We start from the raw sequence: 139,316 nt of genomic DNA on the forward strand, positions 1-139,316 counted from the left end.
GCCGCTGCGCTCCCAGCCCCAGAGCGATGGGAGCAAGGATGGCGCAGGGAAGGGGGAGCGCCTTCACCCCGCCGCGAGGCCCACGGGGCTGGCATGGACCTGCTCCGCGGGTCACAAGCCATCGGTGGCAGTAGCCCCGTCAAGGATCTCTAAGCGCGCAGCTACCTTGATTTCCCGAATCCTGCAAACCGGCTGCCTACGAGCTGCTACGGCCCTAGCTCCCAGGCTGCGGCTCGGTTCAGCCAGGAGCGGGGACGTTGTGACCCAGACGCCGCCGGTCCTGTCCCTCCTGCCAACGCGCCACCTTAGGACACCAGAGCAAGCTGCAAAACCAGGGGAGCGGAGAAGCCCGAGGAGATCTTGGCAAAGAGCCGGAGCTGAACTCAAGCCAGGCAGTCGCTTGGCTGCGGATATGGCTGACCGGTGGGTCACAGGCAGGGGAGCAAGCGCCAAGCCGGGGGTGAGCCGGAATTTCGCTCCCCGGGGCACGTTGGCAGTGGCCGCGGGGTCGCCAGCGGGAGCAGGCACACCGCCACTGTCTCCCGTCGGTGCCGAGCGCAGACGGTATCAGACCGTAAAAGTGCTGTCTCGGGGAGGCTGCAGCTGTTTTGCTCAGGGGCGAAAGCTGGTGAAGGTGAAAACAGGGAGAAAGAACTAAAATCTGCAATTTTTACTGTTAACAAACTGGATTCCAGACACTCCCCGGCCCCTGGCGGCGCGCACAGCGCTCTGGCACGATGCAGGGGGAGGCAGGCGGATGCTTGAGAAGGGGAGTAAATACGAGGTCCCACGGGCTAGGGGCGAGCTGGAAGCCCCTCTCTGGAGACCCGCTGGCTGCCTGTCCCCAGACACATCTCCTACAGCCTCTTGTCCCCCAAAGAAATACTCCTCGAGGCCGCGTTAGGTGAGGGGGATGAGCACCTCGGTGCTGGCCCTGCAGAGAAAAGTCATCTCCGCATCCAAACGACTCCCAACCCCATTGCACACGAACTGCCCTGTCGCGGCAGTGCACCAGGGACCAAAAACCTGGGATGCAACTCGGCTACTGCCGCCTGGGAAGAAAGACAGCTAGAGAAACGCAGCCCAACCGAGCGGTCGCGCACACCTGCACGGACCAAACCCTCGGCACAACTCCGAACCGTCCCCTCCGACGTCACTCCCGCAGAGCTGGCCATGCCTTAAAGGCTTCCTGGGAGAAGGAGACCTTCCCTCTCCCCCGATTCCCTGTCTGACGAAGGAAGCTTTGCTTTCCCTGGCTGGTTGCAGGCACCACGCTGCCTACGAGCCAAACGTACTGGCTGCCCAAACTCATTTTTCCTTGCTACTCACTGCAATCGCTCCCTAAGCTCCTGGATAGCGGAGATGCCAACTAGTCTGCGGCAGGACCCGAACGCGCAGCAAGCCCGGACCAACTGCCAGACTTGCATCCGATGTTTTACTCCGCAGCTGCCCAGATACCTGGGCTGGGATTTCATGCTTTGCCAAGGAAGTTGGCCACTTTTGCTATTAACAGGAAAACAACACCTAAGCTGCCTAAATACAGATGAAAAACCCCATGTCTGCTGCAACGCCTGGCAGTTTAAGGATGACGGGAAAGGCCTTGTCTTCTCAAGAGTGCTCCTTTGCCTGCATGCAAAGTATCAGCCAGCACTGAGAGGGGACGAAGGAGTTTTTAGCAAAATTTTGATCAAATAAATCTCAAATTTTCAATTTTGTTGACAGTTTCTGGATTTTTCTTGACTACAATATCTTTTCTTTAAATCCACCTGAACTTGGCTGCCTCCTCAAATTCTTGCTGCAGAATCAAAGCAGTGGGGAAGCACTTTTTAACCTTTTTGTATGGCTTCAAGCTTGCCAAGGTTGGGACATTGCTCCCTCCCTTCCCCGGTCCTCCTGCGGAGAGGACGTGGGCCGAGGGCAGCGGAAAGCACCGAGAGCCACTCCGGCCCCAGCATAACCCTGCCGACGGTGCAGGAACGCTCGCTGCATGAAGCAACCTCTTCTAGACTGCATAAAGCAGCAAACGACTCCTCTTTTCCAGCCTAGAGCCCAAATCGGGATTGTTTGAGCGCCTGGACCTGGCTTGCAGGCTACGGAAGGGCACTGCCCCATCCCTGCACGTTTGATCGTCCCAAACTGAACTTGCTCGAGCGGCCGAGACTCAAGGCAACCCAAGCGGGATGCTCCGGGAAGACCTGGCTTTTGCTACGAGGCAGCTGCCCCACTGGGGCAAGGCTGTCGCACGCGGCTGAAAACCTCATCCATCTAACGCTGCCCGATGCTTAAGCAGGCGGAAGAACCCACGGGAGGAAAGAGTGTCGCAACCCGATGAGTTAATCAGGCTGAAACGCGTCTGTTGACACAGGTGAGCGGCAACCGTGTTGCAGGACTGCAGGGACCACAGCGACCTTTACCGGGAATCAAGCTGGCACCTGCCGGGCTGCCGGGTCTCACGCGCACAGAAGCGATGGCCGGAGCGGCGGTTGCAGGCGGAAAAAGCCAGGAGCGCCCAACACCTCCAGAGCTCCAGTCGGACCTTGCCGGGTGCGGGGGCAGTGTCTGCGCGAGGCACAGCAGGGAGAGGCTCTCCCGTCCCCGTCCAGCTCTCGTAACCGGCTCCTGAACGCTTCCAGCAAGCTTCGTTGGAGCAAAGAGCAGCACCAGGAGGTTACGCCGAAGCCTATGGCTGCTAGGACCAAGGGACCTAATCCTGCTCGCCAGTCCTTTCCCCGGGCCGAAGCACTGGCAATACAGCTTTCCCAGGAGCGCAGGCCGGAGAAGCAAAGAGGAGAGAGCCGGACCCTGCTGCTGGGGCTCCCGAGCCTACGGTAGACCCTGTCCCCATGTCCCCTCCGGGCCGGTCCCAGCACACAGCGCTCCCACGAGCCCCGACCCGCACAGCGGCAGAGCTGGGCACCAGCCGGCCCCCGTCCGAGCGCGCTACAGTCGCTGCCGAGACGGAGCTCCAACCCTCCTCGCGGGAGCCGAGCCCGGCTGCAGGCAGAGCAGGGCAGGGCCGGGCACAAAACATCTTGGAAGCCCTTTTGGAGAAGGGGAAGGAGAAGGAAGGAAACAAAAGGCAAATCGCGGCGGCCGCTTTCCCGTTGCGAACTGCAGGACGTCCGCGGCCGCTCAGCCTCGCCGAGCGCCTCCGCATCCGCGCTGCACGTCCGCGGGGCGCTGCCGGGGCTCTTCCTCCCGAGGAAGCCAGGCCCTCGGCCAGCTGCGCAAATGGGAGCTGCCTGGAGCGACACTGGGAAGCCCTCGGAGAGCCGGGAACATCGGCTGCACTCGGCTTCCGGGAGCATCCCGCTGGGAAAGGGCGCTCGCCTGCTCTCCTGCCTTGCCGACACCGCAGGTGCCAGCGGCCGTGTCCCCCTCGCGGCACCGTGGGAAGAAGGGCGGCGTGCCGAGGTCACCCCCGAGGACGCTTCGGAGATGCGACGGCAGGCGTAAAACAAACTGGCAGCGCTTCCGACTCGCCACTTCCAAACTCCAGGCGACGGCGGGGAGAAGCCGTGTGGAGCCGGAGGGATCGCAGCTGCAAATGCCGGCTGCGGCGCGCCGGGGCCGGGAGGCAGCGTGCACGCGAGCTGGTCGGCCCTGCCGCTCCCCGTCCCGCTGCCCCGGCCGGGGCTCCGCGCTCGCTGCCCGCAGCCAGCGTCGGCAGGTCCGTCCGCTCCGAGGTCGCCGGGCTCCGTCTGCCGCCGCTGCCTTTGCTCCGGCTGCCTCTTCTCCGTCCTTCCAGCTTTGTTCGGTCGTCTTTGTTCAGCTCTCTGCCCCGGCAGCGCCTCCAAGCGCAGGCATCCGCTCGGACGCGTGGGCAAGAGGCGTTTTGCTCCCACCTGGGTCTTCTCTTGCATCTCCGCGTTGCTTCTTCGCTTACCCCGAAAGCGCCCGAGTCCCTGGTTTCTCTTCCGCTGCCCAGGCCCGCTCTCTGCCGGCGGCTCGTCCTCCCCACCACGCTGCTCCGGAGACGGCCGCGCTTCGCCTCGCCTCCCGCGCGGGACCCCAGCCTCCGGCCTCCTCCGGGAATTCCTTGCAGAGACCCTCGATGGACCTCGGATACGGCCCGGGAGGAGCCGGAGCGCCGCCCAGGGATGCTGCTCTAACTTGCTTTGCTGTTTAACTTCCTTTTCCCAAATCAGAAGTGGCCAAAGCAAAGAGATGGTGAATTCAGCACATGAGTTTGTTTGTTTGTTTGTTTTTATAATGGAAGGTACAAGCCAGGCAAGGAAAAATATCCCCTCGCTGTGGCTACATTCGCTTTTAGTGGCTTTCAGAGCCGAATCTGAGAATTCCTCTCTTTATATCCAGTCTCTCTTAATACAATTTTAATATTCTGGTTGATCCTAAAGATGCAACGTTAACTATAGAAACAGCAGCAGAAAAGCGGGGGGTACAAGACATTTTTTTTTTATACAAAAAAAAATTCTTTTCGTTGCTTACAAAACATATGCAAAAGAAGCTAAAAAAACCAAAAGGCATTGCTATTTGTTCTACATAAAAAATCTCATAACTAATGTTCTTTTTTTTTAAAAAAGAAATATTAAGCTTAGGCACAATTTTGCTGCTGGCTGCTTGTGAACAAGCCAAGAGAACACGCCACCCCCTCCTAACTGAGTGATATGTATTGACTGTTCCGCACTTTATACTTAAGGCAATTTTTTTTGTTTTTGTTTTGTTTTTGACAAAGTGTTTTTTCCACCCCTTACGTCATGCCAGGATCCGTCCACGTGTGTCAGTATTAGCAGTACTAAAGTTTATGGTTCGAGAAGGTTGCAGGTCACACCGAGGGTTTTCTTCCTACAGATCTCCGTATCCAGAGGAACAAAAAGACCTACAAGGAAAGCAAACACGCGCGAGCGTAAAAATGGGAGAAACCCGAAGGAGAATGAAACTACGCCCCGCACACGGCTGGGCAGAGGCTCCGGGTGCCCGCGGCTGCGGACGCTTCGCCCGCCCGAAAGCCGGCTGGCCTGGGCACGGGGCTGAGCTCAGCCCTCGCCGTCCCCAGCGGGCAAAGAGAGAGTCGGGGACAAAATAACCCCGCCGACGGGTGACACGCCAACGAAACGCGTGAGCGTGTCATTTAACGCAGGCTAAGTTAAGGATGCCCAACATCCGCTCACGCCGATAGCCACCCCGCCTGGAAACGCTAAGGGCTCCGACGGCCACAACTGCGCTGAGCTGAGTCAGTCCAGCTGCCGCCGAGCAAGGAAAGCCGAGCGGGAGCGGAACAGCGCTCCTCCTTCTGGCTCAGTGCGGGAGGGCGCTGCGGCCCCGGCGCGGAGGACAGTACCTTTACATGTGTCCGACGGGGTTGTGACCATCTCCTAGACCGGGATGCGAAGCTGAAAGTGTCATCTGGGGATCTCCTACTACTCCGGACACTTTCTCCTCTTCCCGACGTTTCAAGCAGGCTGCTTTAGGGTTCAGATTGCGCTCTAGGCCAAAAAAGAGCAAGGGAGGGAGGGAGGGGAGCTCAGTCGGTGCGACGGCCTCGCGCGCGGCAGCAGCATCCGAAAGAGTGAGCGAGGACGGAGTCCCAGGACGGACGCACAGTACCACGCGAGCAAACCACCTCGGTGCCAGCTGCTCTTTGCCGGCTGCTCCTTGCAGGGGCTGCGGTAACTCTGCCGGACCCCTGCCAGAGCGAAACCCCGCGCCCGGCTGAACCACCACGCCGATTTAAACGTGCGCTCGCTTCCAGAAAACCCCAAACTGCCTCAGCCAGCTCTCGGAGTCGAGGACTGAGTTTTCCAAAGCTGCTTAACGGGATGCAAGTGCCAAAATCCCCGTTAAGCCCCCCAGGAAAGGGACGGAGAGGGTTCGAACCCACCCCGGGGCGGTGGCTTTGGAAAGCTCAGCCTAGCGCGCGGGGCCCCCAAGGGCGATGCGAGCAGGAGTCACGACAGAGATGCAACGCGCCCGCAGAGATCCGGGGAGAGGGGGGAGGAAGAGAGAGGCCCCGAAAGGCTCCTGCCGGCTGGTACCATACCTCGTACTTGCTGCTCCAGGCCCAGAATGACCTGCACCGCTTGCTGTAGGATGATCAGTTTGGTCTGTGCTTTGTCCGTTTTTAAGTGCATCTGACACATGCGTCCCAGTTCTTTAAAGGCCTCGTTAATGTCCCGCACACGCACCCTCTCCCTGGCGTTATTGGCCATTCTCCTCTCCCGGTCCCTCAGATCTTTGTCCTCCAGTGACAAGGCCTCGTCTGTACTGCTGGGTTCACAGCACCAAGGGATTAGTCAGGGGGGTGGCACCGACACGGGGGCCATTAGTTGCCGTGCTGGTAGTGCCGCTGGTGTCCGCTGGGAACGGCTCAAACGGCCTCGCTTCGCAAAGCCAATCGCGGCGGGAGCGGCGGCGCGGTCCGCTCGGCCCCGTCCGGGATGTCCGGCACCGCCGCCAGCCGCGTTAAGGTGCTGCCAGCACGGGGGGGGGGGGCGCCGAGGGTGCCCCCACGCAAAATCTCGCCTCCGTTTTCGGCCGAAACGCCAAAGTTTGGAGGGGCTCGGCCACGAACCTCGGGGGTTTTTCCCCCCCTCTCCGCCACCGCCGCCGCGGACAGACTTTTTTCTTTTCGGCGGAAAGCCAGCGCCTCTTTGGAAGATTTTGTTCAAAAATCCAATCGGCAGCAAAACCGTCCCGAGGGAAACGGTGCGCCCCGTCCTACCCCCGACACCCTCTTACAGGTGGGGAAGCGGCACCGAGGACGGGAGCCAAGCGCCCCTGGCTGCTGCCGGGAGTCGGTTGCAGCAGCCCAAACTCAATCCAGGTCTTTCAACGGAGCCAAAAAAAATAAAACTCAGCCTGGAAGGGGGCGAGTTGCTCTTCCAGGCGCGGTCGGGAGCTCGGGGACCCCGCGCCTGGGCTGTGCATGGTCTCCGCTGCCGTCGGCACCCCGCGGGTGCCCGAAAGTGGCAGGAGGGGGGGGAAGGCAGAGCCGTGCTGGCAGCATCTTAAACCGTGGCGTAGCCTGCAGCCCGGCCCCTCCGCACCCCCAATTTATTACTGCACAGACGACCTTCTCCCCCAGAGCAAAAATTCTCCTAGGAAAGACCCCTATCTCAGGAGGGTCCTCGGGTGAGACCTCACGCTCGGACAGACCGTGGCCTGCGGCTCCAGGGGAACCGCACGGGTTAAGCCTTCACCCAGGAGGGGCCGCAGAAGCGAAGCCTTCCTGGGGTCGGAAGAGCCTCCAGTTGGTGCCCAACCGCGCGGAGGGGAAGCGAGGGCTCCCCAGGTGAGCCTGCGCGGGCTGGCGGGTTATGCACGGTTCCTGCCTGCATCCTGTCCTCGCTGCCTCGTCTTTGCCTGCATCCTCTCCTCACTGCCTCATCCCTGCCTGCATCCTCTCCTCGTCCCTGCCTGCATCCTCTCCTCGCTGCCTTGTCCCTGCATGCATCCTCTCCTCGTCCCTGCCTGCATCCACTCCTCGTTGCCTCGTCCCTGCCTGCATCCACTCCTTGCTGCAGTCCCTGCCTGCGCAGCTCCTTGCTGCCCTGTCCCTGCCTGCGCGGCTCCTTGCTGCTCCGCGTGCCCCAGCACTGCACCGTGACCCTCTCTGCGGTGCACCGGGGATGCCCTGCAGGAAAGGAGATGCCGCCAGCCTTCCCGGCACCCCGAACCTGCTCACGCTCTCGCCTGGGCTGGACCCCGACTCATTCCTGCCGTCTGCTCCGCACGAACTCTGGCAGCTGCGATTCCCGGCTGCCGGCTTCCTGCCAGCAGGGCTATGGCTCCGACAGTGCCTTTCCCATCCCAGCCCAGCAGGACGGAGCCGGTTCCCCGCAGCAGGCGAGCGCTGCTGGAGGCGACCAGGTTTGCATGGCAAAGCCGGGTCCCCCGCGTTACAGAGCACGCGGTGCCTCCGCCGCTGACCCGGGGGGCACCGACCTGCCTGCCTGCCTGCCCCCCTCGCAACGCCGCCCTCCCTCTAAGCTGCTCCTTTCCCTTCGCACCTCGTTAGCTGCCTGACGGCGATCAGGAGCCCGGCTCCGCACGCCGGCGGCCCCCATGGAGCCGAGGGCTCCCCCCTGCGCTGCTCCTCTCCTGCAAAGCGGCCGAAGACCAAAGACGCCGGAGGAGCGACGTCCTAGCTCCCTGCGCTAACGTCCGCCGGCAGCAGCGCGCGGGGCTCGGCTTGCCGCCCCGGCTGCGGCCGGGAAGGGTTTAAAAAGGGACAAGCGTGGGAGACCAAAGTGAACACGGTGCCAACTCTGTCTAGCCCCTGCCCCCCCGCCACCCTGCGGCTCCTGCCTTGGTGAGCAAGCAGCAAGTACAAGGTAGAGAGTGGGACCACCGAGAGGTCACGGCTGGGGACTGTCTGTAGGAGATCAGAAAGAACAGAATCAAAAAATAAAAATTCAAAACAAAAAAAATAAAATAAAATAAAAGGAAGGGGAAATTAAAAAAGAGACAGGAAAAAATATACATGTTATGAAAGGCAAAAAATTACAAACTGAAGAGAGGCACAAAGGACTCCAACATCAATGCAACAGCAGAGGCCAGCAGAGAGGAGCACAGCCAGGCACAAACCACGGATTCGTGTTACAACAGCCTCTGCAGAGAGAAAGGGGGTTAACCTGCCCCGGGCAGCCCTGCCGAGCGGGGGCCGCGGGGGAGCGGGAGCATGCACTGCGGGTTACGGAAACGAAGCAGCAAAATCCTCCGCGGCTCGGAGCGGGAAGCGAAGCCCTCCGCTTCCCCGCCGACCGGGCCACAGGCATCGGAGACGCGCTCGGCCGGGGGAAGCGCGCGGCGGACGAGACGGGTTCGCGGGTGCACGCACGCGGGAGGGGAGCGAGCCGAGCCGCTCTGCTCCGCGGCCCCGAGCCCTGCTAGGGATGGGCGGCGTTCCCGCGTTTCGCTGGAGACCAGCGATGCCCGCCCGGCTCTCCGACCGCGGTATTTCCAGCCTTGCACGGCTCCAGCAATCGGCAGCGGTTTGCCGGCCGCCTGGCGAAGCCCCGGGGCGACTCGGAGGCACGGGGAGAGCAGAAGCCCCGCGCCGAGCGGGCGTGCGTGGAGGAAGGGGGCGACTTTCACTGCTGCCGCGGGGAGCAGCCCTCGGAGGGACGTCGGATGCGTGTCCTCCTCTACGAGATTGCTTCTTTCGCCGGCCGGACGGCCGAGCAAAACGCCGGGCTGCGGGAAAGCTGGAGCAGCCTCCGCGTGAAGGGCTCCTGGGGACCGGCGCGGGAGCGCAGCTGCCCCCTCGGGGACCGGCATGCAGCACGCGCGATAGCAGGGGGGGGAACAAAAGAGAACAGCAGGAATGCAAAAAAGGAGAAAAAAAAAAAAGGAAAAAGGAAAAAAGAAAAAATAATAAAAAAGGACATTAAGGGCCTTGGGACTCCAAGGCCACAGGGGAGAGAGACAGTGCGAGGCACCACAGCACATGTCACAGGAGACAGACAGACAGACAGCCCCGTGCCGATCAGATACGTAAAATATCACCACTCCGGGACCCTCACTGACCTCTAACTTGTTGCTCCAGGTTCAGTATGACTGATACGGCCTGGTGTAGGATTAGCAGTTTGGTCTGCGGTTTTTCGCTGTTTAGGTGGAGTTGGCACATGCGTCCGAGCTCTTTAAAGGCCTCGTTGATGTCACGGACCCGCAGGCGCTCACGGGCATTATTGGCGACCCTCCTTTCTCTCTCTCTCTCGGCTTTTTGCTCTGGGGGAAGAAGATCGTCCTCCTCATCCTCATCTTGACTAATGGTTTAAAATAAGAACGAGACAGGGACATTCCTCGCGTGCACTCTCAGCACTGGTCAACTCACAGCAAAGAAACACATGTTCAGGCACTGACACACCGAGCCACGGGCACGGCCGAGCCGAGCCGAGCCGGGGCGCTGCGCCCCGCGCTGCCCGCTGCCAGGCCGTGCCGGCCCCGGCACGCCGCGTCCCGGTGCCCCGCGCTCACACACAGGGACATGCAGTGACTTTGGAGAGAAGCAATTTAGTCTCTTCTTCTTCTTGCTCTTTTTTGTTTTGTTTTTTTTTTTAAAAGAACAAACAAAGAAACCACAAAAACATGAATACGGCCTGAGCTTGTCCTCAGGAGATCCCCCGGTGGCCGCCGGGAGAAGGCGTGGGAGAGAGCAAAGGGCTGGCAAACACTGTCACAAGCTATTGTTTCGGGAAGACAAAGCCCTCTGCCGCCAGGGCAGGAGCGGGCTGCTCCCTGGCACCACGGCATCGCCCCCGGCGAGGTCTCTGACGCGCTGGCGAGGCTGCAGACAAGCTCGTGTGCTGGAAGGACTCTCCCTGATCCGCTGCCACATATCGGGCCGGATGTGACAGAGGATACGGGAGCCCCGAAGCAGAGAGCAGAGACAATTCCAAGCGGGGAGGAGGCCGGTCCCTGCCTGCCTGCCGGTCCCGTCCCTGCGTCCGCAGGGTGGCAGGGTCCCCTTCCCCGGCACAGCACGGCCCAAAGCGCCCGGGGACGGGGAAGCTGTGCCGGCTCTGCGGGAGGAAGGACACGGCGCTGCCGCGGCGCGCAGGCGCTGGCAGGTCCCCGCGGCAGGACAACGGGCCATCGCCTGCCATGTCCCAGGGGCACCCGCTCCGTCCGCGGCAGGCAGGCCGCGGGGGAGCCCAGCACCCGGTGGGTGGCCGCGGCTGGATCCCAGCCCCAACGCCCCCAGACCAGTAACAGAGTAAGTGAAGGGAGAGACCTGTTCAAAGAGCACCTTGTTCTGTTCCGGGAGGGTTTCAACTCCTTCTTCTCCTCTTCCGAGTTATCAGCCACCGAGGTGTTCTCCTCATCCTCCTTCTCTTCCCTCTTTATTTCACTGGTTCCCGAGGAGACGCTGCTTCGCCCCAGCCCCCCTGACAAGCCTGCAAGGGAAACAGAGCCGCACACGGCGTTGGAGGGGTCCGACTCGCCCGGGATGGGGCAGGGAGGTCCCTTGGGCCCTGCTGCATCTCCAGCCCCGCTGACCCCAGAGGCTGCCGGCGCTGGCGTTTGGTCCCCATCGGCTGGAGAAAGCTACAGGATCCGTAGGCCCAAAGAGAGCCGCTGCAGCGAGGATCATGCCAGGGAGATCCCAAAGCACCGCCGAGGTCGCTGCCTGGCACGGGGCGGTGGGGACGCTGCTGACCCAGCTGGGACCAAATCCCTTCGTATGGGTGACTCGTCTAGACCCACTGCCCTGAGGACAGCGCGAAGCCCTCTGCTTCTGGACTCCTCCAGATACCTCGCTAAAAGCAGCTGGGCCATGGAGTGTGTGGGTCTGGCCAGCAAGGGCCAGCTTGAGAACAGACTCATCCTGCATAGCCAAGGGTGCCGGCTCTGCCCTGCCAGTTCATCTCCTCCCACCTCTGACGTCCTCCAGAGTCAGAGCCCACCTTCCCCTCGCAGCAGAGAAGGGCCCAGGGGCTCTTTGCAGCCAGCAGGAAGGGTAGGAACATGCAGGTCAACCAGAAGCCATGTCAAGGACCTCTGAAAAGGTACAGCACAGGATCTGCCCACCAGCCTGCCACAGGGAAGGACCCCAACCACCCCCTGGACCTCTGCTTTGCGGAAAGCCCAGGGTGCAAATCACCCCGGCCGCGGGCGAGACTCAAGCGTGCACACGTGCAGAGCTGCCTTACCGCTGTATGTGTCTTGCTGCCTGTTGAGGTCAGGGAGTGAACTGGGCTGTGACGGAAGTGTGACATGGTTGTGGAGCATGCTGGGGTTGCTGGACAACCCATCTTCAGGGTGACCTCCTCCCACCTACAGCAGAACAAGCAGAGCAAGCCTTCAGGGGTGGAAGTGTCACGGCCAGCTGGCACCGAGCGCGCTGCCAGCCACGCAGCCGGAGCAGGGGACATGCAGGAGGGAGCCAGCCTGCTCCAGCACCCATCAGCGCTGTCCTGCCATGGAAGAGCTTCTCCCTGCTCCGATGCAAGGCTGGTGGGCTGGAGAGGACCCCCTGGCCGGGCTGCTCGCCCCGTCTCTATCAAGCACTAACGATTCTGACCAAGACTTCTTTGGAGGGCAGCCTCCCCACCAGGGCCACCAGAGCAGGGGCATCTCAGCAGCGTGGACTTGGCACCTTCCCGAAGGGCCTGGGTGCGGAGGCTGCAGGTCAGGCAGCCATCCCGAGCCTGCACGCACACCGAGGCCATGCTACGCTGTCCAGGAACGGGCAGGACAGATCTAGCCCAGCTCCAAACCCTCCCGTTTCTGCAGCTGGGGCTGAGAGCGCTCCTCAGTTTCTAACAGAGGATGCTCCTCTTCTTCATTGCTTAGCAGCAGAGTCCGGGGAGCTTGGAAGCGGAGCCCGTCTGGTTCTCTTGAGCCTGAATTAGCTCTTAGGCATCAGTGCTCCAATACGCGGAGGAGGACGCGGTGCCTGTCCAAACGGGCTCCAGAAACGCTGGCGATACTTGGGTGTCTGCGCCCACAGTGCTGCCTGGCGCCTCTCCTCCTCTCTGCATCCCCCGGGGGCTGGCTCGAAACTGTTTTGAGGGATCTCCATCCCCGTTACAGGGTAAGATCAAAAGCTTTCATCACCTCTGTCCCCACAAGAAGTGTCAGTCCTGACATGAGGGAACCACACGCGGGTCTTGTACCGGGGGAGCTATCAGTGTGGATTTGACCCCATGCACTCGAACGGGGCAAACTGCCTTTCAGTGCGAGTTACCATTTAGATCTATCATCAGTTGACCCAAGCTGAAGCTGCACCACATCAGGCTACTCTCAAAACAGAAGAAATGTCCCTCTGGCTGCCAGCGTTTCAAGGGGACAGGCTAGTCCCCTTGGGCCCGCGCACCCGTCCCCTGCGACATGGCGCCCTGGCTCCCGCACGTCCCCCCGAGCCCGCTGCATTCCCGGACTCACCAGGCTCGGATGCCTGTTTCCCAGGGACATGACCGAGGTGGGGAAGGCCTGGCCCAGGCCGCCCACGGCAGCGCTGTGAGCGGGCGCTGAGCCCAGCAGGCCGTGCATGTCCCCGTGATTGCTCGGCATGGCGGCTGTCTGGCCCACGGCGTGATTCCTCAGCACGTGGATGGCTTCGTCCAACCTGTCTTCCATTTTGTTTTGCTGGAAAGAGGGAGAAACAGGCTAATGCCGATGAAGCCAGCGGCCCGTTGCAGCATCTCGCTGGCTCGCCTAGGGCTTGGCGCGCTCCCTGCGTTAAGGAGTTGCTGCCTGCAATCATAAACTTGGCTACTGTGAGGCAGCAGATATGGGGAGAAACAACATCCCAACCCGGCCGGAGCCATCCTCTAAAGGCAAGACCACGGCCAGGGCTTACACAAGCACGTCTGCTCTGAAAAGGGAGGCAGAAACCAGTGCAAATGTGTTAGGCAGGGCCAGATCTGCAATGGTGTAAACGGGCTGCAAGTTGGCTACGGGTGCAAGGCAGCGTCTCTGCCAGCAAGGCTCCGGGCTCGGAGAATGAGGTGCCCAAAGCTGCTTAACCCCTTTCGACTAAACATCTGTCTGCACCCGTAGGTCCTCGGTCTTTGGGGAGGAGAGGAGCTTACTTGGCCATTTACCGCCAGATGTGCGACGGACAGCCAAGAAAGCCAGCGGGGAGATCTTTCGGTGACACTTACTAAAGTGTGGAGGCTCCCTTCGTAGCTGGGAGATAAGGCACCCTGTCCGCTCGCTCGCGACCACTGGGAAGTGCCTGCAAAGAAACGGCGAGAGGTTGGGACCGGGCGCGCGGGCTGGGTGCAGCAGCCGCTAGGTGGGGCTGGAAGCCGGGCGAGCGCGGCACCGCACGCGCCGCACACACCACCCACGGCGTGCACCGGCTGCCCACGCTGCATGGGGGCCCACCACAACGCACCTAGGGCTGCGCGGGCCGGCTACACCACGCATGGGGCTGCATGGAGCAGTCAGGCCATGCACGGGCTGGTCACACCACGCACGGGGCCGCACGGGCCGGTCACGGCATGCACGGACTGGCCGCACCGCGCACGGGCGCACGGGCTCCTGCTGGGCCTCCCCGCAGCGAGGCCGCGAGGGGTTGCAGCACGATCCCACGCGTCTCGTGGGGGGGGGGGGGGGGGGAATCGGTGCTCGGCCCCCGCCGCGGGCTCGCCTCTGCTCTGCCTCACCAGGAAACAGAGCTCAGATCTCCAGACCTCGAGAGGGTTTTACGTCTACCAGGGACAAACTTGCAAAGTCGCATCAAAACCGGATGCTCAGGGAAAGGGGGTCTCTCCGGACGGCGGGAGGAGGTTTGAGGGGGTGGCAGCAACGCTACCGGCTCTACCACGTGGGCCCGACTTGCACGGAGTCTTTAAGGAAGGCAAGGCGGGTTTGGAGCTGAGCTAGGACGTACGCTGCCGTGAGGCTCCTGGAAGGAAACCTTTCCAACGTCTTTATACGAAGAGCAACGTGTTCACCTACCTGCAAGGCCCTGAGGGGAGCCGACCGGTGTAGAGGGGTTTGAGGAGAAGTTATTGCTAGAGTGATCTGGGGAATAAATCTGGAGCAAGAGAAGCAGGACACGGTCAGCAACGCCCATCCCTGCAACAGGATCTCCCGAGTCCCGGCCTCCCGCTCCGCAGCGGGGACGACCCCACCGGCACGTCCCTTTCCCGCACCACCGCCAACTTCCCGGCTGAGCCGGCTTGCCCCCGCTGTGCCGCGCCGTGAGCATTCCCCCTGCCTCCATGCCCGGCAGCTTTCCCATTAATGTCGGGTCCCTTCCCTGTTCCCGTTGCTGGAGCACCCCTTCGGCACCCTCCAGTTGAAGGAGCAAACCCCAGACCCGCGAGTCCTGCTACCGGGGCTGAGCCGGGCACCAAACCAGGCACAAGGTTGGGCAGCCGCAGAGCTGGCTCGTGTGCATGGGTCTGCGCCAGCTGTTTTAAATCCCCGGTGCCTCAGTTTCCCCACTTGTCAAAAGGGGCTTTTGCACAGCGCCAGGACGCAGGATGGCAGCACGCAGAGCCCTTAGGGGGAAATAAATGTGGGGGAAACCCGTGTCTCCCCCGCAGAGGCTGCTGCGTTCCTGGGGCGTGCGGCTTCACCCAAGCTTCTCGCGCGTTCCTCTTCCCGGCTGCCTAGAGGGTCCCCGTTATACGGGGAAGGATCAACTCGGGGAGTCCCTGCGGCAGGACAGGGAGCAGGACAGGATCTGAAGAAACTCTTACTGAAGCTAGTGCCTTCCCGAGCGCGTCTCCCGAGCTCCCAGCCGTGGTTCCTCGGTTCCCTGCCGAGAGAAGATACAGCCGTCACCGCCCGGGTGCGCATACCAAGACCCCCGTCTGACAAGGTACCTTGTGCAAGACCTTCTCTGGGTCTAAGACTTAAGTTTCTCATTCTGACTCTGTTTACGTATTTATTTTTAAAGAAAAGCAAAGGTCCACTCGATTCCCATGTTCCCTTTGCCCGCGCCAACCTGCTCGGAGCAGCACGGATGAGGGCGCGCGCACCCCATGGACCTTCCCAGGGCTGCAGGACGGTGTTTAGGAGAGGCCAGGTCAGAGGCATCGTGCCTTCGACAGTGATTAAATGCCTCCCCTGCGGCAAGGCCCGTTTTAACGGGGCACCTTAAGCCCCTACAATCCCGAACTTGCTTCCCCTCCTCCAAACAAGGGTTTCTCTCCAAATCAAGGTCAGGATCCTCGTTTTCCCAGGCAACGCAAGTTAATTTCAGTAACAGGTTTTGTAACAGGTTCAGCAGGGTTAGAGATTAAAGCGCTCCGGGGTTTAACGTGGCATTTGAATACAGCACAATCGTTTTCAATCCTGATTTAGATGAATGGCTTCACACGTACCCCCCCCCCGCACTCAGGTGTAACTCCTTCCCGCCCCTCGTTTGGTCATGGCACCTCCACGAGATGTTTTCACGGATCCTGGGCTCCTTCCAGACCTGACAAGCGAGGTGCGAACCCTTGGAAACTCCTTAGAAAGCTACAAGCCGCCCCCCTGCCCTCTCCTCCAGCCTGCCCAGCTATTCAGCAGCTATAACCTCACTAAGTCTCTTCCACATGGAGAAACTCCAGGCCTGGAGCGACGCACAAAGGAGAAAACGTGTCCGGGTATATAGGACACGGACATCGTACCCTCGTGCACTGGGCGTTTGCAGAAGAGTTTGACTTTCCTTGCTTAGCCTCCGCGTGGCAATGGAGCAAGGGGGTTGGAAACACACGGAAGGTCCCACTTGGGGACCCGCCACCCGCCCGAGGACCGTACGTACCCATCATGCTGTCCGTCCCGCTGATTGGGGGCGTATGGCTGGAGACACCATACGGGGTGGAGGCAGAGGAGAAGCCAGACACGGAGGGGAGCCCGCCGTTAACCTCTCCTGAATGCATCTGGTAGTTCTGGCAGGAGGGAGAAGAAGCATGAGAGAGGCCCTCAAAAAGCTGCAGAGCTTCAGCAGCCAGGCCGGGACCCGGCCCCAAGCGCGCGGGGACGCGTTACCATTCGTTCGTGCTGATGTAAACTGTTGAAGCCACCGGACTGCGGGAGAGGGGAGGAGGAGCTGCCTAGCATGGCACCGTAACTCGACTGGCTCATGGCACCGGGCGAACTCCACAGGTCTGGCGAGTTGTGAAGTCCATCTGGAAGGCGAGCGAGAGGTGAGGGGGGGGGGAAGACGCCGGCCCGCGTCGGACAACCCGCGCTTCGGGGCTGCTTCGCGTCTCGCGCGCGCCGGGCTCCGGCGGGAGACCTCATCCCTCCACCTCGTGCTCCTGCCCCCGAGTCCTTCCCCGCGTAACGCCGCGGTGGTTAGCGCCTGACCTGCCATATAGAAGGCTCCGGGATACACAGTGCTGGGAGGTTTTGAGGGAGTATATCCAGCCGGATCCCTGCTGTAGTCATCACCTGAGTTGGAGGGATACACCTGGAGGAGAGGAGAGAGGGTGAGGAAGAGCGCTCGGCTACGCGACGATCCCCCGGCACTTCCCACCCCCGCGTCCGGATCCGCCGGCGGGTAACCCACCCCGGCTGCCTTCCCTTTTATCCATCGCAGCAGACGATGGAGCCAGCTCCGCCGGCACAGGGCGAGAAAACGAAGCAGTTCGGCCCAAGCGAAGGCCGCGAAGCAAAATGCCGGAGCCCGAGAGGAAACCCTCGGCCCTAATTCGGCCGCTCCCAGCGCTGCCCCTGCTCCTCTTTATAACTCCTGCCGCCGTTTCGGCATCCGGCACCGCGGCCGCCCTCCGCGCTGGGATGGGCGCGGGGCTTTGCCGGGTCCCGAACGGGGAGCGCGCGCAGGGGGAAGAGGATCTAAAGCAGAAATACTCGCCCTGCCTTCCCGTAAAAGCTTTGCTCCCTGCACGGCAGAAGGGGCCGGCAGCAGCAGCAGAAGTTTCGACTCTCTGCTCTAGTTCCTTTTTCTGCGGTCATAACTTTTTATGGGTAACCACAAAAGCGATTATTTCTGGACGCTAACCCAGCGTCCGAGGGCTCGGGCCCAATCCAGAAGGAAACGGTGCAGGGCGGTGGAGATGGGCAAGGTTTTGGGGCACGTCAGCTCCCGAACCCTCTGCGGAGATCAGCTTCCCTCTGCTCAGCCGGCTACGGGGGAAACCGAGGCACGGGAGGGAAACCGAACCTTCGTGGCCAGAGTTTTTCCACCCAAGGCTTTGACCCCTTTCCCGGGAAACCCTCCGGATCCCTCGACCCCACAGCTCCCCGGGCGCCACGCGGCGCTTGCTGGGAACCAAAACGGGTGATTGAAAAGAGCCGAGAACGCGGGGCCGGCGAAGCCGAGCGCTCCCTCCAACGGGACGACGCGCGGCGGAGCACCGCGCTCGCAGAGTTTTCCGTCCGGCTTTGTGCAACGCCACCCAGGTGTGTCATTCAACAGCACTTTGAGCACAAAAGATGGTGTGTGTGTGTGTGTGTGTGTGTTGTTTTTTTTTTTAAAGCAACTAAACACATCCTAGAAAGCCTTCGCAGAAGCCCGTCTCGGGCTCGTGTGAAAACACCCGCTTTTTAAACAGAAATCCGACATGTAAAGAAACCGAAATGCCACTTGAAATTACGTGAGAACCCTCGTTAGGGCCTATTTTCATCACTACCGATTCATTCCGAAACCGCTTTTTTTTTTTTTTTCTTTTTTCTTTTTTTTTTTAAATACACGCGAAAGCCGAGGTTGGTGCCGGGGCCTCGCCGGGCCGGCGCAGCCCCGCGCTGCCTGGAAGAGGCATCTCTCTTTGGAAAAGAAACCTGCCTCGAGTTTCTCTTTCCCCGCACCCCGACGAGCACCCGAACCCTCTTGCCCAACCCCACGCCGGCGAGAGGGGGCAAAAGCGCTATTTTTGAAACGGCCCGAAACGCCAAGGATTTCTGCCTTTTTATTTCAGCAGTAAGCAAAACTGCTTTAAAAAAAAAAAGGGGAAAAAAAGACAAAAAAAGGCAAGAAGCCACACGCACGCCCTACAAAGCATCTGCAAGGAGCCGTAGCTGGGGGTCAGGAGCCTTTTTTTCCCCCCTGCCCGAATTTCCTCGAGCCGCGGGAGCCTCCGCAGCGCCCGGCACCCGCCGCGTCCGCGGGGAGCATCTCCCTTCCCCGCGCGGCACCGCGTTGGGCCAGAGCGTCGGTGCCCCAGGTTCGCACCGGTGAGCTGGTTAAAAAGGAAGGAGGGGGGGGGGGATAAAAAAGGAAAAACAAAAAGAGAAGGAAAAGGGGGGAGGGAAAACCTGAGAGACGCTGACAGCTGCCCCTCGTCCCTCGCTCGAAAAATAAAATGGGAAGCGCTTTTGCCTCTGGGGCGCGTCCCGGGGTTCGCGGCGGCGCGGGGACGGAGCGCCGGGCGCGCGGGACGAGGGGCTGGGCGCGCGCGGACGGAGGAGGCCGCGCGGAATAAGACTCCGGCAAATTGACTTTTCCTATAATTTGATTAAATAGCGGGAGCTGGGACGGGGAATCGAATGAAGCACGTCTAATAGCCCCGCGCCATCTGCCAGCGCCTGGCACCTGGCCAGCGCGCGAGGCAGCTGTGCGGCAGCGGAGCCGGCGCGGGGGGGCGGCGGGGCCGCGCTCCGACGTGCGTTTAATAAATCCACGGCGGAAATAAGAATAATAAAATAGCGGGGAAGAGCCTCGCGCCGGCAGGGGTTTCAAAAGGGGTGCTGGGGGGGGTATTTTTTTTTTTGGCCTTGCTGCCCCCCATCGCCTGCCCGCCCTGCTCCGAGCGCCCCGATCCCCTCCACCCCCTTGTGTCGGAAGGCTCCGCTTGAATCCCGGGAATCGGGTTTCAGCCCCCTGGCACCGCTGCTGCCCCGCGGGCCCCCGCTGCCGCCGAAGCAGGGGGTCGCGCTCCGAGCGCGGGGGACTTATTTTGCCTTACGCCGCGAGATGCAGGGGAATCGCGACCCCGCTCCTTTTCCAGGAGGCCTTTTCCAGGGAAAATGGTATCTTTAACGGCACCGTTAAGCGGAGAGGAGGCTCCGGAAAGCCCTCGCAGCTGCTCGCTGGGGTTTAGAGGGCTGCAAGCGGAGCAGGGCACAGCGGAGAGGGGGGAGCAGCGGCCCCCCGAGTCCCACCGGCGGGCGAGCGCCGGGGAGCCGAGCGAGCCGGTGGCCTCCGGCCGAGCGCCGCAGGAAGCCGTAACTCAGCGCCGGGGCTCCGCTGCCCGGCCGCGGGGACCTCCACCAGGCGAGGTCATTTCCTCGGCTTCGCTTGCCGGCACGGAGCGGGCTTGCCGGGGAGGTGCATCCGAAGCCCCAGTGCTGTGACGCTCCGGGTTTTTTTATTTTTGGTTTTCCACCCTTCTGGTTTTCTCGCTTGAGCGCAGTTTACGCGCTAAGACGGCTCCCAGCCGCTGCGCTTTCCATAGCGAGGGACCCCCGGAGCAAGCAACCTGCCCAAAGCCCCTTCCCGGCTGCCCTCCGGCAAAGCCGGCCGTCGCGGCGCCAGGGGGGTCTCGCGCGAAGCAGGTGCCTGAATTAAACAGTGAAAAGTGGCAGCGTGCGGCGGGAGGCTGCCGGCCCGCAGCGGAGTGCGGATGCAAGGAGCAACCCCGTTTTCCAGCTCCGGAACAACTCCTGATGCAGCAAGAGGGGCTCCAAAGCTCTCCGGGGCCAGCCCAGCCTCATCAGGGATGCTGCGAGAAGCCGCTGGAATTAAATCGAGACATCGGCCTGTCTCTGAACCAAGGTTACGGCAAGCTGAGCTATTCGAGAGCGTATTTTTGTAGGTGCCCGAGTGACGCGGCTGATGCCGGCTGCATCCGAGGAGACTCCTCCGTGCAGCGGAGCAGCCGGAAGGTGCAGGCAAACAATGGTGTTTGGGGCTCACAGGCACGAGGGTTTCTGCCCCAAAAGCCAGCGAGGAAAAGCCCAGCTAAGGCGCCTGTTGCATCCCTGCTCCTGCAAAGCCCTCCGCAGCCGGAGGCAAAACGCTCAGCTCCCTGGAGGCAAATATCCAGGGCGACTCCCCTGGGGCTGAGCCGGATGCGTGCCGCTCTGCCGGAGGAGCGCAACCACGACCGACCCCACGCTACCGCTCAGACGATCGCGGGAGACAAACGGGTGCTCTGGGAGAGGAAGGGAGACGACGTGGCGGGGACCCGAGCGCCCCACCAGGATCCCGCGCCAAAGGAGCGCGAGTCGCATCCCGCGGCGAGACCCCGGCGGCCCGTCGGAGCATCCGGGCAGGCGCCCGTCCCGCCGCCTCCCCCGTGCGCCGTCCACCGGCGTCGCTGCCCCTCGGTGCCTCCGGCAGAACCTCTCCCGTTTGAGCCGGCCGCAACTACTTCGCCCGCTGACCGCTCCGGGTTTTCAAAGCAGCTCTGGAATTGCAGATTAAAGCACTTTCTTTTAATCAGATGCTTATTAGCCTGTTTGTTTTGCACGGGGGCCAGCGATAACACGGAGCGGGCTCCTTCGCTGCGTGTTTGCAGGCAAGGCGGCCGGGAAAGATCCTTTGATCTGCTGCCGCCGAGGCAGGCAGGGACCTTTCGCTCAACCCCCCCCCCCCAAAAAGCTAGAGGTCAACGCGGAAGCGGCGCAGGCTCGGCCGCCGGGCAAAGCGCTCGCGGTGCGAAAAAGCCCCGGCCCGAGCGAACCGCCGCGGAGCCGCCTGCTCCGAGCGGAGGAAAGGGCGGATGCGAGTGCGGTCGGCACCGAGCTGTTTGCGTTCGCCCCATCCCCAGCTGCCGTGGCCTGGCCTCCTTGGGATGGGAGGGAAAACGCCGCAGGATGGTTATATTACGCTCGGCAAATTGCAGCCTCCTGCCTCCTCGCTGGTGGGAGAGGGCAGCAGCCCTGCGCCCGCGCGAGGCTGTGACAGTGACGCTTTCCGGGCTGGAAGAGCTCGTGCGCAGGTGTCGGAGCGGGCGACTGAATTTCAGCCAGCGCCCGGCGCCTCTCGCCGCCGGAATTGGGGCCCTTTAGGGCACTGCCAGCGCCGCGGGCAGGAACCTCCCTCTCCTTGGAAATCCGAGGCCAATAAACGGCTGTTTGCCAGGAGCAACGTTTTCCCCGCGTGGCGACCGGCCTTCAGGAGCTCCGAATTTCGCGCAGAAACCCGAAGCAGGGACGTGAATTCTGCTTCAAGCAGGTTTTTCCTATTAAAACATATAGTCTTGGAGCAACTCGGCCTTCCCGCCTGCAGCCGAGCGCCCTTCTCCAGGCGTCCTCGCGCACCCGGCGCTCCGAGAGCCGCCGCCAGCGAGGCCCCTCCGTCCTCCCCAAATTTGCAGCTAAAGGCTCGTTCCACGAGGCAGAGGCTGCGGAACAGGTTTGAATTCCCGCGGAGGGAACGCCGCAGCGCTAAATTCCCTATAAAGGCGGATGCACGCATGCACCCCGGAGCGGGACGGAGCCCGCCCGGCCCTCGGCAAACCCGCAAACGCTCCGGCGAGGAATGCAGCCTCCGTCTCGGCAAAGCCAAGCAGCTCCCATTTTCCTGCTCCAACCCCTTCCAGTCAGCTTTCCTGGAGATCCCATTACTTCGAGCCACAAAGACGTTGTTCAGTTTATTCCCCCGTAACAGCCGCAGAAGGACGGCCGACGTATTCCTGCAGGCTGCTCGGCTGGCTTATAAACCACCGCCGGCAGCGCGCGCACCTGGAGCGGCCCCAGCTGCCTGCCCGCCTCGCAGCCGGCTCGCTTTCCCCTTCCGAAGTGAAATCCGAGCGCGGCCCCGTATTGCGTTTCACTGGGGCGCCCGCGACGTAACGTCAAACCGGCGAGAGCCGGCAAACGCGGGCCGGGCGCGGACGAGGCGCCGGCGGGGAGCGCTGCCGCATCTTGCCGCGTTTTCCCCCTTTCTCCGGTGTACGAAGCCGCAGCCGGCAAAGTCCATCCCCGTCCCAAGCGCACGAGCGAGGAGGCTGAGGACCCGGTGGCGGGATGTCTCCGTTGCAGAACGTTAACCCCCCCCCCCCGGAGAGGCCAGGGTGCCGGACTGCACCGGGAAGCGGGGCGAGGAATAGCTGCAGGGAAAACGCCGGCGGCACTTACCGAGGAGGGGAGTCCGGGAGGCACCTTCCGAACCTTTTTGGGCTGTCCGTCTGGCGGAGAGAAAACAAGAGAGGATCTAAGTTTTGAAGGGACGGGTTACTGCCCGCCGCGGCCGGGGGGGAAAAGGGAGCAGCCGCCGAGCTATAGCTACAATCGCCGAGGTCGGAAGACGCGGTTGTGCGCGTTTGCTCTAATCTCAAACGCCCGATAGCCAAAGCAGCGATAACGAAAACGAATGAGGACGAAGCTCTTCTCGCATCGCGGACTCCTCATCCCCCCCCTGCGCCCTTTGTGGGCAGGTTTCGCCCGGCAAAACTGAGTTCACAAGAAAGTCCCTCTCCCACGACACCCACGACCAGACGCGCTCCGCAAGGCGAGAAGGGCTGCGCTTGCTCCTGAGAAGAGAGCGAGCCCCTAAAAACCACCCGTCCTCGTTTTTTTGGGAACGGTTTATCTTGCAGAGAATTTGGGGAAAGAGGATCCGGAAAGGGAACAAATGCAGTGACGGATTTGCGTTTTTATTTGCGCCCTAGAACATAATTTATTGGGGAGAACTTCGGTGCTGCGAGAAGGTGGGCGTTCGCCCCGGTCCGGTCCTTCCGCAATCTCAGCGGAGCTTTCTCGCCCGGGCTCCAGCTCAGAGGGGGAAAGACACCGTGGTGTCTTGGGGGAAGGAGGAGCTGGAGGGGGAAGGCAAGAAAATATCGGGGGCGGTGGGGGGGGAAGCATCCTGAGGAGCAGCTCGAGAGGAAGCGCTGGTTAAAAATTTGGGTTTTTCTTTTTCTTTTTTAGCTCATAATTAAGGAAAGCCCCACTTGGGGGAGGGAGGGGGCGCGGGATGCTAACGCAGCAAGTCTGCCGAGCCAGGGACTCTGCCCCGTTGTAGTTCAGGAGGAGAAACTCATCACCCAGAACGAGCCAACGCAAATTAAAAAAAAAAAAAAAAAAAAAAAAGCAGCGTTTCCCAGGCTGAAAACCTAAAACAGCGACATTTTTAAAGCAGCAAATTAACTTTCAAGTATCAAAGCAGATGCGTTTTTCTGAAAAGCACTGGAAAAAATACACGTAACACTATGTCGCTTCTGGTTTCGTTTGTTGGGGAAAGCCCAAAATAGCAGCAACAAAGCAACTTCGGGGGGTGGGGAGGGAACTACGGCAAAAAAACACAAGTTCTGGAGAACTGGGGCTCGTCTACGCTCAAAAACTCAATTCGCGCCTGACTTTAATCCTCGTTAAAAGCAAACCAGCTTATTTTCCAGGTAAATGCAGATACGGACAACTTTTGCTTTGGAGCATCAACCCTTGGGAGAGCTCCAGGAGGAAATGCTGCCTTCGCCGCAAGGTGCAGCTCCCTGTGATCTGTCCCGGGGGAGCGGGATGGACACCGGGACCTCGCTCTGCTCCTGAACACCGTATTTACGGCAGACGCTTTTGCTTGCCCAAGCCCGGGGGCTCAAACGGGGGCCGGGGGCCATAAAACCGTGGCTAAGCCGAGCCCAAGATTTGCAGAAACGGCTCCTGACGCGAGACGTCCCCGGGGGCCTTTTCAGAAGACCCTAACAGCCGTTTGCTGTTTTTACCCATTCTGACGTTTTTCAGAAAGCAGGAAATTCCACATGACTAAGAGCGCAAATGCCCGGTTTTACAAGGATTTTTTTGGCCGTTTCTTTTTTTTTGAAGCGACCCCCCTCCCCGCTCGCCCTCCCGTCCCACCGCCACCCCGGGGCGCCGCGAAGCGACTCACCTATGTTGCTCTCGGCACCTCTCCTGCGAGGATTGTTGGGGTAAGAAAAATACTGAGACCCCCCTTTCACCCCGGTGGGCGAAAGCGTGCTCGGACTCGCGATTCCCATTTCGCCGGGCAGGAAACCAGTCTGCAAACAAGGACACAGAGAAGCCCGGCCGTGTAAGGACGCCGTAAAAACCGCGCCGCGCTCGCTCGCAGTGAACGGAGCCGCCTCGAGCAGCCGTCGTACAAACGCGGCCGAAAAACCAAGCCGAAGGGCTGGGAGGAAAAACAAACACCTAAATACGGCGGTGGTGGGAACTAACATATGCGGGAAGAAAAGGGTCTTTCAAGGGGTGTTTGCAAGAGAGCTGGAGCCCGGCGAGAGATCCCGCTACGGACCGTGGCTGCGGAAGAGCAGGTGCCGCCGGCGGGGAGCACCGAGCATCACCCCGGGCGCTCGACGGGGCTTGACGGCTCCGGCGGGCCGTTTCGGGCCAGGAGGAGTCGTCAGAGCCAGCGCCGAGCAGACGGGCTCGGTGTCTCCCTTGCAAATCCGGCAGCGAGTCAAAGCGGCCCCGGGAATAACTGCATCCGCGGGGAAGCCGACCGCCACGTCGCATCCCGCCGCGTTTGGTCTCAATGGGGCGTTCTGCGCACGGTTAAATGCTTTTTAGGTCTTTGGGCCACGGAAGGGATTTATTTGGGAGTTTACCCAGAAAGCCCAAGCTCCCTCCTCACCGCAGCTGAGGTTTTAAGCAAGAAGATCAGGGTTTCCGATGCGGTGGCACCTTGGTGCTGTGGGGACACCTCCGACAGCCACGGTGCCCCCGCGCGTGCTGCAAAGGCACATCCAGCCTAACTATCCCGAACCACCAACCTCCTCCCAAAGCCCTGGCCTTTCCCCCTTCCCTTTTTAAGGGACAGCAGGGAGCCGAAGGGAGGCGCATCCAGGGGAGAAGCAACGGTGCAGCATCCACCCACGCTCAGACCCACCCGCGGGAGCCTCGCGCCCGGGGGAGCCCCTCTCGCGTCCCAGCTCTAAGCCGAGCCCAAACCTCTCCCCAAATACACGCTTGACTCGACCACGAGACACGGGTGAGCTTACGCCGTCCGCGGCCCATCAGACCCTCTCCCGAGTCCCTCCCCAGCCTCAAAACCAACCCCAGGTCGCAGCGTTTTTGGGTTTCCCGAGGTCCCGGGCAGCGCACCGCCCAGCCAACCCGGGGATTTTTAAGCGAGGAAAATTCAAATCGCTCTTTCTCGCTTTCTAAAAAGAGGAAACGCCTCCCTCGCGTTTATCCCAGCCGACCTCGGGAGCGGCGGGGAGCCGGCGGGCCGCCCGCCACCGCCGCTGCGCTTGGCCGAGCCCAGGCCCCAGCCGGCTCCCGGGAAGGAGCAACGGGCCCTTTCTGTGCGGAGCGGCATCTCCCACCCGGCCCCTTCCACCCCGGGAGTTACAGACCCTTTGGGGGAATTTTAGAGCGCTGGCAAAGGGCCTCGGAGTAACAAAAGCTCAGCTTCAACCCGTCTTCGGAGGGCGATAAATGGAAAGCAAGGAGGATTTGAGGCTTTTCAGAAAGGGGAAAGAACCAACCTGCTGCTTTAAAAAATCGCTCTCCTAAGAAAGGGGTCGGGGAGGGAAAGAGGAGCTCGTGTATTCACAGCTGGCAAAATTCTTGCAATCTGTTCCACCGGTCATGTTACCTTTGTGTTCAAAACGCTACGCGCCGCGGAGCAGCGCCGCCAAGAAAAGCAAGAAGCCGAGCGAGCCGGAGGAGAGCCCGAAGCGCCGGAGCGGCCGGGTGCCCTCGCCTTGCTCCCTCAGCAGGTAGCTTTGGCTTACGGGAGAGTTGCCTGGATTTTAAGGCAATTTTCTGGAGAAAAAAGGGCTTTTTCCCACCGCCCGGTAAAGAGGTTACGGATGGGGTGGGTGGTTTGGGGAGGAATGTGCTCCCCATCCAGCCCATGTGGGGACCGGCGCATGCGCAAGGCATCTGCAGTCGGACCGTTTTGGGGCATTTTTTTGGAAAGACAGGTTAGAAATCGCCCCGAAAATGGGAGACAGGAGCAACAACTGTTCCGGGGGCTAAGGCGAGCGCGCGGGGGGGGTTTTGCATCCCCTCCGCATCAAACGGGCTGCGTCTCGCGCTCCGCCACCCGATCCGCGCCCGCGCCGGGGCCTCTCGCGCTCCGCGGCGCCATTTGCCCACCCCGTTTCTGTTACCTTATATCTCCCCCTCCTCCGTAAGACCTCGACAAAATCATAACATTAAAAAGCGAGCCTTGGCATCCGTCCCGTTTTTATTTTAGCAGCTTCAGTGGTAAATTAAATCCACTCTGGCACAGACAGCCAGCACAGCTGTTTCAGCAAAGGAAACATCCTCAGTTCAGAGGAGAGGAAATTATGACAAATTTGTGTAAAATTAAAACACGTAATACGTGTGTGTGTGTACATGTGTAAAATAAAAAGCTGTCCGGCCAACAGCTACTCCCTTGGATATAGGGGGGGGACTGTTTGCCTGGGGCAGTCGGCGGCACCGACTCCGGCCGCGGAAGGGGCAATTTGGGCAATGCATCCAAGCCAAGGCGCTCGCCCCTTCCCAAAAAGCTATTTCTGGACGCCCGCGGCGGGCGGCTGGATTATCTCAGTATTGGCTGACCCACTTCCAGGGCTCTGGCTTGCCCCTGTGGCGTTCTCCAAAGGAAGCGTGGTGGTTTTTTTCCCCCCGCGGCACGGCCCTGCTCCTCCCGCTGGGATTCACCCGGGATAATGCAAAGGGCCGGGCTCGCCTGCCGGGCGGCAGCTCTCCCTCCCCAGCTACGCGGCCAAGCGCCCGCTGCAGCTCCTGCCTCGACAGAACCGCCGTGAAAGCAAAGCGCCCTCCGATTCCCCCCGACGCGATGCCGCGACACGGCACGAATCCATCCTGCGGCCTCTCCCTCTCCCTAACGGGGGAATCGCGCACGCGGCGGCTGGCAGCCCGCAGGGCTTCTGCTCTCCGTTTGAAGCACAAGCTCCTTTTCTTGCACCCTGAGCCGCTTCCAGAAGGGCCGGGGAGTTGCAACGTGGTTTGATGGAGGTGTTGGAAACTGAACTGCCCCACGGGAAATCCTGGTCTGAACCGGGGGAAGGAGAGGAACAAGGAGAGCGTGCATCCTCCAAGGAAGATGTTAAAGTCCATGGGAGTTTTAATGCAAAGCGAGCGCACAAAACCAGGCAGCTGGAGGGAGAAGAGACCTCCTCTTGAGTGCTTTTCTGCCTGGGGGCTACCCTGCCGTAATGAGACGTTACTTAGACCTGATTCATTTAAACTCATCCTAAAGGCAGCGTGGATAGATCGTAGCTGATGAAATATAAATCGGTTAGAAGCAGGATTAACGCTAATGAAATAAGGACCTCGAAGCAGAGCTAAGCGAGCCTGAAGAGGTTCTGAAAAGAACTGAAAAATCGCTGCCACGCAGTTTGCTGCTCTGAACCCTGACAGCTCTTCTCCTGAGCCAGCGACACGCACGGGTAAAACCACAGACCCGATCGTTAGGGTCTTCTGAGCAGCCTGAAGGATTTTCAGGACCTCGCGCATAGAGGTGAGATGCAAGGCACCGGGTTACTTTTCATTTCCAGGTCCTGAGCTCTCCCCTCCTAGCAGCCAACGAACCGAAATCTCAACGCTTTCATTGTTACCTGATTCAGTCCTGGCATCCCCGTGTCTCTTCCAAACGTGGAGTAAGAGGCTCTTTCACTGCTCTTCCCTACAGCAGAGAAAAAAAAAAAGAGACAACGTTTTGCATGAGTGGGAAGCGGAGATTTAACGCGCGCCTACGGCCACGTGCCCTCCCGCCGGCTCGCGGGCATCCCCGCCGGGCGCGAAGCCTGCTCCCGCCACGCGGCTTCTTCCGCCCGTTATCGCAGAGGCAACCGAAGCAGATAATAGTTGGCTGCTAAAACAGCAGCTCTTTTAAGTTCACGAGCAGCAGGGCTCGCTCGGTCCATAACCAACAACCCCCCCAAATTGCAGCGATGCAGGGAAGCGCTCGTGGCCATGGAAACCAGCAGTTTCAGACCTGAGCAAAAAAAAAAAAAACACCAAACCCTCCAGACAGATTTAAAAAAAAAAACATCCAAATTTGGCAGAGGCAGGGACAGAGCAAACCGAAAGCTAAGCATGACCGACCAACAGAATCTGCACGCGCCTCCCGCGCAATAGAAAATCTGATTTCGGTGCACTGCTAGCAGCAGCGTTCAGAGCTGAACTCCGGCTGCTTGCGGTGGAGGGATGACCTGCTCTCCCTTTCTCGACGGATATTCGACTTTGCAAAAACAAAAAAAAACCAAACCCCCAAAAAAACACCCCAACCTGGATCAAAAAAGCAGGCATCAAATAGAAAATTGTCTCCTTCCTTTCCAAGCGCCCTCCTTCCACTCCCACCGCGCTGGCTCCTCTCTTCGCAGTCAGCGCATCTCTCTCGACCTGCAGATCGCCTAGGGAATACGCCAGTTCAAGCTTAAACCCACGTGGCCCGGCCCTGCCGAGCGAACTTTAGCACCCTGCCTCGGCTTTTATCAAACACGCTCAACCTTGCCCTGCCCACGCGCTGCTGAAAATAGTATTTTCAAGGAAAAAAAAAGAAAAAAAGAAAAAAAAGAAAAGAAACCAACACACACATGCTGAGATGTTTCCACTCCGAAACGTCCTCGCGGTATCTTCCCTCGCAGTCGCACGCCGCGTGCAGCCCCCGGGTTGTGGCACGAATAGGCGCCCGGGCAGCGGCCGGCCCCGGCGGGGACCCCAGGGTGACGCTGGGCACGGGGCGGTCGCGGCGCAACGCTTGGCTTTGGGGTTTCCCCCGCGCCCAATGCAAAGCGAGACGTTTTTCTGCGGGAAACGGGCGCTTTTTCCATAAAAGAAAAAAGTTTGCCCGGGCTGCAAACCCACGAGGAATTTTTCGCCGCTGTTAATTGCAACCTACGGAAGGCGCCGCCGGGGAAAAGGGAGATGGGGGAGGACGATCAAAAAGGCTTCGGACCCGGGGACAGGACCTGGCCCGTCCCGTCCCGTCCATGGGCTCCGCAGCCCCCCGCGCCAAACCCTTTGCCGAAAAGGGCCGAGCACCTCCTGCCTCCCACCTACCTTCGCAAGCAAAATCGGGAAGGAGGGAGGATTTTGCCAACGTGCTGAACCTAAAACCACCGCCGAAGCCTGTTAAGATGCAGGTCGATGCGCCGGGGTGATGTTAGCTGGCCGCGTGCGGCTGAGAAGATTTTGGGGATGCAGGTGAAAGCAAAATGATAAATTGCCCCCAAACGGCCCCCGCGAGGCAGCAAGGGCCGGGAGAGGAGGCTGCTTGTTTTTGCAGAACCATTTAGCGCTGGGACATCCAACTCAACCCCCAATTTCGGAGCAGGTCCCACTGCAAACCCAAGAGCCCAGGAAGGGTCCGGGGCATCGCGACCCTCCTCGCCTTCGCGGCAGCCAGCCGCACCGGTCCCCGTCGCTATTGCGTTTCGGAGGTTTAACCGTTAAGTAAACACAGGTCAAAAAGTCAGAGGCCGGATCTCTTAAATGACCTAATTTTTAAAAGAGCTTAGCAGCTATCTTTGCTGCAGCGCCGGCAGCTTTACACAAATAACTCAACAGGTTGTGTCATCAGGTCAATCACTATTACTCCTAAATCAGAGGAAAACCAGGGTAATTCCACATTGGTTTAGCTGGTAAGCGCCTGCTGAGCTTCTCTTCTGCAAATATATCGCTGTTTCTATGTATCGCTTGCCTGGTTAAGCGGCAAGCAAAACACCTCTCCTGCTATCAGATAGCCTTAAATGCAACAGAAAGCTAAAATGAAAGCTGCTTGGCACACACTATGCAAGGAAAAAAAAAAAAAAAAGACTGCAAACCAGAGTAAATCTGCACAATATTTCTCAAAAAAACCCCTAACCCCCGCTACTTTCATCTGACGTTTCTTCTTTTGCGCCTCGCTTGCTTCATGTCAGAAACAAAGCGCTCCCGGTACCGGCGATCTGTTTTACGCTTTGATCAGCAGGCGATTTGCAGAATGGAAGTAACTTTAAAACCAGCAGGCAGGACAGTCCTGCAGACTCTGCCGGCTATCGCGAACCGGAGCACAGGTTCAGTGCCTGAAAGCGCTCTTTTTTGCGGCGGCACCCAAAGGGAAAAAGCAGCAGAAATCGCAAATTTAATTGTCGAGCTGGAGAGAAAAAGCTATAACGTGGCTGCAGGAACCCTGGCGGCTTCTGCTCCCCGGGGGGACACCGTGCGGAAAGCGCTGCCTGCCGGCACATCTGGGAGCCGGGTCGCTGCCGGAGCCGGCCGGGCTTCCCATCCCACAGCCGTGGCACGGAGAAGGGCCACAAACCAGAAACGTGGTCACAAAACCCATGGATGCACGGCGAGCTGGGACAAGAGCACCTCCCGGCGAGAAACTCCAGTGACCTCCAAAAGCCAAAGACCTCCAAAATTTTACAATTTTCCAGAGGCCGGTGCAGGCATTAAGGAATCCTGGGAAAACTGAGAAGATGCTGGGAATAAAGCCCTTGACTGAGAAACGGGATTCCCCTTCAAAACCCTCTCCTTCGGGCTTACTTTTGCAAATTTTAGGATGGGAAGGGGAAGCCAGGCTGTCACTATATTGCAGAGGGCACCTTAAGCAAGGAAGGACTCAGCGGAGCTCGAAACCGTCCGGCAGCATTGAGCATTTCCAATTATTTATGGCATTAAGTGGTTTCCTCTGCTACGAGACCAGCATTTCCCCTCCTGCCTTTTTCCACCCCCATCGGCTCCCTGGATTTTTCCCTGCCCCTGGCCCATGCCAGCCGGCAGCCTCTTTGCTTCCAACCCTTTCTAACACGCGATTTCCCCATCTCTCCCCGGCGTGTCCCTTCTTGCAGGATCACGTGCGTGCCAAGGCCGAAATGAAGCTCTGCTCCGGGGCCCGGCCCCCCTTTCGCTCCGAAACGCCCGAGCAAACCTCGTGCGCGTCCAACAGGGTGATGTGGGCAGCGCGATAAGTAAACGGGCGATTTTGACGTTTTGCTCCCCAAGACGAGCCCGGCTCACAGATGCGTACAAACCGTTCGCGTTGGGCCATCCGCGTTGCCTCCGCATTTGCCGAGAAGCCTCCCCGAAGGAAGACGGGTGTTTTACAGACGCGCGATATCCTGTGCTTCTTCCCACCCGTGGGTGCCCTCGCATCACCCCGTCCGCGTGCACCCAGCCCCGGCGGCAGGTTCCCACGCGTGAGCGATGCAGCTGCCCGCCACGCGCCTCCGCTCCCTGCACAGCCCGTTCGAAGGGAGGGAGAATATCCGATAATTCCATTAGAATTATTTCCTGGGGAAAAGGGGAGGTAAACGACAGCTTGCGATTAAAGGGAAAAAAAAAAACGTTAAAAAAACCCGGGAGCGGCGACAAGCCCCATCCGTGCACAGCTTAAAACCACTGTCCAGGCAGAACACAACAGCCCACAATACGCACAGGATTAGAAACACTTCTCTGAAAAGCAGCTAATTGCTAGAAATAATTACTAGAAAGAAATCTGTTATGGCTTATCAGTTTCCCTGCTGTTTAAACAGTCCTCCCCCCAACTCTCCCTTCACCGAAGACAAACGGTAAAGAAGCGACTGATTTTTAAGAAGAAAAAAACCAACACCCTCAAGTTCTCTAGTCCAACGCAACGCAGACAAGAGCATTTCCCACCCCGTTAATCTCGCAGCAAACCCAATAATTTTTTTCCCCTATCACCTTGCTGACTCCGTTCCGCACCCGAGGGGCCTCCGACGCTTTGGAAAGCACCTGGTTGAAGATCGCTCTCGCACCATCCCCGTCAATGAGCGGACGAGCATCCCGTAGACAGGCTCTCGGGGAGCCTCGAGAGAAGGGGCAGAGCAGCAGGGGCGCGTGCGGGTCCCGCGGACGAGCCAGCCCCAGCTCTTGGTCTGTGCTCGAGCTGCCGCCCTAGCCAGGGTCCCGTCATGGCAGATGCTGTTCGTGCATCTAAAGAACAACTTGTAAAAGCCCCAAATGTCAAATTTGGGTGTCTCAGACAAATAGAAATCAGTGCCCTTCCTGTCAAAGCGTGCTACAAGAATTCACACCAGTTTCGGGTGAGGGCGGCATCAGCCGGGATATCCCTGCAGCCTGCAGAGACATCCCCCTACCAGCCCTTAGGACCTGGGCTCCCTGCACAGGAGCAGGCAGGTAAACGTACCTCCAACCCACAGCGCCGGTACCTCCCCGCTCCCAATATTCATGGCCTGCTTGCAAGAAACCCCAGGCACTGCATCTCTCCAGGCTTCAATCTCCCTGGCACTTTGCAGCAGAAGACTTCATGCTCCCCTAGAGCAGGCTGTCAAAGCATCCTCCCCCCACCAGAGCTGAGCAGCCGCTCACCCCGAATGCCGGACCAATTCTTTCCCTGACCTCCTCCAGTTTGCTGCCTGGCTGCTGCTCTCACTGCTTTTCTCAATTTTTTTTTTTCCTGCATAACCCAAAACCAATGTTCTTCACTGCTTCGGTGTGTGATAATCACTGCTTGCAAGCCACACATCCATAGCGACGTGCAACCAAGCCTTCCCTAGCCGATCTTCCAAGGCCAGGCCCAGCGCAGGAATAGATCAGTAAGAAATTTGGATTAACAAGTTTATATATGCTGCTGCTTCTTTATCAAAATGGCTATTTCAGCCTGCAGTACCTGTTCTCTCCTCACCCCCCTGCTCACGTCGGATCAGTATGTGAGCGGCACTGCAGGGGTCTCTGATGAAACCTGGCCTGGGTAAGGACCGAGATGCAAAGCAGCTTGTGCGGGAAGCAGACTCCAGGTGCCAGGTTCTGCCGGCGCGGCACAACAAAACCCCTTCCCACGTTGCAATGTCAGTGACACCCCCGGAGCACGAGGTTTTTCCAAGCTCAGCTGCAAGAGCCACCGGTGAGACAAGCTCGCGGGACAGCAGGGAGCACACAGCTGCATCGCTGCTCCTCCTCCGCGACACCACGGCCCTGAAAAGCAACCAGCTCTCTGGAGACAGGTGAATTCTCCAACCTCTAAAGGACTCGACCTAAAGCTCTCCTTGCACAGCGGCTGCCGGGCATAACCTTGCCTCCCTTCCCAGGAAGCGGAGGACTAGTTTAACCCCTGTGGGCAAGACGGGCAAGTGTGCTGAAGCTCAGGCTGACAGGGAGTCCCCTCGCCCAAAGGTCTGCGAGTCACGAGATTCCTTTCCATTTTCTGGATGTATGTGGAAAGTGGAGAAAAAAAAACCCAAAAAACAAAATTGAGCTCAATTTTTCCAGCCAGTGCTGGCTGGACAGCATTAGCTTTTCAGTGCGGGAAGAGTGCTGGTCCCATTTCAGACAGGCTTTTGCAGGCATCTTTAGATGACTCGCTGCAGCCTGCCGCTGGGAAACGGCACAAACATGAGAAAATTACCTGGAGGAATTAGCAGCTCTTGGGCCCATCTTTCCGTGGCCCCCCTTACTACGGCAGCCGGCAGAGATTTGCTGCTCAGACCCCACACTAATGGAGGAAGCCAAAATTCAGATGTTTCTTTGCAGAGCCCTTTCAGCTCAGCCTCTCCCTCTATAACTGGCCAAGCCCGTCATTTCCGACACAAAACATGCTCTTCTTGAAATATTTCTTCTAGTGGTTTCTGATCCTCCTTGAAGAAGTAGAGTGAGCAATAGATATAAACTCCGATTTTGAAGAAGGGCTTAGAAAATAGTCTCACGCATCTTTCATCTATCCCAGACCACTTGACAGGTTGACCCTAATCTGCGCTTTCTATCTCCTCATGTTTTAAAATTCATCAGTTCCACTAAATCATCCCATTAGCATTAGCTTTTCCAGCTTGTTCTCCTCAAAAGGGAATCCTTCTGGAAACCAGGGGCTGTCGGTTCAAGCGACACACCTCCAAAGTTTGCATTTCTCTTCCACTTTGCTGCTCTTTTTTTTTGCTGCCATACGCAAAATGGTGTGTGAGGGTTCCTGTTCTCATTTCTCTCATCTTCCATTTATCATTTCACCCCTTGAAAAGTTTGCAGAAGCAGTTTGGTGAGAAGGAAGGGCAAACCTCACCCGTGGTCTTCCTTTGGTCTGTCATTCTCAGTATATGAGCAAAGAGGCAAAGCAAAACCTATTTATTTTGGAATCTGCTCCAGGAATCGGTGTTTTCTATTTTAACCACATTCAATTTTAGGAACGAACATGACGTTGAAACGTGAGATGTCCTCCTGTCTGCTCCTTCCTGGCCTCCCCAGCTCCTGTTTGGGCAACGGGGCTCTCACTGGCGAACCCCGACCGTCCGGGCCAGCAGACGAGACCTTGCACCCGTCCTGGGAGACGCAGCCCCAAAGGGCACCCAAGTCTTAAGCAACGTGTGCCGCTGCCTTCTCGGGTGGGCAGGCTCGGGGTGGGCATGGGGTTTTGGGTGCCGCAAGACATCAGCTCCCCTTCTGCCTTAGCGACAGCTCATGGAAATGACCTCCAGCCCAGGCAGTGGAGGCTCCAGCTCCACCTGCTAGGGACCGGTTGGGTTCGCAGCCTTGCCAGGGAGCGCCCAGGCGCTTGCCAAAGACCTGGAGTCCTGTCTTTGAGCGGAAGCCAACACGTCTTCCTTGCACACATCAAACGGGAAACCTCCATGTTCCTCCCGAGGCAGCTCCTTCTCGGTTGGAAACTTTCAAGGCTGACTTTGCCGCAGGGGTGGGATGGGCTCCCCCGCTCCAACGCCCCCAAAAAACCCTACTGAATTTCATCAAGACTCCCCTGCTTTCATCAAGAAACATCTCTTCTGCTTTGCTTGCATCCTCCCGGGGCAGAAAATGAGAAGGAATAACGCCCTTCAAGAGCAGCAGGGGAGAGCCTCTTGGAAATGCTCTTCCCTGTCCGCACAGGACCCCAGAGGGGCAATTAAACATTCCCATCTGACACGGAGAGGAGCGGACCAGCGAGAGCGCTGGATCTGACAGCGAGCCCCTTCCACCAGCCACGGCGCAGAAGGAGGAAACGCGCGGACACCTGCTTCCTAGCGCTGCCAGGCTCTTCTCTTCCCCTTTCTAACCAGCTCCGGAGAAGGAGGAACCTCTGAGGGTAGTGGGGATTTTCTGTTTTAAATACAATTCCCTCTTCTAACCCCACCCTTCCAAAATACGAGCAAATGCCGTGAACTGCCCTGACACCTCTCCTTCCACATTTGCTGGAGGATTTTAACTGCCAATGCTTTGGAAAAGGTGGGGAGGACTAACCCCAATTCCTTGCCTAATGCAATTAGAGCTCTCTAAGCCCTTCAGGATGGATATTTTCTGCTCTTAATCTCTCCTTCCACCTCCGAGCTTGGAGAGGTAACTGGGTAAACGGTCGCACGCGTCTCCAGGAAAGCAGGGGGGGACGGCGGGTGCGCTGTGCTTGCAGGTCAGCGGGAGCGTAGGGCCGCGTTGTCCCTCACGCTGCCCGGCTGCAGCAGGGGATGGAGGAGCTGGAAGGGGCTGCTAGAGCTTTGCAGCAGGCTCTGCCCGAGCAGGGCACAAGAACATGCCCCCAAATCCCGCTGCACCAAGGTGAGAGCACCCCTGGTTGTCTGCGGGGACTGCGCTGTCCCCGAGTTTCTGCAAAGCAAAGCGAGACGGGCTCTGCTACGCGATGGTGCTCCCAGGTACCCAGCGCAGGATCGGGGAGAAGGTCACAGCGCGGAAAGAGAGAGGAGGACGCAGCTGGTGGCACCTGCACACCGCCACCAGGTGCACAAACGTGTCCTCGCCCCGGGGTGCTCCCTCCTGTCACCCGCCGGCAGCTTCAGCAACTCGCTCCGGAGCACGACCCCAGCGCACACCGGAGCCCGGGACACCTGGGCTCCGCAGCCAGCCATCACGAGCCTGTTGTGAGACCTTGAGGACGAGCTGTGTCCCTCCGCCGTGCTTTCCTACCCTTGATTACCAGCTCCCAAGAGCAAACTCAGCCTCTTCCGTGCCAGCACGGTGGGCATCAATCTCTGCTATTGCCTCTGGGTGCTACTGTAAAACAGGGAAAAATAATCACGCGCATAAAATACAAAGGCTGTCGTGTACGTGTTGGAGGCTGACGAGACCCTCTGGACAGCAGCTCCTTTAACCACAGCTTTGATAGCACCTTCTGGAGAAGGTCTGATGGGGGAGTACAGTAATTCTGGCCAGCGTAAATGCTCCCAGTGTTAAATTTCACCTGCTTTGACCCGGTATCCATCAGGCAGCTCAAGGGCACTTACCCACTAGTCCAGGTCCCAGGAATGGTGATGAAGATATGCTGTTGTGAGACGGCAGGTCCCGATGCTCTCCGTAATGCGGGCCTTCACCATAGTTCTGCTGAAGTGACAGAGGACATTTATCACTGGACACGTGAGGACACCGAGCCAAATACAAAGTGTGCGTGGATATACGTATACAGACGCACAATTTAACACAGTGTGATTCCTTCTGATATTCTCTTAACCTGGTATCAGGAATTGAGGAAGGGAAGAGAAAGACCCAAGCTGCTGTTTTATCACTGGGCACTCTCAGGAGATACCAAAAAAGCCACCTTAGCCCCAAAGTTGCATCAGCTGCACTGCACGCAAACGCACTCAGTGGGAAGGGTCAGAGTCAAAGGCACCTTTTAAGAGGGCACAGAAATGATCTTATTCCCCAAAGTGCAGAGATGGCATTGGTCACCCTCAGCCAGTGAGGTATGAACAGGCAAGACATTAGCTCTGTCCCTCCTCCGTCCAGCACTTCTCCTCATACGGGGGAGAGCAGGCCAGCACGGCCACGAGACCACGGCAGGAGGAGGAGATGTGGCACCAAAGCAGAGAAATACAGGCGGTTTGCCCCACGCTGGCAGCTCCTCTCCAATTTTTGCCTTCCTTCAGCAGCCTGGCACCCACCAGGTGAGAAGTGCTTCTCGTGGCAAAGACCCCACACGATTCCCCCTCCCCCAATCGGAGCGGGGGGAAGAGGAGAAGGCCTATAAAAATGAGAAATGACACAGCGCCTGTTCCAGCACTGACCTAAGGGAAGGGAACGGTGCCATTGCAAAAACGAATCACACAAACCCATTAAAACATGAGCATCTGTCAAAAAAACACCATTTCAATTAAGTTAATGTCTTTTCTCTCTTCCCCTCCTCAGGCCCCCAGTTATAAGCTGTCGCAGCCTTGATCCCTTCCCTTCCGAACCTCTTCAAACCTCCCATCTTTCACTGACGCTCCTGGTCCAGCCCCCAAGCAAGGGCCAGCCTTGCCCCCCATCTAAAACGGGGTGAAAAAACCTCTTCCAGGGCTAGAACCAACTTGGGTACAAACACGCACGCTGAGAAATCACCATAAAGCCCCCGTTTATTTTTGTTGGAGCTCAGTGTTTATGCTTCATCCTTACCCTTCCTTGGTCAAATGTGGAGCTGTTTTGATCTCCCGTTCCCCAGGAACCTGATCCCGGTCTTTCATCCAAACCTACCGAAAAACAGGAAGAACAAAGGTTACTCTTGCTTTATCAGCAAAGCCTCAAAGGTGTTCTCGCAAAATTAACTCTTCCTTCTACAAACAAAACAATATTTTCATTAATAAACCACTTCCACTCGGCGTGACCGATCCTCCCCTCTCCGTCCTCACCTTCCCAATTCAGCTGAGGGTTTGCTCTGCCAACTTCAAAGCAAACCGTACTGCAGCTTGGAAACGCTTCAAAACACAGGACAGTGGGAAGAGGAGAAACAAGTATTTTAACTCCGCTTTTTGCGAGAGGCTGCCTACGAACCCGCTTTCCCTGGAGACTGATGTTTAAGAGGGCTACAAATTAAAAACTTATTGTATGTGTCCCAGTGCTCCGGCGGGAGCTGATTTTTGCCCGCGTCTGCAGTGTGCAAACAGACCCGTCATGCTCGCGCTGCTGCTCTGTTAGATCACGGGCCAAATCCTGCTCTCCGTTACATGCGAGGAGATCAAAAGAGCGCCTAGGCCTGTTAGAGCCTCAGCTGTGAATTGTCTGGGGTACAACGTGTTGCCTGCAGCTTAGTCGGGCTTGTTTGAGGGTGACTTTTATTTAAGACACCCCCATGCTCTTGCAGGTGAAGGCGTCCTACTGGCCTCAACCCGGGGCTGATCAAAACACGCTCCTGCTGATTTAACTTTCAGTCCCCCAAAGCGTATCCTTTGCAAAGGTGATACGATCCAAAATGGCAGCAAACCAAACACGAGGGTTTTGCAATGTGACTCCACGCAGGTGGTGGCATGCAACCTTCTCCCGACAGGAGATCTTTCATCACCTGCCAGGTCCACCCAGCCTGGGCCTTTGGGGCCACCAGCACATGGGACATGGCCAAAGTCAACTAGGGTGATATCACCCCAGACTTGCACTTCAGGAATTACAAAGCCAAAACAGACAGGACCCTAAACCCACAGATGCCATGCACAAAAAAACCACCATGCAAGGCAGAGCTGGGCTTCCTTCACACGGAGACCACCGCGTTGGTGCCCGCTGGATGACGCTTGTGTGGCTACGAAGCTGTTCCCGTGGGTTGGCCGAACAGCTGTTGGCATCGTGCTGTTTTAGAGACATGTGGTGGCAGAGCTGGGTGCAGGGCACTGCCATGCCAAGGCCAGTTTTGGGGGAGCGGGTACGCCCGCGACACGGACCTGCGAGGTCGCCCACTCCACCTGCATGGCCGATATCTCGGCAGAGCTGCTCGGGGGGAGATCTGCAAGTGGTTTAGGAGCATGAACAGCACAGATCAGAGTGATGTTTCTACCTTTTTTTAGCTTGTCTTGGAAATCCTAATCTAATTTTTGGAGAATACAGCCCTCCTCGCAACAGGGCCATATTCATGACCTAGTGCAGCAGCTCCCGGCAGCATCCAGCAACCACGCTGTTGCCATTTGCGAGTGGATTTGTTCTTACCTACATAAAATAGCATATTCCTGATGGAAACACACTCAAAATCACTCCTCCCGCTCCAACAACCAGAGCGTAGATAGCAGAAACCACTGGCTTTTTAGGACAGTCTTGTTCATTAACTCAGCTTCACCATCTCGGACTCTGCATTGACCAAAAATGCTTTGAACAACTTTAATGAATTTTTAACCGCAGCATTACCTAGCAGACCCAGAACGCTCCCTTCCCGGCATGGGCAGGACCAAGGGGCCCATCACGCTCGTGGCCTTCTGGCGACGGAGGGCTGCAGCAAGCGAGAGTCACCCTGGGGCCAGCACCAAAGGCAGCTCCCGGCCCGTGGCCAGGACACCCTCGCGGAGAAACCGCGGGAGGCGAGACCTTCCTGGGGCAAAGGGACCAGCACCACCAACACGTGACCGACACGGCATCCGTCTCCCCAGCGCCAACCAGCACAACCCAGGACCGAGAGCCCTCTCCAAGCTCGGGGTCCTTGGGGATCCGGCCGGGCTCTCTGCAGATTCCCACCAAATCCACCGCTTTTGCCTTTTCAAATGCAGTATGTGTCAACGGCCCTGATGCCTGGAGGACCTTCGGCGAGATTTATTTTTTTTAAAAAAAGAGAAATCGGTTCGTACCCTCTGGTCACAGCGACAACACCGAAGGACTGCAGAGAACAACGGGCGCTTGCAGGGAACAAGGCAACGGGGTGGGTGCAGAGTTTGAGGGCGCACACCAATTTCATTTTAGCAAAGCTTATTATTATGGCAAACACGCCATGTATTTGTCTCCTCCGCTCCCCTTACTGTTCATTTAACCAGAAACTTCTTTCAAATTACATCCTTCTATTTCTGTGCCTTTGTGTTAATCATTTCCCCAGAGAATTGGTGTTTAATTGCTGTCTAATTTGCATAATTATGCATATTAATCTCTACACCTAATGAATATTCATAATTCTCATTTAGATTTTGTTTTCTAATCAAAAATTTCCAATGTGATTACTGTGCAGAGCAGGGATAAGCCTCTAATAATACCTTGGATACTAGGGAGAATTACTGCCAATTCTCCCACCTCCTACTTCCTAGAATAAACTTTTGCTTTGCTAATGTGTTTTTCTAAAGCAATTCATCTGCATACCCCGCAAACACCAATCGCGATCAGGAGGCAGAAACGCTCCTTCTATTCATTTTGCTTTCACGGGTGTTTTTAAAGCAGCTCAACGGTCAGGGCGAAGACGCAAACAGCAACCGTGGCCCCAAACGTCCTCGGCAAACTCACGCCGCGCGCTGGAAGGACGAGGACTTCGGCCAGCCCCGACGGCACCAAACATCCCTCCTTTCGCTCACCCCCGTCCTCCTCGTCAGGGAGCCGGCAGGCAAAAATCGCCTGGCCTCCCCCATGCCCGGTCCTTTCTGTACCCCCCCGATGACCGCGGGGCTGCCCCGGGCCGGGCCACGCTGCAGGGGACACCGCGGCGCAGGCTGCTAGGGGGGATCTGGAGACACTTCAGGTGCCTGCAAGGCCAGGATGGGGGTTTTTTTTTTTGCCCAAATTCCTGAAAAATCCCTGCCAGGGCTCCCCAAGCATGGGGGGAGAGAGGACGAGGCGAGCGCTACGGGTGACGGGAGGCATCGGCAGCAGCCACCGGATCGGTGCCGAGGGACAGGGACACCCGCTCGCGCCACTCCGCGGGCAGAGGGATGGTGCCCAAACGGCACATCGTGGTCCGGGTGTCCCGATCCCGGCAACGTGCAACTCGTACGCTGGGATCAGCCCTCTCCCTCCACTCCAGCCGAGCGGGAATGGGGAGAAAAATCCCGTCCTGCTCTAAGCAGCTTTGGAGTTGCAACTGGGCTGCAAAAGCAGCAGCGCCCAGAGCCTGGAAGAGCAAACTAACCCTGCAAGGGAAACCAAAAAGGCTTTTTTTTTTTCCCGTTCCCCCCCCTTTTTCCCCCCTCCGGGTGCTGACGTTCACGCAATCGCGCTGCTGCCAAGGTGAACTGAGGTTATCGCGCTTCCATCCGACCAGCAAATAAAGCGGCGCGCGGCTCTGGAACGGGCACGCAACCCGCAGGGGCGAAAGCGGCTCTGCCCGCGCGCGGGCACGGGGCCGCCCGGCCAGCGCTCGCCTTTCGAGGCCGCGGCAAAGAAGGTCGTACGTCTTTCCCCGAGCTATAATCACCAGCGGGGAGGGCGTCTGCAACGTCTCCCGTTTGCAGCCTACAGGTGTTTTAAGACTTCGGCTGTTTCCGGGATGAACACGGGGAGAAAAACCTGACTGCTTGCTTCCAGCAAACGCCGTGCGTCTAATGCAAACCTATTTCCTCCCTTCGTATCAGCAAGGAGCTAAAATGGGGCAGCAAACACCCAACCTCCGAAAAGCCAAAGTCGGGCCAAAGGTAGAAGCGTTTGGAAAGCCGCCCCTCTCCGGCGCTCGGCAGAGCTTTGCTCTACGGGCGCGACCGAAGTCGTCACCGAACACGGTCCCGCTTTTCCCAGCTCCTAACGCCGGACCTCGCTCTCCGGCGCCGGCCTTCCCCGCGGCATCGCTGGCGCCGACCAAGACGATGTCCCTGATCAAGACGATGTCCCCAAATCTCGTGGCGCGGAGCTGCACGACGCTTGCACGCGCGAGTTTAATTCCGGCGTATCCTGACTTTTGAGGGCCCGACTCTGCGACGTTTCTAACCTTCCCCCAAGGCAGGGCGCGCGCAGTTTCTATAGACGCCCACGTGTGCGCGCAGCTGCTGGCAGCCAACTTGATTTTAAAAGAAAGCCATTTCCCAACTAACCAAGTTAAGGCACACTTTCCAATTCAGAAAACACAAAAATAGGAACTACCGCCTCCTTCCATTAATATAGTTATTAAAAAACGTACAGATTAATTGTGCATTTTAATAACCCTGATCATGAATATTCATAATGCATTTCTTGCTCGTGTTCTAATTAAAATGTACTAATAGAATAAGATGTAGCTGTCAGACAGCAATTTTTTTTTTAAATGATTTTTATGCTGGAGCTAAGAAGAGCTGATAGACGAGCCCTGTTATAAGCTCTCAGCATGGATAAAAATAATTTGTCCAAGTTTAGTCTCGGTAAAAAAAAGCCCTCCACCTGATAATAGATCCTGTCTTCCCTCTCCAATCTCTGCATCTCCTCCAAAAACAAGCAGGGGTCCCGTAAAGGGCGCACGTTCAAAACCAGTTCAGCTCAAGCTTAAGTTACAACGTCAAAGGCAAATTTACCACCCGAACCCCGCGGGCCGTAAATCCTTCCCAGCTTCCTGCCTCGCTTTCCAAAGTTAAGCAGGTTGCTGGTGCATTTGCTTCTAGACACACGTCTCCCCTCTGCTCCCCCTGCCCCGGGGTGGCCCGCGCCACCCCATAAACCCGCACGACCCCTCGCGCCTGCCAAGCTCAGCGGCCACCGTCTGCTCCAGCCCAAATTTTAGCAGAGGGCTCCTAAGCCCTGATTCAGATCTGGGAGATTGTTTTGATTTTTGTTTTTTTTCCAGTTACGGGCATATTTTATCCAGGCACTTTCAGGTACGCAAAAGTCGTCGTATATAATTAGCAATATCCCAAGGTTATGTGCAGGTAATTTGGGACACGGGGCACCAGGAGCAATTCCCCACGCAGAAGGAACGGGAGGAGTAAAGCAGCCACTTTAAACACGTAATTCTTAAACGAGTAAACTCATTAAGAAGGATGTATGGTTTTCTGCCCCCATTCCCGCATCCCAGCAGCCACGCGCGGTCCCTCCTGCTCAATTCTCCATATGCCGCTTCCAGGCCGAATGCACGGGATTCCTGGAGCAGAAAATGCCATGCAAAGAGCTGCCTGCTCCAGCTTCGATAATCAATCACGGCCCCAAAAGCTACCCTGGAAACCGGGTTGTCCCTCGAGCCACTGGCGAGCCCAGCACGGAAAACCCCCAAGTTTTAGGAGTTTTCCCGAGCTATAAAACGCCCAAACTGAGCAGAGCTACGGGACCCAAATGGGGAGGGGGAGAGGTTTGAGTTGGGGCGAAACGGCGAGTTTGTAAAAGTCTCTGTTAAAAATCTTTAGGCCGAGCCCCTCGTTTGGCTGGAGGGGGGCGATGCCGGCAGATCCGCCAGGATGCTGCAGGGAAGCGAAGGGAGCCGGGAGCTTCTTCGCCCAGCAGCTCACGGGGGAAGAGCCCCCCGGTTGCTTCGGAGGGGTCGCCGGGCAGGGCTAGCTTGATTTTCTGCTTTGACAAATCGTATTTTTCCCTTTTCAGAGGTCTATCCAGCGTAGCCAGCTTTTATCAGACGTCCCGGGCAAACCTTGGAGAGATGGGGGGGCAAATTCTGCTCTCGCGCTGGGCAGGAGCGTGCACGGAGCGGGCAAACGGCAGGATCCTGCAACGCACGGCTGGTTTTTCGGATGCCGAAACCCCCAAAGCCCCCGGGGCTTCCATTTCTGCCCACGTCGGAGCAGGACGGTCGCACGGTGCCGGCTGGGAATAAAAACCCCGCCGTCAGCAGTCTACCCTGCTTAAGTCTATGAATATACTTAACCTTTCCTACCCCGCCAGCGGCCCCGGGGGAAGCGCGGAGGGTGCCCCGCTCCCGCGCGAGCCGCCCGCCTCCGTCGGCAGCGGGACAGCGCGGGTCGCCGATAAAGACGCTGGTGCCACCGTAATTTGATTGGAAACAGAGGTGACAGAAGGCCGCTTGATAAACACTTCCAAATTAAGCGGCTTGTGTCCTAATCGCTCTGGCGATCAGCCTCAGAGCGAAATCTCCGCTAAAAGGGATTCGAAATCAATAAAATTAGTCGACTAGTAATTAGCTTTAGTCCCAGGCAAACCAGCAAAGTTGTTTTTCCTGGCAAGGGTTCGCTCCCTGGACCAGCACGCCGCTCCTCCTGCTAGGCGAGAAAACCCCCCCCGGATGCGTTTTAACAACGAGGCATCTTCCGGGAAAGTCACCTCAATTCACCGAGAGCACAACTGTAAGAGGGGAAAAAAAATAAAAAATCAGGGCATTTAAGACGGGCTGTAAATTCTGCCTGTTTATTTACCAGCCCTATCTACCCCAGAAATCGGAAAAAACAGATTGGAACGGAACGCAGTTACGAGCTGCAGCGCGACGCTGTTTACAGGACGTCGGCTGTGGATGGGACTATACAATTTGTTCACTTCCTTTTCCCGGCGCATGACAAAACAATTCCAAAAAAAAAAAAAAAAAAGAAAGGGGGGGGATAAAAAGAAATGCCGAACACCTGGAAGGCAGCTCGGGGATCCTGAGCGGCGCGGGGGCGGCCGGCTGCCTCTCCGCTGCCAGGCCACCTCTTATCGGATGCTCAAAGTGGCAGAGCAGGAATCTTTGCCCCAGGTAGGAGAGCTCCGATTTCATCGCCTCCGCCTCGAAATGACCGGTTTTCGGTCGGACCGAAGTCGGCTGGTAAAGACGAGCTCCGGATCTTTCAGAAAATAAAGGACGTGAAAGGCTCAGGGTTTTTTCCGCTCGCTGGAGAGAAGCGAGTGCTTTGGTGGATCTTGCTGCAAAGACTTTGGGTCCTGATCCCAAAGCTCCCATCTTACGGCTGGTAAACTCAGCCCAAAAGCCGGCGCGGGCAGAGGAAGGCGATGGGAACGTACGTGGGATGGGATGACTCGAATGAAAAGGAAAAATTCCCACGATCTGCCGGGGTCCGTTCCCACGTGACCCGGGGGGGGATAACCAGCATTGCCCGAATTGCCCCGGGGCAGGGCTCGTGCCGTGCCGGCTGCTTCCCTTGGCCAAAACGGCCTGCCCAGGACGAGCACGCGGGCTGGGCGCCGAAAGCAGACGCTCCGCACCACCGCGGCACGGCGAAGCCGCAGGATAGAGGTCAGCGACGGCGCCTGCGGGATCGGGTACCTGCAGGGACAGGCGCAGCACAGCCGGGCCCATACGTTAAGCACACGGGTCATCTCGGAGCCTGTTAACACAGCTGCCTACAAGATTTATGGGGGCAGATCCTTCCCATTTATCTTCGGGATGATAAACGTACAAAAAAACCCCTCAAACCCAACGCACGCGTGCGCGCACCTGCCCCTGGGGAAATGCCCAGCGCTGCCTCCCCCGTCCCGCAGCGCACGCTCGGCGATGGGTTTTGACTTTAAAAAAAAAAGCTGATGCCACCACTTCAGTGATCATTAATTCCTCCGCTTAGCATCTGTTCCGGCATCTCCTGCTTCGCGTTGTAGTTCAGCAGTTTTTGCACGGTCCACACACGGAGCGGGATTTTCGGAAGCGGTTGGGGCTGGGGAAGATGGGTGAGGTACCGGGAACAGAGCGGGGAGAAAGGCGTCAATTCCCCGTCGGCTTTGGACGAGGGGAGAAAGCATGGGGAGAAAGCAGGAGAGGAGAAATCAAATCTACAGACAACACAGAAAAGCCAGAATACATAATAATAATAATAATAATAAAAACTAAAGCACTTTAGGCGCTCATAGCTCCACTATACCGCCGGTCAGACCCTTCCCCAGCACCGCGCCAGCACACGCCGAAGCGGGTGACAACCACCATGTCCTACTAATCTATGGGTGAAAGCAAGAAAGCCTCTGAATTCGGGCATTTTTTCACGCCCTCCGTTAAAACCCACTGCAGCGCGGCCAAGCGACACGCTCCCTCCGGCGGCAGGGCCCGACGAGCGGCGACGGTCCTACCTCCGAGCCCCTAAAACCAAGCCACGGCAAGATGTCGCAGGGCGAAAGCAAACAAACCTGTGACGACAACCAGAGGGAAGAAAATAAACTTTAAAGCTCAAAACCGCTGGCGACAGCTGTAAAAACAGCGGCGCACAAAGGAGTGGCGCGAAAAGGGGCCGGAGGACGATGCGGCGCTCGCCCAGGCGCTGCCGGGCCGATGCTCCCCGCGTCCCTCGGCACCGGCCTCCGCCCGAGCCCAACTTCCCCCCCGGGGCGCTTTGCGCTTTTCAAGGACGGGGACACGCAGCAAGGTCTAGGGGACAAAAGCACGGGGAAACGCACCAAGAATAATATTGGTTTAAGTCGGACGGGTAACAGGTGTCTGAATTAGCCTGCTATTTTTCCGGACCTTGGCTTGACGCACCGGGGATGCCGGGCGCTAAAAAGCGGCGCAGAGCTTTGCGGCAGCTCAGCACCAAGCTTCCCCCGGGCCCTGCGGAAGGGCGAGGAGGTGGCTCGGCCCCGGTGCCGGTTTGGGAGAAGTCTCCCCCTTTCTCCTGCCACGGTGGATGCCCCAGCGCCGGGCGAAGGCGAAACTCTTCCAGGAATATCCCAATTATTGCCGCCGGGCGATGCACGACCCGTCAGCGGGAGCGGGCTGGCCCCCCGGCGCCCGGCTCCGCACGGAGGCTGCGACAAGGAGCTTCCACCCTCCCGAAACTGCTGCTCGCCACTGGTCTCGGGGACACTCCCACGCACCAAAATAAGACTGGAAAAAAATCAGCCCAAAGCAATGCAATGCTGGACATCAGCGGGAATCTGCTTTCACCTCGCTTTTCCACCAATCCTTCAACCAGAGCTTATTGCTGCAAACGCACCGCTCCTCGCTATCCGAAGGCACGCAAGCTCGAGAACGGTGCATACTGGAACCTGCAAAGGTACGAGGAGCTGCTGCCTTGGCCTCAACCCCAAACCCATCCCGCTCAAACCCGGAGGAAAGCTCCAATTTTGAAACCTATATGCGTGTCCATGACATCTCCAAGGGCTTCGTGGGAACTGCAGTCCCGCAAGCAAACCTGAACACGCGGACAGCCCTGCGGAGAACTTTGACTCGTGTTCTCTATCGTATGCGTTAACACCACCACCACGCTTGCTACCGCAAACCAGTTTAAATTCAGGAGATACAGCCTTATTCATAAAGCAAAGGGTTATATTCCATGAAACAAAGCTTTGGGGAGAGCAGGGCAAGAGTAAATCCGCAACCTGGGTTTTTCCGGCTCATTTCTTTTACCACGAAGTTGCGCGCTCGCGGATGACGCAGACGCTGGGCGCTAACGCGCATCTCGCCGTCCAAAGGAAGACTTCACCTTGCCGAAGGCGCGGAGAAGCCCAACGCCGGCGAGGAATGAAAGACGCTGCTCGCGTGCGCCCCACGGCGCTACGCATCCGCCTTCCGCGCGTCGCAGGCGATCGCATCCTTTGCATCTACGTACGGATGCACCCAGCACGCGCATCCACCCGGGCTATTTTCGCTGTAAGCACGTACTTCTGTTTCTGCGCCGATTTACATCTTTCCAAGCGTTATTTCATTTGCAATGTAAAATAAAGGGTGGCAGAGACGCAACCAGAACAATGTTCTTTTGCAGGGGAATTTAAATCTTTTTCCGCTCGGCCTCCAGTACTCACGAGGCAAGAAAACGGGGGGGTCAAGAGTGCATTTATTTACAAAATGCTTGCAAGAGACGTGTTTCAGAGCAACCTAAAAGACTTGGCGGTTTGCTTGCTATGCATTGCTTTCCGTAGGGGGGAGAGGGAGGGTGTTTAACTTGCATTCTCCCGTCCTAACAATTCCACAGCTTCCACCGTAAACTTCCTCGGAGCCGGAGGAAAAAACAGATCCCACTAGCACAAAGAGCAGCAGTGCGCGGGGCAGGGGGGAGAGCAAGGCTGAAGCAAAAAAACCACCCACACGCCGGCGTTATTTAGCACAAAACGCCCCGGGCTGCAATGCCGCGAGGGGCCGGGGACCCTCCGGCGGCGCAGGATGCCCAGCCCCGTGCAGGATGCGGCCGCGAGCCTCCCTGCGACGGCAACTGCGGCGGCCGAGACGATGATTCAGCCCGCAGGAAGGATCACCGAAGGAGAATTGTTCGGCACAATGAGAAAAACTTTCCTAAACAAAGCGGGCTAAACACCACCTGCCTCCGCGCAACGCAGGCGAGCCCCGAACCCAGCTTTTGTTTGCAAATACTTTCGGGACCGCGGTTGCCACAGCAGAGCTTGCTTTTTTTTTTTCCCTTCTGTTTTTCTGAAGTGGACATAACCGCGGCTTATTTATTCCCCCCCTCTCGGGACCCTGATCACAGCCCTTCCTCCAAAAAACAACCCGGGGCAATGCAGCAGCTCTCCCCCTGCCCGCACCTGCCGCACGCCAAAGCGCCCCGATCGGCCAAAATTAGGCGGCAGCGCTGCAAACGCAGGATTGCAACCGTCGGCAGCTGCCTATATCCAGCTGGAGATACCAGGGGACCCCTAAAGCAAACCCGAATGCCGGCAGACCAGCGCGGGCGAGGCACAGTTTTGGGGGTAATCGCACGCGTAGCCGAGGAGTTTTCCCTCCCAGGCACTAATTCTTGCAGCACACTCAGTCAACACAGCGCAGCAGCATGAGATATTTACCTTAAGAGCAGTTTAAGGACAGATGTGACCTATTTAGAGCTTTGCCAAATATTTCTGTAATTGAATATACCATCGATTATTTAAATTTCATTAAAAGGGCTGTATTCGATCTACTTGCTACTAAGAAGCACTGTTTCCAAGAACCATTTTTTGGGGTTTTTTTGTTGTTGTTGGTTTTTTTAATATAAATACTTCAAGATGTTCACTTGTCCCTTCCCCTGCTACGAATTCACATCTTTGCATAACGGCCTCCTCCATGGCCCAAATTCCGCTTCTGCCCTTCGAGCCAAGAGGACGCGCCGCAGGAAGAGCTTACCTGACAAATTCAGCTTTGTTTTAAGGTCCACCCTGCTTCTACCGCAAGGTCTTCAAGGTGCTGGACGTTAACACCAGACCTGCTGACAACATCAGGGCAAGGCTCGCCCTTGCACGCGGTGCCTTCCTGTTGCATTTAAACCCACGGATAGGATGGTTATTTACTTGGGGTGCCGTCCCGAACAACGTGAAGGCAGGTGCCAGCATGTGCCAGGAGGAGCTCAGGTGACCCTGCTTCGGCCACGTAACCCCAAGAAAGTCCAGCTCCTTGTGCCCTGGTTCCTTTCATCTGTCAGATAAGACCAGGACACTCATCTCCTTCAAGGTTGGGGCAGATTTTTGCCCCCAGCGAAGGCCAAGAATAAAAGCTCTCCTCAGTCCTGTTCCACAGTCCTACCCTCCACCTCACCTCTCCCAGCGCGCTAGCCCAAACCTGGCAGAGAGCAGCGGATTACAGGACCGAGTGTGGGGCTTGGGTTTGTTGGTTTTTTTTTAAACCTAGATCTGCCACCTGATCTGGTTCAACGCGTGCTACTTCTTCCAGCAGCAACCAGGACACATCCCGGTTTAAACCAAACCCAGAGGTATGGTAGGAAACATCCATCTTGGGGTGGGATGATTCAGTCTCAGCAGATACCTATTCCTGGGCTCCTGCTGTTGAGTGGGTGGACAACTTGCTTGGACAAGGACATCGCTAACCTAGCGAAAGGAAAGCCCATCCTTACCGTCCCATCACCAACAGGTCAGGCGCACCACGCCCTCCCTTTTTACGGCCCTGTTGTGTTTTCTGCACCGTTAACGTTACCAGGAAGCTCTCCCCCTTTCTGGGCAAATATTTAGATACCAGTGGATGACGTGCCAGTAGATGGCACTCAATGTGTAGCATGGCTCCTAAGTTTTGTTGGACTGAAGAACACTTTTCCCCTGCATATGCATCTCAAATATTTCCTGGGTGCAACTTTAGCATCAGTTTCCATGACCGGTAGGAGCCAGTCCTTTTTGGTCTAATCTCTCATGCTAAAAAAAAAAAAAAAAAAAAAATTAAGAAAAATACACCATGCGGTTCCTAGGAAGCCCCACGAAGACGGTGCGAAAGTGGGGTTTATTCTTCTGACAACTAAAACACTAAGGAGCAACATTTCACCTCATTTGCATTTTTCACATTAACCCAGACACACACTGACCCACGGTTCTGCTTGCGGACGGATGATACACCACTGCCGGGAAGGGCAGCAGCCTATTTTCTCACGTGGCTCCGTGCACGGAGTTACGAACCCCGGCAAGCACGCAGCCTGGCTTCGTGCACTGAGTCCAAGTCCTTTAAACAGTATTCACAAAAGTCACGTGCGCTATGCAGGGGAACAAGCTGGAGACAAAAAAGAGACCTATTAGATTATCCTGTCTCTCTCTCCTCTACATTACGCCGTGTTTTCTAGTGCTTTTGTCTAGACAAGCAACAACGCTTCTTATCAAGACAGCCAATGTAACTGCCTAGTAAAATTCACCATTAAGAAGTTTCCCTGATATTTCGCTTCAAGCTTTCTTAACTGCAGAAAGCTCAAAGGAATTTTTTCCCTTTAAGAACAGAAAAAGCCACACTGGTGCCCAACCTGTAAGCGTAAAGACTGTGGTCAAAGGCGGTTGAAGATCTGCAGCTCCACGTTCTGTCGGGACCGCGCGGGCTCAGCAGCGCAGCCACTCCGCTCCCACCAGGCGTGGGTGGAAATGCTCCACGTGCGCAAGGTGACAAGCTGCTGCCCCACAGCAAAGCGGCAGCATTTTCAAATTTAACTTCGGGGGAAAAAAACCCAACAAACATAAAATGGAAAAAGAATTTCATAGCTTCACTGCTGCAAGATTAATTTTCCAAACGTAAATGGAACGAAGAAGTCACCAAACACACACCACCTCCAGTGCGCGAGCTCCAGCATCCATCCGGTCCTGGTGTGATGACCACCTGGCTGCAGGACCAAGCACGCTCTGGTTCCTCAGCGCACAAGGTCCACGAGATGGCTCGAGGCACCTCAGCGCTCGCAGCTTTGAAAGAAAAGGGCTCTCCTTGCCCCTCACTTATCTTGAGCAAGTTCTGGGGCTCACTGGACTTTCCAGGAGCTGCTGAACACGGTAAAATAGCAGGAAACCCAACAAAAACCAGTTCCCCATTAGAGCAGCAGAACCCCCAAGACGGGGCAGGCCGACACGGATGGGAAGAGGAAGACCTCAGCCGGCAGCACGAGGCCATCAGCTCAGCTGTTTGCAAAACCACAGCTTCACACCTCCCGCGTTGCATGCGAGCCGAGAGCCCCGTTTGCTCCTACCACGCTGCAGCCTGCGGCAGAGGGAGCAGGTCAGACGCCGGAGGTGACAACTGCCTCCGTGCGAGCTGCCTCAACCAGACCGCTGGAGCCCCTTAACCCCAGGCAGAAACGAGGAGAAAAATCACGGGGTTGTAAACCTTCCTGGTGCCCACAAGTCCACTCGAGGGTCTTGTTTGGCCAACTCCCACCCACATCGCTCTGATCAGGAACAACGAGACACACGTCTACCTCTCCGGTGACCTCAGAGATTTAACTCTCTAACTGGAAACTAATTCCGGGCTTGCAAAATTTTGCCTATTCTGCACATTCCCCTGTATTTCAGCAGCAACCCAAAGCTTCAGTTGCTCTCCTGGCATCCTGGAAGGAATCCCATCTGCTACGAAATACGCAGTATAGCGTCTCATTTAAACACAAACCCATGTGTATTTAAAACTAAGAGGTTTAGGTTTCCAAACTAGAGCAAGAGCCTGTGTAGCCCATCTCATTTCAGAGCAGGCACCATTTGCAGTAGTTCAGATAAATTGGTTTCTTATTGAGTTAAATCTAGATATGCACAAGCCACTTGAACTAAAACAAGACCATCTCCAGAGAGCTATGCAATGGTTCAATTCCTCTCTTAAACTAATTCAAATGAAACCACCCCACAAGCTCCCCGAAGGGGAAGAAAACTCTGCAATCGGCTTGTGGTACCCGCACATCGATGGCAATTAATATTGCCATCTACCGGCTACCAGCATGGGGACCACGGCTCACCACTACGCTCGAGAAACCCTTCGCTATCAATTAACTTTGTGTTATTCTGGAGCCGGCTTCCAGCTGCACACCCTTCTCCCTCCCCGTGCCGGGCTACTTGCAGCATCTTACTATAATAGGTTTTAAGGGACTTACGTATACGTTATGGGGAAAGGCAGGGAAGCAGCAGAAAAAGATGAGCTATTCTTGCAGAGCCACCCATCTTGCTCCCAAAACGGCATCATGTGTCCTTAAGCAGCATTAAGGCTCTCTGTTCGTGCCCAAAAGCAGAACGTTACCAGGAGGCAGGTGCACCGAGCACGGCAAAGAGAAGGAAAAGATCCCTGCGGATTTCCAGCTCAACAGTCAAGCTCACCTGCCTCCAAATTCGTCAAGAGCAATATGACAACTAATCTGCTAAAAATTATCCCTTTACGCTCCATCCCCCGCTTCCACCCCCCTTTCCAAAAAATCCCAGCGTCGCCAGATGTCTGGCGGGAAGACCTACCCTGAAATAGCTTGTACTGGGATGCCATGTCCATGGAGTAACTGGCAGCCGAGGAGCCCAGCGCCCCCGTGCCGAGCGGCTCGAGCCCCGGCGCTCCTCCCACCAGCCCCGGGAAGGCCGGGGAGGAGCTGGGCGCCCGGTTCCTCCGTCCCTGCTCACTCCTGCCTGCTTTTGTTTGGGGCACTGTAAAGGAGTTCACGCTAAGGACAGGCAAAGGCCGTCAAAAGGAAGCTAACGAGCTTTATGGAGCGCGCCGAGTTTACGGCACAACTCGGCAGCATCCCGGGCATCTCTTCCAAACCGGCTTCGCACCCAAGGAGACATCCCGGGACAGCCCAAGAGCACGCAGGGCAACGGGAAGCACCGGCCAACTCGCCCCTCTGCCACGGGCGCGCTCCTTATCCTTCGGGGTTTGAGCGCACCCCTCCTGCTCGCGGGGCTCCCGAGCAAGCCTGCAGCAGCCGCTTCTGGAACAGTTGTTTGCCCTCGAACAAAAGCCTTCTCCACCCAGTCCTGCGCGGCTCTGGCGTGGCGATACCGGGTATTTGTTTGGCACGGCCTCGGTCGCTGTTTATTGTCTCGCTTTCCTTTATCTGCAGATCTCGAAGCGTTTTATAAATGTTAAACCTCAAAGCCTCTCTAGGGAACTAAAACTGTTTCTAGCTATTGTATGTATGGAGCGACTTGCCCAAAAATTAGGGCAGAGCTGGAAACGCAGCAGCGGAGACCAGAGCTGACACAGCCCCTCTTGGCGCAATACGTGGCGGCACAGATTATCCCTTAAATACCTGCGTGGACAGAGGCATCTCCAGCTATTAACCCACACGGTGTCGAGCCACCAGTCGGGGCGAGCGCTCGTGCTCACAAGTCCCGAAAATCTCGCCTGCTGGAACACACAAAAATCTTCACAACTGGCAGTCCAAACCACAACGTCTCACTAATCTTTCAGTTTTCTCGTTTGGGTAAGAAGCACCCAGTCCTACAGTTTAGGCTTTTTAAAAATTATTTAAAGAAAACAGAACAAAAAAACCACAATGCTTTTTACAATACAAAGCAAGTTGCGGGCAGGGGGGAGAAGCGCTGTTCTCTATTTTTGAGCTGACCCAGAAGGGCTGGAGAAGGCAGCACGTTGCACGACGAGATGCTCGTGCCCGTTTTCCCTTGCAATGCGGCACACGGCCTAACCTGCAATGGCTTTCGCAGCGGGGAACGCGAGTCGCAGCTCCCAGTCTTTTTACACGGCTTTATTTTCCACGAATTTCATTTGAAAGGAACATGAGGAAAGGCAGGAAGCATAAATTCAGTGCTGTCCACCCTGGGCTTTTCCCACTGCTGCAGGGAAATGCTGGGGGGAGGAGGGTGGTGGTATGGGAACCATACCAGCACTTTGCACTGGAGATCATCGCGTGTAGCATCCAGCTACAGGACCAGCAAAACAGCCAAGCGTCTGAGATGGGAACAAGCCAGCGAGCAGGGATGCCCTGGCTAGGGGAACGACAGCTCGAAAACTTAAGAGGAACAAGAACGAACAGAGCCGGGAAGCAGCCTGGCAGCCGGCGCGAGCATCCTCCTAGTTTCTGTTCCAGCTCCGGGGCAACCTGGCAAACCGCTCCGTTTCGGTTGTACAGGCTTTTGGACCAGGGCTGCCTCTTACAAAAAGAGAGTTTGGTGCCTGGCCCAAAGCGCCCCTGGGTTTCGACTGCAACAAGAACTGTAGAGCTAGGAAGGAGCCCAAAAGAGCCGTGAAGTTTGCCCCAAACTCATGACTCCACGGCCATCAGCTCCCAAAGGTGCCTCAGTTCCCAGCTCTTCCCTCCCGAGCCTGATCCCGAGCTGGGGACCTTCCGCAAAACGCCGCGGGTTTCTGACCCTGCTTAGTGGTCTGCGCAGGAAGAAATCTGGAAAAGCTAAATAGGCTAATAAGAGTTTGTAAAGAAAAAACTCACGCAGGACAGAATTCAAAGACTCATTTTCCACTCAAAGCTACTCAAATCTGTGAGCCAAGCAGCATTTTCAAAGCTTCGGAGCTCCACTTGGATAAACTTCATGCTTCCATGCGGAGCCAGCCAGTTACTGGGAAAGCAAACGCCAAGAGAGCAACACCTCTGGCCCATGAGCTCTGGATGGGGGAAATTTGGAGACAGGCAAAGCAACCACCAGCCCCAGCTTCTCTCCACAGCCCCTTGGGAAGGGTCTAGAGCCAGCCGGGATAAGAGGCACCTCTTACCAAAGGGAACAGGACAGGCAAAGGCTTGCAGGTACCTAGAAACAAAGGCTTAAAAATAAACGAGTGCTAAGTTTTGACTTCTGAACTAATAGAAACTGAGAGAACTTCTGCAGAATCTCCGCTGACCACAAGGCAAGCGGAGACTTCTTCCTCTTCAGCTGTTTCGCGCCCGGGTCGCTTTTGCAGATCGCGGCTGCAGCCGCTCTAACCTCAGAGGCTGCTGGTTACATCACGGCCGGGAGGAAGGGAGCAAAGAAATGCAACCCGGGGAAGGCTCCACCTCAGAGCATCCCCATGGCCGGGAGGAGAAGGATTACGTTGGAATAAACCCAAAACGGAAGTTTTACGCTCTGATTTCAAGCAAAAAGATCCAAAGCGGCCCCAGACTCTTTGGGCAAGGAGAAGCAGTGGAGGTCTCGAGGTTTCTTGAGGTTTCACACGCCTACGGAGGAGGGCTCGGATGTTGCTCTCCAAGGAGGTTCAGCCTGTGGGTCCTCCCCGATGGTCACAAGCGCAGAATTCACCAAACCACCCGTCCTGTCCTTCCTCACCACTTCACACACCTTTTCCCACACACTTCCAGGGAAGGGCCTAATTAAAACAGCGGTGACTGCCGGGGTCTTGCATTACCAGCGGTGAAAAAGCTGCAGGCAGAGGGACAACAAGGAGGAAGAAAGGAACCAGAAGATCTCCAAAACTTTGGGAAAGCAAAAGTAGCAACCCGTTTCCTTCTTCCCAGCATAAATACACAACAGCAAAGGACTTGGTGACCTGGAGACGGGACCAACAGCAGCGTGCATTACAGCGGGGGGTCCGAGGCAGCTGCCGCAAGCAGGGCCAGGAGCATCGCAGGGTTTGGCAGGCATGGGACGAATAGCTCTGCACATCGACCGCCGTGGAAGCGGCACCGGCCCTCCGCAGCGGGCTCGGGTGAGACCTTTGCACCACCCCAATTAGCACCCTGCAAAGCGACAGCAACGAAAAGGCTAAAGCAGGATAGCAGCGCGCGATCCCCGTGCTGGCAGCTCGGACCAGGGCGGCTTTCCACCCGGGTCGCGGAGCATCCCAAAGGCGTTCGCAGCACGAGGTAGCTCCCCGCCGTTCGTTCTGCAAGCGCGCGGGCGCCAACCCTCCAATTAACGGCGCCGCGGGAGGTTCGTGCCCCCAGGACCCGCGCGGCGGCGCTTAGCACCTGCCACGCTGGCTCCAGGCACGGTGAGGACCGGTTGCACCGCGTAAACGCGTTTCGGACCTCCCGGGGCATGTGCCCTCTCCTTTTCCGAGGAGAATTTTTAGAGTTAAAGCAATACCGGTAGTGGGATTGTCAGCAGCACAAATGCACAATCAGGAGGGGAAGATGTGGGGGGAAAGCATCCAACTGGCGAATATAATACTTGGAAGGAAAAGCAGATTTAAAAAAAATAATAAAAAAACCGAGGGGGTGGTAAAAAAAAAAAAAAAAATCTCAGGAAGTCATCTAGTCATTCCTGCTCTTTACTGAAACAATAGACTCGGGATGCTGGCGAAGTTATAAATAATCCTGCTGGCTACACAACACAAATACAAGACAGGAGCAGGGTAACTATCGGCTCAATGGAAAGTGACTCACTACCTTCTTACAACATACCCAAAGAAGGACAAACGCCCCAGCCCCACGGCCGGTACCCGCACCGAGGCCGAGGACCCGGCTCCGAAGGATGCAAGACTTGGCTGGCTCCGGATGCAGGCAGGCTTTGCCGTGCCCTAAGAGCAGAGCCAGGCTCTTTCCAAACCCGAGCAGACCACACAGCCTGACACCGGGGGACCGATGACAAGAAAGCGCTCAAACTGGGGAAAATAATGGGAAGCCACTAACTCCACAACATCCTTCTCTTTTTAGAAAGGAAGTTGCCATCACAAGAAAATTGGGCAGGGCTGGTGGTATCCGTTTTCCATATCGGTCTTCCAAAATGGGAGGATAAATACGTAGAGGAGCGGAGCTGGCACACCTTGGCTGCTGCTGCCCGCCTCTCCGGGAGATGCTCAGGGCTTTATGGAAACCGGACAAACTGCCCCAGGGAAGGACCACATGGATGACCCCAGGCGATGAGCAGCCCGTTGGCCCCACAGCTCCCGTAGGGAAGGGACGCCCCGTCTTCCTCCCGGACGGGCGCCTGGGATGAGGGTGCCAACACTCGAGATCTGCTGCCAGCGTGCCCCGTCCCCATCCCGCTCCCTGTCCCAGGAGCAAAACCACAGGAGCAAGAAACCCTTGTGCCAAGGGTAACTGAGAAAGGCAAAGATCTTCCCAACTGGACACTTAGGTAATTTGGAAGTGACATAATTTTTTTTTTTTTTAATGTTTTCAAAAAGAGCTTCCTGACCTGTTATTCCATTACCCAAGTCTGGAAATGCAATCATATTAGTTCAGCTGCATTAACACAACAACAACAACAAAAAACCCCAACAAAAACTGTCTTGAAGATTGAACCGATCTCTCGGAGGCCAAGAGAAAGGAGAACAAAAGTCAGAATATTGTGGCAACCAACTGCCCCCGAAAATACCGCAGTTAGCCCAGGCTCCAAGGGGATCCTTGGAAGCAAGGCTTGCAGAGGCAAAGGATGTGAAATAAATCAGGATATGAAGTGATTTTTAAGTTGGTTTTTGTTTTTTTTTTGCCAGGTAGGTGAGGTAAAGGTCACTAAGGGCCTTGGGAGCACACTCAGCTCAGTAATGTAAAATGGGGAGCTTGTTACCTCGGTTTAAATATACCTCAGACAAGGAGAAAAATCCAGTCTTCAGCCAAATGTAGATGCCACTAGGGAAAACCAGCGGCTGAAACGGAGCGCGTAAAAGCTCTCCAAGCCACTGGCAAGTTGGTGGCAGCGCCAAGAGGTCGCCCAGATCTGCTACCAGAGCACCCGAGAACCTTACAACTCTTAAATCAGTTTTTCCTCCACCAGCCCAAGCAGCAGGGAGATGCCGCTACTCCCGTTTTACACCGGATTGACAACCACAGCGGACTGATGAACTTTGTCCAAAACTGCATGGAGAAATGACAGTCCGGTGTGGAAACAGGCTTGGGGCTGCCAAGACTTGAATAAACTGTAACAGGAAAGAAAAATAAAATAAAGACGACTTCAGCCCTCAGCTAAAAAGCTATGACCATGCCAGGCGTAAAGTTTAGCAGCAAGTTTTCCACCACAGCTCCACTACCAGGAGACAAGTGGAGATGGCCAAGGCTCCCGTGCGCGAACCCAACAGCCAGGTAAGGGCAGGTTGGGGAACCGAAGCGATTAACGCTCAGCGGCTCCGCGCGCGACGCTCCCGCTACAGAGATAAAGCGGATTCGAAGCCTGCGCAGCCAGGCCTTGCAGTCGTCTTTCGAGAGAAAAGGTGCCTGTTGATCCCAAAGTCCTTTTTTTAAGGCAACAAAGAAGATTACAAACCTTTGAGGAGGAAGCAGCCGTGTCTGCAATCCAGAAGCGCCGGCAATCCTGATAGCGGGATCATCTCTTTGCTATGAGCCGAGTCGCTGATGAAAAGTGGTTGCTTAACCCAAAATCTAATCTCTCTCTCTCAGTCACTTGGAGCCTTTGCACTTCAGAGGACACCGGAATGACCACCCAGCCAGGCATGTTAACTTAAGGTTTTAGAGCAAAGATGTGAACAATCCGAACCACAGCACGAGCAAGAATAAAGAAATACGGCTTTAAAAATATTGAGTTTTTATCATTAAAACCCCACCACGTGCGATAGGGAGGTGCATCCATCTTCCCACAGCCTTTGAGGCCATTCATCATTTGGATAAAATCCAGTTTCGCATTGAAATTCAGCTGGACTTTCAAATGCAAATATGAGGAGAAGAGCAACATATGGTAGAGGTTAGTACGTATTTTTCCTAATTAAATGGCATACTGCTGTTTTGTATAACAATGTTAATAGGGCATTAACAAGCCTTTGGAAGAGAGACCACCTCACTTTTTTAAAAAAAAAAAAGCCTGAGAAAGCAGAAGGGGCCCAGGAAGTCCCCGCTCTCCTCGGAGCGGTCACATATTCGCCGGCGCAAAGATGGATTTGGTCACGTTTCACAAGCCAGGTCATCCATCCTCCCCGTTTGCCCGGGCCGGGGAGACGAGGCAGCGCGCAGGGCTCCACGGCGTGGGGTTTTGGGCCACCCCGCGCCGTCCAGAAAGAGGCGATCGGCAGCGCCGACCTCTTCCAAGACTTCTCCTGTCCCGCGAGGGCCGGCAGAGGTTTGGCTGGGTCTTCCTCCAGGCCGAGGCCACCGCGGGCCGTTCCCCGTCCTGGGGTGCCGCCGCGTTTGCAACCGCAGAGCGCCGCGATTTCGTTACGCAAGGTCACGAGAGGAACCTGCTCCCGCAGCCCTACGGCAAAGGGTCGCAAGCGAGTGCCGTTTCCAAAGGAGAAAATACCCCGGTTTTGGCAACTGCCCAGCAGACGGGATGCGGGAAGCGGCGCGCAGGTTTTCCTGGAAGGTTTCCTGCTTAGCACTGGCTGAGATTTTGCAAATGACTATCCTTTGCCCCACTCGGTATTAAAAAAAAGCCACATACACTTATTGGAGCCTTGGAGACATTCAGTAACATGGAAATAAAAAGGAATATACCCAGCCCCTGTTGCCTTCCACCTCGCGCTATTATTTTCGAAAACCTTTCAGCTACTGAAAAGCTGCAGAGCAGCAAAACAGAAACGAAGCCGGGAGGCGCCGGCAGAAGTAGGAAATGACAAAACCCCCTGCAAAAAAGCACAAGCACAGTTCAGCTCCGATTTAAAACCACACGCCAAACCTTAAAGCGGGCCTTCGCCATCGTTCCCCTTCCTCCCATCTTCATCCCCGGCCGCGACGAAACGAGCCCGTTTATGCAGTTTAAAGCCCTGCCTAACTCTGAAAAACTCCCCTGCCGGAAAAAGCGTGTGCCCCGTTACCTTCACCTCCCTCCTGTTCCTGACGCAACCTTAGCTAAATTTAGAGAGAGAAATGTTTTCTTAGGTCACTTCTGACACGGGTCTGTGCTTCTCAGGGTTAATAACGGCAGATGGACAGTGTTTTTTCAGATTTTTCTTCCCGCTAGCTTTGCAGTTGTGCTATCCGGAGAGTGAATTCCAGTCTTAATCGAAACATCCAAGAGAAGAAGGAGAGGTGCCCTGGGCTCCCTCCTCGAGGGATGAAGTACAGTGGTCTGAATCGCAACCAAGATATCCTTCCTCCCAAAACATTAATTCTGCAAGTGAGAAAGGCAAGAATTCGAGAAAGCTGAATCGAGAAACCTCATTCAGCCGCGGTTCAGCTTTTTCCCCTTCCGACGTTTTCTCACTTGTAGTTCAGCCCCACATGGTCGCCCAGGTCAGGCGAACCCAGAACCTCCATCAGAAGGCGAAATTCTCCCTCCCACCCCAAACACGTCTCAAACCATCTTTTAGGTGGCGAAGGCGCGAAGGCCGGTCGCCCGCGCCCTTGAAACACTGGAGCCGCTCTGCGACACCCCGGGGCCGCGGCTCGCGCCGTGCGGGAGAAGCGCTGCCCCCCGTCCCTCGGGCTTCGGATGCGAGTGGATGGGGAAGGACGGCTCCAGGAGGGCTGCTTTGGGAAGTCCCCGCCGCACGGGCGGGCGTCGCGCGCCCATGGGTGCTGGCGGAAGGCAGCGCGCCTGCGCCCCGGGGTGCTGCCAACGCGCGCGTGCAAACGTCGCCCCTCTGTCTTTGCTCCGCGGAGGTTGTAACCTCCGGCAAAAGAGCAGCAGCAAGTCCTAGGGTGGCACAGGGTCTTCAGGCGCTGCACCCACGTCGAGTGGAAAGGCTTGCTCAGTCCTGAGCCCCCGGGCGGCTTAGATGTGGCCTGAATCAGATTGCAAAATACAGAGGAGCGCCGCGAGCTCCTGCAAAGACCCGCTGCAAAGGGGCACAGCAAAACACTGTGGGAAACCAGCACTGAGAACTAAAACCTATTTAAAACAAGAGTCCAGCCCAGATGCTCCCTGTGCCCTCGCAGGGGCAGCCCTCGGGCAGCTTGCACACGAGCCCGGCAGCTCCGCGCAGCGTTCCCGTCGCCCTGCCCCGGCGGCGCCAGCTCCCGCTGCTGCTCACGTCTCCCGACGACCCGGGAGACCAGGCGGTCTTGCATCGCTGAAAGCCCGGGGAGAGCCGCTGCTGCGTGTTCCCCCCTCCCAAATCACCCCGTCGCCGCGTTGCTGCCAGCCGGGGGCCCGGCGCGGAAACCTCCGGCCCCGCCGCAGCTGCCAGGCATACGCGTTCCGGGGCCACGAGAGCTCTGGGCCCAAGCTTGCCTCCGGTGCTCTCCTATCCCCAGCGCTCGCCGCGTTTCCAGGCCCCCGTACAATTACGCATTCAGCACCACAATGTATTTCACACTGTATTTCATGCCTCATTTGGCAACAAAATTAATTAAACTTTAAGTCAACACTGAAGGAGCGCAGTACCTTTCTTCCCTCCGTGGCATATATAACTCAATTTGTTTAAGCTAATGCACTAATCAAGACTTGCAAAATACTCGGGAACCTTGCGGTAGAAGGCAGCCGGGGGCCTGAACGCGCGGCGAGGTGCCGGCCGCGCCGGCCTGCCCAGCAACGGCTCTTCTCCGCCTGATGATCCGGCGAGGGCACAAGCACTTAGCGATTTTTGACCGTTTGCCGTATGCAACCGCGCTGTACAAAAGCACCCGCTTCTTAAAATGCAGTCCGGGGGGGGATGAGCCAGCACTCGGGTCTGCGCGTGGCTTTTATTCCTCACCCCTAAAACCAGCGAGCTGCGGGCAGCTGCAGGCACCCGGCGGCCTGGGGACGTGCCGGTGAGACCCTGCACCTGAAACGGTCCCAAAGCTGCTCCCTTGTCCTTGCCACGCTTGAACACGCGCGAAAGCAAACCACGCAACCGGCCGCGCTCCTCCTCGGAGGCCATCGCCAACCGGGGCGGTCGAAAGCCTTCGGACTGCCGCCCCCTTGCCATGTTCCTGGCATTTCTCGGCTATTTGGAGGCTCTGGGAGAGGGCACGATAATCCCAACCCACGTGGCTGGGAATCCGAGAGGCAGATGTGGGCAAACTTCTTGGCATAGCTCGGACAGCTGCGTTGGCCGCGAGGCTGCGCTCGGTCCCCCACGCCGGGACGCGCTGAGCCCCCCGCAGCCCCGGGACGGAGAGCCGGGCAGCTGCCGGTGCGTGGGAGCACGAACCCCTCTGCTCCCGCAGCGGGAGCAGGTAAAACAGGCTGAGCAGATGGGCAAGCCAAGACTAAAGCGAAACGGCAGCCAGCCGTAAGCGACCTGGGCTTTACCTGCGCCACATGGCAGCGACCCCCAAGCCTGCTCCCAGCAGCACGCGGCGTTTTCCAGGCACGGCTTGGTTGACGCTGCTCCTAGGGCAGGTTTCCAGCCCGGACTGAGGTTCGCGTTCATGCAGCCAGATAACCCTCGGTCCCACCATTGGCCAATCGTGCCATGCTGCTGTCAACGGGCATATTAGCCTGGTTTAGGCAATCATCTCAAATTAACCTCATCTGCTAGGGTACGTGGCATCTCCCAAAAGGGCTTCACCTTCATCTGTTCTGGTGCACGCAGGTCTGTGGCGCAAAGCACATGAGAAAGAGATGCACATGGTTTCACTCCTACTGACCAAGAGGAGGCTTGTGTCAACATTGCCTTCTTGCAGCTCAAGCGGTGCCTCGCTGCCACCCTCCCATTTGGGAAAAAGTCCCTTGCAAATAATGTCACCATCCAGTGGTGTTCAAAGCCTGTTCTTGTATCTGGACAGCATGAGAAAAATCACCTTTAATGGTGGTTTTGGATGCTAGCAAGCAGAGGAGAGCATCCTCTCATCATTCATAGCATCCTTCAGCCGTGTTAACGCTGTGGGGAACGTAGTGCCAGGTTAGAGAAGAAGACATCCAGAGTAACAAAATGGCACCATGCATTAAATCGTCCCCTTAAGACATCCATTTGCTATCTCAAACTGGGGGGGGGGGGAAGCTAAACTCAAAGTTGAGAGTAAACTGCAAATAAACATTAACAATGGAGATGCAAGAGGAAGAGTGACTGGCCACGCGCGGGACACGTGCTGGAGCAGGGCACCCTACAGAGCATGCAGAATTTGAAATTAGCAGCACTGAGGTCCAGCAAAAATGCTTGCCAGACCTGCTGGGCCTCTTCCAAAGCCATCTCTCTCCTTTGGAGAGCACACAATGAGCGTGGAAGGCTTCGAGCTGGGATGCCGAGCCAAACGCACACTTTCTGCCTACTCTCAACAGCAGAACGCGATCGGAATGGATGATCGAACGACTGCCCAGACTGACCGACCTCGCAAGGCTACTCGGGAGAGGTAACAACCAGCAAAGGCCAGATTACCCTTATGCTTTTTACCTCCAGTGCAAGGATCCGAATCCCAACCCTGCAACAACGTCCAACGCTCAGGCAAACCCACGTGAGCAGGATTTGATGTGGGCCGAGGCAGAGCCGCTGCGTCCCAGCATCGAAGCCAAGACTCGCTGCCCTCCAGTAGATCATTTTTAATGAGTCTCTGGCCCTGCCGGCTGAGAAACCGCAGTCTAAACAAGACACTGGCACTAGGCAAAGCAATTAATATGTAACCACCTGCTTTTATTAAGAAAAGCAGGTGCTCGAAATTGTACAGTTTCTTTTGAAACCCAGCAGGTTCGCTCCTACCCCGGCTCCACGTCAGTCTTAATCCAGGTGAGGCATGTGATTTTTACATAAGACACGCACGTATCATCATAACCCCCCGAGCAGGCACGGTTACGCTCGTACCGAGTTGCCTCATCCAGGGAAGGAAGAAAAGCTCGACTGGTGGGAGATGGCTGTATTGCTTTAACTCTACTGGCAAAGTTAGAGCTGTGTGCTTAAACAAGGTCTGTGTCAAATTTGCAGTTTCTAAACAAAAGCTGTCACTTATCTCAGTACAGCTTTGGTTCCCTGGCACCTCCGACATTCCCCGGGCTCTTTCCCAGTTCAGACTCTCAAAGCCGGCCAGGAGAAATCTTCCCCCGGGTGGAAGAAGAGCAAAAAGAGACACCACTCCGCACCCCCCCGAAAACGCGCACCCTCCCACCCCCTGAAGTTAAACACGCACCAAGGAGAGGCACGGGCGATATAGGAGATTTCTCAGCCGTAACTCCAGAACCGCCAACGTGACTCTGATATTCTCCTCTCTCCAACCGCTAGAGAAACACGGGGAGTTTATCAGGGCAACCATTGCCCCAACAGCACCATCGCCCTTTCCGAGCTCTTCTCCAGGTTCACTTCTCCGGTGCCAACCAGAAACCTGCTGCACCTCTGGCAGGATGCCCTCCCTCTCAGCCTCACCCATCCGTACGGAAAATTCGAGAAAAAGAAAACATTTGGAGAGAGGTAAGAGCACAAAAAAGGCCTTTGTGTTTCTACCTCGCTGCAAAGACGCAAGGCAAACGGCTGCAAAGGTGGGGAGCCCCCGGGAGTAGGGCTACGTGCTCCGGAGCATACGGAGGCGATCAGAGACGCAACCGAGGTGTTATGTCGGATTAGCGGAGACAAGCGTGAAGATTTTCCCCTTCCCTTTGTTCCCTTCCGCTCGCGATTTCCTGCCGGCCCGCGCTCCCTGCCCCCAGCTACCGAAATGCCCCACTTTCTGGCCCTCCCAGCTTCTTTTCAAATCCTCCCTCCTGCGTCCTGGTTAACAGGATCAATCCCACCGGGGGGGGGGGGAGCAGAAAGGGGAAAGGAGGGAGACCAGGAGCTTCCCAAAACCAAAACCAAAGCAGAAAACTGCTTAAACCATCTGACTGTAGCATGTGGGAGACAAACTCCACTGAAAGTCCTCCAGGCTTTGGCACTTGAAAGGTTGGGACTCTGGCACCCTCGGCGCGTTCCCGCAAGATCCTCAGCAAGCCGACAGCATCCTCTGACATCACGGGAGCTGTTAGCAGCAGGAATGGAAATGCTTCGCGGGTGCGGACAGAAGCAAAGGTCTGCGGCGCTTTTCTCTTTTCGGGCTGACAAGATCTCACAGCTTTGCGAATCCGACCTGTCCCTGGCACGACCTTTTGGCTCATGGCTAAAAAAAGTAGTTTAAATTCCAAAAGAAACGGCCGTGACAATAGGCAGGCAAGTAAATTTTATGCTTTGACTTTTTTTTTTTTTTTCTTTCTGTTGTGGTGGCTTCTTGTTTAGCGACAGTTTTGCAAGCCTGCTGTACAGGCACGCATACAACTGCAACATAAACAAGCAGCCTGAAATAAGTGCTTTAATGAAAAGTGCCAGTTTTAAATATCAAGTCACATATTGTGCACCTCATGTCTGCCTTTCATCATGTATCAAAATAGCAAGCAAAACCCATCCCTCCCACTTGAGCACAAGTGAAACATGTGGGGACTGGAGGCATTTAGGAAGAGAACGTGATACATCCTTACTAATAAAAGCTCCCTTTTTCCTCGCTACGGTAAATAGTTGCAAATGCCATTCTGCAGGCTGAAATCGCATTATTGACAGCATCATAAACAAGGGATGGAAACACTGCGTTTTGCTCTTCGCGACTCTCTCCTTTTAACGGAGCTACTTTTGCCGCAAACTCGCCAGCCGGCTGCCCCGCAAGCCGAGCGGAGCTTCTCGCCTCGGCAGCCCCGGCGCGGCGGGCACCGAGCTCCCGCCCCGGCGCACCAGCCCTTCCACCCCGCGCTTTGGATGGTCCTAATAACAACGGGCTGCGCGCACGCACAAAAGAATTAAACCTTCAAACAGCTAACCCGTAGCACCAATTAAAGAGACAAGCTCGTCTTTCACAGGATTTATTACTTGCAGTGTTGTTGCCACAGGTATCCAAGTTTGAATGTTGTTTAAAGCAGCCTTTCAAAGGGGATACAGACTCGCCTACCTCCAGGGAGAATGCATTTACTTTGTTCAGTAGACTATAACTTAAAATTTGTTGCATGCACCAGCTTGTAGCTCTTTGAAAAACCTCCCCGGTTAGCCAGCTTCAAATGTATTTCACGAACCTGCCCCGATCAAAGCAATTCCCTCAACAATGAGCCTCATCTCGCAATCTCGCTAGCAAAAAAAAAAAAGCACCGAACAAATTTTGGGGGTGGAAATCACAGCCCAGGCCAGGAGGGGACTCTCCCCTCCAAACCCGCTTAACCGATCTCAAGCGAGGGAGCTCCCTTGAGCACAAAGCAAGGAGGAAAAGACGTTTAATGGGGAATTCTGCTATTCAAAAGGAAGAAAAAGAGAAGCTATTTTGCTGCAAAGCTTTTATTCCTTGTGAGCAGAACAACCTGTCGGCAGGAGACAGTCTGGGCTCCTGTTTCAGCAGGGTGCAAACCTGGCACCGGGCGCTTTGGCTGATGCAAAGGGGAGACGGTCTCCCGCTCTTTACATCCGACATGGATGCAAAGCGCCGCCGGCGAGCTGCGCGGGGAGGCCGGGACGGCCCGGCCCGGCGTTACCTCACCCAGCCATTCGTCTCCGTTTTATTTCCCCGCTCCGCGTAGCCCCGACCCCTTCGACGAAGTGCCCCGACCCTGCTGAAAACACGGCAGCCGTTATGTGTTCCTGGCCCGGAGCCACCCCGAGCAGCGGCGGCCGCGATGCCGGCGCCCGGGCTGGGGAGAGACACGATGCAACTTTTTCACCTCCTGCCACTCCGACTGTCTTCGCGTCAATTAAAAACGATTATTTCCAGGTGAAATTCTGCACGTGCCGTTTCCTGCTGGACGCGCAGTTTAAACGAAGCGCACTGGGCGGGGGGGGTGTTTCTGATCAGATTAGTCATCTGTGAACTACAGCACGGGGAGGGGGACGGAGCGACAATTTTTAATGCTTTGCTCCTGCAAATAAACTAACAGTTTTGCACGGGGACGACGAAACCGCAGCCTTCTAGGACCAGGACAACGGGCGTATGCGGAGCACGTTGGCTAAAATAAAATACCAGCAGCAAATAACACAGCTTACCCTGGAAAACACTAGCTGCAGCTCAAAGCCCCAGGAAGACCAACTTTCCTGCGGTGACCTATATGTGCTATAAATGCTGCAGACATGGTTTGCGTGACGTCAGCTTCATCCTAGCGGCAATTGTTGGGTTTCTCCGTGCCAAGCCGACGCAAAGCGGAGGTGCCGAATTGTCCATAGGCCCGGAGAGCTAAACCAGTTCCTCCCCAGTGCATTTAAGGACAGAAACGAGGGAAACAGCGGCAACGTTTAAAATAAATCCAGGAGACAAATATAAAAGCAGAGAGATCTCGAAGCTGGAGGGCCTACATTAACACTTTGGATTTTCCTGGCCTGGAAGAGGGAAACGGTCCCCCCTTCGCAAAGAGGCCACTCGCACAAGCCCAGCCAGCGGCGGCCAAGGCAGTTATTACCTGGGATTTGAAGAGGATTCAAATTTGGGGCAGTTTTATCATCGTGGTTTTCTAGTAGCACTGTTTTAAATTATTGCAGTTACCTTATTTACCAGCTGGACTTTGGAAGCAAGAATCTTATCTTGCCAAATAGGGTATTTTGGCTGAAAGTCAGCAGGGTCACCGCCTTGCTCTTTTCACTTCTAACTTCCCCTAGGGAGGAAAGAGTCTCAATTTAATAGCTCCTCTGAAGGGGAAAAAATAAAAGCTACAAGCTGCCCCAGGATTTCCCCGAGGAGGAGGGAGATGAATAGCGGGGGGGGGGGGGGGGGGTGTCACGAATGCATGCTTCCAAGGGTGGGCAGAAGCATAAAACACCAACTTTTCTGGCACAAAAGACAACGTCAGTTTATTATTCTGGGGTTATTTCAATAAATCTAATGAGATATTTATGTTATGGCACACACAACTGAGCTAAGAGTCAAGAGAATCAGCGTTTGCTTCTCCTTTCCAAGCAGGGGGACGGCAGCGGAGGAGAAGCACTATGTTATTTTATCATGGATACGGGACACCAATTGACCAGGAGCATTCGAAAAACACTAGACACATTAGAGGCGAACTCTGGCCCTTCCTGCCTGGCAAGAAGATTTAAGGAGCTAATCTCCAGGTCCAGATTACAGGGTGGCTGCAAGGCGCTCTGCTCCCTCGACAAGTCTAGGTCCCCAAATCCAAAGACCATCTGCTCTTCACCCTCTGACCACGTTAGGGCTGGTGACAATACAAAGCAAATTTTGAGCTAGGTGGCTGGCTATGCCTTTGGGGATGAACCAATATCTGATCGCAACCTGCTGTCAATTGCTAAATTAAGCTAAACCAACGTCAACAAAGTATGAAAGCAACCACTCACCGCTAAGACCTAGTTTACAGACACTTTGGATCCTTGAATAGATGCAACGCGCCCAAGTACACGGCGTGTCTTAACATCTTACTGCAGTTATTCCTCCAGCCAGCCAAAATCAACCTTCAGACATCCAAGACCAGAAGGAAGCCACAGGCTTGACAAGAAAATGAAACGTTCCCCTCAATCCCTAAAGGTGAAGCCAGGGACAACCGGCCGAGGGGACAACTGCTGGAGGCCACTGCCGGAGCAAACCGTTTCCCTTAAATCACGCCCCGTGATCATCATTTCCAGCGCAGGATGCCCATCCGCCGGGTGGGAGAGCCGCACCAGAGCCCCGAGCCCGGGACAGCAGCGATTGTGTAACTTCTTTAACGCAGTTGTATAATATCAGTCCGCTGTTTTTATGAACTGCTCACAGCCAGACTCAAAAAACAGCAGCCTGGAGGAAGGGTGGTGTCAACATTACCTTTCATTCACCCGAAAGAAAGGGGGGGGGGGGGGAAAAGAAAGAAAAAGAAAAAAGAAAAGATTTTGCGTCTTCTCGGCTGCCGCGCAGCGGAGGGGGGTCCGGTCACGGGTTTGGCTTTACCATCCAAGCCCTGTTCCAGGCTCTGCTTGCTGGAGCTGGCCAGCTCCATAAATCAAGCGGCCAAGCCAGCCTCCGAGCAGGAAATGAATTAATGCAAGCTTGCTCCATTACTATTCTCTCGCTAGCGTGTAGTGTGTCTTCGGTGGATTATTTTAACAGCGAAAGTCTCAGGCACATACGCGCACAGGAACATTCACTAAAGAGATCAGCTTCCATCTGGGTTAACTGGAGAGTTTTCTCCCCTTGAATTTCCTCCTTTTTCTCCAGCGCCCACTCAACAGCTTCCCTCCCTGTAAAAATGTTTGCTCGAAACCGTTTTGACGTGCAGCTAAACAGCCAGATCTGAAAGCTTCGAATTTCACCGACAAGAAAGGGCAGGAGCAGGGTGAGGGCACCCAAGACGACCCCTCTCCAACGTGTCTTCTGCCAGTTTGCCCGAGAGCTGCCCCCCCCCGACACGCTGCAGCGTCAGTGCCGCCATCCCAAAATCCCACCCGGGTCTGCAGGACGCTGCGGACGCCCCTCGCGCGGTGCCCGCGGGGATGCTGTTCACGCACATCGCGACAGCGGGCGATTCCCCAGCTCCATACGATGTCCCCGTGCCGCCAGGCCAAACGCGCCCGCTGTCACAGCAAGGGAACCGCCGGCTTCACGCGGCCCGGAGTTTCCCTGGACGGCTCGAGTTAGCCCAGGGTAGGGAAGGTCAAGTTTTAACCACCCGCAAAGCATCAGCGTGTTTCAGCAAGAAGGGCAAATTCACCGAACTTCCTGCACGCCGGGGACGGCGGAGCGTCCCGCGCGAAGAGCAGCCTAGCACGCGGCCCCGGCTTCCCCGGGCATCGGCAGCCCGGCACGGCCAGGGAATTTGCCGCTTTGACCTCAAATTAATCAGCGCTGCGTTTCCAAATCTGACACCTAAAGCTATGCACCCTTCCGCGTTTCCTATCGCGGTCAGGTCAGCAGCCCGTCCCTCCCCGCGGACGCTCCGTTCCCAAATCCTCATGCTTGAGCCCCGTTTTTTCCCCCTCCAGCTGCGTCCGCAGCGATTCGGCTGCATGGCCGACAAAGCACCGGCACCTCCAGGCAGCTCCGGCCGCTGCTCGGAGCTTCCAGAGAGCGGCGAGGAAGGAAGTGGGGTGCTGCCGGCTCTGGGGCAACTGCAGCAACAGGGACCGGGCAAGGGTCTGCTCCCGGCACCCGCGCGGCTCCTCCAAAGCCGGGACAGGGGTCTAACTCTGAAGCTCATGAAACAGCTCCAGCCGCCTTTGCTGCCGCTCTCCGCGGGAAGGCCGCGCTGCCGGGAGGTATCCGACCAGCAGCACTTTGCAAGACACCCTTGGGGATGGAGGGATCCCCCCCCAACAGCGGGGAACTGCCGGAGGGGCTGCGTGGAGCAGACACCCAAATTTCACCAGCGTCTCCCTTCAAAGCCTTTGGGCGCCTGAGGAATTAACCACCCCAAGAATTAACCACCAGCGAAGGGTCTTCTCAGTGACGTACAGCAAAAGTCTTCCAGGACGTATGTCTGCAGACATGTTCATCTAAGCAGCTTAAGAGAACAGCATTGACTGTCTGCTCTTAGACTGCTTCAACCAGAGCTGCAAGGCAACAACCTTCAGCTCAGGTAATGACTTCTTAATTGGAGACAGATCAGCAAGAGCAACTCTGCCTACCCCATAGACACGCGGAGCAACAAGAAAAACATCCTTATGCAGAGAAACAGTAGCAGATCACCACCATAAAAACACATAACGCCACATACCTACAGAAACCCCTGTGTTTGGATCTTTGGAAGCAAATACAAATTTATTGCAAGAAACATTACACCGTTAAGACAAAAAAAATCAAGATGACAGTACCTGATCCTCCAAACTGAGTGCTCGCTAGGGTCGTGGGTCTGTTTTTTCCATTAGCCACTGGCAGGGGAAACATCTAGAAAAACAAGAAGATGAGAGAGAAGGGAAGAAAAAAGAGATTTCAGTATGTTAGTTTTGCTGCGCTGCTGTAAAGGGGGTCAGATCAGGGAGACGGGGGGAGGAAGGGGGGGGGGAAGAGAAGCACTTTATTGATGCAAAAAACTTTCCTCTCCTCGCGTCCCTGCTATATAGATCAGCTGCAGAAGGGACGGGAGAGCGGCGCAGCTGTGTGCTAATATACACACACATTCTTACACGCATAAACTTCTCCTGTGTACACAGCATGTCTGGTTCCTTAGGTGCAACGGAGAACGATCCAAGAAGTATCATTACTGCGGTCAAAACCAACAGTTTCTTTCCTAACTTCTTCACAGAGGCCCAGACTAGAGGATGCCCAGGAGGCCATGAAGTAAGGTTGACTTCATTCATAAAAAGCTAATGCAAAAAGACTACAGCGTCCAGCAAAGATTAGAGCACCCAGCAAAGCTCATTTTATCCCCCAAACCCTCAGCACCCAAGGTGGGCTGAGTCCCGTTCCCATGTCTCTCCCAGGCCCGGCTCCAGCCCGGCTCTGTGCCCGGGGAGGGCTGGGGCTGCCTGCAGGTTTCCAGCTGGCCGGGACAGGGATGACTAAATCACACTCCCTCCATGGTTGACCTCAGCACAGGACGCTCTCCGCCAGCTCTGGATGAGCTCTCCTCCTTGGAGGGACGAACCCCCCGAACCAGCTCCCAACCCCAGGCCTTTGGGGGCTACGGCACGGCTAACGCAGCAAACAGGCTGCGGGAAGCTGGTGGGAGAAGCTTGGCTAAGCGCGCGGTTTTTTTGACTCGCGATTAGAGAGATTAACATATTTTTATAATATCAGTCATTCTGGCTACTTGTTTGCTACCCCGCTGCAGCTACAGTATCACAGCTAATCTTCTTCTGCCAGGGAGCTTCCTCCAAAATACTGCATACCTAGTGAGCTAACCTGTATAAATATTTTTAATACGAGTTGGGAGGGTTTCAAAAGCTGTTATTTAAAAATTTATATGCACCTGCGTGCAGCAGAAAAGAAAACTAATTCTTCTGCACACAAATGGAGCTCTAGCCAATAAAACAACTGGTGGGAAAACGCTTAGTAAATTAACATTTTAATATCCTTTTACTACTCAACTCAAGATACTTTCACCACCAAGTCATTTGAATTTTTATTATTTTTAGCTGCGCAATGTCTGAATAACCCAAAAGTTTAATGCTTTGAAGATTAAACAATGTAATGGCACAAGAGCCTACAGAAACGCAGCACTTCATGCCCTGACATAGCTGATGTCTGGCTGTGGTCAGAAACATTCCTTTGTACAAAACCGTCTGCCCAGCTTTGTTTTTACAAATGCTGGGGAGAAAAAAAAAACACAGTTAAATGCGGTAGAGATGCAAAGAGAGCAGCTAAGCAACCGACTGCCATTCAAAAAGCACACGGATTCGGGATTGCACATCTGCGTGCACATTTTTAATGTATGTGCGTTCAAATAAATGCGCGAACAGCGTTCGAGCGTGCACCCCTGCACATGGAGAAGTCGTTCCTGCCAACAGCAAACCTGGAGCCACCTGGCTCCCTACTCATGGGCACCCCGGTCCTGCGGCCGCTATCCCTGCGCCCCTCCGCCGCACGCGGCACCCGTGGGTGCTGCCGGGGCAAACCCGGGGCCCCCGCGAGCGGGCTCAGCGGTTCGTCGAGGTGGGCCGTCGGCGCCGGCGCCGCATTCGCCTCGTTTCCTCAGGAAGTCGGGCTAGAAAACAAAAACAAACCCCGACGGCGCTGGGGACCCGCGAGCCGCCTTCCCCTGCGGCGCCGCGGAGGGCTTTCGGCGAAGGACGGGGCTGTCTCGCCGCCGCGGTCTTTCAAACTGCTAAAAGCGACGTCCGCGTCGCTGATCCAGCCGGGCCCGCCCTCGCTCCCTTCTTTGTAAGGGAGGGAAGAAAATTAAGCCAAGTGGTCAGAAACCCCCTTTCCAAGCGGTAAGGGGCAGTTCTGCATACGCAAGCACGAGGTGGGGGGTGGGATGCATGAATATAACGGTACCAAACAGCAAAAAGCAAAAAAAAGCAAAAAAAAAAAAGAGAAAAAAAAGCAGCACCGCTGGCTCTTTTCCGCGAGCATTTCTGCTTAATACTTGCTGATGCCGAAAAACCCGAGGTTCGGCTCGCAGACACCAGCGGAGCAAATGACCGGCTTTGTTCCATTGTGCAACGAGCACTTTCGACTTCTGCAAACGCGGGGGGTCCCCCCTCCCCGGCCCGCGGCCCCGCTCCCCCCCTCCGCCGGCTTTCGGCAATCCCCAGCGCACCCACGCGCCCGGGCCCCGAGCGAGGGATGCCCTCCCCACCTCTCACCTTCGCCCGCCTCCGTCTGTTTTGCGAGATATTTTGAGGCTGATGTAACGCCTTCCTGTTCTCACTTCCAAAGGAATTAAAGCATAACTGACCCCTTTTCCACATCAAAGGGAGCCGAGCCGCTCGAGCGGCGTGACATTTGAGGAGAGGGAACCCCGGGTTACCGCTCGCTTCAGCAAAGGCTCCAAACGTATCTGTCGCTCGGCGAACTCCAGCGCGCGTTTCGTTTGCGCTGCCGACTCGTTTTTCCACCGCGGTGTGGGCTGAAGCTCGAGCTGGCCGCGCCGCGCTGAGGAGCGGGGCGCGCAAGTCATACGCGGAGCGCTCGCTGCCTTCGCGAGCTTCTGCCGCTCAAAATCAAAGTTCACCCACCCACTGCGAATTTCCTTTCTGCTTTTAAAGGCGACTTTAAAAATATACCGGGGGGGAAGGGGGAGACAAACTGAAGAACCGGCAGGCACCGGAGGGACCCAGGCACGGAGCGTCTGAGAATTTGTAATTGGGTCATTACTTGTCCTTTGCTGGATTTGAATAATGTAGATTTAAGTGGTTACGTAAAATCCCCCATCTTAAGTCTCTGTATATAGTTTCTCAAGTAATGCCTCCGGTCTCCCCGACAGCTGACAACTTACGCGTATCCTCCTATCTGTGTTTCCCCCCTCCTTCCCCAAAGGATTAATTCTCCTCCTTTCCTCCCAGATGAAGAGCTACAAATCCAAAGGATGGAAAAATCCCAACACATGCACTTGCCAGGGGGAGGTTAAACCTAAGAGAACCCGTGTTTTCAAAAGCAAACCCATAAGCAAGAAAGGGAATTTGCCAGACGCAAATAATATCAAGCAACATTTCATTTATTGTGTACTTCTACCAGTACATCAGTGTTTTCAAATTAAATAGCTGTTCTCACTTCCTCTGCTCTTCCACCTTATGAACTCCAGGCTGAACCAACCTCAGGCCTGAACTCCAAACCCGAAATCTATTTTGCAGCATGGAAAGCATCCAGCTGTTAATTTGGGGGAGAAGAGGGAATTCGACTCAATAAACTTTGCCAGCAGGATATTTTATACGTGTTCATTCAAGACAGACCTTCCTGACTGCAGCCCCAAACGTCCGCCGAGGTGCAAAGCAAACTTTACAACCGCTTCACTCCAAACAAAAGCAAGAGTTTTATCATGGAAATGCAGGCGCTGCTCCTTGGCCGGAGCAGGGCATATGGCAGCGCTTTAGCAACTTTCAGCATTTCAGAAGGAGCAGGAGCAAAGACAGACGGAGCTCCGGTAAAACCGAGGGCTGCTCGAGCCCAGCTCGTTTGCAACGCAGTGTTAGAAAGCTTTGACGCTTTGGTTTTTACCCTTAATTCGGCGGCTGGAGCCGCAAGGGCCAGCAGGCAGTAAGAGCAGTCGCTCGCAGGGAAATGGGGCTGCAGGTCCTAGGCGATTGCTCAAGCCCCTGCCTACACTGCAACTTCTCGCCGAGTTAGAAAGCCACTATGACAACTAGCATCCCCACGGCATATGGTTAATACTCTGCTAATAATCATGGCTGTTAACAGTATTTCACTTCTGCCAGAGACCTAGGCTGGCACACAGCCGCTTCCTTCTATCTAGCTTGGCAGGCTCCTTCTGCGGCACGGATGGGGCCCCCAACCTCGCGTTTCAGCGCCTGGCCTGCTCCCCGCTTTCCCCCCCACGTCCCGGCTGCCCTCCCTCCCTCCGCCCTCCCGAGCCGCCTCCGAGACCAGCCCGGAGCTTCCCGCGAAGCACAAACACCGGCAAGGCGGCACGGCCAAGCCTGGGATAACTGCACCGAGTTCACGTGACCCAGCACCTCCCAGCGTACAAAAAATACGCATCGAAGCGCAGCTCTTACTGTGCTCCTACACCTACATGTATAACCTCAAAAATAAACAACTACGGGCCAAAGAATAACGCATCGAAACCGAAGTGTAACAAAAAGGTTAAGCCGGCAAGGCAAATCAATAAATAGGATGTCTTCTCGAAAGCTCTCTTCCAGATTTGCAAGCCCTTTCTGGATTACTGCCACGGAGCAGTGGTGAAAGAAAGCTTACAAATTACCTGTACTTTGGGGCAATTATAAAAGGCAATTTGTTCCGAGGTAGAGGTAAGCGCTCTGCTTTGCACACCCCAAAGCAGTGATCAGACTGCATAGCTGCGTGTTTGGCTCCGGCTCACTTAAATGCACATTGCAGATTCCTTTGATTTTCGCCCTTATTGGCAAATTACCTCGGCACAAAGCTCTGGATGAGTGCTTCGCATTCAGTAACTACCCGATTTATTTAAGATGGCACAAGTCTTTCTTTGCCAGGCTATAAGCCCAACTTATAGCACCTCATACAGCCCTGCCCTTTAGTGACCCCACAAACTCATGTCTGCCTATGCAACCTATTACAGCCAGGACTTAAAATTCACTCCTTGTACAGCAAAGCACAGCACAGAGCTGGACCACAAACTACCAGGGGCTGAACATATTTCCCCTAGAAAAAAGGAACCGAAATACTGATCTGAGGCAAATGCTTCTGGACTCTCTAAATCTCTTTAGCCTCCTCTCCCATCCACTGTCCTGAAGAGGACCCAACGCTCTACTCCCGCTTATTCAAATAAAAATCTAAATATACTTGATAGAGAGCTTTGTGGTCACAAAGCCTTCATCCCAATGACGCAGGGACAGCACCCCACGCAGCAGCCTCGACAACATTCCCACACCGCGCATTATAGGTTTGCAAGACCAGCACGAGCACTGTCTACTAACGCCACATTTTAGCATTTTTCTAGGAGATATGCTAATATTCCCTTTATGCAAACTCAGGAGAAGGGCGTGCATGTGCAGAGAGGAGGGTTTGTGAAACAGATCTGGCTCAAATCCAGACTGCGTTGGAGCCCATGGGCCAATTTATCCTGGAGGGAACGTCTTCGAATCATTTGCTGGCAAATGACATGTGCAGGCCCTGATCCGGCAAGCAACCGCCCCCGGTGCTGTTGCTGAATACGTAAGCCTTATAGGAATACAGGACAGATTCTGGTCATTCTCCAGGTTTTCACCAACATAAAAGAGCTGGAATCGACCCCAAATTCAACCATTAGCTGTAGATTAACCTCCAAGAACAGAAATGTTCATGTAGAGAGGGAACAGGTCAGGACCCCTCTAGGGAATACAACCCTGCGAGCATGCAAATGAGGATGGTTCGTTAATTTTGAAAATAAAGTCTTGAGTTTTTTAAAGCTCCAAATGGTGAGTGGGATTTGATTTTTTTTTCGAAGAAGGGGGAGAAAGAAAGTAAGGCAGGAGCTCCTGCAGTCCTGAAGCGGGAGCAGATTACGGATTACTGACCCAAAGCGCAGCTCAAAACCTGGCACTCTCGCACGTACGAGCCGGCAAGCGCCAGGACTCCTGCCAAGCGGCAGAACCTCCAAGATGAGAGGGGAAAAATAACCACACGCCGCTCCCCAGTGAACCCTGAATGTATTTCTATTTTTAAAAGCATACCGTCACCGCAGTCCCCCTACCAACTGTAAAACGTACTACTTAAAAAAAAAATATATATATATATGTATATATACATATTGCTGTTAATTTAAGGGAACCAACCTCCCTACAGAAGCTGAAAACTAGAAGAATTCCTCCTTCCGTCTTTCTGCAGGAGAATTGCTCTTACGTGGGATAAGGAGGCACCGCCACGAAGCCTTCCTACCTCTCCGTGGACTGGTATGAACCCCAGCATTACAAAAAGGTTTATTTCCCCATTGCTAATCCCCTGTGCCCGGGTACGGAAGAGCTGCCAAACTTCAGCACTCTTTGCAGGAGTAACAGGCACAAGGAGAGCGGGTGCCCGTAGCTCTGCTACCCTTTTCCCCCCGCTTATTCTCCTCCCTTCCTCACCAAGGGAGGGTGAAACCAGCCCGCAGGGGGCTGCAGCCCTGCGCCGGGTGACCCAGGACCGCCCGGGTCCGCAGCTGTGCCGCTAATAGTTATTCCTCCTCGTGGAGCTGTTTTTTCTATCTTCACAGTTCGTTTGCTTATCTAAAAAGCAAGACACATGCTGCCAGTGCCATGAGGGTGCAGCACACGACAGAGGAACCAAACAGAAAGTTATTTTCTTTTGAACATAAAGCTCCCCTTTCCACAAGTCACCTGCCAGCTACAGCCGGCTCCGGTGCCACAAACACACAATTTGCACCGGGTGGCACATTACCGACTGTGCCAAGGACTAGCCCTCACTCTGGTGTGATAAAAAGGGACTCCTCTTCCCTCTGAGATGCACACGCTTTTGGGGGGAAACTCTTAGGTTTTGTCACTTTAAATGCAACTAAAGGCTTCCAGGATTGAGAAGAGCAGAGAGCGGGGAACAAAAGCGTCTAACTCCTGCAAAAATAATGCACTGGAGAGCTTGGACAAGTTTCCAACCGAGATAGAATAACCTGTAGGAGCAAAAGTTTAATAGTCTGGATCTGGGAAGAGGAAAAAAGCCTGATTAATCAGCCTTTAACTTCGGTCACGTCTTTGCATTAGTTTTGTATCCATGGCTTCAGGAGCAGTTACCGGGCCACGTTTCGCCGTGAGCGTTTCAACAGAACACAGACAACCACGTTACACTTCCAGAGAATTTCCCATCCTCCCCCCGACCCCGCAAAAAAAGAAGAAAAAAGAAAAAAGAAAAAAAAAAGAAAACCTCTCTGCACTCACCCAAGGAAACCATACGCATTTGAGGGGAAGAGGGGGGAGAGAGAGGGAGAGAGGGAGAGAGAGGAGGGGCAGAGGCTTTGCTTCAACTCGAAAATAAACAAGTTGCAGCACATGTGCCCGCACACAAACACCCGGCACATCTGAAAGCCATCACGTCCAATTTCCAGGCTCGCGTTTCCTCCCCTCGCGCAGCTCCAAAACACTGCAAACAAGCAAAGCCCCGGGCCCTTTAAAGCCCCCCGGCCGCGCTCGCTTACCATACTGAAGTCCAGCAGGTCACTGAGCTCTTTGTCTGTCCCAACTGCAGCCATTCTCTGCTGCTGCTGATTCATACTCCCACAGCCTCAACAGTGGCAGTCCTAGAGAAAGCGAGGGGGAGGGGAAGAGAGATTTTAATGACTACAGCAAACTACCCACCCCATTGATGAATATTTAAAAAAAAAAGACAGAGCCGGAGAGAAAGGACGGGGAGAAAAAAAAAAAAAAGGGAAAAAAAAAAATCCTTTGCGTCTCTCCAGCATCCAACTTCTCCACCGAGAACACAGTCAAAGTCCTCACATAGCACCCAGAGGCAGGAACAAGCGCTCTATTGACCAGACACACTTGTATGTTAGTTTTTTTGCTGCCAATTCCACTAGTTCGGGCCAATTCTGTTCCTGGCGTGCGGCGAATGAAGGGAGAAAAAAAAAAGAAGGAAAAAAAAAAAAGAGTCAACTCATTTATCAAAGGGTTCAGGCAAGTTATCACTCGGGCGCTTGTCTGGCTCGGCTTCGCCCCCTCTCCTTCCCCCCCGCTCGCTCCCCGCAGGAGGCTCTCTTGTCCTCGCTTAGTTTTCTTTAAAAAATAGGGAAAAAAGAAGAAAAAAAAAGGTCTGATTTTATGCCTTTTTGCTGACAGTTGCGGAGCACCTGCAGCTCTTTTTTGAGGGGGGCTGAATTTAGGGATGTCCAGTAACTTTAAAAAGCCAGGCCGTAACCAGTGGGAATCGATCCTCTCTCCCCCCCCCAACACCAAAAGGGACTGGGAAAAAAAAAAAAAATTGTTTTCAGAGGGTATTGCAAAAATAAAGCCCTCCAGGAAACCTTGCAAGATAGGTAAATATTATTCTCCCTAATTTTACAGATTTTTTTTTTTTTTTAAAGGGAGATTGATCTTTTTGGCTAACTCACTGAGATAGAAAAATATTTCTTTGGGAGGGAGGAAGAGAGGCCTGGGATGAGATAAAAGATTCCTTTTTTTCCCCTCTCTCTCTCTCTTTTTTTTTTTTTTAGGAGCTCATTCATGGTTATAAAGGGCAGCTGGCCAATAAATTTAACTCATTAATCATAAGCCTAAAAAAAAATTAATACGAGAACTGCGTTCGTTCCAAAGCATTCGTAGGCCATGCCGGCTCAGCCTTCACATTTCAATGAAGTTTGAAAAAAAAAAAAAAAACCAACAACAAAAAAAAACGTTGAAATCAGCCCAGCATGTAAAAACCCTTTGCCACTATAAAAAACAGCCAGGGGATTTTTTTTTTTTTTTAAAAAAGCCTTTTTATTTAAGTGTCAGCAATGCATCCGGCAATTATTTTTAAAGCAACTTTACCAACCCGGCTTTCTTCCCCGCCACGCTGGCCCTCGCCCCTGCCTCGACCACCCCGGCGGGGGCCTGGCAGAAGAGCCCGGCCCCGGCTCCGAGCACCCCGAAAAACCCCGGCGGCGCGGGCGAAAAGGGAAGGGCGACAGCAGCGGGGGCGGCGGGGGGAGGCGCATCCCTCGAGCGGACCCCCCCCCAACCCCCCCCCCCGGCGAAACCAGAGCAGCCCTAGACAACCGCAGCCCTCGCAGGAGACCCAGAGCCGTGGGCAGCTCTAGAGAAGCCCACGACAAGTTGAATACACTCAAAAAATTCAGTATACTCTTTTTTTTTTCTTTCTTTTTTTTTTTTTTTTTCCCTTTTCCTCTCCTCGGTTTTAACTTCGAATTAGCGTCCCAGGAAGCAAAAGTCCTGCCCTCTCGCCCGGCGCCACGGGAAAGGCTTCGATTCGGTCGCCGGCTTCCGAAACACAAAGGCCGCTCAAAACTTGCCGGGCCGCGAGCGACGCCGGGGCGCAACCTCGGCAGGCCCGGGGCTGCCGTGGGGGCCCGGGGCGGCCGTGGGGGCCCGGGGCGGCCGTGGGGGCCCGCGACGCCCTCCGAGCCGGGGGGGGGGGGGGGGGGGGGGGCGGCGGGTGGGCGCGCAGCCCCTCGCAGCAGTTCCTGCGCCGCGTGCCAGCGGAGGAGCGGCGCTGGGGCTAACGCGCAGCAGATGTTCGCTCGCCGCCCCCCCCTTCTCCCCGGCGCACTTCAACCTGAGACATTCGAGTTTCTTCCACCAGAGCCGAGCTGCACCTTATTGCCTTTGGACAAAGGCTCCTCACCACCAGCCCGACACTCCTCCCCCACCCCTTCCCCGCTCCCTCCTTTCTGTCTCCTCCTCCTCCTTCCTCCCAAAGCCCTTTCCCAAAACTCCAGACATGGCCTACAAAGCCCTGCTGCTCCAGCCGCCGGCGGGTCGGGCCTGGCCGGACCCGGCTCGCCCTGCTCCGGGCGCCCGCTCCGCTCACGCCAAGTTGGCGTGTTGCGGGAGCGTCAGGCCCCCCCCTCTCCCCCCGGATCGACACGAAGCCTGCGGCGAGGGTCCCGCGGGGAAGGGGCAGCCCCGGCCGCCCCCCAAAGGTCCTTGGGACCATGGGGAGGGGGCCCACCCGGGCTGCCCCCCCTCCCCGAGGCTGCGGGGAGGGGGCCAAAGCAGGGTGCCCCAGGGCCGTGGGCTGAAGCAGGCCGTTCCCCCAGGCCACGGGGGGGGGGCGCCGAGACAGGTTTCCCCCCCCCCCCCAAAGATCTCCCGGGCTATGGGGAGGGGGCCAACGCAGGCCAAACCCCCACGGTCCTCCAGGCCACGGGGAGGGGGCTGAGACAGGTCGCCCCCCCCTCCCCGAAAGATCTCCTGGGCCACGGGGAGGGGGCCAACGCAGGCCATACCCCCACGGTCCTCCAAGCCACGGGGAGGGGGCCGAAGCAGCCCACCCCCCCCCCCCCAAAAAAGACCACAGGGTGGGGGACAACACAGCCCCCCCCCAGCTTTGGGGAGGGAGTGGACACAGGCTGCTCCCTCCCGCTTCCCCCAACTTTGCCAGTGCCCCAGCAGGAGCTGGGTCCCCCGGCCTGGGAGGAGGAACGATGAGGGCCCCCCCCCCGAGGCCGCGGCACCCCCGCGGCAGGGATGCACCGGCCCGGGGACCCCGCAGGGCACAAAGGGCCCCCCCCGAGCCGGTGTCCCGGAGAGAGGCAGCACCCGCTGGGGCAGCGCTGAAGTTTGCAGCGGTGCAGACGGGAACCGAGCCCCCCCCCCCCGGGGGGAAGCGGGGACCCCCCCCGCAGATGGGGCGCGGGACCCTCGCCAGGCTGAGGCCGCCCTCCAAAATAGGGACCCGGGAACCCCCCCCCCCGGTGCTCCCCGTCCCTCCACCCGCAGGGCCCCCGTGCCCCGGAGCAGCGCCGCCCCCCCCCCCGGCTCCCCCGGCAAACTTTGCCGAGCGCCGGCAGCGAGCGGCGCCGGGGACAATAGAGCGGCCCGGGGAGCGGGGGTCGCCCCGGCCCGGCGGGCACCGGAGGGGCAGCACCGACCCCCCCCCCGTTAACCCCTTCCCGGCCGCGTCCCCGCTCCAAGTTCGCGGCGGCCCCGAGGCGCCGAGCGGGGACAATAACTCGGCGGCGCCGGTGCTCCCCGCGGCTGCCGGGGGTGGCAGGTCCCCCAGGCGGGGGGGAGGGGGGGGGGCAGCCTGCCCTCTGCCCGCTGCCTGAAGTTTCCCGGCGGCAGGGAGCGAAGCGGGGGGAGCACCGGGCCGCCCCGGGCCGCCGCGGCGAAGTTTCGCAGCAGTTCCGGGAGCGGGGGGCTCCGCCGTGACCTTTAGCGCCCGCAGCCCCGCGGAACGGAGGGGGCAGGCGGTGGCAAAAAGCGTCCCCCCCTCCCAGGCCTTCCCTTCCCGCACCCCCGGAACGGGGGGAGACGGTAGGGTGGGAGGGGTTTTTTTTATACATATATATGTACATATATATATTTTTTTTACCTGTTCCGGGGCAGAAACGCATCCAAAGTGCGTGCGCGGGGGAGGGGAAGCGCATGAAAGTCCCCGGGGCGCGGCGGCGGCGGGGGCTGCGGGGGGCGCGGCGGGCGGCTGCTGCCTGGCGCGGCGGCGGGCGGCGGCCGCGGCGCCCTGGGGCCGGCGGGCGGCGGCGGCGGCGCCTATTGTTCTCGCGCCGCCGGCGGATACAATGTAGCGAAGCGGCGCGTTCGATCCGGCCCGGGCGGCGCGTTCGATCCGGTCCGCCCCGCGCGCGAGCGCGCGCGCCCCCCCCCGGCCCGGCCCCCCCCCTCGGCGCGCGCCGGGCCCTAGCGCTGCCGCCGCCGCTGCTGCTGCTGCCGCTGCTGCCGGCCCCGCTGCCTCCGCATGGTCCCCCCGCGGCGGCGGCGGCGGCGGCGCGAGACGCGGCGGCCCCCCCCCCGCCCCGCTCTTCCCCCGCCCCTCCCCTCACAGCGGGGCTGCCGCTCGCGCGGCGCCTCCCCCCCGCCGTATCCCTCCGCCGCCGCCTGCCCAGCTGCGCCGAGGGGGGGTTGTGTGTGTGGGGGGGGGCGGCGCTGCCGTCGGGGCCCCGCGTCTCCGTTTCTCTCCTCTCCTCTCCTCCCTCCCTCCCCGAGCGCCACGCGGGTGAAGTAGCAGGTGAAGGCGGGGGGAGCACCGAGCCCCCCGGGCTGCCCCGCCGGCGAGGGGGAGGAGGGCAGCACCTGTTGCAGCGGGACGTGCCCCGACGGGAGCCCCGGCAGCGCCCAGCCGGGGTGTGGGCAGAAGGGGAGCCCGGAGGGAGGGGGCCGGGGGGGGAGGAGCCCGCCGGGGGGGGCGGGGCGGAGCGGGAGCAGGGGGACTATGTTTCCTGGCGGAGGGGGACGGGTGGGAGCGCGTAGCACAACCGCGGGAGGGGCGGGGGGCGGGGCGGGGGCCATGACGACATGGGAGCACCGGGAGATGGAATGATAAGGCCGCGGGGCAGCGTCCAACGGGAGGGCCCCGCGACCTCGAGTGGCAGGCGGGGCGGCCAACCGGAGCGCGCCCTGCCCTCCGCGCCCCGCCCCCCGCCCGCGGAGAGCCGAGGCCGGGCGCTGCGGGGGCCAGCGGCGACCGCGCTGGTTCACGTCGCCGCCCGCACTGCCCGCTCCGCCGAGGGGAGCCCCGACGGGGCGGGCGGGCAGGGCCGGGCCGGGAAGGCTGCAACCCCGCCCCGCAGCCCCCGGGGAGGGAGGGGGCTGGGCTGGGCCTGCGAGCCCCTCGGGGCAGGGAGGGCAGCTTGGCACCGCCCCGGGCGGGCAACTCTGGCCCCAGGGCCATCCCGCACCCTGTCCCCACTGCTGCCCCAGCTGTGGGGCCCAGCCCCGTCAGAAGGGCTCCTTCGGGGCTGCTTTTAGCCGGATCAGCTCCCCGGGTCCAGCCGCACATTCGCCCGAGGCCGCAGGCACCGGGCGCGCCAGGGGGAGGGAGGTGCTTGCCCCTTCCAGCAGCAGCTTCGGCTGATCGCGACCCCCCCACACAGCCAGGCCCTGCTCTCGGCCCCCGCCGTGTCCTCGCCTGCCCTCAGGAGCCATCCCCCGTCAGGGGCATGGCACAACCAAGTGCCGGTGCCGTCTGGCGGCTGCCTGGCTGCTGCCCGCGTTGGCCGCAGCGCGGGGCGCGAGGAAGGGTGTCGCCCTCCTCCGCGACTCAGCGGCGGGCAGCGGCGCGAGCCCTCGCGCAACCCAGCCCTTCCTCTGCTTGCCCTCGCCCAGCTCCCGCCAGCCGGCAGCAGGCGACCGCCTGAGCCCAAGCTTAAGCTTGTGCAGATCCACGTTTGCGGAAAGCCGCGGCTGAGACCCCGCCGGGAACGGCTCCAAAGGACGGCGCGAACCCGCTGGCGTCCGCCCGTGCCGTGCCGGGCGCGGGGAGGGCATGGGGGCCGCGGCGAGAGTCCCTGTGTGCCGTGGCAGGACAAGGACGGCTTTGATATAAACCCCATTTTTTTTTTATATCCGAGCCTTAACGTCTTTACGGGCTGTTTGATTTCCGACGGTAACTTTGTAAGCAGCCTTGAGCCCGCCGCGGGCGCTTTGTATCAAAGGTGCCGCCGCGCAAAGCCGGGCGCTTGTGAAACCCGCCACGGGTTAGGGCCCAGCGGAGGAAGGAGCCTTGCACTTCAGCCCGCTTCCCCGGGGCAGGGGAGGGTATTTCTTTGCTTTGTCTGCGGGGTGATTTTATCGACCCCGCGCGCCGAGGGAGTTTCTTCTATATCTCGTGCTTTTATCTTCGGTTCGTAGGGCTCGGCCGAACGGGGCCTATGAATAGCCCGGGCGCTTCCGGACGAGGAAGTCTAAGGATGAAGTTGTAGCGTGTGGAACTGGACGACTTCCCTCCGGCGACGCTGGAACGAGGCGCGAGCCCGGAACGAGGCGCGAGCCCGAGGGCTCGTCCGCGCGCCGCCGTCGCGGCCCTCGAACGGGACGGGCGGCGGTGCGGCGGCGGAGAGCGCGTGCGGACGTGGTTATCGCTGCTCGAACCGCTGTCTGCTAGCGCTGAGAAGACCGTAAAATACCCGAGCGTGCGGCTGCCCGGCCTCGGCTTCCCTTGCGTGCCGTGCTGGCGCAAGCAGTTGCGTGGAGGGGACTGCGGGTCGCTCCCTCGGGGGCTGCTTGCAGCTGGTCTCCTCTTGCGCTTTAATCCCGCTCCACGAACGGCTCTGAAGGCTGCTTCGGGGTCTCCGCGAGTATCAAAATGCCTGGCCCTCGCCAGGTCTTGGCAAGCGCTTCTGCAATTGGCAGCGTGCTTTTCGCCGGCGTATTTAGGGCAACACAGACTGAGTGACGCTCACTATGGATTCCCCTGCGCAGGCCAATAATTTATTAGGCTGCTTTCTAAAATACCACCAAACGCTGCAGCAGAACAGAGCGGCGGCTGCTCGGTTCGACGTCAGCAGAGGCTCCTCTCTTGGCCCCGTGTCGGTGCCCTGCTTCGGGTCGTGCATCTCTGCAGGAGCGCGGCGATGGGGAAAGCGCACGCGCGACGGCGGGGCTACGGCCTGAATCGAATTAATTCGGGCAGGTGCAAAAGCAGAGGCAGAAATTTGCATATGGCTGTTGTGGGTGTGGGCGGCGGGGGGGGGGGGTTATCTAATCTAATAAAGTTCGTGCCGGGGTCCGATGGAGGGAAAGAGGTGGCGCTGGATTGCCGCGCTCCTCCGGAACGGACTGCGGACTCGCCCCGGCGAGGACGTTCGAACGGGACGCACGCCCGCCGGCCTCGCGCCTCTTCCCCGTTCCTCTCGCCGCCCGGCTCCGTGAAGGCGGCAGCTTTCCCGAGCAAAGGCCTGCTCCTTCCCGCGCTTATCCTGCAGCGTGGCTTTCGGCTTCCAAACCGCCTCCGACGCCGCTTTCGTTTTCGCTTTGCCCGACCCCATTCTGCGGCGGGGTCTTGGGGCCGGTTGTCACCCAGACCTTGCGGGGGGGGCAGCCCCGTGCGCTCCCCTCTCTCCGTCGGCCTCCCTTTCTCGCCGTGCTGCTTCCCTGTCCCGCCTCGGCCTCCTCGTTCCTCCCCGCGGGGCAACCGGAAAATCAAGGCCGCTGCCTCGGCTGCGGCTGCTTCCCGGCTCCGGGGTGGAGAGAAAGGAAGGAAAAAAAGTGGGGGATCGCTTGGGGAAAAGAAAGAGGGGGGAAGGGAGCGCCGGGACCGTTTCGCGCGAGCGGCCGGCGCTATCCGCCCCCCCGGCGCAGAGTCCCCGTGGGAGAAGTCTCTCCGGGGGCGCGCGCAGCGGGGCAAACGTCCCGTCCCCTTTACAGCCCCCGCGCGGCCGCTGACATTTGGAGTGTTTCTCACCTGCTCCTCCTCCGCCTGAAGATGAAGCACGAGATTAGAAACGTCCTCACCCTTCTGGCTCCAAAGCCATCCCCGAAATGACGCCGCGGCGGCCCGGATTATCCCGCGCCAGCCTACTCGGGATTCCTTGCGACGCTGGCGCCGTTATCGCCCAGGCAAAGAGCCCGTGCGTGGGAAACGCTCCCGGGGGAAGGTGTGCACGGACAGGGGGGCCGGGCAGGGGGTGGCCGTCGCTCGAAACGCCGCTTTTGCAAGCCGGGCTTGAGTTTGCAGAGCTTTCTGCACCCGTCAGGGCAGCGTCCACGCGCGGGCCACCCTCTTCGTGCCCGAGTTTCGGGGCTCACTCCGGTGTCTGCGGCGAGCCGTCGCGTGGGACGATGGGGTGCCCGAAGTCGAGCTTGACTGCGAGGAGCAACGCAGGCGTCTCCCGCCTGATCCCACCTCTTCCTCCCGCTCCCCCTCCGCCTCCCGCTCTTCGGGACGAGTCTCGGAGAATTAGAAGATTATACATTTCCCTAACACAATTATATTCTAATTTGGTGCGTGCGGCCATAATTTCCCTGTCAGCCGTTGTAATTAAACCTCAGAGCCTAGATATCCTGTCGCTGGTTGCTGTGCAAAAACCACATGACAGCAAGCCGTAGCGGGTAGGAGTTACGAGCGGGTGCCTCGGAGGATTTCCCTGCGCGTCCACCTCCGGGATGCCTCGCGCTTCGCTCGGCTTTGCAAAGCGCCCGGCTCGTCTCCGCGAGAAAGCGCCGGGGTTATTTTCCCGCTTTGAGCTATTCTCGCTTCCTTGGGAGCTGGGTGTCTTTGCGTACGTTGAGAACGACGTTTGACTTCGGACAGGGGAAAGAAAAGCCCGAATTCGCAGGAAGTTAAATGGCTTCACGGGCGGTTTGGGCTGTTTTAGCAGGAGGGTGTGGAAAGATCGTTGTAAGCTTAGCCCAGCCCGCCCTGTCTTGGGCAGCCTGGTGGAGGCAAGAGCAAAGAGGAGCCTTGAAGTCGGCTTTGCTCCAAAAAACCCATCACCACCATTGCCCCGTTGCTGTTCCCACCCCGCGTTGACCCTGCTTTCGTGCTGCACCGTGGACTGAGTTGCTGGGCCATAAAACAGAGCCGGGAGAGGGTCCAGGCAAAGCTCCCGCAGCCAGAACGAGCCCCCCTCGGCCGAGCGAGGCCCCGATCCAGGCAGGCGCTGGCCCGAGCCGGGGACCGCGCGAGGGCTCGTGCTGACCCGGGCGGTGGGGACAGGGCTGCGCACCGCCAAGCTCCTTCTCCCTGGTGGCAGTGTCACTGGAAGAAGCGTTTTTCTTTGAGCTAAGCAGTTCCCTCTTCCAGGTCACGGCACAATCCTGTGGTTTCCCATTTTAGGCTATTTTGGCATAGGGCAGGAGCGAGCAGCAGGGACGGGGAGGAATAAGTAAAGCAGGTACCACAGGGAGATGTGTCACCTCCTGAATAACCACACGCCCTGCAGACACCTCTGCTTGACCAAGTTGTCCAGGCTCCCTTTAAAGCCAGGGCAGGTTCAGGCATTTCATGCATCCTATTCACCAAAACTCGCTCCCACAGCACGTGGGACCTCCCCACGGTGAGATACGATGGTGAAACCTTGGCAGCCCCCTAGCACTCCGTGGTGCAAGACGTGGGCAACTCAGCCCCTGCAAGAATGGCTTAAAACATAGCGCCGTTGTATGCGCGGCACCCCGAGTTCTCCTTATTTGCGTGCCTTGAACCTTTGGGATGGGGATTGCAGTATTTTTGTTCTCTGCAACAGTTAGGGCTAATAACGCACAGTTAATAAATAAATAGACACATGGAGCCGAGATTGTATCGTAGTCCTCCAACTCCAAGAGCTGTGGCTTAAATAAAACACAATTTCACAATGACTATTGCAATATTCGGAGCTGGCGATGGCAGGGGAAAAAAAAAAAAGTTGCATAATGGAGGCTCTAGAGCATAAACCAACCTGAGGGAGGGATTGAAGACATTCCCCCATTGGCAGGTTATTCCATGGTGCTCACCACAAAGCTTCATGGACAACGTGGACGTGCTCTCGACCAAGCGTTGCTGGAAGAGGGGTTGGAGATCAAGAGGATGTAGATCAAGGGGGACGTGCTTTCCCATTGCCCATCGCTCTCGTGACCTAGCTGGGAATGTCAGACCCTCCAGCCATGCGGATAACCCTCCTAAGAGCCAAGAAGTTGCTCCAGACCCACACCGTTGTTTCCCCCAAGCCACAGGCTGGAGGACAAGGTAAGTGGGTGGCTTGCTGAGGTAGCACTGAGCTCAGGCGAGCAGCTCCAGCCAAGCAATGCTCCCTCTTTGGAGGAACGGGCCGTGTTGCAGAAGCATCAGTGCCTGAGTGAAGGACTTTGCAGCCCTGATCAGGGGCCTGGCAGCGATGCAATGAGAGTAGCAACGTGCAGAGACCTTCCTCCTGCTGCTTGCAGGGTTGGAGCAGCTCGGCCAGACTCAAGGTGTCTCCTGGAAGCAGCACAGACCCGCAGGAGAGAGCCTCTAGGTCTGTCCATCATGGGTTTGTGATCATCCTCCTGGATCCCAGGGAAATGATGCTCAGGCTGAGTCCCCAAGGCTCCAGCAATTCCCGGGTGCCAAACAGGGAAGGCAACACCCCAGGAGAGCCTCTCGACCAGGGCCCCATAACGTGCAAACCAGGTTTCTCCTCCTGCCCTGAGTCTTCCCAACAGGCAACTACAGCACTGAAATGCAGACGGCTTCATCCCCTGGCTGCTGCCCACCGGCAACCAGCTCCGGGAGCAGCAGCCTCCCGTACAGCCCCATGAGAGCCCAAGGGGCTGAGCACCTCCAGCCCCAGGGACTCAGCTCCTCTGAAACACCTGGGCACACCCGAAAGAGCCCAGCTTGTGGGGCAGGACGCAAAGTCCAACTCCGCTGATGTCCCTCCAGCCCTGCTCATGTCCCGCTCCTGAGGTCCTCCTGGGTACCTCCAGCAGCCTCCGCTCTCAGAGGAGCCCCTGCAGCACGGTAGCTATTAGCTGTCGCTCAGAAAAACAGGATACCGACAGCCCCGGGAAGCAGGAGCATCCTGCGGGCTAGTTAATATTTCTGCAGGAATCAGACAAATCGCACCGGGGCCGAACACGAGTTCAGCAATTGCCTTCACCTAACGCGATTCCCTGTTTGCAGCGCCGCATCGGAGGAAACAAAAAGCAATAAAATATCAATAAGCGCCGGTGCTGCTGGCAGCCGGAGGGGGAGGCAGGGAAATATAATTGCGTTAAGCAAATGCAGCAAAAATGCGCTCAAAACTAAAGGTACCCAGCAAAAATCCCAACAACCTCTAGCTCCATCACTATATAAAATAGCCTTCCCCGGGGTCTCTGCTGCATCCCGCCAGCCAAGTCTCTCCGACAGCTTTTGCGGCTAACGGAGCAAGATGTATTCTGCGCAATTCCCATCAGGAGGAACAGATGCTTCCTTGCACTTGCGTTAGCCCAGTTTACTGATCCCGGAAAATGAAGATGGAGAAGAAGAAGAAGGAAAAAAAAAAAAGTCCTCGCCCCTCCTGGAGCCCCAGATCCGTGCGGTTGCTCCTGCCAGCCCGGCTCCCCAGCTGAGCGCCAAGCCGAGCAGCGGGGTTTGCCAATCAAAGAAACGACTTTCCATCCAAATAATTGCAGTGGCCTCGTGCGCTGCCCTCGCCGGCTTGTGAAGCGCCGTCCTTCCTGCTTCCCGCTCCGGGGTATCCCCTGCGCTAAAAGTTTGCAAAGGCGAAGAGAAGCGTCATCCCTTTACCGTCCTCGCCTGTGGTCCAGAGGGCTCCGGCCACGTCCGAGCTCCTTAGCAGAGGCTCTTCTGCTTCCCGCTCCTCGGAAAGAAAAACCTGACCAGAGCAACCGCTCATCTACAAGCCATCGGGGCAAACGGGAAGATGAGGGGTTACTCCGGCCCTGTTTTCCTCTCCGTTTGCCCCAGCTCTCCAGGACCTGCCCCAGGGTTGCGGCTGCGGAGGGGACATGGGGGAAAAACCTTCTGCAGGAGCCTGCAAAGCCCCCGGCTGAAGGCACCAGCCCTCGCTGCCTGGGAAGGAGCAGAATTTGCAGGTGGACCCGATGTTTTCAGTGCCCCCCCCATACTGCGGTGGCTCCTTTCCCCCCTCGGTAACCCGAGGCTAAGTCACCGCCGGTGCCTCAGTTTCCCCTGTGAGACGGAGACGGTGCCCAGTCGCGCCCAGGCGAGACCCATCGGGATCCGTGCTGTTATCGCAGCGGTTTGCCAGCGCCCAGCCGTCACCCCTGCACGGGACGGGGCTGACGGTCCTGGCGCCTGAGTCCCGTGCAGTGATTTCCGCCGGGTCGGGGTGAGTCCGTGCAGCTCGGTGACGTGGCCGCACGCGGCAGGAGAACGAGAGTGATCCCGCGAAAGCGCCGCCTCGGGCAGAGCGGCCTTTCTCCTCCTCCGGCCCTGTTGCTTTAGCTCGAGGCAGCGCTATTTCTGTAAGCGCATCGCGGTGCTGAGTTCTTTCTAGCACGGGAATAAAACCCCCGCGGCCGGGCGCGAGCTCGGCCCTGGCACCGCCGTCCCTGGTGACTCAAGCTCTGCTTCTGCGGTTTGCAGCGTCACTACAAAAAGCCCCTCGGAGCCGGGATTAGAGACGCGCGCAGCCGGACTGGGCACGGTGGGACGGCGAGAACCATGGGCCGCCCCTGCGCCCCCCCCCCCAAACAAGCTCCCTGCAGGAAACCTCGCAGCAGAAACGGGCTTTTCCCACCCCGTTCCGCCTTCGTGGATGCTCCGAGTTCATCCGGCCGCCTCAGGCAGCCCCTTGGCCACCGCGAACCGCAGCGGCAGGGCTGGGGACCGCGTGGCCCTGGTGCGAAGGGAAGGAGGTTGTAAGAAACCGGGGAATCGAACTCTTTTCCCCAGGGAATCACTTTTCTCCCGGGGATGCATCCCTCCAAGCAGCATCTCCTGGGACGGCGGAGCGGTTGGGGACACAAGCCGAGCTGGGGGTGCCTTGTACATTGGTCTCATTTGCAGAGCCGAAAATCAGCCGAGCTGTTTAATTTATTGCCGAGAAGGTGCGGGGCCTGTTGCTTTCCGCAGGGAAAGGGCTTTCCTGGTGCAGAGGAAATGGCTCGAGCCCGAAGGGGAATAGACGGAGGCTTGCTCGAAGGAGGCTTTCAGGCAGGTTGTCCTGCCGCGGAGACCCCCCCCGGCCCCCTCGCTGTCCCCACGGCACCTCCCGGCGGCTCGGGGTGGGGAGAAGAGCGGCAGGGTCGGGGGAAAGGCTCTCCGCGGTCCTTGGCCGGGAAAGCTCGGGAAGGCCGGGCTCGGCCAAGGCGAGTATTGCAGCAACGCCTGGGGGAGGCTCCGGCCCCCGCTGCGGTCTCCTGGACGCTCATCTCCGCTGTTCGCCGTTTCCTTTGGAGTCTCCCGGCTCCTTGTTACAAAACCGAGAACACATGAAAGTTCAGCTCAGTCCCGGTCGAAGAAACAGGCTTAAAAAAAAAAAAAATTACGGATATTTTAGAAAAATCCCCATCCCGCTGAAATTTCCTTTGGCCGGGATTGTATTTCCCAGGTGGGATGGCCCCCCTCCGACTGGCAGCACGGACGGATGTGGCCGGGAGCAGCCCCGTTTGCTGTGAGCTGCTCCTGGTTGCGACCACAAGCACCTACTGATGCCACCAGCTTATTTTACCAAGCGACAGCTTTGTAAATGGCCTTTTTCACCCTGTCCAAAGGACCCAGCATCCGGGGAAGATGAGATGGATGGGCTGGGACCACCCAGCGAGGCCGGGTGTTGGAGTCCTTGCATCCGTGCACAAAACCCCCCAAATTAGGGCAGTGGGGGCCTGCAAGAGGCAGGACCACGGGGTGCATGGTCCGACTGGTGCAGAGGTCCCCATGGACCATCTCACAGGTGTCCTCCTGCCTCCCCAGGCTGATCCCGGCTAAAAACTAAACCCAGAGGTGTGTGGGTCCCATGGGACCTCCGGACCGTCGCCTGCGGAGGATGCTCCGGCGGATGCTCCCCACGGGAGCCACCGCACGGCATGGCCCCGGCCCCCAGCGAGGTGGCCCGGGGGCCGGCAGGGCTCGAGCCGCCTCGCCTGAGCCGAGAGCCCCGGTGCGGCCAGCGGGCCGCGGGCGACGGGGTCGGGCGGCGGGTTTAGCCCGCCTGAGCCGGGGCTTCGCGGTGGATCCCGGCGACTTTAAGGAGCAAGTTCGAGTTCATATTTGCATTTAGTCACAGTGTGAGTCAGACATTCCAGCCCGGGCTGCCGAAATACCTCAGCTCTGACTTCTTATTTCCCAGTGCAACCTTTTTTTCTTTTTTTTTTCCCCCCCTCTTCTCTTTCCCTTTCTCCTCTTTTTCCTCCCTTTCTCACTCTTCCTTTCCGGCCCCGGTTTCGAAGGCTGGTTCCCCGGGACTGGGCAGTCGGGTCCCCATCGCCGCGGGTCGGACCCTCCGGAGAGGGGTCGCGATGCCGAAGGGATGGTTGTGGGCAGCCCACGGAGTTTATTTTTTCCTGGGAAGCCGAGAGAAGGGGTTAAACCCGGCCGGCTGGCCCAGACATGGAAGGGGTCGAGCCCCAGAGCTGCTCTCGCCCCAAATTCTCCCGTGATGGGGGGGGAAATGGGGGCACCCGGAGACCCGCTGGAGCCACCCGTACCTCCCCGGCAGCTCTCGCCCCCCTTGGGCTGATCCGGAGAAAATGTGGGGGAAAAAAGGGGAGAAAACAGGGGCAACACCCGGGAAACGCCCACCGGACCCTCTGCTCCCGCTCTTCCGCGACGGGATACGTCCTGGGCTTGCCCAGGTTTATTCGTCCTTGGGAAAGCACTTGCTTTTCCATGTTTCCAATTAAAAAAGACGACCTGGAGCTGTGCCACAGCCAGCGCGGCCGAGGGAGCTCCCACACGCGGCGACTTTGCCGTGCAGCAAACCACCCCCCCGAGCCAGGGTTTTATATCCTCCCATGGGAACCGAGCGCCCGAGAGCGAAATCCCTCGGGAGCCTCGGAAAAGCCCGGCCCGGGATGCCAGCAGGGCTTTCGCTAAGGCCACGAGGCCGAACAAATCCGCGCCTTTGGAGCAAGCAAGGCAGGCCAGGGCCGGCGGGACCCGGCACCCGCTGCGCGAGGGAGCACCCGTCGGATCCGGGGCGGAGAGGGGCTGCGGAGCCGGGGTGGGAGCCGAGGGGAAGGAGATATGCCGAGTATTTGGCCGGCGAGCCCGTTTTGTTTTTGGTTTCCTGAATGATGCATTCCACATGGAGTTGCATCACGCACAGCTGTTACATCACTTTAGCCAGGAAATTTAAAACAAGTGGTCTCTGCTGGAATTGTGGTTTAATTATTATTATGGACAACAACAACAACGGAGCAGGGAAAAAAAAAAAGAAAACCTCAGAATGCTTTTTTCTTTCTCTCTCTTTTTTTTTTTTTTTTTCCAAAAAAAAAGCCCTGCTCTCAGGTTACAGCCACTTTGTCCCCGGTTGCTTCCCGGCCTGGCGTGCCAGCGTGGGAGCCGGGCCGTGTCGTGAGAGAAAGGACAGTCTTTTAATGACGGCACTGCCCACGGCTCGATTCATGTTCTCCGGGCGGATTTGCCGGTGCTTACGGACCCTCCGGCCACGTTGCCCTCGCCTCCTTCGAGGGTGCCCCCGCTCGGCAGCACCCGCCGCGCGCCGGGGCACCCGTCCGCTCCGGGGCATCACGGCTGGAGGTCGGGGGCGCGAGCGGGGACCCTGGTGACGAATTCGAAGCCCGGCGTGGCGCATCGGTTGGCCCCCCTCGGCCCCCTCCTCCTCCTCCTCCTCCGCCGGCGGCTTTGAGTGACTGCGGCGCGTGGCCGGGCCGCGGGGGAGCTGGCGCCAAGGCCCCCGGCGTCCCCAGGAGGTGGCCGAGCGGGTGACGTTGGCGCGAGCTGGAGCTCGGCACCGCGGCTCAGGGGCAGCGGCAGCTCTGTCTGTCCATCCATCCGTCCATCCGTTGCAGCGCTCAGGGCGGTGCCGGCACACCGACCTCGACCGCGTGGGACACCCCCGGCGGGGGGACGCGGGCACCTTCGGGCAGCGGTGACGTCCCCCCAGGTTAGGGCACGTCCCGCCGGAGCCGCGGGGCGGCGGAGGGGAGGCAGCACCGGGGCACGTCGCTCCCTTTCCTCCGTGCAGCGCCAGTGGCTTCCCGGGAAGGCGGGACGGAGGGAATTCCCTGTCGCCGCCCGGCCCCCCGGCAAGCGCCCGGCTCCCAGCCTGGAGCAGCTTTAGGGCTGGATCCCGGAGAGGACGAAGCTCCGTCCCTTGCGGACCAGGGCCGAGCAGAGACGGCGGCGACGGTGGCTCGGTGCTTTCGGCAGGAGCCCCGCGGCGCTGCCCGCCTCCGCCTGCCGCCCCCCTCGGGTTCGGAAGCGGCATGGAAACTTTTCAGCCGCCCATCGAAAGCTTCGCGGCGGCGGATTGGAAAATTCAGGGGAGACTTTTTTTTTTTTTGGCGCGCCAAAGCCTCGCTTCATGCACACATGGAAACGTGCAAAACCGCCGCGCCGAAACGCCGGCCCGGCGCGTCGCCAGCTCCCGACACCGTGGCCTTCTCCCGGCCCCGGGCACGGAGCAGCGGGACCATCGTCACCCGCTTCTCCGTCCCGTGCTGGGCAGCGTCGCCCTCCAGGACACCGCTTCTCTCCATAACTGCGTGATCGGTTTTGAGCATCTCGTCCTCAGGACGCTCGGTGTTTTAAAGGATTGCCAGAAGCTGCCTGGAAAATTGAAGTTCCTAAGGCAATACGGAGCTGTGCGGACGTGCAGGGTCTAGAGGGATTTATTGAGGGATTTATAGGGAAGCGGTCCCCAAATTGTAATTTTTAGAGGACTCGATTAGAAACAAATCCCACCTTCAGCGCCTCGGGTTGAGCGATGCACTGCAGCCTCTTCACGTGGGATGCGCTACCTGCAGCGCCCCGGAAAAGCCGGAAAGCAGAGCTTGGAGACGCTCGGGTCCAACCAGGATGAGAACTTGGCCTTGGCGCGCTTCGGACCGTGCTTCAGCCGAAAGCCGCCCGAACCCGCCGCCGTCGTCCCCCGCAGCCGCGCGCGCCCACCCGCTGCCGGCGACGCTGAGCCGGGGCGCACCCCGCCTCCCGCGTGATGGGTGCTGGCCGAGCCGGCGCGGCGGGGTGCCGAAACCGCCGTAAAATAAACCGAAACGGCTCGTGCAAGCCGCCGCGGCCCCGGCCCCAGGTGGAGTCCCCCCCCACCCCCCCGGCACGTCACCGCCACCGCCGCCGCCGCCCGGGATAGCATCCGCCTACGAACAGGAAACCCTTTGTAGGGTGGCGGCGCGCGGGGGGCCCGGGGAATCTCCTCGCCGTGGAAAGGAAAACGCCCGCCCGCCCCTCGAGGCTTCTCCCGGCCTCCCCCGGGGCCGAGGCTGGCGCAGGGCTCCGGGGCTGCCCTCGCCGGGGCACCCTGGGGTGGCGGCGGGGCGAGCGTGGGGTGCTGGGCGCCCACCCGCCCATGCGGGGTGGGGGGGGAAGGTTAAAACGAGGTGTTTTTTTTCTCCCTCTTTTTTTTTTTCCCTCTTTTTTTGGCAGGAGGCCGCGAGCAGCCTGTTCCCGGGCTGTGCAGGCGGCCGAGGCCTCGGAAGAGCCGCGCGCAGGCGGCGGAGGGGGATGGGAGACGGGCGGAGAGCCGAGGGGAGGGAGGGAAGGAAGGAGGGAGCGAGCGCGGTGGCGGAGCGGCCGGGAGACTGGAGGAAAGGGAGGGATGGAGCCGGCGGCAGCGGCGGCGGCAGAGCGGCAAGGAGGGCGACGGGACCCCCCCTTCCCGTGGGTGCTGGGGGGCTCTCCGCCGCTGGGGACGAGGCCGAACCCGCTCGCCACGTGTTCCCAGCCGCTCCAGAGCGGCTTGGATGGGAAATTTGCGGGGGACCACGTCCCGTTGGGCCCCGTCTCGCCCTCTCCTCTCCCTCAAAACCAACGTGGACTCGGTGCTGCCCGCTGTGCCCAACCCGGGTTGTCACCCGAGGGGTTGGGGGCCGCCTTGCTCGTCCGCCGAGCCCCCGGCAAGTGCGATGTGACACGGATTAGGCACCGAGCAGGGTCACAGGCCCTCGGCGGGTGCCACGGGGGGCCCCGGCGTCCGGGTGCACCCGGCAGCAAGGCTCTTCACCGCGGCAGCACCCGTGCAAATGCAAGACAGCCCGGTATAACCCCTGGATCCAGCTGGAAAAATCCCTTCCAAAGCCCTTCCGCTGCTCCAAATGCCATGGGGAGAAGGGGCCGGCTCGCCGGGGTCCCGGCTTTTTTGCGCATCCCGTGGGAACGCCGCCTGCTCCCGCGCTCCCAGAGCAATTTCACAGCCGTTTGCCTATTATCGAGCGAGGATTCACCGCGGGCCAACGCTCAGAGCGGATGCGACGAGGGCACGGCAAACTCCATCCCTGCTCCCGCGGGGCAGCACAGGGATTTCCCGTGGCACCGGCAGCGTGGCGACCAAAACCTCCTCCCCGGAGCAGCCCGAAACAGCCTCCTCTGCTGCCCCAAACCTCGGCGCCGGCTCCGCTGCGACCCCGCGGTGCGTTTCAGGAGTTTGCAAGCCTCCAACGCCTGCGGGTGCCGCAGCCGGATGCGTCGGACGCCCCCCCCGGTCCGCGTCGCGGGAGCCTCGGGGTGATACGCGCCCTTCGCACAGGCAGCTCCCGAGTGCTGCTGGCAGCGACGCTCCGGCTCGGTGCTCCTCGCATCCTGCCCTCCCTCCATCTCGGGCCCGACCCAGGGAGAAGTTTATTTTCCGGGCGAAGAAGGGGCGCGGAGGAGTTTTGCGGGTTTCTGCCCGGCCGATCTCCCGCTGAGCCGATGGGTTTAACGCCGCTGCAATGCAACGGTGTCGTTCACGGCCTGTTCGGGTGCCTCAAGCCCCACGGAGGCGCCTTTCCAGCGATTTCCATCTAAAACTGGGCTGTCATAACGGGTCAGGCATCCGCAAAAGGTGCCCGGAAGCAGAGATGCTCCGAGCGACTTCCTCGGGGCTGGGGAGAGCCGGGCTGGGAGCCAGGCGGTTTGTCAGGGTCCCATCCGCCACCCCAATAACCGGCTCCCGTCCCGTCCCTCCGAGGCTGGGTCGCTCCCTGCACCCCGGGATGAGGCTGCGGCGCCGGGGCAGCGTCCGGCCCCTTTGCCAGCGCGCGGGGCTGGCACCGGACCTCGCCGTGGCCTGCGGGTGCCCGGCACGGAGCGCCTGTTCTGCATTTGCTCCAGGGGAGGGAGAGGAAAAGGGTGGTGGCCTCTCCGGGACCAGCCTGGGGATTTCCCTTCCTTACCCAGATTTCTTCCTTTAGCGGGTTTCGTGATATAATGTCGAGTTTCAGCATCATTTGAGGAGTAATAGAAACCGCCCCGGTGAAGTGACTCCATCCTCAGGGCTGGGTCCCTCCCCGCCGAGCACCGCCATGGGAGAGGATGGCCGGAGCCTGGCACCACCTTCCCGCCGGAGCGGGAGCGGGCTCCGGCCTCCCATCCCCGGATGTGGGATGTGCCGGGTCTCGGCAAAGTGGGGATAAGCGGCAGGTCTTGGCTCAGCCCCTTCCTCCTCCGTGGTCTCAGCCGGAGCCGAATGTGGTGGGGGGGTGGCAGCGCTGCCCCGGGCACCGTCCGCCGGATCACTGTCCGGGATGATCCCCGGGGCTCGGTCCTCCCAGTTTTGCTCCTCTCCTAGGGTTTGCTCCATGCTAGACCTGCTGGATGCAAGCTGCTGACAGCTCTCCCAAAAAAGCTTGGCCTTGGTTTGGGCACCGGAGGAAAGAGCAGCCTGAATGCGACCAGTCAGTTAAAGAAAGACGCGGTGCCCTGGCAAAACTGGCCTTGAGTGACCCAATTTTATGGATTAAATGAGCAGCCGAGGGGCTAAGTCTGGATGCGCCTTTGGACCGTTGCACAAGCCCGGATTGCCTTATCTCAGCGCACGCCGGAGGCCCGTGAAAGCCACCGGCCTCCCCGAATCCCTCCTCTTGCCTGCGAAGGGCACGGCGCCGCCGTAGCTCTGCGGGCTCTTCCGCGCTCCTCCGACCTGGCCGCAGGTGCATCCCCGCCGGTTGCTCCCCCTCCTGCCCGGCCCGGCTGCCCCGCTGCTCTTTCACTTCTCGGCGCCGGCGCGTGGGTGGGGGAGCTAACCGCACCGCGCCGGCGGTATAATTAGACGCTGGCAACCCCAAGAATTCACGTCACGCGGGCTGCGAGGAAAGAAGCAGAAACTCCTCGGCGGGCCGGGGGACGCGGTTTCCCTTCCCGGCCCACGCTTTTTCCTCGGGGCCAGGCGGGGGCCGTGCAGCGGAAAAAGGGCGGCCGAGGGGAGCAAGGGGGGGGGGGCCGATCTTAGCATCTTTCCCCCCCGCGGGCAGGTCGTGCCTCGGTTTCCCTGCTCCAGCTGCGGATGCTCCTGGAGGCTGTTTCCCCCGCTGCCGCCCGGAGAAGCCCGGCTCCGTGCCCGTCCTGCAGCCCCGGGGCCCCGTGCAAGCGCCGGGCGCCTCTGGGTGCACGCTCTGCCTCTCTGCCCCGCGACGGGACAGCTCACGTCCCACGTGTGGGACAGCTGACACTGTGCCGGAGTCGCCCCGCGCGTGCTGGGAATTGCCCAGGGGCTTTGCCGCATCCCTGTGGTCCCTGCTCCGGTCTCGATTTTGCAGCCGGAGCTGCTCGGTTCCTCCCTGGCGCTTTGCAGGACGCAGCCCAAAGCCGTTCCCCGGAGCCCTGCAAGCTCCCCAAAATCCAACCGTGCCGGCAGGCCCCGGTTTACCTCCGCCGCCCCACGCCGGTCGGCTCGCGGTTCACACACGTGAGGTTCGGCTCGAAGGAACAGGCTGAGCCATGGTTTTACTTGGAAGCTGCTCTGCAGGAACGGGACCCTTTCCGAGGAGCAAAGCCGTTGGCAGGTGTGCAGAACGTGCAAAGCTCTCAAGATACTTCTGGGCGCAAAAAAAAATGCCACCCTTTGGCTTCCAGGAAATATCAGGAGGCTCCGGCCTGTCTCCGTGCTGTCAAGAGAGACCTGAAGGGGCTCTAGGGGCACCGGGGCCTTGGGCTTTGGAGAGCAGGGGATCACGGAGCGGCTTGGAATCGGGGAGCGGGAAAGAAAAGCAGAGGTGGCTTAAGGGAGAGCAGCTGGAGAGGGGCAGGAGGAGGAGGAGGAGGCTTAACGCAGCCGCGGGGACTCGCGCGCCGCCGTTGATCCTGGGCAAGGAGGGGGTTTTGCCGGGTGCGAGTTGCCACCACCTTTTGCACCGGCGAGGACGGGGCGGGAGGGGGGAGCGCAGGGGAGGGCGCAGGAAGCCAGATTAACGGCAGCCGGTCGTGAAATCTGGGGCAGACCCATCTGTCAGGCGTCTCCCACTCGAATCCGGCTGCCGGGGCCGCCCCTTCCCCGTGCCGGGTGCCGCTGACCCCCGCGGCCGGGGTGGTGGGATGCAGAGAGCATCCTCGGCGGGGGGAGGAGGGCAAGCCCGCGGCGGCGCAGGGGGGTTTCCCCTTCTTAAACCCTCGATGCGTCTATTATGTCCGTGGACGCCCCCCCCCCATCCCGGTCTTGCTCTCCTCCGATGCAACGTTTGTCCCAGTTTTTGCACATCCCGTGTCTCCTCTATTCCTTTAAAGCTCCAGGTTAGGGAGTCCGGGGGGGGTTTTGTGACAGTTTTGCTTAAAAAGCATGAGAACAAGTGGAAAAAAACCACACTAGGCTTTCGCAGCCCCCCGCGAAGGCAGCGGGCGCCGACACTCGCGGCGTCGGGACCCTCGTGGCCGGCAGCACGCTGGCACCGGCTCGGTCCCGGCAGCTGTGCGGCACCGGCTCGCGGTTTCTTCCGCCTTGCCGGGAGAGTTCGCGGCGCCCCGGCGGTGCCGCCGGTTCCCGGGATGCCTGCGCCTGCGAGGGGCCGGAGCCCGTGGCCCGGGTGCCCGGTAGCTTCGCCGCGGAGCGACTCGCGCTAAAGCGCTGACCACAGCAGCCGTGGAGGTGCTACAAATGAGTGGGGAGGTTTAACCGCACCGACGAGCTACGGAGATGAGAGGAGCTAAGCCACGCCGCTCCCGATCGTGCCCTCCAGCAGCCGTGGAGTACGGAGACCGGGCGGCTGGAGCTGGCTCCGGCAAAGCAGGACCACGCGGGGACGGCGCACAGGGATGCCGATGGCACGGAGGCGCCGGGGAGACACCGGGCAGCCGCCTCGTGCCAGGGCCACAACCCTTCCAAATCCGTGAATTGAGCCAGCCGCGGGGCTGGAGCGTGGGAAAACCGGAGAAGGGGCATGCTGCCGGCAGGATCGTCCCCTACCCGCCTAACCCGCACCGGCACGGCGGCGGCGGCGGGAGGGGAAGCCCCTGGCCATGACTCCTTGCTCTGTTAAAGGGAAAAAAAGGAGTTGGCTGGGAAGCTGTGCCTCTTCCGCACGGCTTTTTGCTCGGAGCAGGATGCTGGTTTTTAGCAGAACTAGGCAAAAAGCGGCCAGGAAACCCAGGCCCTGACTTCAGCCGTGCTCGACGTTCTGCGCTGTGCAAGAGGATGCCATTTTACCAAAGCGGCTGGCGGAGCCGAGCTGAAGGACACAGATTTGCCTGAAACGAAAGAAGCAAAAAAAAAAAAAGAAAAAAAGAAAAAAAAAACATATATATATGTGTGTGTGTGTAATCTGCAGTCTGGGGGCGGTGGGGGGCACCTTCGCCAGCCGGGGTTTATGGTGACCTCAGTTTAACTTGGCAGCCATCAGACGGGCTTATCTTATCTCTGCATCTTGCTGCGTGCTCCGAGCTCAGCAAGTGCCAAGGCTTCTGGCTTCCCCTGCTCTCGCCTGCTGGGCCACCGGCGTGTCACACGCGCCGGCGCGGCTTCGCTCGCTCTGCTGGGCCGTCGTCGGGGGGGGGACAGTCTGCTCGGCGTCGCAGTGCTCGCAGCTGGCAGCGATACCCATTTTACCGGGGTGAATTCAGAGGAACGGGGATTTTTCCTGTCCCTGCATCCCTCTTTTGTCTCTTGGAGAGCCAGGATCCTGGGAAGGGGAGGCTGAAAATGCCAGGTATTATCCCGCCCGGATTGGCGAAGCAAGAAACGGGCTGTGGTTTTGTACAAGGGCCAAGGAGGAGGAAAACAAGCCGACCCCTAAAGCAGCCCTGCGCCTTTTAGCCATACCTCCGCTGCGAGACTTTGCATTTTTCTCGCGCCCTTGGTTTTCCTGCAGCCACGGGCTTTCCTTGCGTGCTCGGATCTAATCCTGCCTCCCCACGTGCGCTCCCAAAATAAAACGCTGATGCAAAAGCCTTCACCTGCTCCAACCTGCTGCTCAGCAGGGAGGATGAAATCCTGATTTATAGCTCTTTGCTTTCCTTCACCTGGTGGATTTTACATCCGAGCGTTGACCCTCCTTTCCCCAGAATAAGGGAAGGAGACAGTGAGATAACGCTGGGATGAGGAGCTCAGGGAAGGACCCAGGAGTCCGGGCACCCTGCTGTAAGGTCGGCTCCGTGGCACGTCCCGCAGGGAAGACAGGGAGAAGTGCCGGCCTCGTCTTTTCTGGCTTTCACTGCCGACGTTTGCCGTTTCTCTCGTGCAGCCGGCGCTGGCCGGGGAGATGTGCCCCCCCCAGCCCTGCCTCTGCTGCCGCTGCGGTTTCCCTACCTGCTCCAGGAGGCCCCCCGGGCCGGGGTGACAGCGAGGCGCAGAAGGCAGGATGTCACCTCAAACCTCAAGAGGAGCTGCCGCGCAGCGGGAGGGTGACGGTGGCGGAGGAGGAGGGGGAGGATTTGCAAGTCACCGTATGTAAACACGGGTGCTCCTCTCCCAACCGTCCTCTTCCGCAGCCTGCCGGCCTCGTGGCTCGCCTCGCCGGGGCCGCCCGGCTCTCGCTTGTGGGTCTCGGCTCCCCGCCGCAGCAGGGATCACCGCTGTCCGGAGAGGCTGGGGGGATGGAGGTGGGCTGAGGTGTCCATAAACCCCCGGGGGGGTCAGGATGTGACCCTGCACTGGGCCATATTGGCACCCTCCTGTAGCAAGGACCAAAGCAAATGCCCTGCTGCCTCGGGAGTCCTTCTCGGGGGGGGGGGGGTGGCACAAGCTGTGTCCTCTCCTCTCAGGCCCTCCTGGGTCTCCAGACCACCTGACTTGAAGGGCAGATGCCGTGACATGGATTCGATAGCCTTGACCACCTCTGGCAGTGGTTGAGGTTGGATTTGATAGCCTTGACCACCGCTGACAGTGTTTGAAGTTGGATTTGATAGCCTTGACCACCTCTGGCAGTGGTTGAGGTTGGATTTGATAGCCTTGACCACCGCTGACAGTGTTTGAAGTTGGATTCAATAGCCTTGACTACCGCTGGCAGTGGTTGAGGTTGGATTTGATAGCCTTGACCACCTCTGGCAGTGGTTGAGGTTGGATTCGACAGCCTTGACCACCGCTGACAGTGTTTGAAGTTGGATTCGATAGCCTTGACCACCTCTGGCAATGCTTGAGGTTGGATTCGATAGCCTCGACCACCTCTGGCAACGGCTGAAGTCCCTCCAGCCCCCTTAAAGCCTGAGTGAGGAGGGAGGGTTTGTGTTTAGGGCAAGGCGGGGGTGAATTTGGGCTCTGTTTCCAAGTCACCACTTCGATTTCTCTTTGCCGGCCTCCAGCACTGCATCCAGGCAGCAAAACGCTTTGGCTCATCCGTCATCCGCATAAATCCTCCAAACACCCCTGCGCGTTGGCCACGAGCTGGGTGAAAGACGGGAAAACCGAGGCACTGACCGCACAGAACTCGGTGACCGTGGTGCTATGGGGCTGGAAAAGCCAAATTCCCACGGCTCTCCCAGACCCGCGCGCACCCGTGGGCGCGCGTGCACGAGCTCCGCGGGCTTGCAAACGTGCCGCGTGCACCCTGCAAAGGGTGCGGGTCCCCACGGCAGCTGCTTTCCAGCTCCAGCACCCGCTTAGGTCGGAGGGGTCTGCGCTCCCGGCGCCTGCCGGTCCCGGCTCAGCCCCTCTTCCCCGGGAAGGGGACGTGGGGGTGACGAGGGCAGGAAAAGGCAGCGATCGCCCGACAGCGCGAGGGCGACCGGGGCAGCGCCGCGAGGCCCGGGAGGCGATTCCCCCCCCCCGCCCGCGCCCCCCCTGCGCCCTCCCCGCGCCCCGGCGCTCGGCTCCGCGGCACGTTTCCGGGCTTCGCAGGTGCACGGTGCGGCTCCGCGCGATGCCGAGGCCGCGGCAGGCGCCGGGGGGGGGCTTTGGGGGGGCTGCGGCGGGCAGGGGCCCCCGGGCGGCTGTCGGGCCCCTTCCTCGGCCCCCTGCCGCCGGCTGCCGTGAGGATGAGGATGGTCCTGTCGGGGCCGGGTGGGGGGGTCCCTCCGCGGCCTCTCCCAAACGGCTGCGTCCCCACCGCGGGGATCCACCACGCGGCCGGATCCGGCGGCTGCTCCGGGGCGGCGGAAAGCGCCGGATCTGCCGCAACGTGGACCAGCGAGGACCTTTTCCCCCACCCGGGTTGGCGCGGGGGGGACGGCCGGCGACGGGGACAAGCTCCGCTCCCGCAACCCTTTCCGGCTGCCCCCGAAACCGTGGCGAGGGGCCGAGCGGACGGCGGGGGGGGGGGGGGAGCCGCGAGCGAGAACTTTGCGGCTTTGAAAGGGAGGGGAAAAAAAAATGAAATAAAATAGAGGCGTCTCCGGGGAGCAGCTGCTCCTGTTTGCCCTTCTCCTTTCCTGCCTTTTTTTTTTTTTTTTAAGAAAAAAACGAAAAAAAACTCGTCGTCTTCTCTCGCCTCGACCACAGAGGCGCTAAGATGGAGCCGGCTGCCTCCCATCGAGCCCGGAGCCGGCTCCCTCCGCCTCCCCCAACCTCCGCCGCCGCTGCGACAAGGACAGCTGCAGGCTGTGCGGGCGCCCCCCCCGGCCTCCTCCTCCTCCTCCTCTTCCTCGCTGCCCCCCCCCGCCGCCAGCCCCCGGCCCGGCGAGCCCCCCGCAGCCCCCCGAGCCGGGCGGCCCCCGCCGCCGCGCGTCGCCTGACATTCGAAAAATGCCAGGCCGAGACGGGAGACGGCAGCTGCGGGGTGGCACCCGGCCAAGCGGCGCGTTTTTGGGTGGCTTTCGGCTCGTTTGCCGCCGTGGCCCCCCCCCTTCCACCCCCCTCAGTGCCTGAGCGGAGCGGCGGGGCCGCGAGCCCCCTCCTCGTGCCGCCGGGTTTTCCGCTGGCTGTCGTGGGGGGGGACGGGGACGCGACACCCGTGGGAGGTTTGTTGGGTGGAACCGGCTCGGCGCGGAGCCACCATCGCGGTGCCCGGTGGCCCCGTGTCCGCCTGCGCGCCCCGGGGCTGGCTGGGCTCCTGGCCCCTGTTGTCACTCTCGGCCGTGTCCCCGTGCCCAGCCGTCCCCGTCACCATGCAGGGCCATCCCTCTGCAGAGCAGGGCATCGCCACGTGGAAGGTGGCCAAGATGCCACCAGCTTTGATGACATGGAGCCTGGCAGGGGTGACGGGGGGGGGTTTCCTATGGATCCCGGCGTGGGATGGGGATAACATTTCAGGAGCTCTGGGAGAGCACCAGGAACGTGCTTGGAGGGGCTGAGGACAACGCTACGGACCCAGCAAGGACTCCGAAAGGGGGGCTCAGCACCGGGGGAGCGGGGCTGTGCGCGGGGCTGGCCTGCTGGGCAGCGTGTCAGGGCGAAGCGGGCAGCGGATAAAGAGAAGCCGGGATGGGAAGAGCCGGACGGACACGGCGTTATTTAGTATTCAGCTCTCCCGGGATTTTGGCCGTTAGCAGGCACCGAGATCCTGATGGATTCAGACACGGGGTCTCCGCGGAGCGATGGCCCCGTTGGCCCGTACTGGGAGCAGCTGCCGCGTTGCCGGGTCGGGGCAGGGTGCTGCGGGCACGGGATATCGTCACCGCCTTGCTTGGATGTCCCTTTTTTTTCCTTTTTGCCCCCGGCAAACGCCTGCTGGACCGGCCTGCCTGGAACTCAGCAGCCCTGGGAACGCTCGGAGAAGCTCAGGAGATCCAGCACGGCCTCAGGGCTGGACGTTTCGGCAAGGCGCGATGGGGATGGCGCAGGGCAGAGCCCTGGGGCACCTCGCGGGCGACCGCTGGGTGCCCCGACCGTGGGTGCAGCAGGCGCCTTGCGGGAACGTTCCCGTGGCCGTGCACCCCCTTCCTGGCCGCGCTGAGCCCCGGCAGCCTCCCACACTTGCCGCGGGTGGCCGGCGGGCAGGATGGCACCGCGGCGCTGCCGGTTCATCTGGCGGAGTTTGCTGCGGCAAGGTGGCGCGGAGGCAGGGGGGAGGGAGAGGCTGTTTCCCCCCCTCGTTGCAGGCACCCAAATCCCTCGGCTGGCGCTTGGCCTTGGCGATGGGCGATCCCGACCGGGGCGATGCCAGGCACGGGGACACCCGGACGTTTTGCCCTTTGCCCCCCGCCGTCCGGGGCAGGGGACTGCAGCAGGCAGCAAGGACACCCCTTTGATACTTATATTTTATATTCATGTAAGCAACATAAATCCGCCTGGCTGCTCTTTCCCTGACAATAGAATTCATTATGATGGAAATATCCTCCGGAGGACTGCAGCTTAATTACCTCCTGATTTGCATTTTTGCATATTAATGACTGCAGAGCTGCTAATTTTGCTGCATTATTTTAAAGGCGAAGGAGCCCTGCTCCTCCGTTGTCTAGCCTGCCATTTTCTTTTTTTCCCTTGCTTTTTCCCTGTTACGGCCAGAGGTGGCACAACCCCGGGCTCAGCGGGTGGCAATTTGGTCGTGACCCTGGCACGAGAGCCCGGCTCTGGCCTGACACCGCTGGCAGGAACGTCCCACCTTCCTCATTAGCAGGGTGCCCTCGTTAGCCGCTCGGGCCACCCGGGGCCATGGGATGCCCCATGCCCGTGCTGGGTGCCGTCGCAGGGTGCACCGGGGCCTGGGTCCGGCTCCGCGCCGGCGGAGTGAGCATCGGGGCGAGCGCGGCTGCCTGTGTCCCCCGCGCTCCTGACCATTGTTCTGGTGGTGGCTTTTTGGGCCGCGGCGTCATCCCGTGTTACTTCCGCTATGTGGCCTCCGGCCGTGGCGGGCTGGGGAGGAGGATGGGTGCCCGGCCCATCGCCCCCCCTTCTCCCGCGCCGGCAGAGGCCGCATGCCGGCTCCGCTGCTTGTCCCTCCTCTGGCTTCTCGTGGCGGTGAGGGTCCCTTGGGCACCGGGGCATGGACGTGCCGCTTCTCCATCCAGCTTGTGTCAAGAGGAGGCATCAAGCGGGTGGGAGGGTGGTTGAGCTCGAATCTCCCCTCTCTGCTCCTCCGTCGACCCCATGGGCTCCAGAGTGGGACGCAGTGCAACATGGGGTGAGGAAGAGGCAGAGACTGCCAGCCCCAGAGGGCCGGACCCAGCTTGATTGCCACCCATGTTGAATGTGCTTCCAACCCTGCTCTTGGTTTCCTAGTGCCAGTGGTCTCCACCTGCTGTTTCACCATCTCGGGGGGTGTTTAAAGGCATCTCCTCCCAGCTGAACCCCAGGCAGGACCTGCTGAGCAGCCACCAAGCTGGATCCGACCCCAGCCCTGGGATCGCCTCATCTGCGCTGGCCTGTCCCAGTGCAAGATCTTGCAGGGTGACGCTATCCCCCTACGTCAGAGATGGAGAAGTGGAACTGATGGCTTCCCGTCCCCGGCCAGAGCCTGCCCACAGCTAGGCCACGGACCCCCCCGACGGCGGTCAGGCCCAGGTGTGACCCAGCACGGGACTGCCCACCATGACGAAGCCTGCCAGATGCCACCAAGGTCTACGTGCGTGGAGAGTTTCCGAATGGCTATGGACTCAGCACTCCCCAAAAGCCGGCAAGACCCGCGGGGGCGAGCCTAGCTCCCTGCCTGCCTCCAGGGCATGGGCTGCTGCCCAGGCCGGAGGGCTTCCCGTGATACGTGCATGGAGCTGCAGGAGCCAGGCATGACAAAATAGCCTGTCCCAGGGCTGGGACACTGCTTGCAGGGCCTGGTCCTTTGGTGCCTGGCATTCAGGAGGGCAGCACAGAGGAAACACAGCTCCTGCTGGCGTCACCGTCCCCAAAGCCTGGCGGCACCTAGGAAGCGTTTGCTGCCCCTCATCCCAGGGGACCCCTCGCAGGGAGGACGCGGCCCTGTTCCCCACCTCCCTGCCCAGGCTGAGCTCCGGGGTGGGAGGGCAGGCAGAAGACGGGGACAGGGACAAGGCTGTGGGGCAGAGAGGGGCAGGTCTGCGGATTGAGTGGGACAGGCCGGGGACTGACCCAGGCTGGGCTGGGGACAGAGCAGAACAAGGCTGGGGACTGACTGGGACAGGGCTGGGGAAAGGGATGGTGCTGGGGACAGACAGGGACAGAGCTGGTGGCAGGGACTGGGCTGGGGACAGGAACGGGGACAGGGCTGGGGGAAGGCAATGGGGTCGGGGACAGGGCTGGGGAAGGGTATAGGGACAGGGCTGGGGTTGGGGACAGGGACAGGGACAGGGCCGGGGCCACCAGCGCTGCCCGCCCCGGCGAGGGCTCGCGGCGCCACCTGGCGGCCGCCGCCTGCAACGGCGCGGCCCCGCGGGGGTGGCGGGACCCCGCGGGGGCGGCGGGACCCCCGTGGGTGGGGGAGTGGGGTCCTGTGGGTGCGGATGGTGGGACCGCCGTGGGTGCCCCGGGAGGTGCCGGCAGTGGGACCTTGCGGGTTCCCGCAGTGGGTGCAGGCAGAAGGACCCCGTGGGTGCAGGCAGCGGGACCCCAGTGGGTGCAGGCAGCGGGACCCCAGTGGGTGCATCCCTGGCACAGCCCTGGCAGCAGCAGGGGTACGGGGGGGGGGGTCCTGCATGAAGTGCTATTTTGGGTGCTTCACCCCCCGGGCTCTGCCCAGAGCACCCTGCAGTCACCAGTCCCTTTCTACCCCCACAGATTTGGCCCCAATGTGTCCCTCCTTCCCGAGATGTGCGAGGTGGCACCGATCCCCCCGCAGGGCCGAGCCGGCCAGGCTGCCACCCTCCTGGGCACCGCCAAGGCCACCAGCTCCGGCTGGATGCTCAGCGCACAGGGATGCTGCCGGTGCCACGGCCACACGCAGCCGTGCACGGGGTGGAACGTAACGGCGCAGAGACGCCGCGCTCGGCGGGACTTGCAGGGAGGGCGAGAGCTCCAAGGACTTGCCGTGACCCTCGTGTCCCCGCTGCTCCGCACTGGCTCAGGGCTGCGGGGAGCCGGCCTTGGTGCCAGCCCAGGACCGGAGCTGGTGGATGGGCCACCGTGGGCCAGTTCAGCTCCGGCCCTGGCACCCTGGAGGTTTTTCCCATCTCTGCTCCTCCTTCGCTTCCCCATCAGGGTCATCAACCCGTGGGAAAGGGGAAAATCCCCCAGTCCCATGCCTGGCGCTGGCCAGGACACAGATGGGGGTAGAAGGTCCCATCCGGGCTTGCAACTCCTTGTCCTTGCAAGTCCTCCGGGCTTTGAGCCCCAGGCAGCCCTTTGGGTCCCTGCTTGGCCAGGACACCTGGGTCCCCGTGGCCTGCCCTGCCACGGGGGACCGTGGTCTGCCACCAGCCCCCGGGACACCCCCGGGCTGGGCCTGTCGCGGACGGGGGGGTGTCAGCGGCCGCTCTCTGCCCCGCGGAGCCCGGCTGGGAGATGCTGCCGGGGTGCCGAGGTGCAGGGCGGGGGGCGGCCGGGGACACCCCGCGGCGGTGACAGCCGGGTCCCCTCCGCGGTGACGGGGACGGGTGAGACTTGCCCGCTAGGGGGCAGCGGGAGCCCAGGAATTGGGGTCCCTGGGGTGGGACCTGCCCCTCCACCCCTCCGTCCTTCCCCTCCATCCTGCCCCTCCATCCTGCACCCCTCTGCCCTGCCGCTCTCCACCCCGCACCCCTCTCATTGCCCCCCACCCACGCCAGCCCCTCCACCCTGGCCTTCCCTGCAGCCCACCCGGAACCCAGCCCCACGGCTCACCCTGCCGGGGCCTGCCGTGCCCTCCCTGGGCTCCCTCTGCCCCCCCCCCATCCCCTGGGACATCCCTTGGGACACACCAGTGATGGCTGGAAGGACCGTGGAGGTGGAAAAGCCCCTGAGCAGCCCTCTGTTCTGCCCTGGCCAGGCAGAAGCAGCAGGCTGAGCACTGACACATTCAGTGCATCGCTGGGCCGTGCCTCAGTTTCCCCATCAGTAACCCAAGGCTGACTGACCTGGCCAGCAGATACACCCTGCTCGCTGCCTGTCCCGGCGGCCCCTGCTCGTGGTGGGAGGTTGTGCGGAGAGTTCCCGGGGGCCATCCCGCATCTCGACCCGGACAAACGGACAGGGCGGACAGGAGCGGGGTCCTGCCACATGACCGAGGAATCCCTCTGCGCCTCGGTTTCCCCGGGGGATGCACCACAGCAACCCTCAACGGCTGGAGATGCTGGGGAGGGTCCGGCACCCCCTGTCCTGCCCGTCCCTCCCTGGTCCCCTCAGACGGGATCTGCCCCTCGGGGTGTCACCCGGGCCACGAATTTAACCCTCGCCCTCCCAAATCCACTAGCATCCCGCTAATGCACTTGCCATGACACGCTGACCTGCCCTAGCCCCCCTCCCACCTCCGGGAGCCCCCCGTCCATCCCGGGGGACCGGTGGTGTCACCGTGGCAACCAGGGATGGTCAGCATCCCGGTGACCCGGGAGCCCGGGAGGGAGCCCTGGCCCTGGCCGGGGTCACAGGGGTCAATCAATCTCATTGCTATGCACGGAGCCCTTCGTTACCGCCAGCACCGCTAACGAATGCCAGGGCTGGGGAGAGCGAGCTGGCAAAGCACGGGGAAAGGGAGAGAAAAAGGGACAAAACTTAAAAAAAATCCTCTAAAAGACACTCGAAGGATTTTGGTGCCAAAGCCAGAGGCCCTGTCCCGCTCCGGGATCCCTGGGATGGTCCCACCGGAGCTCTGCAGTGCTCCCGGGAGCGAGCGAAGGCGCTGGAGGCATCGTGGGGCTGGGGAGGGAATCTGGGATGCTCCTGGGCTGGGAGGGGGGCTGGATGCCCCGGGTCGGGTCCCGGTGGCGGTGCAGCCGTGCTGCCCGGTACACCGGGGTCTGGGGGCTGCCAGTTCCCGTAAACCCCCTGGCCGCACCGGCGCAGCCTGCTCCGAGCCGGCGTTACCGCATCCTGCCGGCGAGCGTCAGCAGGCGGCGGCGGGAAGGGGCAGGGAGAGGAGGGGGCCTCGGTTCGGCCCCGCTGGCCTCGTCCTGCCCCATTCCAGGGTGGGAAGGGGGGGAAGGATGCCAGGTGCCCCCCAGGAATATGAAAGGGGGGCCCCGACCAAAGGGAGAACCCACCCTGGGGAGGGGTCCCTGCTTGTGGAGTGGGCAGGAGGGGAAAGCTGGGAGCCGACTATGGATCCGGGCTCTCCAGGGAGCTGGGGGCGGATGGCTGCCTTCCTCCCTCCCCGTCGCTCTGAGCCTTCCTCGCCCTCCTGCGATCCATCCTCCTCACACCCCCGTGCCAGCTGGGGACACCCCCAGGTTCAGACCCGGGCTCGGAGAGCGACGGAACAGCATCTCCGGGGCCTCCTGGCCTGGCTGAGGCCCAGCAGACTCATCTCCCCAGTGGGCTCTTTGCCCAAATCTCTGGCCTGCTCCTGCTCGGGCTCTTGGCTGCGTTCGATCGGCCGTCGGCAGCCGGCTGCTGTCTCCGGGCCGTGCTGAGACAAGTCTCGGTAGAAAAGCCCCGTCATAGCCCAGGGGACGGGATGGGGTGCCGAAACCTTGTCCCAGACGTCACCCCGCTCCTCGGGAGCACCCCAACCTGGTGCTTGAAGGAAACGGGGCGGCAACCCCAAAATCCGGGGCTGCTTTGCAGCGGCAAAGGACGCTGAGATGCCGAGTCTCTTTGGAGGCTGCCGAGAGCCGCCGGACCCCACGTTTCCTCCTCCTCATCCACAAACCAGATCCCAAAGGGACCGGCTGGAATTTTTTCGGGGCACAGGCCACCTCCGCCGCTCGGCTGCTGCCCGTTGTCCTATGGTCAAACATCCCACCAGGATCCTGCCCGCCGCCGCTCCTCTCCCCTCCTCCCGGCCGCCCTGGGGCTGAGGTTGAGGTCTGGGAAGCGGAGACACGTCGGCTCCAGCGCCGAACCGCACTCAGCTCCGAGATGGGGTCTGCTGGGAAAAGCCCCCCCCCCCCTCCCGCTCCTCACCCAGGCTCCCGGGGAAGGGCCGGGTCGCCCGCAGATGGGGGCATCGCCCGGATTTACCGTTAAGGCTGGGGGTTAGCGGCACCGGTTCGGCACCTCCCCGCTTGTCCAAGCTCATCCCTGGGGGAGCCGTGGGTCCCCGTCCTCTGCGCGGTGGCTTCCCGGTCACGGCAGCCCCAAGGACTCGAGGCTCCGGCCATTCCTCCACTGAATTATCCCGGCCCAGCCCCGGGCAGGCGGAATGGGAGCTGGGATGCCGGCAATCCCTTAATTGACCCCAATCCCCATTTTGGCTCGTGGGGCTCCAACCCCTGGAAGGACCCTTGGGGTTCAACCCCTCCCCATCGCCCAGGACCAGCATTCTGGGGGGCTCCTGGCCTGGCCGGAGCAGCCACCCGCCATCCCGCCGCGCCGAGCACGGAGCCTCACGCGAACGAGAGCGAAGCCGGATGGTAGCTGACGGCTGGAAGATGGATTTATTGCAACAATGCAAAAATTAGTTTATAGAATATATATAAATAAAGATTTCCTTCCTTGATGGGTGAACTCAGCACGGCAGCAGCTCGCCCGGCGGGATTTATTAATCACCCCGGCGCGCGGCTTGTGCGACGCCAACTCTTTCCCCGCGGCTCTCAAGGGCCTGCGGCACCCGAGGGGGGTGACAAGGGTGGGCGAAGGGCGCAGGGACCCTTTCGGAGCCGGGCTCTTCTCTCCGCCGAGGAGGCCGGAGCTGCGGCGCTGGCGAACGTCGGGAACCGGGCTGCGGACTCGCTCCCCGGCTTGGCGCAGGCAGCTCGTGACCTTAGCAGGCGTCAGGGATGCCGACGCGGGCGCCCGTGCGAGGGCGTTCGCTCCGCTGGGCAAACTGAGGCACGGAGCGAAAGGAAGGTGCTTATGACCGGCCCTGACCCAAAATGTGAGCTGCTAGGTCGGTCCGGCAGAGCGGGGCCCCCCCTTGCACCCGAAACCAGCTCAGAGGGGAGCATCCTGCCAGCTCAACGCGGGGAAACTGAGGCACAGATGCCGCGTGGCTTGTCCGAAGCTGCAAAGCCGCTCGCTGGGAGCCTGAGGGAGGCTGAAGCGCAAAAGGGAGATGCAATTTCGCTCAGATTTGGGGACAGGACCCAGGCGTCCTCGCGATCAGCCTCCGCTCACCCCCCCCCAGCACCGGCAGCTGCTTTTGCAGACCCCCCCCAGCCCCAATTCGCTGGAAAGGGGGAAGAAAAACACCGGGGCCGACGCTGCCGAGCGCCGTCCCGAGGAGGAGGCCGGAGGCCTGGCGTGCCGCTTTCCGCAGGCGCCGGGGGCGGGAGACAGGCACGCCGGGCGCCCTCGCCGCTCCGCGGGGCGCCCGTTCCCGGCGGGCCGCAGCCTGCCGCTCCCCGCGTCTCCTCGGCGCGCGGTCGATCCCCAGACAGACTCCTCGCCTTGCTGCGTGTGCTCTTTCGAGCCCATTGATTTCCCTGAGTAAGTGAGTTTGTATGGATCATGCAGCATGCAGGCCGGGCTGCCCGGCGGTGCAGCAGCCGGCGGGGGGGAGGGCGCGAGCGGGAGGGCAGCGCCGGGGAGAGAGCAGAGCCGATCGATACGGACAGTGTGAAGTGAATTAATGGAAGACGTAGAGGCTGGCTGACAGGCAGGGCTGCGGAGGCCCCGCTGCCCTTTGGGGACTGCTCCCAGGCAGCTGGCCACGCTGCGAGGGGGTCCGGCGGCTCCCGGCTCCTCTCCCGGCACCCGCGGCGGGGGAGACGGAGCGGCCGGAGATGCCAGCGCGGCATCCCCACGCGGGGCACGTCTGCGGCTTCTGGGGATCCCCAAGCGGAGCGATTTGGGTTCCCCCCAAAGGTTTTCGCTTTCGGAGGTTGCCGCCGCCAGCCCAAGCCAAGCGCCAGCAGCAGCTCTGGGGCAGCAGCACCCTGGCACCCCGAGCACCTTGGGGTGCCCGGCTCTGTGCGAGCACCTGTAGCCACTCTGCAAGATCCAGGCACCCTGGGTTTAAAAGCAAGACACTTTCTCGCAGCAAACCGAAAGCTTTCAGGGTGGTTTTTTTATTCTGGATTTTCATCAAGACGTTTTTGGGGGGAGGGAAGTGACAGAAGGAGAGAAACCCCCCCAGCTTTCAATTAAATTATTTTGCTTTCTTCTTCCAATGGGGCTTTCAATAATAAAAGAAGCCAGGTGTAAACCAGACCTTGCTGCAAGCAGCTTTGAGCAAGCGCAAAGCTTTCCGACGTTTCGCTCGCCTTTGCAGGCCGTTTGGTGGCAAACCTCAAAGAAAAAGTCTCGAAAATCCACACCAAAACTGCTGCGTTATCACCCGTTTCCGGCAGCGCCGAAGCGACCGGAGCAGCGAGAAGCAGCCGGGACCAGAGCTTTCGCAGCCAGAACCTGCTGCCGCAGAAACGCGAGAGGCGGCCGCTAGCAGAGGCATTTCTCTTTCATGTGTCTTGGCCGCCTGCCACTCTGCCCTCGGTGCAGGTGGCCGATTCCTATTACTGTTAATGCAAGTTAAACAGAGCCACCTGCCGAGCGTGGGGTTTGCTCAGAAATCTCTCCAACTCCACCCGAGACGAGAAAATTTACAGCCGCTGCCGGTGGCTGAGGCACGTTAGGGTCTTGCAGTATAATTACCCTTCCTCTTTCTGGAGTCTCCTTGCTGGAACTGAGACGTGAAGAAGGGCAACTTACTACCTAGCTTCATTAGGTTTCAGTGTTAACGTGCCTTGAGAATGAACATTTCCCGCCAATACATACTGAAGCTGCCTGTGGACTCAGGAAGATGTTCTTTCACCCAGTTTGCTCGACTTGCACAGTAAAGGGTTTTTCTGCAGCGGTGCTGGCAGCCCCGTGAGTCGCTACGGTTCAGCTAACCTGTTGGGAAGGGGAGATGTGCTTGGCTGGGCTCTGCAGCCCTGATTTTGTCAAAATGCACGTGAAATAATCCCGGGGGGAAGGTATCGGTCTGCAAGGGGGTGAATGTCTAAGAGTAGTGTTTCTGCAGCTAGTATTTCCTTTATTTGCAGTAAAAATGCACCCGATTCTGCTGAGAAACAACTTGCTCGTGCCCTGGGAAACTTGTCTTACGTTTGGCTCTTTATCTGCAGGGCGGATGAGGGTTGGTGCTTCTTTTTCCCTCGTCTAACAGGAGGAAAGCAGTGAAATCAGTATAAACAGTACATGGGGGGGGTAAGACCCTCCGGAATCGGCAGGGCCCGTTTGCAAACCACCTCCTTCTGGGACAGCAGGCACTCGTGCTGGGAAGGAGGAAGAGGAGGATGAGGATGGCTCCTTGAAGCCAAACAGCAGGGTTTGGAAATTTGGGGCTCTTGCAAGGTGCAATTTGCCACGGCGATGCCCTTGCACGCGTGCACCAACCTTCCTTGGGACTGCGAGGCGTTTGCAGGGCTGCGTCTGCCGCTGCATTTCTGGGGGGGGATTAAAATTAAACCTGCTTGTGTCTGCCTTCCTCCAGGCCACCCCCTTGCAGTGCTGTGGGTCTCACTGCCTCAGCCCCACAGGTCCTCCCTCCTCGCAGGCGCTCTCGCTGATGGGGGTAATTAGGTTGATCACCCACCAGCCTTCCCCAGCTCCAGCTGCTTTGACCACAGGTAAGCGATGACCCTGCTGCTGCTGCTGTGTCCAGTAGATCCGGTGCTTGGAGCTCCCCAGGCTGCATCTTGACCAGGGAATGCAGCAAACGGCGCGTACCAGGGACGTTTTGGATATGGCAGACCTGTCTGGGGAGGAAGAGTTTGGGGCCATGCCTTGTGCACACGGTTGCAACCTTCCAGGATGGAGCCAGGCGTCCCTGCTTGGCCCTGCGCGGGAGAGGAACATGTCCCTGCGTCGGCCGCCGGCTCCAGCCCGGAAAGTGCTGGCTGCAGGGCGGCAGTTGCAATTTGTGGGGCTTTTGGAGATCTCTACCCTCGGTTGGGAAGCAGGAGGAGAAGATGGTTGCAGTGATGTTTCAGGAGAGATATTGGAAATAACCAGAAGGCAAACAAATCATTCTGGGGGGGAAGAAAATAAAATCAAAATGTTGCAATTGTTTCCAAATGAAATTCTCTTGGGAAGGCTGCCGGGAGCCTCCTGGAAGCCTGGGCACTGCAGTGCTCCGCTAACATACCCTGTGGCTTCCGGGGGGCGTTCAGGGATCCAGATTTTCAGTGCTGGAGACCCAGATTCCCCAGGGTTTGGTTCAGGGAACGGGGGGGGCAGGCTTTCATCACGAGGCTGCCGGGGTCCCCGATGCTGGGGCAGCGCCTGTGCGTCCCCGAGCCCAGGGCGGTGGGTGCTGAGGTGCTGGGGGCAGGTGATGGAGCAGCCTCAGGTGCTGCCTGGTCCTTGGCTCACCCCATGCACAGCACCCGGCAGACACCGCTCGGCTCCGATGTGCCAGCAAATTCAGCAGGAAAATGCAGCTGGGGCTGCCCGTATCCAGGTGGGGGAAGGTGTCAGAGCAGCCGAGAAGGGCAGGATTCATGCAGCAGCCCGTGCGTGGGGGTAACGTGGCCTTTAGCTCCCAGGAATTAAAGCAATAGCAAATAAAATCTAGTGCTCTGGAGAGGGCACCCTGCGTATGTCCGTCCCGGCACGGAGGGATGCGGTCGGTGACGAAGGGCGTCACCGCCGGCAAGGACGGCCCTGGGGAGCAGCCTGGCATCGCGTCGCACCAGGCACTGCTCGGGACCTGGTGGGAAGCGGCTCCTGTCGGCCCATCGCCGGGTACCACCAGGCGGACGGACGCCAGGAAGGGGCGGTGGGGAGGGAGCGGTGCGCCGGCCCTTTAAGAGAATAATTTCGGAGCTGGCCTACTGAGTTATTGATTGGCGCTATGGTAACGTATATTAGATTATGTATGGCTGGAAATGTGTTGTGGACTGGGAGGCTTGTTTGGGAAGCCAGCACTCTTCTTGTAAAGCGGCTCCCCGCAGAGGGTTTGGGCTGTGGAGGGTCTGCGGCGCGTCAGCTCCGCCGTAGCTGAGGACGGACGCAGCTCTGGGCACGTGCGAGGCCGAGCCTGGACGAGGAGGGTCTGGCGAGCCGCTGCGTGGGGCTGCTGGGACACGGCTGGGGACATCTGTGCCCTCTTTTGGGGCAAAGTCACGAAGGCTGAAGAGTTTCCTCGTTCAAAAGAGTTGTCAGGAGGTTGGAAATACTCACAGAATTGAGTCAAAAATTGCCAAAAACCTGCAGCTGGGCCCTTTTCCCTTTCCAAAACCCAACCATTGGCAAATTCCTACTTCCCATTCCCACTTGGGAAAGGGGAAAAGTTTAGGAAGGAGAAAGGACCCAGCGTCACCCATGCACCCCATTGCATGAAACACTTGTTTAAGCCCAAAGCGTTTTTCCTGCCCTGCCGGCCGGGTTTGGCTCGGCTGGGAGCGCGGCAGCGTTTTTCCTTTGCCACAAGGCTCCGGCTCAGCCCGGGAACTCCCCATCGAGGCTCAGCCCTGTGCCCGGTGGGTGCCACCCTGGCTTTGGCACTGCCCGAACACCTGGGTCCCCTTCCCACTCCTGACCTGGCCAAGTCGCTTTGCTCATTTTTCCTCCCCCCGCCACCGCTTTACAGACTGGAAGCTCCTTGGGACATTGCGTCTCCTGCTATCGTCTCCGCAGAGCCTGGCCCAGCAGGATCCCAGACTTGGAAAGTGCCTTAAAATGTTCCCGTCGCCTGGAGAATTTGCAACGCTCAGCTGCTCTAGGCAGCTAAGTCAGCCGGGCCTTCAGCTCGGTTTTATTTGAGTGAGCTGGTAAAACACGGTTCTTATTGCCCTGGCCAAGATCGGGCGAGCAGGCTTCGAGGCAGTCAGCTTTGCCAGGCTGGTTTGCCAGCTGATGGCTTCTTGCCATGCAGGATGCTTGGTGCAGAGCTGGCAGGATTCGGCCTCATCTCAGCCGTGCTTTTGGCTTGCAAGGGAGACGCCTTCCCGGCCCGTGCGCTGATTTTTGTGCCCGCAAGAAGCGTGCGTGCGCCGTGCCCGGGCAGCGCGGGCGTCCCTGCAGCTTGCACAGGTACGACAGCGCCTGCAAATCCTGCAGCGAGCGCTGCGGTGTTTTGGGCACATGCGGGAGGAGTTCAGCTCTGCGCGCAGGTGGGCTATCGCCCCGTTGGGTGCACAGTGCTTGCAAGCACCCACGTGTGACCTTACCTTCGCGGCCCCGAGGCGCTGCTGGGCGTCTGCAGGCAGCTGCGTGCAAACGCCCGCGAGCGAGACGTGCAACAGCTTTATTTGGGCAGATCGGACACAAACCCTTGTCTCGCTCCAAAATGCAAAACCCTGGAGTGCCGTGAGCCGGCAGGTCCGTGAAGCAGGAGCAGGGCTCGACCCGCTCCAGCCGGCCGGTCCTTTCCGAGAGGCGACCCTGGGAGCCGGCAGCGCCGCTCTGCAGGCGGCAGAGCCGGGAGCCAAGCGCGCCGTATCGATCCCGCCGGTGCTGGGCCTCTCTCCGTCACCTTTCGGCGCTGACCGCAGCCGGCCGCAGGGCAGCTCGGCGAGGCAGCGGACCGTGCCGCCGTGCTTAGAGCGCGGTCGGGGGTATTGTGCCGGAGTAATTGGGCTTGGAAAATGAGAGGCTCTGGAATCGTTTAAAAGCGGGGAGGGAGCTGGGCAGAGGCAGCTGCTGCAGGAGCCGGGGAAGGAGGGATGAGCCCAGGGGAGCTGCCGGGCGCTGCCAAGGGTGGGAGGCATTTCTGGGTGTCCCCGAGGCAGCTTGGGTGCCCCAGTGTCTGCATTAAGCATGCCTGCTTCCCTCTTTTCCCACCCCGGTGTGGCAGGGAGGGTTTGGCCCGCTCGGAGCTGTGCTCGAGGCAGCCCGGTGGCGGCCAGTCCTTGTGGGTGGCCGAGGGTCCTGCGACCGGCTGCTCCTGCGCAGGGGCACCCGACCATCCCCACTGCAGTGCTGCGACCCGTCAGGCCGGCGAACCCGTGTGGGTCCCGGGATGCGCTGGAGACCAAGGATGGAGGGAAGGAGGAGGGGGTTTCCTTGGGAGACTCGCTCTGGCTGGAGAGGGGAAGAGGAGCTGCCTTCGTCTCGGAGCAGGCACAAGATCTGGGGTGACTCCATAGCCCCTTTTCTTCCTCAAAATGCGGGCTGCTGCGGAAAGTCTTTGCTCCAGGTTGGGATTCCTGTGCCCCAGGGTGGCATCCGCATCGCGGGAATGCGCCAAATGTTGGGGAGCAACATGCATGGGGCGAGCGGGCAAAGGTGGAGAGAGGAGGGGGGCCGATTTGCTGCAGGGAGCTTAGAAAGATCACGGCTTGGGGATGGTGCAGGGGAATTGGGGGAAAAACCTGGATGTTTCCCGACCGGCTGCTTTTTGCATCCGGCATGAGCGCTCGTGGCTGGCGGTTCAGCCGCGTGAAACGATCTTTGGGTCCGGCAGCCGCCAGGTATTGAGATGTTTCACTTGGAGGCAATTATCACCGATTGCTCCCGTGCTAAATATGCCATCTTCTCCTCCTTCTCCTTCCCCCCCTTTTTTTTCTTTTCCCTTTTTTTTTTTTTTTTTGCCCAATGTAACATAAAAACGCATCGATTGCTCAGCCAGGCGCTCCGAGCATGCGTGCGGTGGGAGGGAGGACGGATCCAGCCGCCAGCGCTGGCCGAAACGCCCCCGGCTGAAGCGCGTGCGATGCTGCCGCTTTGGAATCGTTTCTATTTGCCCTCCGAAACTGGCCCTTCGGGTCGCCCGCGGGGCAGGTTTTCAAGCCTTGCCCCAAGTTTAGGGCTTCTCGGAGGTCTGAAGCTATTCAGAGACGGGTTACCTAGGGCCAGCTTGGGTTTGGTACTTAAAGCCTCCGGTCCTGGAGTCATGGGAAATCTTGGAAGGTTTTTAAAGTGTATTTTGAGCTTTTGCATATTCAGGGAACTGCCAGAGCAGTTGCTTTAGAGGTAGATATTGCACTTGAAAACCTCATGATTGTCCGAGTAACCTGCCAAATTTGCGTGTTTGCGGATGCGTGTTGGCTTCCCGGCCGCTGGTCCCTGCTCGTTGCAGGGTTATCGGCTCCGGCGGCTTTGGGCAAGTCCCTTTGAACCCCAAATGCTCGTGCGAGGCATCGATGCCCTCTTGTCGCCCACCATGTGTTTTTTTTTCCTCGTTTTAATTCTCATTCCCAGCGAGGTGGTCAGAAACGTATACTGCGTGCAGGCTGGCTCCAAGCATGTCGCTGTGCTGGCTGGAAGAGATTTAAGAAAAAAGTGAAAGACAGTAAGAAAATCCATCCCGGTTCCCGTCCGACGAGCGTATGCAAACACGGGTGGAGGCACACGGATGGCCTCCTTCAGCCACCCTAAACCTTCATCCCGGGAAGACCCGCTGCGCCCCCGGAGCTGGTGGCAGTGCCAGGGTCCCTTCACGTGCCCGCTGGCGGCGGGTGCCGCTGCGGTGCGGGCGAGAGGAGAGGACGAAGCCGCCGTGATGGATGGGGGAAGGCGACGGCGCTCGGCTCACCAGCGCATCTCCGATATGCAGCTTGGAGCACTCGCCAATCAATTAAGCCAACGCGCTTGGACTCCTTCGGATCTATTTAAAGAGTCTGTCTGGCCCTGAAAGGGAGAAGCTGCTAATAACTCTCCCTCGCCTTCCTCCCCTCCCCTCCTCTGCCTCGTTCCTTCACTCCCGGGCGAGGGGAGTGGTGACCTCAGCAGGAGATACCCCCGGCTTGGTGCCCCCGAGCAGGAGGGGAAGGGATGTCCTGACGGGCTCACCTCTGCTCCCACGTGGCCTCCACGCTGGGGACATGCCGGCCTTTCCCTGATGTCCCCAAGGGCCCAGGCCTGCTCTGGGATGCTGCCTGGTCCCACCGGGGCAAAGGGACAACTGCCACGTCGTCCCTTTGCTCTCGTCCCTGCACGGTGAGGGGTTAATCTTGAATGACTCTCTTCTTGCTGGAAGAGAGAAGAGCTTGGGGGAAGCCAGGCCGTCCTGGAGGATGGAGACCCAGCCCTGACTTTGGCCATCAGTGCGATGAATGCGCTGGTCTCAGCGTGCCTGCGAAGCCTGGCCCATCCTACAGACCTCTCCGCTCACATCCCTTTCCACCTCCTCGCCCAGCACCTGAGCACGGGACAGGCAGGAGGCAACGCTCGGGGTCTAATCCTGCTCCCACCGGTGTCTTCTGCCTCCTGCGCAAAATATTCCCCTTCCTCCCTGTGTCCCCCTGGAAGGGCTGCGTCATCCAGCGATGGCAGCGGGACAGTCCCGGGCGAAGGGTCCTCTCCGTCCCGCTCCCGCAAGGGCTCGGCGAGGGCAGGGCTTGCCGGGAAGGCGCTGCTGTGGGGCGACTCCGGACCTGCCCCGGGGCTGGCTGGACAGCAAGGCACCTGGAGCCTGGGAGGCTCCAAAACCAGTCGACTTCAGGGATTTCTGGAGCAGCTGCCTCTTTTTTTTTTGTCTTGTTGAGAGGATCTGGCAGCTCCAGACAGAGCGGGGCATTAAGGGAAACAAATGGGCCAGAGTTAAGAGAGAGAAACCCTGATAAGGCTGCATTTGTCAAGATCCATATTGGCATGTGGCCCATCTCTCAGCAGCCCATTATACCTGAAAATAGAAATAGGTGAACGTAATCAAAAGCGAGCGGAGGAGGAGGGAGACGGAGCGATGAAGAGGAGAGACGGGGGACAGGCGAGGTAGGAGCCGCGCTCAGCGAGAGGCCGCGGTGGCGGCGCGGGGAGCAGGGCTGAGCGGCCCCGCGGGGCGGAGGGACACGTGCCTCGGGCAGCTTAGCGGAGCTGGGGCGTCGCAAGGACGCCCCTCGCCTGCAAAGCGCAGCAGCCTCGCTCCACGTGTCCCACGCATCAAAGGGCCACCAAGATGCGGGGAGCCATGCGGACCCTGGCCAGGGACCCCAGCAGGGTCTCCCCAGTGTGACCGGTGCCGCTGAGCTCAGCCTAACCTTGGTTTTGTCTGAATTTGGTTGGGAGGGGAGCGTTGGCTCGTGGGGACGGTGAAGCCTTTGGGGCCAGCGAGGTTGGACGTGAGGCCGGCTGTGCAGCGATGGCACGTGTCCGGGAGGCGCTGCGGGGTGGCAGTGCTCCCTTCCCTTGCGATCGCCCGGAGCGGAGACGAACGCGGTGCAGTGATTTCTGCGGGCAGGACAGTGACACGCAGAGATTTGCTGCCAGGGCGCTGCATCCGGGCGATTCCCATCCCAGCCATCCTGGAGGCATCAGCATCTCGGTCTGTCCCATCCCTACGCCCGCCCCAGCACCCGCAACCTGCTGGCACCAGCACCGGGGTGACAGTGCAGGGAGAGAGCTGGGGACCCACGGTGGGTGCCAGGCCAGGAGGGACGTGACTGTCCCCTGTTCCCCGTGGCGGTGCATCGAGCGGCGGCTGCTGATTAGGTGCCTCAGCTGCCATCGAGCTGACCTTGGCGGTATAAATGGGAATGGATCGTCCGTGGGAAGGGAGCAAGGAGGAGGGAGATAAAGCCGGGGGAAGTGGCCGGTAATCAGAAGCGCCAGGAGTTGCCCCGTAAGTGTTCGTCTCAGATCTGAGAACGATATGGATTTTTGGCTCAGAGGCGATTGGTGCTGCGAAGGCGGGAGGAGGAGGAGGAGGCTGGAGGAGAGGAAGGTCAGCCACCTGGGTCAGGGTAATGCTATCGATTGTGCCGAGTGTGTGATCTTCCCTGGGAACAGCTCTTGCTTTCCGGGGTCTCCTTGTTCTCCTGCCCAACGTGGGGAGAGGGTTAGAAACTCTTCGCCTTTTGGGGGAGAGCGGCCGGCAGGACCCAGCCCCAGCGACACGCTGGGTGATGTGCAGCCCCACGGCCATCCCTGCTTGCCCACACCACCTCCGGTTGCCTGCAAACACCCTGGCAGGAGGAGACCGCAGGGCCACCGGCTTTCCGTGGCTCATCCCAGCCAGAGTCTCTTTCTCCACCAACTCTTCTTGCCACACCACTCCGGCCAGCCGAAGCCCAAGCTGCTCACCTGTGAGGCCACCACTCACTGCTAATCCCTTGGAAGAGAGCCCTGGTTGGGATCCTTTGCCCCAGTGCGCATCCTGGCAGTGCAGATGGAGATGCATCCCCCCCACCCTAACCCCTGCTGAACAGGGATTGTACAAACTCTGTGCATCGCGCATCCCGATTGAGACGGTCCTGGCAAACCCCTGGGCAGCTCTGACCTCTCCTGAAGGAGCTGAGATCGCGGTGTGGCCATGTCTGCCTTCACCCCCTGGATCTGCCCCCGTCCCCGCCAGCATGGGGGTCCCTCAGCTGCCGAGCCGTTCCCCTGCTGCTCTGCAGTGTGGGGACAAATGCAGCTGGGGGGACAAGAGCAAAGGGGGAAGCTAGGTCCTTGTTTGGCTTTAAAACCTCTGTCGGTCCTGGGGGTGTCGCACGTGGCTGGGTGGCTGCAACGTCCCCGGGGGGCAGAGAACTGCCTCTGTCAGTTTTCAGCTCAGCGATGAATTGCTCAGACAGGGCTATTGCTTCCTGAAGCTAAGCAGAAGAAAGCTGGATCAACATGTGGATGGGAGACCAGAGCACGCTGCTGCCTTCTGTATTTCAGCCATGGCAGCAAGTGCTGGGGAAGCACTGGGGGGAGAGAGGGGCCAGCACGAGCTGTGGCCAAGGGCAGCCCCGCTGAGCCATTGCAGGCAGGCGAGCGCTCGGGAGGGCAAGATCTGAGCTTGGCACTGGCTCCCTCCCTCCCTCGGAGCAAGGAGCAGGACGAGTCTTTAAGCTCGGACCCTGGCAGCAGAGCTGCACTCCTAACCTCTTCTCTCTCCTCGCCTTCTCCCCTCCATCCCTCCATCCTCTCCTTACACTCCCTGGCTCCTCTGCACCCCCCTCCACGCTCCAGCTCTCCTCTCTTGATCCCCTCATTATCTGTAACACAAAAAGTGTTTTGAAACCTTTGCAGTGGGGTCTCTCTCACACACACCCCCGGCCGCCGCCACTTTTCCCGTCATGCTCATTAGAGCCTTGAGTATCAATCAGGCAGGCAGAGATGAAAGCCAGCTGGGGATACATTACGACACCTTGGAAAGGGATAAAAGGGCCTCTTTAGTCCTAACAAACCTCTCGAAGCCCAAATGCATATGGACGCAAACCTCATGCAAGCTGCCTTTCATCTTAATTTTCTCCTTTTGGGCTGTTTGTCTCTTGCCCCCACGGCAGAGCACGGCTGTCCGGGAGATCTCGTGTGGGTGACAGGCCCCGCGTGGGCTCCTGCCCTGGGGGAGCACCTTGGGGTGCCCCCAGGCCACGTGGTGCAAGGTGCTGTACAAGCTGAGACCGAAGAGGTGAAGGGCACCCAGGGGTGCCACCAGCAGCCTGACCACTAGCAGGCTGTTTTATCGGCATCAGGGCAGAGAAAAAGGACTTGAGCTCGGGAAGGGGGTGCCCCAAATGCACAAACGCACATTGGGAATCTTCTGCACACTCGGAAAAATGTTTGCCAGATGCCGACAGTGCCAAATTAATTCGGGAGGGAGGTGGATTTTGCTTCGCCTGTCTGTCCTTTCCGATGTCACGGGGCCGAGAGGATGACCCCAACCTCGTCACCACCAAGTAGGAGTCTCCATGGCCACCTCTGGGTGCAGGGTCAGTCCCTTCCCAGCTCCAGGGACGACTCCTCTGGAGGGAGGTGGCAGGCTCAGGCCCTAGCTAGGTTGTGCTGTGCCATAGATTTTAAATTTAGAAATTGTTCAGATTTGTACTTTGGAAAAAATCCATGGGGCATTAAATATTTACAGAAAATCAGCAGCCGTGTAAATAATAGAAAAAGCCAATATTCCGAGAGTGGACCAGTTTTCAATAAATTTGAAATTTTTATGATATTGTTATTATTATTTATTGCCTATTTTATTTGTCAGTGTCTCTTTTCACAGTTCCGCATGGATTTGGGTGTTTCACCAAGTTGCCCAAACCGAGCGTCTGAGCTTCCGCTGCTGAGAGAGGCTGGCTCTGCCCAGCGTTACCGCTACCCGCCACGGCCGGTCCTGGGGGGGTCTGCACTGAGACCAGGCCCTCTCGCCACACAGATGGGCCTTTCCTCAGCAGTGAGCACCAGAGCGGGGCTTGCTCCGAGATGCTCCTGCTGCCTCCTGTTTTGAGGCAGTGCAGCTCCCTCCAAGCTGTCCCTGGTGCCAGGACGCTGCTTGGACAGCAAAAAAACTCAAGGAGCAGCAGGAAAATTCGTGCTCATCTGCAAAGATGAAGCCGCTTGGGAGCGTTTGTGGCAAGAGCAAGGCACCGAAAGGTGACGTGGAGCTCGCCGGAGCCTTGGCTTGGCTCTTTCAGCTGAAACGTTGCATTAAAACTTGCTGGTTTGCAAGCAGCCCGCTAGCCGAGGTCCCATCCCAGGCGCCCGCCGCGTGTCCACCCTCACCCGGGGCCGTTTTTACACCCCGTATCTTCACCCAGTACCTACTGGTGGCTTCCCTGGAGCAGGGACCCGCATTTTCTGCAGGACCCCTGGGCATGTGTGTTACCCACCCTGCAGGCTTCAATCCCAAGCACGGCCCGCGCTGGGGGATGCGGTGGCATCACGCCGCTGCCAGGAGGGGACCGAGACGTCCCCGGCGGTGGCACCGAGGTGCAGCGGGAGCAGCGCGCGGGTGGCGAGCTGCAGAGGGTGAAGGCGACGGAGCACCTACTCTAATGGGATCCTCTCCACAAGTAATTAAGCCTCAGCTAATGCTAACCGTAATGTGATGTATGTATGCCTTTAACTAATCATTTATTAGCCTCGTTGATGGTTTGTCAATATTAATTCATTTATTTAAACAACTCCGAGCTGTAATGAAGATGTTTGCTTTAAGGGGGAAAAAAAGAGATGGAGCTGCCAGGAGATTTTTTGTTGACTCGATGGATGTCGCTCTGCTCTGGGTGATGAGGCTGCGGTGGGAACGGTCCCGGCTCCCGGACCGTGTCTGCGCTCTCGCAGCTCATCCTTTCATCGGTGGCTATTTAACCAGCTTGTAAATCTGCAGGCAGGGAGGGAACAGGCCGGACTGGGTGGTGGGGAGCAGCCGCGGTCCTCTGCTCCCCTCCGGCCAGCCTTGCGCATGCCTCCAGGTACCGTCTTGCAGATGAGCTGCTATTTCCCGTGATGTCTCCTCTGCTGCTGTCAGCAGGGTCTGGCAGCAGCGGGAGCCCTGGGGGTGATTTTGGGGGTGATTTTTGGGGTGGAAGTGTGTCATACAGCTGGCTATGAGATTTTTTTTCCCATGAGGGATGTGCGACTCAGAGGAGACAGGGGTGGGAGCCAGGACCACGTGGATGCCAGGCTCGAGCGGATGAGAAACACAGACCCAGCGGTCCTCAACATCCCATGAACCTCTCCATGACTCGTCAAATTTGACCACTTCCACACAAAATAGCTCAGCCTCTGGGGCTGGAGCAACTTTAGTTAGAAGAATTTCCTTCAGTTTGACCTTAAAACATTTGAGCCGCGCTTAGAAGCCTGAAATCAAACCCCAATGTTCTGCATGACCGAGAACAATTGGTTTTTGCTGACTTTCGATTTGCTAACGATTTTGAACTGGTTTTCATTTCAAATCAAATTACTCCTATTTAATTTTTTTGAAGGGGGGGGGGATTGGAAATTGCCAATAAGCTGAAAAAAATGTGGGTTTTGTCCCACTTTGACAGCTCAGGTCGGGCCAGATTTGTAGCACCTTCTGCATCCTTTGAGTCTTAAAGCAGGTAGGATGCTCAGGAGAACAACTGCAGCACAGCCTGTTTGCAGGCAGCACTGGCTCCTCGTTGAAACTGCTTCCAGCTTTTAATGGAGGCAAAGGTGGCTCTGTTGCAGCCCAGGACACCTGGGGACGATTTCTGCTCCCTGAGCCATCCCCTACCCCAGGTGGACCTCCCTCACTTGCCCCCTTCAGTGGATCCTGTGACGGGGACTTCTGGCATGTGCCAGAAGTGCAGACTTGAAACCAGCTGCCTCCAGCTCTCTTTGGCAGCTTTTTAATATCAACTAGATCACAGCATTAAAGTTAACTTTCTCTTAAACAGGCTTAATTAGCGTCCTTCAGACAAACATAAATTAATCCTGGGTTGCTCTGGAGGATGCAGAGTTTTCTCTTGATCGATTGTCAGGCCTGGCTCCAAATAAATTCCTCGGAAATCCAGGTCTCGCTATTGTTCATCCATAAGATTGCTCTCGGGAGCTGGTGACATCCTCAGTGGTCAGCCCTGCCCTGGGCTGTGGGCACAGAGACATGGCGCTGGGTGTCACTGTGCCACACACCCACCCAGCCATGTATGCTCATGTATGACCATGTGTGACCATTCACCACCAGGTGGGACAATCTATGACCATGCACAAGCACACATGAACATGTATGACCACACACAACCACTAACCACCATGCATGACCACACACAACCACACACAACCATGTATGATCATGTACGACTATTCATCACCATACATGCCTATACACATGACCATGCCTGACCATGCACAACCATGGATGACCATGCATGATCACACATGATTGTGTATGACCTTCCATGATCACATATAACCATGCATGACTGTGAAATGACCACACCATGCATGACCACACATACAGCCACCCTGGCCCAGGTATTCCCCCAGCCCCCCAGGCTGCGGGAAATCCCTAGCTAGGTTCGTGCCTTGGCAGCACGTGGTCCTGAATGGATTTGTTTCCCATGAATGTGCTTCTTGGCCCTGACCACGCCTGCAGCCCCCACAGCATCCTGTGGTGAGGCATTGCAGGGTGACATACCAGCGAAGAAGGACCTTCTCCCACTTGGTTTGACCCTGCTACCTGCTCGTTTCATTTGATGCCCCTCGTTCTCATCTGAGAATACCCAACAGACAGTCCTTCCCTAGTCTCTTTCTCCAGGGGAAAACAGGGGGGAAAAAAAGGATCGTGATTTGGTAGATTGGCAGAGCAGCTTGGGAGTGAAAACCGCTATCGTTCGGGAAGCTGTTTAAGGGCAGCCCCTGGGGTTTTGGTCTGGGCTTGTACAGTGGCCGGCACGAAGGGAGAGCTCTGCTGATACCCTACAGCCCAAACCATCCTCGGAAAGAGCTGGGCCTGGCACTTCATGCCGGGGGATCTATAAAACCCACAGGAGGCAGCTGGGTCAAAGCATGGATCCCCCCCAGGAAACAGGGATGGAAGAAACCAGGTTAATTCAGCTTGAATCGCTGGGAGTGTTTCACCGTTTTGATAAAAACAACCTCCGGAGCCATTTGAGCCTTGCTCTTCAGTTGGTTCTAGTGTGGAAATCTGCAGGAAAAGGGGTGAGGGGACCCACCTCGCAGGCAGCGAAACTGAGGCACGGCAGATTTAATGGTCTTTCTGGGGCGCAGCACCCATCCCAGCGCTGAAGTCCTTGAGCGATAGGCTGAGAGGCTTGGAGGCCATGCCCAGCTCACCGTGGCATTGCCCGATGACGCGTGGGGGGGGGGGGGGGGTCCTGCATCTGCCACCCCTCATCACTGTGGGCTAACGGGGCCTAGGAGCTGTGGGAGGACATGGAAAAGGGGCCCCAAAGAGGTACCTCCATGGCTCCAGCACCCTCCAGAGACCCCGTTCGCGGACGGAGGGATGAGCAGGAGAGCAGAAGGGAGGAAGCGGGGAGTGACCGGAGGCGGGGGGGGGGGCAGCCCAGCCTGACACCGGGTCACGAAGCCGGGAGCGGTGCGAGGTGCCAAAGGGATCAATAGCAATTCTAATATCATACAAGTCAATTTTGACCTGTCATGGGCAGCTCGGCAGGCTGACTCCGGAGCTGCAGGACCTGATAAATGGGCTCTCAAAACCATATTTATAGCAAGAAAAAGCTCATAAAATTGAAACAAGGCCAGAACGTGGGGAGGAGGCTGCAGTCCAGCCGTGGCCAGGCCATTAAACTGGAAATGGGAAGGGGAAAAAGGTGGGTTGCAGACGGCGAAGAGGAGGTGGGAAGCTTCCCAGCCCGAGGGGGCTGTTTAGGGGGCAGTAATCGCTGCTGCAGGGTTTCCGGGGTGGAGACCCAGCGCATGGGGCAGGGCAATGCCAAATAATGTTGCTGCTGGGGGGCATTGCCAGGCTGGGGCTGAGGTGAGCATGGGGGGGGCATGAGGGCCGTTTCTGCATGTGCATGTGTGGGGGTGCACGGGGGTTTTGGGGTGCAATCACACCTGCAAACTTCTGCATCCCCGTCTCTTTGCAATCCCGCCTCAGCCATGCACGCACCTCCCGCACACGCGTGTGCAAAGCTCATGAGCACAAATTCACCCCCAGCCATCTCCAGATGCCCTCCCAAGTGCCCCTTTGCCTCATCTCCTGCAGGTCCCCCCCCTTATTGCCTTCTCCCCGGCTAGCCCAGGGCAAGCAAGTCCTCGCGAGCCCTGTAGAGCGTCTCTTCCCTTGCTCACCTCGCAGGGCAGCTGCCGGGAAGCCTGCTCCCCTGGTCCCTTCACTCCTGTCTCACCACTCGCCCAGCCCCACGTCCCCGAAGAGCAAACCTTGCCCTGCATTTCCAGTAGCTGCAGTTTTCCTTGAGGCCTTGATGTGGAAAGACATTTATGAGAAGAATTGGAAAAAAAAAAAGGGGGGGGGGTGGGAGGAGAAGACGGGCTTGCATGGAAGCGAGGAGCTGAGAAAGTCCCTTCCCCTCCAGCTGCAAGCGCCTGGCCAGACCTGCAAAAGGACATCAGCTCCTCCGTGCCCCGAAAGCATCTGACCTTGTCCCCTGTCCCGGCTGCGAGGACGGCCACACCATCACCCCTTTTCCAGCACGCAGAGGGTTTGGACGCAGCTAGGAGTGGAGCGAAGGGCTGGCCGTGCCGGTGGCCAACGCCCTCCATCCTCGCAGAGGGTCTTGGTGCCCCTTGGGCTGCCTGTGGGCACTTGAACAAAACAAAACGGCCTCTTGCAGTCTTGCCCGGACGCCGGGCATCCCTGAGTGACAGGGATGATTTATTCATGTCCCTCATGCTGCATTAACTGGGCTGAGTGCGGCGTGGTGGGAGAGGTGGCAGGAGAGCCCCCTGGTCCCTCCGGCTTGTCCCCCTGGCTTATCCGGGGCTGTAGCAGGGCTGGAAGCTGTGGACAGATCCTAGGTGCCCTGTCTGAGAGCAGACAGGGTGTAAAACCACTTTTCAGCTGCCTGGACCTGCCCAGGGCTGAGTCAGGGACCACATGTGGGGTCTGCGGGGCCACCCAGGGCAGGTGCCGTCCCACACATGGGCGCTTGGACCCCTCACTGTCTTGCTGCCAGCGGGGAAACGGGTGCCTGTCCTTCCCCACCGGCATATCCCCAGCAGGCTCTTCCTGGGCGCTCTGCAAACCTCCCATCCCCTTCCCACTTGCCCAGGGACCCCAAAACCAGGCACGATGCTCCCTATTGCGCCCTGAGCCCAGACTTGCCAAGTGACCTGGGCTCCGGGCTTGCCGCAAAGGGCTGCAATGCAAAAAATGCAATGCAAAAGGCTCCAAAACTTACTCTGCAGAGGAGTCTCCTGCTCTCTCCGCATCTCCCTCCTTCCCCTCCGTAGCGGGAGCTGGCCTGGAGTTCTGAGGAGTCTCCTTGGCCCCGAGGCCTGCTGTATATTTTATTAGCGTCTGGGTTTAGCTCTGGCCGAGGCTGAGAAGCTCGTGAATTTGTGTGTGGGCAGCAAACAGCGGGGAGAGGGAGAGGACAAGGCTCGGCGAGGAGCAGCAGACGAGGCTGATGGGCAGCCAGCATCTCTCCTGCGCCCCAAATCCTCCCACAGTCAGAGGACCTGAGCACCGAGATGGGTTTTTTGGCTCACCGCCTCCAAACATAGTGACTGGGGTTAGGCCAGGTCCCCCGTGCCTGTCGGCCATGTGTGATGAGTTGGCTAGTCTCAGCTTGAGTCCCTCAGGTGGGGGCTGTGGGAGGAAAGTTTGGGAGGCGAAGGAGAAGATGCTGAGCAAGCAGGTGGGTATGGAGCAAGAGGCTTAAATTTAGGGCCCCCAGGGACCCCCTCCCCCTCTGTAGAAGGTCTTTACAGCAGTTCCCTTGTGTGCTTTGCACCCATGCTGTGGGGCTGCCTGACGGTGGGTGCTCCAGGCTGGGACTGAGGTGGGTTGAGACAATCTGCCCTACTGAAGGGGAAACTGAGGCATGTGGTGGGGGCAGCAAATGGTACTGTTGAGGCTGGGGGAGCAGAAAAAGCAGGGGGTGAATCCTGGGGACCCCTCTGGGTGGGAAGCAGAGCTCCTGAGCTCCTGCTCCCCTCCTGAGCTGGCATGGAGGGTCCCTCTGCTTCTCCCTCTTCATCTTCCTCCCAGTGCCATGGGGCCATGCTGTCCCCTCCTGACCTCTCCTGCTCATGGCTTTACGGAGGCCTGGGTTGGGTTTCCCCCTGCTGGGCCTGAGTCCCAGCTGTGTGAAAGAGCAGCATCTCCACTTGCTAACTGTTGCATAAAATGAGTCTGCTGGGTCTCAGCTCCAGCCAGGGCTGCCTCTGCTGTGTACAGCTGGCTTGCGAGGGCTCACTCAGGAGCCAGGGGCATTAGTGGGCTCTCTGGAGAATAAAATAACACAACGGTTAGAAGGTTTTACAGGTGAGATGGCAATTGTTTCCCATGGCCACACTTGCTGCTGCCTCAGACTGGCACCTGGGTCACAGCCATGCTGAGGCCTCACATGGGCAGAGGGGACAGTGGAGAAGAAAACAACTATTTCCTCAGATTTTGCTTCAGATTTTCTTCCAAAATGGAAGTTTTTTGTTCCCAAATAGGAAAGAGGGAAAGAAAGATCAGCATATTTAAACAGATAATTTCAGCCCACCTTTCCTTCCTAACAAATCCACTAGTTTCTTTAAGAATTAGGATCCAAAAGGCCTTGGAAAATTTTTCTTTAGATAAAAATTGTGACATTCCCCCAAAAAATCTCTATAAGGATTAAAAAAAAAAAAAAAAACCTCTCCATGGAAAAATTGGCTTTGACAACCCATTTCTCACCATGTAAGTGAATTTATTAACCAGATCACCTGGTGAGGATCTCTGCAGGGATCTTTGCAATGCTCTTGCCAGCCCTGTTCAGGCGAGGTGTGCAGGAGGATAGCCGGGGTTTGCACAAATGCACTTCTGCCTGCAAACTTGGCACTGCTGCATGGCTGGCCAGGGAGAGGTTGCCACCGTCACCCATGTGCCCTGAGAAGAAAGAGTGAAGAAAGGCTTTGGAGGTGGCTTGGATGCTGCCTTGAACAGGGAAAGGGTACAAAGAAGAAACGAATGGGGGACAGGAGGAAATTGCTGCCCAGGGAGGAGAGCGTGGGGCAAGGAGGGATGCTTTTCCCACATAGTGCTCTTTCTTCTGCCTTGCGGCACTGCTTGGCTCCTTCTCCCCACCTGCCCTGTGTCCACATGTCCCCACGAAGCTCCTGGCTCATAACTGCCAGGGAATGGCATTTCTAAAAGGAAGACTTGAGCTGAACAGCCTTTTGGGAAAGAGCAATTTGGGGACAGATCACAGGTCTGGATGGGAGGTTTTGGTCATGCTCAAGGCATTTATTGTCTTGCAAAGCCCCTCTGGCCCAGTGAGAGCCATGTGCTAGAGGACAAGAGAGAACATTCCATCAACCCAAATGCCATGATTCCCAGAGCGAGCCTGAGCTCCTCCTACCACAGGAAGGGTGAGTGTGTGTGTGTGGGGGGGGTGCAAAGAGTTTGGGGATTCTCTGCCCAAGCCTTCCTGGGGGAAGGTGCCCAATGCCTCTTGCAGAGGGAGCCCTAGAGCTGTGGTCTTCCCTGCTGGTGAGGATTTCAGGATACAAACTGAGCAAGGATTGGGCCACCAAGACCTGGTTTTTCCACTTCTCCTCTCTGGTGGGGCTCTTGATGGCCTGAGAGCATCTGCCTGGCTGGGCAGAGAGTGCAGTATGCCCATCCCTTTGCCATTCAGCATCAGGAGCCTCTTGCAGGAACCTGAGTCCCCCAAGAGCTGTCAAGGTGCAGGTATGAGCACCCTGTCTCCATCCTGCCCTCTTCGTTCCATACTGCTATTGCAGAACCCACCCAAAGGCTCTCAGCAAACCCAACCCCAGTCCCATGCCCACCATGCCCCATGTGCTTTCCTGGTGTAATGGAGATTACTTCAAGATGAGACAGAAAGAAGGCAGGAAACACCAGTTCTGGGCTGGTATCTGGAGACCCATCACTGTGGTGGGAGATGAACCAACAACCATGACTTCCTGGTGATGCTGGTCCTGAATGGAGCAGGGCAGCTTCTGGGTGTCTTTCATTGCAGTGCTCGTGGGGACATTTGAGCCCCCACGTATTGTTGGTGGTGAGCTTCCTGCAACCAGTGACACTGTGTCTACCACCAGCCCCACCACCTCTTGCTTAAAGGGTCTTCACTAGCAATAGCCCTGTGCCAATGCCCCAAAGACCCTGAACACCACAGCAGCAGCTCTTATGCCCAAGAATGAGCACTAAAAGCCAAAGGCAGACAAAGGACAGGAAGAAACATAGCTTCCTGCAAGGGCCAGAAGCTGAGCCCAGGCTCCTGAAATTTGGTGCTCCAACCACTAGGCCATGGCGTGCTCCCTTGCAGACGGAGGCAGACATATCCCAGGAGATTTTGCTCCATCCCTTGTGTTCTCTGGCTACCTGGGAGAGCATTGCCTTCGATACAGATAAGTGCTTAAGCCTGGCCTGCTGGAGACAACCCAAGCACTGACATACCCAGGCCTACATCCTCCACGTGGGCCCTTCTCCAGGTCTCTGTTGCCTCCATATTGTGTAACCCTTCCTCCCCACCACGTCAATGTTTATCTGGAGAGATGGGGGTGGTTGCATGGAGAACCCATGCGTGGCAAATGAAAGGCTTTGGGAGAGGCCAGCTCCCTGCGCCTACCCGCTCTGCCAGCCGTTATCTGGGGGAGGCGCATCCGGAAGAAACAAGGAAGAGCTAAAGGGGACATCTGGCTGCTCGAACCCTTGTCCCTCATCTCCATGTACCAGGTGAAGATCCTGGCGTCCTCTTGACTGAAGCTAGGCAGAAGGGCTGCATCTCCGGCCTTCCTATCTCCTTGCAAAGCGTGGCAGTTCCTGAATTGCCCGGCCGCGGCGGGCCCTAATGGCCCAGAGCTGATGTTTTATTGTCGGGTTTAAAAGTGTAATTAGTTCAAGTGTAAACAAAAAAACCTTGCTTAATTAAGAATTTTTAAACAGGGCAGAGAGAGATTCCGGAAACATTAATGAACCCCAGGCAAGCACCATAAAATTGATCGAGGGAAAAGAGACAGCGGGGGACGGGGGAGGGTTGGGATGGGGATGCGTGATGAGAGGGTATTACCGCAGAAATCGCCTTCAGTTTACTTTGGCCGCTTAATGCCGGAGTGCATTTGGAAGTCTGTGTTTATGGCGATGGGTCTCCATAGAAATGCCTAATGATTTTTTATGCATTAATGGGAACGATGGACAGCGGTAATATATTGTTTAAGGAGACGGAGAGGATCCTTTTAAGGCTGACATGTTATAGATCAAGAGTGACAGGCCTGGCCCTGGGCTGAGGTTCCTTGCTCCAAGGCCTGTTAGGCCCCATGCCTTAACAAGGATCAAATGCCAGCCTGTACCTTTAAGAGTCCATAAAAAGAATAAATAAAATCAAAGCGCTGTTTTCCCACCACCCTGTCCCTCCCTCCAATGCTCTTTTTGGCTGGTGCCAAGGGAAGCTAAATATATCTACCTTTCCCGTCTGTAGGCAGTCAGCTGTGTGGATGGGAAGAGGGTCTGAGTGTTTCCCATCCATCCAGCTCCCAGGACTGAAGCAGGTGCTCGTCTCTGGGTTGATATGTTCTCTGTTGGTTGAGCCCCTACGGAGCAAGGTTGTGTCTGGAAGGTCCTTCTTCTTTGCAATGACTGGGAAGCAGCCAAAGGCTTTGGTGGGCTCTGCCCAAGGCCAGCTAGCCTCCCACGGGGTGGTCAAGTTGCTTATGCAAGCAGCTAGTGAGGTTGGCAGAAGGAAGAGTCTTGAAGACTTTCTGTGCATGTACGTCCTTTCAAGGGCAATGGGCAGGATAGCTGGAAGGGTCCAGAGCAAAATGAAAGAGAAAAGTAAAGTTCTAACTTGGAAAATGTTATACCTCTTTTACAAGCTGGGGCAAAGAGCCCTTTGCTCTGGAAAGGAGTCCTGCCAGCTCTTTCTCTAGAAGTTGCGAGCTCAGTTGGGCTAGAAGTGAACAGCAGCCTGTGCTGTTGGCAGCTGAAGGGCATTGAGGGCCCAGGCGTGTTTGGACTCTTCCCTTCCTGGCCCAGCAAGGTGCTCCAGGCCCTGAGCTGATCTTGCGCAATCCTCTGGAGCAGCCAAGTCCTGGAATGGTTCAGCAAATTTTGCTCCTTCTGGTCAAAGTTCCCCTCTTCCAGACCTCCATATCATAGCCACTGTCTGTTGGAGTGCTGTAGGAATATCCCCCTTGTTCTCATCAGCTCTATGTAAAAATTATCTTTGGTGCCACCACTGGCCACCAAAACACTCAGAGGGAAACTGGCTTGCTGCCTGGGAGCCCATCTTCAACCCTAGGTGGTTTCCTCCTGCCTGCTCTTCAGTAGAGATGGAGAAGAAACCAGCCAGTGTCCCATTCTACCAGCCTTGCTACTGATGTCTTCTCCCTTATGGAGTACATGAACTCTGTTTCTTCTGCTTTTCCTTACTTCCAAACATCTGTTCTTGTCCCTTCCCTCCAGATCTCTCCAGTTTGTCTATATTTTTCTTGTAAATCTGGTGGTCAAGCCCATGTGGGCTGCTCCAGTGGGAACCTCCCTAGAGCTAAGCAAGTGTTGCTGCCAGGTCTGGCACCTTGCCCGGCCCCCAGTATGTATTCCAACCAGGTCAGGGCTTTTTCCCAAAAAGCAGCACATTGCAGGCTCACATGAGCACCCAGGAAGTACAACATTTCCCTCTATAGCTCCCCACCTCAAAAGATGGGAACAACTAGCGCCACCAGTTGATGTATCTGTCCTTAGCGGGGTGGCTGGTAGCTGCCCAGTGGCACTGAGGGTCCCTGCTCCAGTCTGTGAGCTGTGCTTGCCCACCATCATTGCCACCCTCAAGTGAACCTTCCGAGGCACTGCCTCCCTCAGCTTCCCTGGCACATCAGCTCTAAAGCAGAGCTTGCTCTGGGTAGAGGGAGGAACCAGAAGGCCAACATCGAAGAAAACAAGTCCTAATAAGATTAGACTTGCTTGAACTTACCCGTTCTCCAAGTACCTCTGGGATGCTTCATCTAGAGGTGGGAAAACAGGCTCAGGGAGGTTAGGCCCTATCTACTCCCTGAGTGTCTATAAAACACCACCATACGGAGAAAGGCCATGCTTCTAAGGGACAGATGGCTCCTGCCAGCAAAAGGAGGTTGAGTTTCATCACAGTGTGGCGGCCAGGAGATTATTTCCCTCATGCCATTTGTGTCTTGCTGGGATTTTTGTGCTTGCAGAGCAATGTTCATTAGTTTTCATACTCCTGGCCACAGTAAGCAAGCAAAGAAAATTTAGTAATGCTGGTGTGGGGTATTTTGCTGCTGCTGTGACGCTGAGGGTGAATGCACATGCACAAGAGTTATGGAGCCTTAGATTTAACACCTCTGATTTAACAAAGGATTTAGGTGAAAGGTCCTCTTGTGAGGAGGCATCTGAACTGCTTCCTCGTGTGGGCTCTGCCTGTACGGTGAGACAAACCCCCGGGAGAGCTGCCTGCGCTCTGGAGCAGCTCCTGCCACACCAAGGGTGGCCCTGCCACGGTCCCTGACCTGCTCCCGCTGTTCATGAAGGTGCCAAGAGGACTCCTGCCGCATGGTTGCCTTTCCAATCCTGCAAGGCCTTGTAGCGCTCAAGACAGGATCCAAGGCAACCCATCCGCTTGACGTCAGCACAAGGCACTGTGGGGTACGTGGTGGAGGTCTCGAGCATCCACAAGGGCCTGTCCGTGCTGCAAGGATGCAGCGCTTGAGCCCAGGCTGGCTCGAGCTCCCCAGGACACGTGCCTGCCGGGGCTTCCCACCGTGAGGCACCCACGACGTCAGCCGGACCTAGCGGGGCTTTGTCCTCCCACCTCCTCTTCCGTCCTTTCCTCTCTGCCCCTTCCTTCGGCATTTCTCCGCTCCTCCCACCCTCTCTCTGCCTCTCCTCCCTTCCCGTGTCTTTGTTCCTTCTCTCCTCTTCCCCTCCCTCCTTGCAGGAACCTTCCCCCATCTCCAATCCCTGCTCTGGTTGCCCGGCCTGTGTCAATTAAGTATCGATCCCCTGTTCTCTATCGGTGGTCAGCTGAGCTAACCAGTCCTGCTAGGTGCTTTTCACAGTGATGAATAATAACAATAATAATAAAGGGGTAGGGGGGGAGGCAGCTGCACTTCGTGCCTACAGCCCTTCACCTCTCCCTACCCCGCGCGCGCCCGCCCTCACCCCCTCCACAGCTACAGGCAAAATCAATAGCGCATGGAGTCAGGAATGGAATATTTTTATCCTCTAATTGGGAAATGTGCTTTGACAAAGCCCAAGGAGCAGGGAGGGGGCCTGGAGATACTGTACGGAGAGCCGGGGAAGGCAGCAGAGCTGGGACGAACCAGGGACACGAGCGATTCGACGTTTCCTTTGTCGCCAGCTGGGACGAGGCAACGGTGGCGGGGTTTTTGCCCAGCTCTTGGGCACAGCTCCACGGGATGAGGGCAGGGGCGGCGTTGCCTCCCGCGAAGGGGTGCGAGAGGAGCCGGCAGCGAGGACCGAGAGGGGCCGAAAAGCCCCTTCCTCACCCTGCCAGAGCTTTGCTGCGGGGGCCCGAGCCTGGCGGCGGTAGCGATCCTGCAACAGCCCTCGCGCTGCAGCTCCAAGCCCATCAGGGCTAAAAGCACCTTCTGGCATCGAGCTGCCAGGGCCAGATGAGTTGCAGTATCTATAAAATAAACCCGTACTCTAGCGGGGTAACCACCCCAGGGCCACCGCATTGTGGCCTGGGGCACACAGGTGCAGCCAAGCGGAGGTCAGCAGAAGTGATGCCAGGGAAGGGCTCAGCCCTGTATGAAGCAGGGCCACCAGGATTTAGCACCTGTGGCTCCAGATGAACGTTGGGGCTGACGGGTGGAAGCCCCAGAGAACCTCAGAAGGGATGAGAAGACCAGACCAGACCATGGAGGGACACCATCCCCAAGCTCAGCCCAGCCTCTCCCCAAGCTCGGCCCAGGGCCTCACCTTCCTCACCAATCCCAGGCTGCCGCTCGCCTCACCTCCAGCCCAGTCCTCTGGTTCCACTTCTGACCAATCACCCGCGAGGGCTTGTGTTCCCCACCAATCCCATCGCACCACCTCCCTCAGCTCCCGACCAATCCGGCTCCAGCCTGGCCCACCCCTGGGGGTATATAAGGCTGCAGCCACAGCCCCTGCCAAGCCCTTGGCTCTCCTTGGGGGTGGCTGTGGCTCTGTGGGCAGGGGGAAGATGAGGAGAGTGAAGGTGTTCAGGGCTCTGTGGGCTTGTGAAGCAGTGAAACCTATTTTGGGGCAGGTGGAAGGAAATTCTGGTCTAGGAGCTGTGAGGCGCCAGACTTGAGTCCTGGCTCTGTGGCACAGGCCTGCTGCCTTCCTCAAGGCTACCGGCTGCAGAGTCTCTGGTAAACTGGTCACCTCTAAATTAGTCTCCAGTCTTTAAACTGGGACCAGGTGGGGCTCTGTCCTGGCGCTTAGCTGAAGCTTCAGTGCTTAGGTAATACTAGGACCCAGTTTAACAAACTCATGAGTAAATCAGCTGAGTAAATGGGCCTTGTACCCAAGACCTCATGCTTTAAATAGCCAGAGCAGAGCTGGGACAGAGGAGTCTTGGTTGCTCTGTTTGAGGAATGCAGATATGAAAAATCAAAGAAAAAATGTGTAGAACTGCTCAGGAGAGTGTGCAGGGACCACTCCTTCATCAGAAACTACCAGGAGCAATGCTGATTTCAGCTGTAGGGGGAAAGCTGCAGAAGGAAATGCCATTAATAAACTGAAATTAAATACTTTGACCTGTCAACACAGGATGTTTCAACTGATACTTAATTTTCCAGTTTAAGATGCCTATAATACTTCTGACTAAGTTAATAAGTTACTTGATTTTAGTCTAATTGTATCTCCCCAGTTTCATTTCATAGGAAGTTTTGAAATGTTCTAGTTTAGAAAAAAAAATCAAAGAACTGAAAATTATGCTTCCTGCTTGCTCTGGGCCAGACTTCCAGGGGTTCACTGCTCCTGTTGAGGCCTGTGGTACTGGGCTGGTGACCCCAGTTCTCAGCAGAAAGGGGATGCTCGCCTGGCTCAATGGGTCTAATGGAAGCTGAGTGTATCCAAAAATATGGCTTCTCTGCGGACCCTGAGATCTTAAAACCTATTGAAATTCTGTCCTCAACAATGAATGAGAGGTTGGAAAAAAGCCGCCAGAGTCTTCAAGTGCAGATGTTACTTGTAGGTGTATCTTAGATCACCACAAATGGAGGGATTTGGGGGGATCATAGGAAGGCTCCCACAGCACTAAGTCACAGTCCCTCAAATCTCACCAAGAGCACCGAAACCTCTCTGCCCAGCTCTGGGGATGGATTTAACCTGAGCACGTGAGCAAGCTGCAGGCAGTCTGCACCCTGGCGTTGGCTCCCCCAGGGTCACAAGGAGCTCCGAGGTCCCAAAGGGCTGCTGAGACCATGGGGCAAGGACCACCTGTGTCGAGGAAGGGTGGCTGGACAGATTGAGCCATGCCAATCTGATGTGCTTCAGTCACAACCAGCAATCTCCTCAAGGTGTCTGGAGTGATCTGGAGAAGCCTGGTGTGTTTTTATAGCATGCAGCTGCTGTCTTTTTGATGTGGTTTTAGGTTTGCTTTCAGACCTTTCAAACATCTCATCTGCTTGCGTCGTCTGAGTCCAATCCATGCCTTCTCCATAAGAGCATTCTTTGTCTGCATTTGGCAGGTTTATTTTTAGGCACGCTACAATCTCTGTCTTGTTGTGACTCTGTGTGCCTGAGGTCTTTGCCTGAACAGAGCGGGAGACCCATAACCGAAACCAAAACTGCTCCTTTCCACCCAGCTGCCTCTGGCCAAATCAAAGGGGGAAAGTACTTGTAGCCCTAGATTTCACTCATTTCTGACTGCCCCTTTCCCTGCTGTTGGTGCCCAGGGCTCGCTGTGCTGCCCGTGGGTCTGATACCAGTTTGCCCACCCAAGGAGCGAATCACTCGGTGCATGCCTTGGGCTGGGGCTGAGCCAATCTTCTTGGAAATAAAGACAAATCGGCAGCTCTGCCTCCCACAGCAGGGCAGAGAGTGATTGCAGTTACCATAGCAGTGGGCACGGTGCTCTCCCGCCAGCCCTCCCTGGCAGCCTGGTTTATTTTTGGCTATTGTTTTCCAAGATCCTTTGAACGAAACCAAGAACAAGCTGGAGGGAGAAACAAAACCAAACAGAGCTGGATTTGCCTGCTTCTCCCCCTGTCAAAGGGCACGGGGGAAGTATGCAGTGAATGCTACTGGGAAAACTGGTATTGCTGTGTGGTGCCCAGCTGCGGCCATGGGGGCTTTTACGTCCTTCAGGGCATGGTGAACAGCCAAGGGGAGGTGATGCAGCTTCTCTCTGAGCTGGGTTGGTCAGGGGTGGAGATGAAATGGGCTGCCTTCCTTCAGGGGGTGGGTTGGGGTGCAAATCCCTTTCGCTCCTCTTTTTACACGCTCTGTGAGAGCAATTCAGTCCCTGTTTGGGGAAAAGATGCCTGGATTAGGAAGGCATTTGCCTTCACTTGCAAAGCACAGGCTGAGGATCAGCCTGGCTGTTTCCTCTTGCAGTTACATAGCCCTGATTAGCCAGGAGAGGGTAAAGACTCACACCAGGGATGATGGGGTAGGTCACAAGGAAAAGAGCAGCTCTGAATCCCCTGCCCAAGGAGAGTTTGGATCTGAGCCTCTGTGCTGGGGTTGGTCCTGCAGGCTGTTCTGCCTGACCCAAACCCTGCGATCCAGGCTGCTCTGGCTCTACATG

The 139,316-nt window shown here is 58.4% G+C and overlaps 1 protein-coding gene across 11 annotated transcripts; it reads right to left on the reverse strand.

The window, feature by feature from the left end:
• Positions 1 to 4,188: 4,188 nt before the first annotated feature.
• TCF3 (transcription factor 3) lies at positions 4,189 to 81,494 on the reverse strand. 11 transcript variants are annotated; one of them, XM_067312695.1, is made up of 20 exons: positions 81,384 to 81,493; positions 77,548 to 77,649; positions 70,154 to 70,226; positions 37,519 to 37,592; positions 36,375 to 36,468; positions 27,807 to 27,874; positions 24,140 to 24,269; positions 22,396 to 22,445; positions 16,720 to 16,822; positions 16,399 to 16,538; positions 16,172 to 16,298; positions 15,123 to 15,181; positions 14,374 to 14,452; positions 13,572 to 13,645; positions 12,850 to 13,053; positions 11,616 to 11,739; positions 10,712 to 10,859; positions 6,002 to 6,228; positions 5,303 to 5,447; positions 4,189 to 4,840 (listed from the first exon to the last, which is right to left on the reverse strand). In XM_067312695.1, the coding sequence occupies exons 2-19, from the start codon at positions 77,620 to 77,622 to the stop codon at positions 5,305 to 5,307; spliced, it is 1,992 nt and encodes a 663-aa protein (XP_067168796.1). In that variant the 5' UTR covers positions 77,623 to 77,649; positions 81,384 to 81,493; the 3' UTR covers positions 4,189 to 4,840; positions 5,303 to 5,304. The 11 variants fall into 11 exon arrangements, with proteins under 11 accessions (XP_067168796.1, XP_067168795.1, XP_067168787.1 ...); XM_067312694.1 differs by lacking the exon at positions 6,002 to 6,228 and adding an exon at positions 9,490 to 9,728; XM_067312686.1 differs by lacking the exon at positions 6,002 to 6,228 and adding an exon at positions 9,490 to 9,728 and having other exon boundaries at positions 10,697 to 10,859.
• Positions 81,495 to 139,316: the final 57,822 nt, after the last annotated feature.

This window comes from Apteryx mantelli, chromosome 30 (assembly GCF_036417845.1).
Source record: "Apteryx mantelli isolate bAptMan1 chromosome 30, bAptMan1.hap1, whole genome shotgun sequence".
Classification (NCBI taxonomy): Eukaryota; Metazoa; Chordata; class Aves; order Apterygiformes; family Apterygidae; genus Apteryx; species Apteryx mantelli.

What these genes read in the sequence shown, in the direction of transcription:
- TCF3 (XM_067312685.1), bottom strand. Translation starts at nt 77,622, where the DNA reads ATGAATCAGCAGCAGCAGAGAATGGCTGCAGTTGGGACAGACAAAGAG. An exon ending in AGGTGCCGAGAGCAACATAG is followed by an intron (nt 22,446 to 24,139) that starts GTGAGTCGCTTC and finishes TCTCTCCGCCAG; the next exon opens with ACGGACAGCCCAAAAAGGTT. An exon ending in CTCCCGGACTCCCCTCCTCG is followed by an intron (nt 16,823 to 22,395) that starts GTAAGTGCCGCC and finishes CCTCTCCTCCAG; the next exon opens with GTGTATCCCTCCAACTCAGG.